The following is a 101,910-nucleotide window of genomic DNA, read 5'->3' as shown; positions in this document are numbered from 1 at the left end:
CATTTGACTGGAAAGGATTTTGTTTTTAAGAAATTTTCATAACTATAAAGATTGCCATTGCCTACAAATAAATCAAACAAAAGGCCTGCTGATAAAACTTTGAAAGTTTAACTGGTAATTTAGTGACAGTAAAAATGGCAACTTAGTAAACCAACCATTTAAAATATACTCAACAAAAATATAAACGCAACACTTTTGGTTTTGCTCCCATTTTGTATGAGAGGAACTCAAAGATCTAAAACTTTTTCCACATACACAATATCACCATTTCCCTCAAATATTGTTCACAAACCAGTCTAAATCTGTGATAGTGAGCACTTCGCCTTTGCTGAGATAATCCATCCCACCTCACAGGTGTGCCATACCAAGATGCTGATTAGACACCATGATTAGTGCACAGGTGTGCCTTAGACTGCCCACAATAAAAGGCAACTCTGAAAGGTGCAGTTTTATCACACAGCACAATGCCACAGATGTCGCAAGATTTGAGGGAGCGTGCAATTGGCATGCTGACAGCAGGAATGTCAACCAGAGCTGTTGCTCGTGTATTGAATGTTCATTTCTCTACCATAAGCCGTCTCCAAAGGTGTTTCAGAGAATTTGGCAGTACATCGAACCAGCCTCACAACCGCAGACCACGTGTAATCACACCAGCCCAGGACCTCCACATCCAGCATGTTCACCTCCCAGATCGTCTGAGACCACCACCTCGGACAGCTGCTGAACAATCGGTTTGCATAACCAAAGAATTTCTGCACAAACTGTCAGAAACCGTCTCAGGGAAGCTCATCTGCATGCTCGTCGTCCTCATACGGGTCTCGACCTGACTCCAGTTCGTCGTTGTATCCGACTTGAGTGGGCAAACGCTCACATTCACTGGCGTTTGGCACGTTGGAGAGGTGTTCGCTTCATGGATGATGCAAAGGAGATGTGTTGCACTACATGAGGCAAATGGTGGTCATACCAGATACTGACTGGTATCCCCCCCCCAATGAAACAAAACTGCACCTTTCAGAGTGGCCTTTTATTGTGGGCAGTCTAAGGCACACCTGTGCACTAATCATGGTGTCTAATCAGCATCTTGGTATGGCACACCTGTGAGGTGGGATGGATTATCTCAGCAAAGGAGAAGTGCTCACTATCACAGATTTAGACTAGTTTGCGAACAATATTTGAGGGAAATGGTGATATTGTGTATGTGGAAAAAGTTTTAGATCTTTGAGTTCATCTCATACAAAATGGGAGCAAAACCAAAAGTGTTGCGTTTATATTTTGTTGAGTGTAGATTAGATAGAACATTATGATCCCTTGGGAAGACTCCCTCAGGGAAACTAAGGTTCAAGCAGCATTGGACAGTAGCACACAGGGTAAGAAGCACACGGAGTATCAAAGGTAGAAGGAAGAAACATTGTGATCACAGCCTGACAACACACAGGTCTTGCGAAGTACTGTTAAGGTAGTAAAAAGTGCAGAAAAAAGATTAGTACCAAATTAAAGTTCAGAATCTGAGGATTAAAAAAAATGTAAAAAAAATAAATTTTTGATGAGGGATTCTCAAGAAATTGCATTTTGAAAATTATGCTTATTTTCATCCAAATAATGCGGTTTTGAGGGTTTCGCAAAGGCACAGTATTGTAAATGTTGGACCAAAATAGCATTTAAGACATGAAAGTGGATGTTTCAAGGACAACTTAGTGTAAATATTCTCGTTTTTGACTGGATTTAGTTCAGAGGAGTTACATACCTCCTTAAGCCTATCTACCACATCAAGGCACCAATCACAGACAGGTTTTTTTTTTTTTAATATTTCATATATGGTATTAATTCTGAAATATGAAAAGAAACAAGAACAAACATCTAACAGCTAATGAAAAATCAGTCATGAGCTTAGGACCCCTGAGTGTTGTGAAAGTGTAGGGACACGGACCCACAACAGGGGGCGCAAATGAACGGACTTTGGAATAAGACAAAATATAACAATTTAATGTGTGAATGTGCACAACAGAGCAACAGACAACACAATTGAGATCAACAGTCAAATTAGTCACAGTGATGTGTGGGCAGGCTCGAGGATAGAAGACGCCCGTCCAGAAAAGAGCCGGATCCCACACGCCTTCCACTTCCACCGGACCTGAAGCAACCCTGGAGCCACCAAGCGCTGGGTCCCCAGGTGGCCACTGCCTCCGGCTGTCAGATCGGGTACTGCTGGCAGGAAGAACAGACAGGTGATGGTGGGTGTGTGAACACCCAGCAAACAGTTCAGTACAATGGTGGAAAGCACCTCCACCTCTTAATCACAATGTTCCAGAATTACGTGCAGATCCTGTTGGTAGACTTAGTAGTCCTTAACCGAGGAGCGGAGTACGCCACTCCCCAAACACACGACTACTCCTTACGTACAAACAGGTTTGTCTGCAAAAGCAATGTTACACTCAGAAGCAAATACGTTACTACTGTTGTTTACACAGGCTGAGCGGTTTACCTGATCGGTAGCCGATTTCTCGGCAGTGAGGTGAAGATGCTGCCCGGCTCTTATGGAGATGTGACTGATGATGATGAGTGACAGCTGGTGTTGTTGATGGGTGACAGCTGCCACTCCCGGTTGCTCCGGGGCCCTCTCGTGCCTGAAGCCTGCACTTCAGGCAGGGCGCCCTCTGGTGATGGGCCAGCAGTACCTCCTCTTCAGCGGCCCACACAACAGGAACCCCCCCTCAACGGGCGCCTCCTGGCGCCTGACCAGGCTTGTCCGGATGACGGGTGCCAGGAGGGCCGGGTCCAGGATGAAGCTCCTCTTCACCCAGGAGCGCTCTTCGGGTCCATAACCCTCCCAGTCCACCAGATACTGGAAACCCCGGCCCTGGGTGACAGGAGAGCTTGGAACCGTGACAGAAGTCCAGGACCGCAGCTCTGGCTTCTGGTGGGACGTAGAGTCTGTTCCTCGGGCCGGTCCCCAGGTCTGGGTTCCGTGCCAGGGCCTCCCGGAATGTCGGGGATGATGGGTTCCAGTGGATCTGACAGTTCAACTTTGACCTCCTCTTCATGGACCCGGGACAGGGCGTCAGATCGTTGGTTTTTGGTCCCGCGGCGGTAGGTAATCCGGAAGTCAAAACGCCCGAAGAACAGTGACCAGCGGGCTTGCCTGGGGTTCAGACGCTTCGCGGTCCGGATGTACTCCAGGTTCCGATGGTCCGTGAAAACCGTGAAGGGCTCCGTAGCTCCCTCCAACAGGTGTCTCCACTCCTCAAGAGCCTCTTTCACCACTAGGAGTTCCCGATTGCCGACGTCATAGTTCCGCTCTGCCGGGGTCAACCTACGGGAAAAATAGGCACAAGGATGGAGAACCTTATCGGACTCTCCACTCTGGGACAGCACGGCTCCTATCCCTGAGTCAGAGGCATCCACTTCAACAACAAACTGGCGATTGGGATCGGGCTGCACCAGAACGGGTGCAGACGAGAACCGACATTTCAACTCCCTAAACGCGGCTTCGCACCGATCCGACCAGGTGAAGGGGACTTTAGTGGAGGTCAGGGCTGTCAGGGGGCTAACTACCTGGCTATAGCCCTTAATGAACCCCCTGTAGAAATTTGCGAAGCCAAGGAACTGTTGCAGCTTCCTACGGCTTGTCGGTTGGGGACAATCCCTCACCGCCGCAACCTTGGCCGGATCGGGTGCGACGGAGTTGGAGGAGATGATGAACCCCAGGAAGGACAAAGAAGTGCGGTGGAACTCGCACTTCTCGCCCTTCACAAACAGCCGGTTCTCCAACAACCGTTGCAGGACCTGACGTACATGCTGGACATGGGTCTCAGGATCCGGGGAGAAGATGAGGATGTCATCCAGATATACGAAGAGGAACCGGTGCAGGAAGTCCCGCAAGACGTCATTAACCAATGCCTGGAACGTCGCGGGCGCATTAGTGAGGCCGAACGGCATGACCAGGTACTCAAAGTGACCTAACGGGGTGTTGAATGCCGTCTTCCACTCGTCTCCCTTCCGGATCCGAACCAGGTGATACACATTCCTAAGATCCAATTTGGTGAAAATTGGGCTCCATGCAGGGGCGTGAACATAGAATCTAACAGAGGGCAGCGGGTATCGATTACGAACCGTGACTTCGTTCAGCCCTCTGTAGTCTATGCATGGACGGAGTCCGCCGTCCTTTTTGCCCACAAAAAAGAAACCTGCACCCATCGGGGAGGTGGAGTTCTGGATCAACCCGGCAGCTAAGGAGTCCCGGATGTAGGTCTCCATTGATTTGCGCTCAGGACGAGAGAGGTTGTACAGCCTGCTGGACGGGTACTCAGCGCCTGGGATCAAATCAATGGCACCATCGTACGGACGGTGCGGGGGAAGAGTGAGTGCCAGATCTTTGCTGAAGACGTCAGCAAGATCATGGTACTCCTCAGGCACCGCTGACAGATTGGGGGGACTTTAACCTCCTCCTTAGCTGTCACACCGGGTGGAGTCTTTAAACTTTTCAGAGCAAGCTCCTGCTGCATAGGACCACTTGGTCTTTTGGCTAGCTGGGCTGGACAACTCATCTTCTTGTCTCTCAAGGTTGAGACAAACCTTGAGGAATGACCCTCCGCCATCATTGCCAACCTTGACAAAATATCTAGTCAGGGGATGGCAACCTCTAATTTGGCAGAGATGGGCAATAAGACCAATAAGGTTGTTACAATAGACAACAGTTCTATTGACCTTTCTGCCTCCAGCCCTCTCCTCCTTTAATGAGGAATCCATTTCACATGTCCCCAAAGTGAAATACTGCTCTAGGGACTTGTCTGCTGCTCTGAGCGTGTCCATAGCTCCAGGTTCAAAGAAATTTCTCCCTTTCCAAGATCGAATCATCTTCGCAGTTTGCTCAGTTTGCTTCTGTGACATATGTTCAAAGTCACCAAACTCTGGAGCTCTGAAACTGGAACACTTTCATCCTGAAAAAGGGATTTTCTGGCTCGGGACGGACCAGATATGGGGATATTTGTTGGCAAGCCACTTGTGGCAAGCTTAATGGAGGAAGAGTCTTTAGGCGCAGCATCTATTTTTTGTCTAATGAGAGCAGAAGTAGCCATTTCTGCACCTCTTGGATCTTGAAGCATGACATGTTGCAGATTCTCCCTCCTATCAGAAATACCACAAGGTGTGGATGTTGGATTCCTTTGCCAATCACTTGCCTACAGTGTTTGCAGATTTTGACTGGCTTAGGTCAAACTTATTCTCTTTGACATGTTCCATGTTTACCCCATGTATATTTAACTGAATTTGTATGTCTTTTTAATAATTTCCAAATAACATCAATTTAGTTTTAGACAAATTTAATGATAATTTGTTAATATCAAACCATCTCTATCATTTCTGTTCCTAAATCAGATAATAATTGTTGCAGATTTTCCCCTGAGCAAAACAGGTTTGTGTCATCTGCAAAGAGTACAGTTTTAAACCATATCTGAGACTTTACATAAATCATTAATGTATAAAATAAATAATTTTGGGCCCAACACAGAACCCTGTGGTAGCCCACAAATGATGTCCAGATATGAAGAAGAGTATTCCCCGAGTTTAACAAACTGCTTTTGGTTTTGTAAGTAGCTTTTAATCCAACTCAGAGCAACTCCTCTGATCCCATACAGTTCCAACTTTTGAAATAATATATTGTGATCAATTGTGTCAAAAGCCTTTCTTAGGTCAATAAATAAACCTGCAACTATTACCCTTTGGTCCACATGTTTATTGATCTCTTCTATGGAATCGAGCAATGCCAGTGTCGTGGACCTTTTTGCTCTAAAACTATATTGACTTTCATCAAGCAAGTTGTGTTGATCTATAAATTTATCCAGTCTGCTGTTGTAAAGTTTTTCCAGTATCTTTGAAAACTGTAACATAGAGACACAGGCCTGTAGTTAGTAAAAAGATGCTTGCTGCCAGATTTGAATAAAGGTATCACTTTTGCCACTTTCATACTGTTAGGAACAATTCCAGTTTGAAATGATTTGTTAAAAATATGATTGTTGTGTGGGCCGCCAGAAGAGGAGGTACTGCTGGCCCACCACCAGAGGGCGCCCTGTCTGGAGTGCGGGCTCCAGGCACTAGAGGGCGCAGCCGCCTCACAGGAGCAGCTAGGGTGACAGCTGTCACGCATCACCTGCAACAGCTGTTACCAATCAGCAGGGGTACATCAGCAGGACGACGTCTCCACCTCTTTGCGGAGATATCGTTCTACCTGGAAGGTAATATTCTCAGCTGACTGCTTGACAGTAACCTTTTGTGATTTTTGTGAGTGATAACAGACCTTTTTTCCAACGACAGGTGGAGGTACTTTTCCTGCCGTGCGGATTACTGGGTGCAAACGCGCCCACCTTTAATTGTGTTTTTGTTCCTCGCCAGCAGTACCAGGTCCGACACGCGGAGGCAGTGGCCACCTGGGAATTCGGGACTTGGCGGCTCCAGTATTCCCGGGGTCTGGTGGCGGAGGAAATCGTGTGGTTCCGGTTCTGCTTTGGACAGGTGTCTCCTATCTTCGAGCCTGCCCACACGACACCTTTGTGAATTGATTCTGATCTATTGTTGTAATCTGTTGTATTTGTTGTGCACATTCACAACAGTAAAGTGTGTTATTTGACCTATTCCATTGTCCGTTCCTTTGCGCCCCCTGTTGTGGGTCCGTGTACCGACACTTTCCCAACAGGATATCTCGGCCAGCGTCATGGATCCCGAGGGGCGTCAACCGGCTGTTGAACGGCCAATGGAAGAACAGGGCGCACAGGCGTCCGCAGGAGGAATGATCGGTGAGTTGCAGCGGATCCGCACCGCTTTCACGGCTCGGTTGGATTTAATGACCGAGCAGAACGTCCTCCTTAACCGCAGGGTGGAGGCTCTCGCCGCGCAGGTGGAAGCGCGCCCTCAGGGCGCTGCTGCGGCTCTCCCTCCTGTCGACCCTGTGCGTAACAGTGACGTTCCACAGGTCGTTCAACGCCCCCTCCCACCTTCCCCTGAAGCATACATAAGCCCTCCAGAGCCGTACGGAGGTTGTGTGGAGACATGCGCGGACTTTCTTATGCAGTGTTCGGTCGTCTTCGCACAACGTCCCGTCATGTACGCGACTGATGCTAGTAAGATAGCTTATGTAATAAACCTGCTTCGCGGCAAGGCACGCGCTTGGGCTACAGCGCTTTGGGAGCAAAATTCACGGCTCCTTCTGACATATGATGGGTTTGTGAGGGAGTTCAGAACAGTGTTCGATCACCCAAATAGAGGAGAGACCGCTGCTGTCAATGAGACAGGGGCGCCGGAGCGCAGCTGCTTATGCAGTCGACTTCCGCATCGCGGCTGCGAGGTCCGGCTGGAATAACACTGCCCTCCGTGCCGCCTTCGTAAACGGACTGTCGTTGGTCCTGAAGGAGCTCCTGGTGGCTAAGGACGAACCGCGGGATTTAGACGGGCTTATTGATCTGGTTATACGATTAGACAATCGGTTAGAGGAACGCCGTCGGGAGCGAGGCGAAGGACGTGACCGGATACGCGCCGCCCCTCTCCCTTCCGGGTTCGAAAAGGGGCCGCCCTCCCCACGCTCCACAGCCGCAGCGCTTTGTGGGGCAACAGCTCCCCCTGGTGACGTTGTTAGGGAAACGCACAGGGCCAAAATGGGGAGGCTGATCCGTGGAGAGTGTTTTCTCTGCAGCTCAACAGAGCACACACAGAGAGACTGCCCCAAACGGCCAAAACGTCAACACTCACCCTTAGAGACTGGGCTAAGGGGGGGTCAAGACATTCAAGTGAGACACACACAAATTGCCACACGACTCCCAGTCACAATCCTGAGCGGGGATTTAACCCTTCAAGCCCGAGCACTGGTGGACATGGGGTCAGAAGGGAATCTGCTAGACAGCAGATGGGCAAAGGAGGTAGGGCTCCCTCTGGTGGCGCTTCCTTCGCCATTGCAGGTGCGGGCACTAGATGGCACCCTCCTCCCTTTACTCACACACAAGACACAACCAGTAACTCTGGTGGTGTCTGGAAACCACCGGGAGGAGATCGAGTTTTTTGTAACTTCTTCTACCTCCCGCGTGATTTTGGGCATCCCATGGATGTTAAAGCACAATCCCCGGATCGATTGGCCGTCTGGGGTGGTGGTTCAGTGGAGCGAAACCTGCCATCGGGTGTGTTTAGGATCCTCGGTTCCTCCCGGTTCCCAGGCTAAGGAGGAGGTCAAAGTCCCTCCCAATCTGACGGCAGTGCCGGTTGAGTACCACGATCTTGCTGATGTCTTCAGCAAGGATCTGGCACTCACCCTTCCCCCGCACCGTCCGTACGATTGTGCCATTGATTTGGTTCCAGGCGCTGAGTTCCCGTCCAGCAGGCGGTACAACCTCTCACGACCTGAGCGTGAATCAATGGAGACCTACATCCGGGACTCATTAGCTGCCGGGCTGATCCGGAACTCCACCTCCCCGATGGGGGCAGGTTTCTTTTTTGTGGGCAAGAAAGATGGCGGACTTCGTCCATGTATTGATTACAGGGGGCTGAATGAGATTACGGTTCGCAACCGATACCCGTTGCCATTATTAGATTCCGTGTTCACCCCCCCTGCATGGAGCCAAAATCTTTACTAAGCTGGATCTTAGAAATGCGTATCACCTGGTTCGGATCCGGAAGGGAGACGAATGGAAGACGGCATTCAACACCCCATTAGGTCACTTTGAGTACCTGGTCATACCGTTCGGCCTCACAAACGCCCCCGCGACGTTCCAAGCATTGGTTAATGTCTTGCGGGATTTCCTGCACCGATTCGTCTTCGTATATCTAGACGATATACTCATCTTTTCTCCGGATCCTGAGAGTCATGTACGTCAGGTCCTGCAGCCCAGGAGACAGTGGACCTCCTGGTCCACCACGTCGTCCGGCTGCATGGGATTCCAACAGACATTGTCTCCGATCGCGGTCCCCAGTTCTCCTCGCAAGTCTGGAGGAGCTTCTGCCGGGAACTGGGGGCCACGGTGAGTCTCTCGTCCGGGTACCACCCTCAGACCAACGGGCAAGCAGAACGGGTAAACCAGGAGGTGGAGCAGGCCTTGCGCTGCGTGACTGCCGCACACCTGGCGGCCTGGAGTACCCATTTGGCCTGGATCGAGTATGCCCATAACAGCCAGGTGTCTTCAGCCACCGGCCTCTCCCCTTTTGAGGTATGTCTGGGGTATCAGCCCCCGTTGTTTCCGGTGGTTGAGGGAGAGGTCGGTGTGCCCTCGGTCCAGGCCCACCTGCGGAAGTGCCGTCGGGTGTGGCGTGCCGCCCGTTCTGCTTTGCTAAAGGCCCGGACGAGGGCAAAAGCCCATGCAGACCGTCGGCGGACCCCGGCCCCTGCGTATCGGCCTGGGCAGGAGGTGTGGTTATCCACAAAGGACATCCCCCTCCAAGTGGACTCCCCCAAGTTACAGGACCGTTACATCGGCCCATTCAAGATCCTGAAGGTCATCAGTCCAGCCGCAGTGAGGCTTCGGCTGCCGGCCTCACTGCGGATCCATCCTGTGTTTCATGTGTCCCGGATTAAACCTCATCACTCCTCACCCCTCTGTACTCCGGGTCCGGCGCCGCCTCCTGCCCGGATCATCGATGGCGAGCCGGCTTGGACTGTACGCCGGCTTTTGGATGTCCGTAGGATGGGCCGGGGCTTCCAGTATTTGGTGGACTGGGAGGGGTACGGCCCCGAAGAACGCTCCTGGGTGAAGAGGAGCTTCATCCTGGACCCGGCCCTCCTGGCCGATTTCTACCGCCGCCACCCGGACAAGCCTGGTCGGGCGCCAGGAGGCGCCCGTTGAGGGGGGGGTCCTGTTGTGTGGGCCGCCAGAAGAGGTACTGCTGGCCCACCACCAGAGGGCGCCCTGCCTGGAGTGCGGGCTCCAGGCACCAGAGGGCGCAGCCGCCTCACAGGAGCAGCTAGGGTGACAGCTGTCACGCATCACCTGCAACAGCTGTTACCAATCAGCAGGGGTACATCAGCAGGACGACGTCTCCACCTCTTTGCTGAGATATCGTTCTACCTGGAAGGTAATATTCTCAGCTGACTGCTTGACAGTAACCTTTTGTGATTTTTGTGAGTGATAACAGACCTTTTTTCCAACGAGCGGTGGAGGTAGCTTTCCTGCCGTGCGGATTACTGGGTGCAAACGCGCCCACCTTTAATTGTGTTTTTGTTCCTCGCCAGCAGTACCAGGTCCGACACGCGGAGGCAGTGGCCACCTGGGAGTTCGGGACTTGGCGGCTCCAGTATTCCCGGGGTCTGGTGGCGGAGGAAATCGTGTGGTTCCGGTTCTGCTTTGGACAGGTGTCTCCTATCTTCGAGCCTGCCCACACGACACCTTTGTGAATTGATTCTGATCTATTGTTGTAATCTGTTGTATTTGTTGTGCACATTCACAACAGTAAAGTGTTATTTGACCTACTCCATTGTCCGTTCCTTTGCGCCCCCTGTTGTGGGTCCGTGTACCGACACTTTCCCAACATATGATAATGGTTTTGCGATTTCAGTAATTATTCGCTTTACTAAGGACATATGTACCTCATCATGATCTGATGACTTTTTATTTTTACTTGTACTAACTACGTTAATAATTTCCCTTTCATCTACTGGGCTGAGAAACATTGTGTGCGGATTTCTGGCGATTAATTGCTGATTTCCCATGTATTGTGTGGGATTTCAGCTGCCAGATCTGGCCCAACATTAGCAAAAAATTGAAACTATTCACTACTTGGCTCATGTTATATTCATCTTTGTTGTCATAAGTAAAGTATGTTACTATTTGCTATAATACTATTCAATATTTTCCATGTTTCCGCTTGCAATATTGTTTTTTCTCAGTACATTTTTTATTAAACTTCAAATCAGTTACTATAAAAATTGGTAAATGGTCACCAATATCATTAATTAATAAGCCACTTAGTGTTTTGGTATCAATATCATTTGTAAATATATTATCAATGAGAGTAGCTGAATGTGAAGTGATTCTTGAAGGAAGAGTAATTTTTGGAAATAGATTTAGACTGTACATAGTGTTAATGAAACCCTCAGTTACTATATTCTGATGCGGGTTTAAGAGATCAATGTTTATATCTCCACAGACAAATACTCTCTTATTACACATCTGTGAGAACAATTACTCTGTCCAATTTTGAATCTCTTCAATTTTAGAGCCCGGAGCTCTATATATGCAGCTAATAATTATATTTTTGATTTATCCATACCTATTTCAATTGTGATGGATTCCAAAAGATTTTCCACAGCCACAGTCATTTCATCTTTAATTTTGTAGTTAAGCCTTTTGTCAACATACAAAGCTACACCTCCTCCTCTATTTTGTCTATTCAGATGATTAAATTCATAACCCTCCAGCTCATAGTTTGTGTCATCACCCTCTGTGAGCCATGTTTCCATTATGGCAATTATACTGAATGATTGACAAAATTGTTTTAAATAGTCTTTGATACTCCCAAAAAATTTTTGTACAGACTCCTGCTATTAAAGTGGAGTATTGACAATTTCCCATCACTTGTAATACAGTTATTGTATTGTTCCTCTGTATAATACTGACAGTTACTATCTATGAAGGAACAGAAATGATTGTCCGGATCTATCTCATATTCCGGATCCTGTATATGATGCTCAGTGTACTTAAAAGGTCGTAATTCCACATTCTCATAACCATGGATCATCTCAGTTATACTATTACTGTTCAGAAGCACCGATGAATGGTCTCTGTTTGTCAATCATTATGAAAGTTGGTTGCGTTCACTTACCATGTTTTAGTCATATTTTGCCAATTCCTCCATGCTATATGTTATATATAGCTATATTCATATGCTATATGAAGGTCATCACTTAGGTCATGACTGATTTATGTGTCCAAGGTATCTACACGAGTCAGCTTCTTTCAGTACTTCACCATTCAGTTTCATCCTTCACTAGTTGTTTTGGGGGTGTGGGGGTTTATTGGGCATAATAGGTAACAGTGGACCCAAAGTATCAAAGCGCCCGATCGTCATTAATATCTTTCGCTCTTTCTGTCTTGGTGAAGCCAGTTTCAAGTTATCAGTGCAAAAGCCAGTAGTTGTACCACATAGATTGTATTCTATGGCTCCATTCTATGTCATAAAACTCTTATTAGGCACTTCCAGAGTTCGTAAACAAAGTAGCAAAATTATCCCAATTGGATAACTGGTCCATTGGCCCATTTGCAAGCTAAAGGCGTTAAATCCTATATATTTGGGAGTATTATGTTTGACTTTGTTCATGTTTTACCCTTTACCAGTAGCATAACAAGATAGAGCTATGACCATTTCTCCATGCAAGGCCTGTTCTTTGTTCTCAAAGTATCTAGATCTTCAAGAACAGAATTTGATGAATATTAAAACAACGTTGAACAAACTGATATTAGAACAAAGTCTGAAACTGTTGTATTTAACATTGATAATTATATCACTTTTTAAACTTTAAATCTATCAGCTTTACACTTATGCAAGGAAATTTTTCTACTAACAGAACGTTATCATAAACAAAACATTTCTCTTAATATATCTAAAAGAAAGACAAAATAAAGAAGCTTGTTTCACTTTCAGAGCAGGTCCAAAATTTCTACAATCCTGGTGTTTCCTATAGTTGCACTGAAATAAGAATTTCCAATAGAGCACCAGACTTATACATTTTTAGTTTGTTTCTTTTAGTTATATAGATAAAATAGTTTGCATTTTTATAACACAGATTAACAAATTAGTTCCATTTTAGCCATATTAAGTTAAACAAGACATTTTCAATGGTAGTATGAATGCTGTCAAATTCACGTCAACTGGCACCTGGTACAGTCCACCTGCTCATCATCTTACACCCAACCTGGTCAATGTGTAAAGACAATTAGGAATGAGAGAATGCAGAATTTTAACAAAACCATAAAAATCTAAACTAAATGTTTAGTGTAGTTTTGCTATGGTTATATCACTCGAGGGAGGGGGGCAAACCACGTAAGCCACCAAAAGAACGACATTACAAGTTAAGAAGACAGAATGGGGACAACCAACACAAATCCAGGTTGAAGACACTCTTGATTCAGTACCTGTAGATCACAACTCCCCTCCCTGAGAATGCCAGGTGTTACTGAATGCTATATTTCTACAATTAACAAATGGCAACATATGTTACATGAAACAAATGAATTCTCATTTGATTTCATTAATTTAAAATTGTGTTTTCCGAACAAGCTTTTATTGCCTTTTTTTTTTGTACTTTTCATACTTACCTGCCATACTGAATGTGACACACATAGTGGTTTACAGTCCAAGAAATATTTTGGGGTCTCTTTTAAATTAAACTCTTTGAGTTAATGCTTTTTTATTAGCATTGTACACAAAGTCAGAAACATTTGTTTGTCAAAAGTGTTTTTATTTTTATTTACATATGAAACATTGTGTCTGATCCATGCAAAACTGATAGTTTCCAACATTCAAAAGATTATAGATACACATGATGTGTGCCGATTGGTCACCATTTGAGACTTTATATATGTAAATACTTGTACTCTTAAAATATTCACATTTGAAAACTGCATCTATTACAAAAAAGATAACTATGCATGTCGAACCTGAAAAATAATCTGAAATTCATAACACTATGTAACAAATTTTTATTTTGTTCCTGGGTACACAGTGTGTTTTCCTAACCTGTTATGCCTTAAATAAATAGAAAATAGCTGTTATTCCACAGAAACTTTGCTTCTGTGATCAGGACAATGATATTTTGAAATCTGTCTGTTTTCAAGAATATTCTTGATTCGCCTTCACTACTACTGAGTAGTCTTCTAGAATATTCTTTAACTGCTAGAACTGTCCAGAATTTTTTAGAAGTTTCCAGAATTATCTAGAAATTTCAAGAAACTTTTAGAACTTTCTAGAACGTTAAAAAAAAAAAAAAAATCAAAGTTTGTGCTGAATGTAGTCATTTTTCCATAGACTTTAGACATAAGCAGTTGAAATATAACACTTAGAAGCCAGGAACAAAAATTGTGTTACATAGTGTAATCTGAGATTATGAACAACAGTCAGAGATTTCCCCAACAGTCAGAGGAGACAACACCGTCAGGGCTGGCAGCCATGGATGGATCCACAAACACCCCACACTCATCCACTTTAACATTCCTGTGACCTTGACTTTCCATGGCAACTACCACATTTCCTTGATTAATAGCCCAGGCGCTTATTTATTTTAAACCGTGCTCAGACCAGGTGCCTAAACGAGGCAGGACGTTATTCAAGGCCGGCGATTATTAACAAAATGCTGCTTGCTGCCTGCACTGTAACTGATTAATTTCACACATATCCCTGAGTGTGGTGAACCAAACACGACCGCTTTACATCCGTCACGTAGCGTTTAGTTAGAAATCAATGCAGTGCTCATGGCAGTGCTACAACAGTGCAGAACCTACCATTGTTCCTCTGCAATTGACACCGCGGCATGCCATTTCATTTTAGGATTTTAAGGTAACACTTTGCAGCAGACTCAGAAAAAAGAGAGACTCTGCCAAATGTAATCCTTTTTAATGTACCTATAACACAATTTTTTTTTCCATCACACCGGAAGCTAAAAATTGTACACAAAGCCTAATTTAAAGAAGGTACATTTTACTGAGTGACAGTATACCATATTAACTCCAAAAGTCCTGATTGTCTGGTGAACATTCAAAGCGGTAATAAAATAAAAAAAAATTAAATAAACATTCAAAACACAAGCCAACCTGTGCCACTCCAAAACAATAATTCAAATAATCACCTCAATCTCATCGTCCTCCACAGCCAACTCATTGGCAAAGTCTTCTTCAATGTCTGGTTCAGGTGTGACACTAAATTCCAGCCCATCCAGCGCACTGAGTTCTCCTTTGCTGGCCAGCAGAGCAGCAGCGTGTCCAGCCAGTGATTTGCGCCTCTCATGAAGGATACCATCTGGTTTGAGGCAACAGGTGAGTTCATCCTCCGAGCTGTCAAGGGCTGTGGTGACTGCACACACCTTGAAGGACTTGGAGACCATCTCAGCAGGGAGTCCCTCCCAGGCATCCTTCACCCAGGAGGCTACAACAGATTTGGAGGGTGCTGTCAGGTTGCCCCCATGAGTGTACTGCTTCTCCCTGGTAGCCATCCAGTGGTCATACATGTCCCGTAGGCGTGTCTTGAAAGGCTTGTTCCAGCAGACATCTGGAGCGTGGATGATCGCTGTACATCCACCTGGGATAACTGCCATGTCTAAATTTAGTGTTTTGGCCTGGGCCTTGGTGTCCTTGCTGATGTGACAGCGGTAGCTATCCCACACCAACAGGCACCGTCCAAAAGCCATGCTGCCCACCACATGTGACAGCCACTCCAAGGTCAACTCCTGGTTCATCCAGCCATTGTGGGTGTAGGCTGCCACAACATCAGACATGGCGTCTACCTCTTTGTCACGACGCTTGCCCTTAAACACCAGGAAGGGGGGTAGCTTGGTGCCGTTGGCTGTGGCAGCAAGCACAACAGTGACCCTGCCCTTCTCATGCCCAGTTTTGCGAATGGGCATGGAAGTTGCGCCTGTCTTGTCCGAGGTGTTGTCAGGCGCCATGTCCAACCAGACAACAGTCTCATCCATCGCAATGATGGAGCTGTCCGGGTACTGGTGACGAATGCGAAGGTGGCGCACATAGAGAATGAACTTCTCAAGCATGTCCACCACCATGTGAGGGAGTTTCTGGCCCTGGGTAATTTTCTTGCGTAGGGGAATACCATTACGCTCTAGGAAGTTCTGTAGCCAGCCTCTGCTGGCTACAAATGAGACATCACCAAAGTCTCCAGAGTTGTACAAAGCAAGAGCTTTGTCCTGGAGCATCCTACGTGACACACGACGATGCTCTGACCTCTCATCCTCCATCCACTGGACTAGCAGTTCCTCTAGGTCCTCACTGAATGGCTTGCGACCACCTCCGCCCAGCCTCCGACGCTTGACAGATTCACCATCCTTTGTGGCCTGCAAGTGGTCCTTTTGCTTGCACCAATCCCGAATGCGTTTGGGGTCCACCTTGAAGTGACGTGCGGCTGCTTCCTGTCAAAACACATCACAATAATATAACAGATACTCGTCCTTTCAGGTTTCAAGATTCCTTTTAAGTTTTACAACAGACCATTTCATTTTGAGAAGGGAACTCTTTTCCGTATGTGGTTATACTATATACACTACAGATAATATACGGACGTGAACCAAACCAAGCTGTTATGTACAATGAAAAAAATTGTTATGAACCATGTGGTTGTTGACTAAATTTGTGTATGATGCAAAAAACAACCCTAAATTGCGATAGTAAAAGCTTCCAAAACATGATCAAAACAGGCCTAATGAGTAATGCGAGCAAAACCCAGTGGAGAAAAAGCCACAAACTGGACAACATTGTCGTAAAAAGCCACAAACCGATGGTAGATGAAGTCACAAACCAGAAATTAAATGGTGAGATGCTGAAGAGCTTCGTCCGCGACATATACACATTATTTTATAGCAAAATTTTTTTTTCCAAGGCTGAAGAAATAAATCTACTAATTTTGTGCTTCCTTTGCTTCATTTAGAGAAAATAATTAATTGCAAACTGTACCTACCTTGCTGTTTTTTTCGGCAAACGCAACAGCTTGCAGCTTTGTCTCAATGGTGTAGGAATTGTACTTCCGTTTTCTAACATCGCTAGCAGGAGTCAAATTAGCGGTATACTGTACATCAGCACATACGCTGGAGCAGGATGCTGCCATTTGGACACTTGTCATATACCCACGTGTTGACCTGCGACTGCTCACACGTACAATCAGCCAGGTAGACGTCTGCCGGCTAACGCAAGTGGCCTTCAAACAAGAACAGTTCTTATTTAAGGCAGACGTTAATTTTTTCCAGATGAAGTATTCACCCAGCAATTAAACGAGGCAGGCGCCTATTTAAGGTCAGGCATTTAATCAAGGAAATATGGTATATACTGCTTTCTTGCCAGTTGTTCTCTTCTCTTCCACATTTTAGGGCAGGCTGTCCAGGGAACAGAAACCAAATTAGCTAGCTTGGACAGCTAGCAGCTAAGATAGTTTTCATTTACCTTTGAGCGTCGACTTCAGTTGTTATTTTACTCACAAAGTTACTCTATAGCATAGTGCTTAAGGCGCCCTCGGCTCGCAGTGATGGTAATTTTCGGTTTAGTTGTCTTTGGTATCGTGGTACAGTTTATAGTTTCGGAGCTTCTTACAAACTCTCCTGACTGGTCGCCATCTTTAATCGATCGCCGGGAGGCTGTTGTTGTATATATTTCATCTCACCACACGATGGCAACATCGAGCAATTTTTCATTTTGAGCATCGCGAGGTTTTTGTAATGCTGCATTCAGATGCCAGGTGAAAATTCTGGGTAAACGAATATCACATTTTTGCTACGCTGTGTTTCAAGTTATGCTGCTATAGACGTAGACTGCTGGGGGGTTCCCATGATGCACTGTTTCTTTCTCCTTTTGCTCTGTATGCACCACTCTGCATTTAATCATTAGTGATCGATGTTAGAAAAAAATGGACAATTATGCAAAAAAAATTACCTTCTTATCCAACAATATTGCTCTGATTTTTTGTTGATTTATATTACGTTATTTATGCAGCAAAAATAATTCAATAAATGAAAATACTAGAATTGATGACAGAAACTAAACATAATTATGTAAAAAAAATTCTCATTTATCTTATTCAAAAACATTGCTCTTATTTTTTGTTGATTTATATTACGCGATTTATGCAAAAAAAAAAAATCAATATATTAAAATGCTAGCATTTTCCATAGAAAGTGGAAAGGGCAGGCAATGAATGATTTTACGCTCCTACTGTGACCCAGAGAAACGAGTAACACTTGAAGGCAGCATCAGGGCTCTGACACAAAGCCTAAACGTAAGCTAACAATGTCCGAGAAAGAACGTGGAAAAAAGTGGGACCGATGCCTTGCAGATACTGCTGTCAAACTTGGTAAATATTTTGAACCATTGTGCGTATAATGACGTGGAAATGTCTTACAACGTGGACTGAATAGGTGGACGTTTTTACTTTAGTCCGCATCTGTCATTGACTCTGCGTGAGGCTATAGCTAGCTAGCTCCGTTAAGGGCAACTTTAATAAGTTAATTTATGACATAATGATCACCTTCCTAAAATGACTATACTTTTTTAAAAAGATTGTCTCCCCGTAAGTGCTATCATTCAAGGATTTTTTTTTTTATAGAGGGGTGGGTGATGGTTGCATCCTTATCCAACCAAATTTACATACCTTAACATTTACTTATCTTAAAAAAAACAACAAAAAAAATCTCCAAAATCTTTCACTTTAGTCCAAGAGGGAAGGATTCCCAAGGACGTTTCAGGTGTTGAATCTTATGATGGTTCACTGCTGATGAAGGCTAAAATTCGTCAACATTATTCACAGTCTGCAACTATGACAAGCTAAGAGAAGCTGGAAATCCACTAAGTTGGGGGGAAAAAAAATGCATTTTTTTTTCTGTGTTTTGCAGAGTGCTGTGCCTCCTCCGGCAAGTACTAATGTATCCTGAAAGTGGTATAAATAAAGATGTTTCGGTCTTCTTGGGGCACCTCTGTAGGACACATCAAGAGGACAACTAGCAAACATCAGAATGATTTGTGCAGCTTTAAAAAATATAAAAGTCCAGCTGAAAAAAAAAAATATCCAAATTCTGTAGTTTGTGAACATTTAGTCGCTAGAGTAAGAATTTTTGATGTATTTGAACCTTAAGAAGTTCGACTCTGGTCAGCCTGTTTTAAGGTGTTTCAGACGTTTAACTCTCCAATAACCACAGGATGTGTTTCAGATTCACTTAGTCAGTGTTGAATAACTAAAGTGCACTAATTTAATCTGCTCTTTCCTGAGCAGATTAAAGCCATTAATGAATCGCTGATGTTTTAGTTTTGGTCGGAATTAAATATTTCAGATTCAAACTGTCCAGAAATATGTTTAAAACCATTTCCTTCATGCATATTGAGAAATAAAGTCATTACATGAATGCAAGTTTCCAGGGAGGAGACTAGAATATTTTGATAGGGTGGGCTGTTGGAATTTAAATAACGTAAAAATTACAGCCTTAGATTCTAGGTAATAATAATAATGCAACCCCTGGCAAAAATTATGGAATCACCGGCCTCAGAGGATGTTCATTCAGTTGTTTAATTTTGTAGAAAAAAAGCAGATCACAGACATGACACAAAACTAAAGTCATTTCAAATGGCAACTTTCTGGCTTTAAGAAACACTATAAGAAATCAAGAAAAAAAGATTGTGGCAGTCAGTAACGGTTACTTTTTTAGACCAAGCAGAGGAAAAAAATATGGAATCAGTCAATCCTGAGGAAAAAATTATGGAATCACCCTGTAAATTTTCATCCCCCAAATTAACACCTGCATCAAATCAGATCTGCTCATTGACATTGACCCTATGCCATGACATTGACCCTATGTGTCTTTTTGCAAGGAATGTTTTTGCAGTTTTTGCTCTATGGCAAGATGCATTATCATCTTGAAAAATGATTTCATCATCCCCAAACATCTTTTCAATTGTCCAAAATATCAACATAAACTTGTGCATTTATTGATGATGTAATGACAGCCATCTCCCCAGTGCCTTTACCTGACATGCAGCCCCATATCACCAATGACTGTGGAAATTTACATGTTCTCTTCAGGCAGTCATCTTTATAAATCTCAATGGAAAGGCACCAAACAAAAGTTCCAGCATCATCACCTTGCCCAATGCAGATTCGAGATTCATCACTGAATATGACTTTCATCCAGTCATCCACAGTCCACAATTGCTTTTCCTTAGCCCATTGTAACCTTGTTTTTTTCTGTTTAGGTGTTAATGATGCCTTTCGTTTAGCTTTTCTGTATGTAAGTCCCATTTCCTTTAGGCGGTTTCTTACAGTTCGGTCACAAACGTTGACTCCAGTTTCCTCCCATTCGTTCCTCATTTGTTTTGTTGTACATTTTTCAATTTTTGAGACATATTGCTTTAAGTTTTCTGTCTTGACGCTTTGATGTCTTCCTTGGTCTACCAGTATGTTTGCCTTTAACAACCTTCCCATGTTGTTTGTATTTGGTCCAGAGTTTAGACACAGCTGACTGTGAACAACCATCATCTTTTGCAACATTGCGTGATGATTTACCCTCTTTTAAGAGTTTGATAATCCTCTCCTTTGTTTCAATTGACATCTCTCGTGTTGGAGCCATGATTCATGTCAGTCCACTTGGTGCAACAGCTCTCCAAGGTGTGATCACTCCTTTTTAGATGCAGACTAACGAGCAGATCTGATATGATGCAGGTGTTAGTTTTGGGGATGAAAATGTACATATTATTTGGACAACTGAAAAGATGTTTGGGGATGATGAAATCATTTTTCAAGATGATAATGCATCTTGCCATAGAGCAAAAACTGCAAAAACATTCCTTGCAAAAAGACACATAGGGTCAATGTCAATGAGCAGATCTGATTTGATGTAGGTGTTAATTTGGGGGATGAAAATTTACAGGGTGATTCCATAATTTTTTCCTCAGAATTGAGTGATTCCATATTTTTTCCTCTGCTTGGTCTAAAAAAGTAACCGTTACTGACTGCCACAATCTTTTTTTCTTGATTTCTTATAGTGTTTCTTAAAGCCAGAAGTTGCCATTTGAAATGACTTTAGTTTTGTGTCATGTCTGTGATCTGCTTTTTTTCTACAAAATTAAACAACTGAATGAACATCCTCTGAGGCCGGTGATTCCATCATTTTTGCAAGGGGTTGTAGAATATTATTGTAATTCACAAATGAAGTATAATGACATTCATTGTTATTTTTGCAGTACTGGATATATAAAATAGCTATATGTGGTAACTACTGTATATACAGTACTTCATCATTACCTTAAGTACTTTCTCTTTTTTTTCTTTTTTCTTTTTTTTTTCTTTTTTTAAGGTACTGGCCTGGGGTTAGGAATTGTGTTTTCTGTTCTGTTCTTCAAGCGTAAGTAGTTTTAAACATTTTGATGCTTTACTGCACAATAATGAGCGGAGAAGAGTGAGGAGTGATGCTCTCTAGCTGCAAAAGAATGCACAAGTATTTTCATCTGTTTATTTATTTATTGTTTGGAGTGTAAATGTAATTGCCCTTTTTTGGGATCAATAAAGTTGTCTGAAGTCTGGTTTTTTTTATTTTTTAAACTGCAGCTAAAACTGGTTTTGCAGACTGTAACCCCTTTAATTAAGTCATGCTATGGATTTCTTTGAGATGAAATGAGTGTTTTCTTTCCAGGGCGCCAATGGCCAATTTCATTTGGCTCCGGAGTAGGACTTGGCATGGCTTACTCCAACTGTCAGAATGACCTGAGGTCACATTATGTGCTGCACACAACGCAAGAGGTTCGTGTTCATCTTTAAAAACATGCATGTGCTTAATTTCTGTCATGGAATTCTAGAAATCTAATGTTATTTCTATTTTCTTCAACAGGATCATTAAGTATAAATCATCGAGGGATTTTTTTTTTTCCTTTAAAGTTGAAGCTTTATTAATGTTGGGAACGTCACCGTTTGCACTGTTTGGATGTATTTGTGTGCTATATCGGGAAAATCTGTTTATTTAATAAACAATCATAAGGAAAAATGATCTTATTGTGATTTACTGAGAAGGATATTTTCTCTGATGTTTCGCAGGGAGTTATGTGAAAGTATCTGCTAAGGCCCAAAATGCAGCGAATGCAGCTTGAAAGACTGGATATTACATGTGCGTGTTGCTCAAAGCGCCACAAAGCCTCCCATAAGGTGGCAGCTTTAACGTGGGTGATGGAGGTCATGAGTTTGGCAGCAGGCGATGTGAGGCGACAGACAGGCGTAGTGATGGAGATGAGTCAGTTGTGAGGGGGCGGCACTGTCCAGCCTTAGATGTGTTGCACGGTATTTGACTGGCTGCTGAAATTTAGTTTTCATGTGCTGCACTTCCAGGAGGTGGATCCTCATGCTGTCACACGTTTTACCATTTTAGATTCAATTCAATTCAATTTTATTTATATAGCGCCAAATCACAACAAACAGTTGCCCCAAGGCGCTTTATATTGTAAGGCAAGGCCCTACAATAATTACGTAAAAACCCCAAAGGTCAAAACGACCCCCTGTGAGCAAGCACTTGGCGACAGTGGGAAGGAAAAACTCCCTTTTAACAGGAAGAAACCTCCAGCAGAACCAGGCTCAGGGAGGGGCAGTCTTCTGCTGGGACTGGTTGGGGCTGAGGGAGAGAACCAGGAAAAAGACATGCTGTGGAGGGGAGCAGAGATCAATCACTAATGATTAAATGCAGAGTGGTGCATACAGAGCAAAAAGAGAAAGAAACACTCAGTGCATTATGGGAACCCCCCAGCAGTCTAAGTCTATAGCAGCATAACTAAGGGATGGTTCAGGGTCACCTGATCCAGCCCTAACTATAAGCTTTAGCAAAAAGGAAAGTTTTAAGCCTAATCTTAAAAGTAGAGAGGGTGTCTGTCTCCCTGATCTGAATTGGGAGCTGGTTCCACAGGAGAGGAGCCTGAAAGCTGAAGGCTCTGCCTCCCATTCTACTCTTACAAACCCTAGGAACTACAAGTAAGCCTGCAGTCTGAGAGCGAAGCGCTCTATTGGGGTGATATGGTACTACGAGGTCCCTAAGATAAGATGGGACCTGATTATTCAAAACCTTATCAGGGAACTTTTAGGACAACCTGATAATAATGAATTACAATAGTCCAGCCTAGAGGAAATAAATGCATGAATTAGTTTTTCAGCATCACTCTGAGACAAGACCTTTCTAATTTAGAGATATTGCGTAAATGCAAAAAAGCAGTCTTACATATTTGTTTAATATGCGCTCTGAATGACATATCCTGATCAAAAATGACTCCAAAATTTCTCACAGTATTACTAGAGGTCAGGGTACTGCCATCCAGAGTAAGGATCTGGTTAGACACCATGTTTCTAAGATTTGTGGGGCCAAGTACAATAACTTCAGTTTTATCTGAGTTTAAAAGCAGGAAATTAGAGGTCATCCATGTCCTTATGTCTGTAAGACAATCCTGCAGTTTAGCTAATTGGTGTGTGTCCTCTGGCTTCATGGATAGATAAAGCTGGGTATCATCTGCGTAACAATGAAAATTTAAGCAATGCCGTCTAATAATACTGCCTAAGGGAAGCATGTATAAAGTGAATAAAATTGGTCCTAGCACAGAACCTTGTGGTACTCCATAATTAACCTTAGTCTGTGAAGAAGATTCCCCATTTACATGAACAAATTGTAATCTGTTAGATAAATATGATTCAAACCACTGCAGTGCAGTGCCTTTAATACCTATGGCATGCTCTAATCTAATAAAATTTTATGGTCAACAGTATCAAAAGCAGCACTGAGGTCTAACAGAACAAGCACAGAGATGAGTCCACTGTCTGAGGCCAGTGTAGTAGATGTAATCTGGTGTTCAACGTGCAGAATAGGGAGTGACTGTTTAAACTTCTAAGGCAGGTATCTTTTAAAATGGACAAAAAGCCTCTTAAGACAGTAAAAAATAAAGTTACAAATGAGTGTAATGTCTCCTGGTTCTTTTACGTAATTTACTGCCCCTTACCAAGAACCAAACCATTATTTTCCCCATTTTGAATTTAATGAAGGTCACGTGAAAACCAGGCCCTGAAAGCCCAGAAAATGACTCGCACATCACCTTTATATGATGTGGGGGTTACAGTGGGTGTGGTTTAGTCTATATGTTAATATTAGAGAGGTGGGTGATACCAGAATTTTGGTATTGATCCGATACCAAGTAAATACAGGCCCAGTATCGCCGATATCGATACCGATACTTTTTCATATTTAAGCTTCATAGATCCAAAGGATCCAAAAGACCTAGGATAGAATATCGCCAAACATTGTACGTGAGAACAAAATACTTTATCACAAGCAACATTTTTGTTTAAAAAAAAAATCACTCACAACTTAAAATCTCCTGAGGTAGAGGGCTGACAAAACCACAATACAAGGGTGCGCTGTTGTGTGACGCAGCGCTGCTCTTTGATGAATCTGCATGCGCAGCAGTCAGTGCGTGCGGGAGAGAAAAAAAGCTTGAGTATCTATCTTTTTACACAAGGATTGTTCAATATCAATACCAGCGTTGGTAACAATATTATCAATATTAGGATCGATCCGCCCACCTCTAGTTAATGTTTCTGGCTCTCACAGAGAGGCGGAGCCATCCCTGTATCTGAAACGTACATGCGTGTTGAAAATGAAACTTGACTCTAAACCACAATTCACAGACTTCCAATCATATCAAAAGCAAATACTTGATCACTAACATAAAATAAGGAATTAGCACAGATATTATCTAACGAGCTTTTATTTGGTTAATTTAAAATATATCGTTTTATTTATTTGTTGCACTAATAGTTTAAGACAAATTTTGATGCACTTTTAAAGATAATATTTGCAGGTTTTAAACTTGGTTGATTTAAAACTAGAAGTGGTGGACTCGGTGGCCAACAGACCTCGGTCCAGAAATGAAAGAAACTGACTGACACAAGCTCATCACAAGTTGAGTTTAACTTGAAATCACACCCACCCATGCATGCGATGATAAGATTATCCCCCTGCAACAAGCCCAGACATCTCCAAGTGGCACACAGGTATATAGGACATCAAATAAGAAAAACAAACTTGCTTTTTTCTGTTGATTTTTGTGCCTCTAATTTAACCCAATTTTAATGTTTATTCTCATTATATGGACTTTTTAATTTGAAGAATTACAAGATGACAGCAGTTGTTATTTTTGAGTTAGCGTGTTGAAAATGTAATCACTTACTGCATTTTACAGGTACATGGTTCGGCCTTTGTCAAACCCTGCAAATGAACTACGTATTTGTGGCAGTTATTTCATTATTATTACCCAAGGAAAAAATATGGCCATCGGTATTGCGAAGACTTTGCGTCTGTCCCTCTGTCCATCTGTGCCTATAAGGGTCTTCAAATTCACAGGGAGCATTCCTGGGACACAGACCTTAGACAAGTACAGAGATGGCTAATCTTGACCTATTGTAAGGGGTCAAAAGGTCAGATTATTTCCACACTCTTTCATTGATTACATGCTTATACGGCCGAGGTTATTTTACCATTGAGTTAGATTTTTTTTTTTATTGGAGAAAAAAGTAATTTGGCAATGTCGAATGGTTCTTGGCTTTAGAAAGCATGATAAACTTAATTTTTCTGTTTTTTTTTTGTTTTTTATATTTTGCTGACTAATTGAATAACTGAACATAATCACTGCACACTGAATAATAATATCACACATCACTGGTACATATAAGTGTTTATTATTTTTTTATTTTCATGTTGAATAAACATCAATTCCAAAAGTTGGGTCAGATTATTGAGAAAAGTAGAATCATTTCTAGCATTTTGTTAGACAAAGTGGAGATAATTGGACAAATGTTTCCAAAAATATTGCATACAACTATAATACAGAATAAAATGTAATAACAGTCTAAAATGCCAAACAGCATGCACTATTTATTTATTGGTGTCAAACAAGGATAATTCTTTTAACAGTTCTGTTAAAACCATGAATTATTAAGACATTTTTTAATGTACATAACTTTGAAGAACCAGCAGCTGTCTCTTTTGTTGTAAAAAAAAAAACAAAACAAAAAAAAAAACACTGTGACCAAACATGGAAGACAACCACCCACACTAGTTCCTATGATGCAGAATTAGCATTTCTTGGCCGTGACTGTGCACAAATTTGCATGAGCAGCTCCACACTTTGACACGCTCCCTGTCAAAAGCCCTGTGCTCTGGCTGGGAGACGCACTGGAGTGGCCGGCACGGGGATTAAAACTGGAGCGGGGGGTCTAAAAGAAGCGTTGACAGAACCACGATACCTGTAGAGCACTTCTGCTGCTTGCTGCTCAACTGTTCCTCTGATCTCCTGCGCCGCTCGCACATCCGCCAGAAAACAAAGGACTTGTGAAACATGGCAACACTTAAGGACTTGAGAAAGATCACTGATGTAAGGTAACGCATATGTCTCAGAAATGTTCTTCACACAGGTCCTGGCACAGGCGCTGGTCTTGTACAAGTGCTCGTAGCGTATCTCAGCATGTTGTCTGCCAGTCGCTGTTATCACACGCTGCTTCTAAAGTTGCTGCCAGACGTTGTATGCCTCATTCTGGCTGAGCTGTCGATGAAGCGGGGACGTGCTCACCAGGATGTGTTGCTACAAACAGAGATGAAGAAGGTAGAATGAACCTTAACGATAAAAGAAGGGTTCGATGGCTTCTCGACCTGTTTTTTGCTTGGGGTTTGAGTTGTGAGCATTTTGGCTGAATAGAAAGGAGGTGATGTCTTTCACCAAATTTGACCATTTGGAGCTTTTTTTACTGATTGTCTTCAGCATCGCCATGGCTGACGCTCGTCCCTCTGCCTCGGCTGGAAGCTACAATGGTAGCTCTGGTGGCAGCGGCGTGTGGAACATCAGCGGCAGCGGCCCGTGGTTGTTGGCCTTCATGCTGTCGGTCATCATCCTGATGACTGTGTGCGGAAACCTGTTGCTCATTGCTGTGGTTTTTGCTCACCGCTCTCTGCGTTGCACTTCCAACTGCTTCTTGGTGTCGCTGTTCCTGTCTGACCTGATGGTGGCGCTGGTGGTCATGCCCCCGGCCATGCTTAATGAGATATGCGGGGCCTGGGTACTGTGGCCCGCTTTTTGCCCTGTTTGGCTTTGCTTTGATGTCATGTGCTGCAGTGCGTCCATCCTCAACCTGTGTGTGATCAGCCTGGACCGTTACCTCTTTATCATCTCACCCCTCCGCTACAAGCAGAGGATGACCCCACCTCGGGCTTTACTCCTAGTCGCAGCAGCTTGGGGGTTGGCGGCACTCACGTCCTTCCTGCCTATTGAGATGAAATGGAACAGTTTAGGCCACAGAAGCGGACATCCATCAGGGGTCGGTAACATCAGCTCCTACCTGGACACGCTGTACCCAGCCTCCTACTTCCAGATGTCGCCAACGGGGGGGCCTTCATTCCAGTGCCGCCTGCAGGTCACATTGCCCTTTGCCCTGGTGGCATCAGTGCTCACTTTCTTTTTGCCTTCTAGCGCCATTTGTTTCACCTACTGTCGGATCCTTCTGGCAGCACGGAGGCAGGCGAAGAGGGTCGCTGCCCTCAGCCACCCACCGCATCCACATCCGTCCCTCGGAGAACCGTCCCGGCCTACTTCACCTGGGGCCTTGGCAGGGCAAGTTCCCCCAGATGCAGAAGACTGCAGCCATCAAGAGAATCATGCGTTACACAACGCGCCAGTAAGGAAGCAACTGAGAGGGCAAACATGCTAAAAAAAAAAAAAAAAAAAAAAGATTGAAATTCCACCTTATAAATACATTGCTCAAAATAATTATGGGAACACTGTGTTTCCTTGACTATGCTGAGCAGTGTACAGTGCATCCAGAAAGTATTCACAACACTTCACTTTTTCCACATTTTGTTATGTGACAGACTTATTTCAAAATAAATTCATTTTTTCCTCAAAATGAATTTCCTCAAAGTTCTACTCACAACACCCCATAATGACAACATGAAAAAAGTTGTTTGTTTTTAATTTGGCAAATTTATTATAAAAAAAAAACAAAAACAAAGAAATCACATGTACATAACGATTCACACGCTTTGCTCAATACTTTGTTGATGCACCTTTGGCAGCAATTACAGCCTCAAGTCTTCTTGAATATGATGCCACAAGCTTGGTGCACCTATCTTTGGGCAGTTTGGTCCATTCCGCTTTACAGCACCTGTCAAGTTCCATCAGGTTGGATGGGGAGCGTCGGTACACAGCCATTTCCAGATCTCTCCAGAGATGTTCAATCAGATTCAGGTCTGGGCTCTGGCTGGGCCACTCAAGGGCATTCACAGAGTTGTCCTGAAGCCACTCCTTTGATATCTTGGCTGTGTGTTTAGGGTCATTGTCCTGCAGAAAGATGAACTGTCGCCCCAGTCTGAGGTCAAGAGTGCTCTGGAGCAGGTTTTCATCCAGGATGTCTCTGTACATTGCTACATTCATCTTTCCCTCAATCCTGACTAGTCTCCCACTTCCTGCTGCTGAAAAACATCAACCATCTCTCATAGATGGTTGTCTTTCTGGAAGGTTCTCCTCTCTCCACAGAGGAACGTTGGAGCTCTGACAGAATGACCATTGGGTTCTTGGTCACCTCCCTAAGACCACCTCACTAAAACCCTTCTCCCCTCATTTGGAGCTTTAAAGCAGCCAAAATGTTTCTGTATCCTTCCCCAGATTTGTGCCTTGAGACAATCTTGTCTCAGAGGTCTACAGACAATTCCTTTGACTTCATGCTTGGTTTGTGCTCTGACTGTCAACCATGGGATCTTATATGTAGACAGGTGTCTGTCTTTCCACATCATGTCCAATCAACTGAATTTACCCCAGGTGGACTCCAATTAAGCTGTAGAAACATCTCAAGGATGATCAGTGGAAACAGGATGCACCTGAGCTTAATTTTTGAGCTTCATAGCAAAGGTTGTGAATACTTACGTACATGATTTCTTAGTTTTTTGATTTTAATAAATTTGCAACCCCCCCCCCCCTTTTCACGTTGTTATTATGGGGTATTGTGTGTAGAATTTTGAGCAAAAATCAATTTCATCCATTTTGGAATAAGGCTGTTAACATTAAAAATTGTGGGAAAAGTGAAGTGCTGTGAATACTTTCCAGATGCAGCGTATTAATATATCCATGCTGTTAAATTTGATTTAGTTTATGGTAGTTGGGTCAGCGGAAATCCTGGCCAAAACTGAATTAACTGAAGCCTTCTGTTGTTTCCGGGTGTAAATTTTATTTACTTTTTTTTTTTTTTTAAGTAAAAAAATAATAATAAAAAATACACAGACACACACGCACATTCAGATAGATATTTTAGGTTACTTTGTCACCAACACATTAACTACAATTACACAAATCTTGATGGACTATTTTTCATGAAATATAGTGATTGGGTGGGGCACAGTCTATGGAAATAAATCATGACCAAAACTATTTATTTTGTTTATTTATTTTGCAGTTTCAGCACATTTTTCTCAATGTTGCAAGATAAAAATAATTTTCAGCATTGCCATCAGTTTCTCATAAGATAATGCACGGATCTCATTTAAGAAATAAAGTCCGAAATATGTTGAATTAAAAGGATATAAACATAAGGTTTTTTGCAGATGTGTGAAACTAGGGAAAATAACTAATTTAAGTTTGATTCTGTTGAGGGTTTAAAATACACAGCCAACATGATAAAAAAACAAAACAAAAAATGACCAGACTGTGATAGGGTTTTTCATTTGTAAATACTGTATGGGCTGCCTTTATTTGACAGCAACATGTAACATACACTCCAAAAATATTTAGTCCTATATTTATGATTTTTCCATTTTAATTGCATGTACAGATTTTATACATTTGGCTCACTCTGAACAAAAACTAACAAACTCAGGGTGATGCATCTTCTTCAAACTGGTTCTTGTCAATTTGAAACAAAGTATGTTTTTATTCTAATATATGCACATGATTACTATGCATTTAAAATGAATTTTATTTGTACTATTGCATAAATCCCCTTCTTTCTTATATTTGACTTGCATGTATAATCAGTTTCCCAGCTCAGGAGTTGAAGAAACTGCAATGCAGACCACATGACCTTGCATGTGGTCAACCACAAGTGCACACCCAAAAAGTTGAAAATGAGGGTTTTCAAAGTTGATGGTATGAGAATGCCCTGAGCAGTTTGGTTCCCAAGACAAGATTTTTATCTGGTGCCCGCTACATGACAACTTATAATTTGTATTATGACATGTTTATGGGCAACATGGTGGCTTAGTTGTGAACTCAGCCACATGCGGTGTGCAGCCAGTACATTCTGCATACTGGTACCAAGTCCAGATTAATGAATATGGTTGCAGTCGGAAGGGTATCTGGCATAAAAAAGCCACAAAAAAATCATGCAGGACACAAATTGAATTTCCATACTGGATCGGTCGAGATCCAGGTTCACAATGACTGCCATCGATGCCGTTGTCGAACAGGGTAGTGGTAGAAATTGGGTTATTTCTGGAAGAAGAAGAGGAGGAAAATGTGTCCAAAGGCAGCAGGACATGAGGAAAACTAGAAGGGTAGAAGTGAGAGTTGGGACTTTGAATGTTGGCAGTATGACTGGTAAAGAGAGGCAGTTCACTGATATGATGGAGAGGAGAAAGGTAGACATACTGTGTGCAAGAAACCAAGTAGAAGGGAAGTAAGGCAAGGAGCATCAAGAGTGGGTTCAAGTTATTGCATCGTGATGTGGGCATTTTAAAAGGAAGAGTATATTAAGAGTGTGTTGGAGGTTAAGATAGTGTCTCACAAGGTGTGTGTTGGAATGATGAATATCATCAGTGCATATGCCCCACAGGTAGGTTGTGAGATGAAGGAGAAAGAAACACAGAAGGCTTTTCTGACATTGACGGGCCACTTTAAAGGCACAGGTGTTACACTCCGAGCATCCTTTCCAGGTTGTGGGAGATGGATGGCGAATTCAAAAGATGGTTCTCCATCTTTTGAATTCTGAGAAACCAGCATTTCTCAAAATTGAACCCAGTGAGTCAAAACTTCACACATTCTTGAGAAATGATGGTTTCTCACAATGCGAAAGATGGAGAACAGTGCCCTGCATTTGCTGGTTTAGGCTCAAAACGTCTCAATCACCCCTTGTATTTTTTAAAAATTCCTTCAGTTATTCTAATGGTAAATTAGATGAGTCTATTGCACACAAAGGAGTGTTTTTGGTTCAAAATCATGATAAAATGCCAAGCATAATTCAGTGATTTAAAGCTGTCATTTTCTTTTTATCCTAAAAAAATGTGTGAAAGGAAACTCGTCCTCGACGGCCAATTAAAGAGAACAGATATGAATCCTGCCCAGAAACCATTAGAGAAAAACACAGATGGTGTGTTAGATATGCTGCCCTCGTTTGCATGTAAATTAATTCTAATTGGCTGAAACAAAAGTGGTGTATGACACAAATTTTAACATTTTTTTTTTTGGACCATAATTGTTCTTGGGAAGTGCAAAGCAGATATAATGCACTCATTTACATGAACTGTAAAATGAAGAAAGACGTTATTTAAGCATGCAAATGCACCATTTGACAAAGGCGGCGCACCGTAGAACCCGTGAGCTGTCTGACACGTGGCTATAATGTCCTCAGGCGTCAGTGAACAGCGAGCGTCGGCTGGCACACGGGCAGGGTCGGAGGGCGCTGAAGGCCAGTCTGACCCTGGGCGTCCTGCTGGGTCTCTTCTTCAGCGCCTGGCTGCCGTTTTTCATCACCAACATGGCTCAGGTTAGTGCACAGACACACGTCAATGCCAACATTCAGCACGAAAAGTGTGTGAAGTAAAATGAAATAAAGATTAAAGACACTTGGATACGGATCTATTTTGGTACTGGCCAGTCTTGGCGTCACTGCATTGCCAAGCTTGCCGGTGAGGAAATAGATTGGCATTTGAGCTCGGTGTGGCTGACTCACAGTGAAAAACAGAAAGCAACACATTGAAGTACCATTTATAGTTGGCATTCTGTTGGGTTTTCACTTGTTGACTTAGATTCGGCGGCAACCGATGAGACAAACCCATAGCTGAGAAGAACATTAGAGAGAGTCACTGAATGTTATAAACAGATTCTTCTCAAATGCTAATGACACTTGTCCTGTTTTTGCCACTCCCTCCCTTTATTTCGATGACGAAGTCGTTTTGAATCCCCATCTGTGCCCTTCTCCTCTGCACAGCACACAGGCGCCACTGTGCCTGCGCCCGTCTTCCTTTTCACACTCAATGTGGTGTGCGAAATGCACCCCTCCCTTCTGCCTTAGTCCGACCGCCTCCCTCTCTCGTCTCGGTAGTATTGGAAGACCTCCTCTAACAGCTGTCTCCTCCTTCACTGCTCCTCTCCAAACCAAGTGGTTTGGGGGCAAAACCTGTTTTAACGTCAGACACGTGTAGTTTCGATGGATGCAGAAATACACTCGACAACAAAAATACATACAGAAATGCAACACTTTTGTTTTTGTTTCAATAGACTTCTTTGGTTCTGAAAGATTTATTTTCCTGAAATTTTGTTCACAAATGTGTTAAGATCCACGTTAGTGAGCACTTCATTCTCTCCAAGGTAACAGAGGTGCACGGCTGCTGTGGCTGACTAAACGGCGTGTTTACTGCACAGATGTGCTGTGGAGTGATCGCAGCAAAAGGTCACTTTAAAATGTGCACTTGAGCTTGAAAAAACATCTTTATTGGGTGTAGTAGCTCCACGTGGCCCACAGGTGTGAGACTGATTGGAAATGACACTGGAAATGGTTTCTGGTTGGGAAACAAACATTTGTTTCATGGGCAGCAGGTCTGATTGACATTCCTTGCAGACAGTGTGAAAACTACACGCTCCCCTCAAAACCTGTGACATCCGCTGCATCGTGTGGTAATAAAAGCACACCTTCTTCAAATACAACTTGCAGTGCCCTCTTGCTGTGAGCAGTCCAATCTGTGCAATAATCATACTGCAGCAGGTCCTCAGACCCAGATCTTCAGTGGTTCCCCAGCCATCGGACCAGGCGAAAGATCTGTCAAGGACCATGTGTTTGTTGATGTGCAACGACATTCCCACTTTAAACAAACCCACGCACAGGCGTCTCTAGATCGACCAGAGGATCAAGTGTGTCATCATGAAGAATAGGCTTGGGTGGGTGGGTCACGTCATTAGGATGCAGATCTTCCACTCCCATCTTAGTTAAGGGTCACGGGGACTGTAGCCAATCCCAGCAGTTATTGGGTGAGAGTTGGGGTACACCAATTTATCACAGGGCCAGCTACCAAATTTTATGAAACTTGGTGAGAAATACAAAGAGGGCAGCGCAGTCTCATTTGAACCCTGCGTAATATCGCGGGATTGGACCACTTATGGGGACAGCCGCTCCCGTTGTGCAATATATACACAGCATAACTTCACATGGGAAAATGGTGTCCTGTTTTGCTTTCAGCTGCAATCACCGAAGCAGTCATGAAATGTTTTTTTTTTTTTTGGTTTTCGGTTCCCAGTGGAAAAGGGAAGGCAAGGCAAATGGGAGACGTCATGTTGGTAAGTGTTATCCTACACAACTAACCAAAGTAGCACCATTCTCTCGCCTGCACAACCGCCTCGACACGTTTGAGCTTGGGGTCATAAACAAATGGCAACACATGTCCACTTTCCACTGCATCGTCACTTTTTCTTAGCATTTTCACTTTGTGTGTAATTTGCCCAAAAACTCAGAGAAAATGCTATGTTTTTGTCTCCAGAAGTAGTGAAATTACATCATATGCTTCGTATTTTATCCCTTTAGCGTCTGCCCTCAACTGAGACTGTGCTGCCCAATTGGTCCTGGAATTGGAATTTTAGCCATTCTATTTCAGACCAAATTTGGAATTTTATGACAAAGGAAAAAAGGTGTTGGGGTGGGGGAGGGGTCGCCACAAACTGCAGTGCATGTCACTGCGTCCGCTAAGCATGCGGAACTGCCTTGGGTGCTGGAAGGCAACCACTCATGCAGACCAACCAGTTCCTCCCTACTTTTGGAAAGTACCCATCTCTCTGCTGCAGCCAGGTCAAACATGGGCATCCTTCTGGCCTTAGATAGAATAGAAATCATCACATTATGGGTCATATCCCCAAAGTGTACTGTTATTCATGGTGCTTTGGGTCTCAACTGAGGTATGTAATCACATGACTGCTAGTATTATATTCTTTTTCTTTAGATGCTTTAAATTGGTACGGAAGCAGCATAATATTGTAGATCTGTTTGTTGGTTTAATGCGTAACCACATTTATAAACAGAGTGGATTTACAGTGAAATTTGCAACGTTTTATATTCCTGTCTATAGTAATAGAAATATTGTCATATAATAGATGGAAAAGTAGTACCATTAATTACTGCTCGGATACAGGGTAAAACAAAGCCCCCCCAAAAAACAGAAAAATTTTAATAAATCCTAAAAAGGTAAATTTGCTGGACTTAAACTTCGGTCTGTGTAAAATCATTTCCTAAAGTTCAGTTATCTTGGTCGCATTGCATAAAAGTCATGTTCATTCCAAAATATGCTCCAAATGGTTTGATTTGTTGGTGAAATAGGCCTCCGGGCAAAATGTCTTTTCCTTGGTTTACCAAGACATGTTGGGGAAGATGATTGGAACAATCGCCTTCCCCAACATGTCTTGGGAGGACGATTGTTCCGATCGTCTTCTCCTTGGTTGACCAGGACATGTTGGGGCTCTGGTTTTTTTGGGTCACCCTGTAGATCACCCTGAAAGGCTTTCTGACAGCTTGCCATTTTTTTTCCTGTCTTTTTTCCAGGCAGTGTGCGATTGTGTTCCTCTTGCACTCTTTGATGCCATCACCTGGCTGGGCTACTGCAACAGCACAATGAACCCCATCATCTATCCCCTGTTCATGAGAGACTTTAAGCGAGCTCTGGGCAAACTGTTACCCTGCTGTTCCTCCCGTTCACCCAGAAGGCCCTCGCCAGCGCTCTCCCTCTCTCTGCGAAACTCAGGAGAACCCAACATAGCCAGTGACACCCCCTCGCCGCTCGCCTCTGACTCCACCCAGCCCCCTGCCACCGAGGGTGTCAACCTGCTGGATGCCGAGATCGAGCTGCCTTTGCTTCTCCCCAATCAGGTGGACACACGGGACTGAATCATGAGACTGTGGCAGGATTCAAAACAGTCATTGTGTAAAACCTGTATTCATCTACTTTTTTAACGTTTAAAAGTGGTTACTGTTTTAATGTAAAAAAAATTCCCAAAGTGCAAAAATAAATAAATAAATAAACAATTTCATGTAGAATATTTACAACTGTAATAAAATTTGAGATTTGAAATGACTCGTTTTAAACTTCTGTAATGTACGAGGTCTGTCAATAAAGTAACGGTCCTTTTTATTTTTTCCAAAAACTATATGGATTTCATTCATATGTTTTTATGTCAGACATGCTTGAACCCTCGTGCGCATGCGTGAGTTTTTCCACGCCTGTCGGTGACATCATTCGCCTGTGAGCTCGCCAAGGGAAGGAGTGGTCCCGCCCCCTCGTCGGATTTTCATTGTCTGTAAATGGTGGAATGAAAAGGACTTTTTTTTTCCATCAGAATTTTTTCAGAAGCTGTTAGAGACTGGCACCTGGAAACCATTCAAAAAATGTATCTGGCTTTCGGTGAAAATTTTACGGGCTTCACAGAGAATAAGGACTGTTACTACAGCTTTAAGGACCCCTTTAAGGACGCTCGGCGCGCCGCGCTCCAAGCTGCGACGACGCGACACAAGCCACCGGATCATTCCTAAACGGATGGCTCTGTGGATACGAGACCGTCATGTGCTCTTTCTCTGGTTATCACAAGAGCTGGACATCAGCCATTTTCTGGCAGATTTCACTTTTAACAAGAGATTTTGTCATGGAAAGCCGCGCGGAGGCTTCACGCGTAAAGACCGATTCGCTTTGGAAGCGAGACAAAGGAACACCTCCGTTTCGGCGTGTCATGGGACAAGTTGGGACATACCTATCTCGGCTTTCAATGCTTACCAGTCCAGTAAGTATCAGAGAAATTATGGAGAGCTGGACATGTCCAAACTTGTCCTCTGACAATCCGGTGGCTTGTGCCGCGTCGTCGCAGCTTGGAGCGTGGCGTGCCGAGCATCCTTAAAGGGGTCCTTAAAGCTGTAGTAACACAGACCTTATTCTCTGAAGCCCGTAAAATTTTCACCGAAAGCCAGATACATTTTTTGAATGGTTTCCAGGTGCCAGTCTCTAACAGCTTCTGAAAAAATTCTGATGGAAAAAAAGTCCTTTTCATTCCGCCATTTCCAGACAATGAAAATCCGACGAGGGGGCGGAACCACTCCTTCCCTTGGCGTGCTCACAGGCGAATGACGTCACCGACAGGCGTGGAAAAACTCACGCATGTGCACGAGGGTTCAAGCATGTCTGATGTAAAAACATATGAATGAAATCCATATAGTTTTTGAAAAAAATAAAAAGGACCGTTACTTTATTGACAGACCTCGTATGTCACTGTAGTCCATATATGGACTCTGTTTCCTCTCAGAGATTCACCCAACCAGTGATGGAGGGTGTGGCCTTTTAAGGCTAAAGAGACACATAGTTCCTCAGAGACCTAAATACTTCTGGTAAATTTTGTCTCCAAGCTTTAATCTGTTTTTAAGAAACCTTTTAATGAAAAAGGAAAAAAAATAACTGGACAAGTCAGTAAAACAAAACAGGTAAAGGCTGCAGAAATTCACTTATCATACACAACACGATTAACTTCAAATTCTGTCTGCTAGTCTCTCATTTGTGTGGAAGTTCTCATCACAAAATGTGGTTTAAAAATCAACAGAAATGACATCAAATTGGTGTCAGGGATAAGACAGTGTTCCACTGTGAAAGTAAACTATCTCCATCACAACATCACATCATTTTCCACTGACACAAACACAGTTAATCCATGTGCAGACGAGAAAAGAATGTCCTTGTAGAAGACTTGACACTTGCATTGACATATTCCGGTCAGATTGCTGCAATAATATCCATGTCAACCAAGGCAACACGAAAATTAATAATAACATGTAATATTCCATACATGTGTGTGGCACCTGCTGGATGGTTAGTGGATGCTGGATTGATGATGGGTTTTGAACAGCTGTAGTTGTCATTGTGAGACATGGGCTGTTTCTACAGAGAAATAAATAGTTACTTTCTGATTATGTCACAGAAGTTATCTTCTAAAACTCAAATTACACAGTTATTCCTCCACACAACCCTGCCAAAAAAATTTTGTATGAACTTAGGATCAAAAGAAAAGCGCGCTGGAGATGGTTGAGCTAAGTACACAGTGAATGGGGTCTGTGACAGGCAGAGTTTCTGAACAAACATTTCCTAAATCAGAAAGATCATTTTCTGATTAACAGTGGTTACATTCTAGAGCACAAATAGCAAGTCCACACAACCCTTCACGGAAGGATTACATATGAACGTAGCCAAAGCAGACACGTCTTTGTTCTCACTCTGGCTGTCTCTCAACATATCCGTTGGTTTGAAGTTACATTTAGCTCAAAAGGACCTTCCTGAACTTTGAGATGATTCTGTTTTCAAAGCCTAGATCTGGTGGCCACCAAAGCCACAGCTGCTTGTTTGGTAACTAAAGGTTGTTGGATAACACTAACATAATCCAACACTAATCACAGTTTGTAATAAAAAAAAAACCCTCCAGGGCACATCCTCGCTGTTCATGCCTGAACCACCTCAGCTGGCTCCTTTCGATGCAAAGAAGCAGCAGCTCTACTCAGAGTCTCTCAGATATATTCAATCTTCTCGCCCTGTCCCTGAGTATTAGAGATCTTAGAGGGTGGATCCTCATTTCCACCATTCAGATACGCAACCGTGAGCTTTCGGTTACAACCAAAAGCTCAAGGTTGTGCGATTTATCGACTGGTAAATCAAGAGCCACGGCTTCTTTCTTCATCATGAGATACTTCAACTCTTTGATTTGGGGCAATAACTCTCCCCTGACCCAGAAGGGACAATCCACCCTCTTCCAACAGAGGACCATAGCCTCAGATTTGGAGCTGCTGAGACCTATCCCAGTCACTTCACACATGCCCAGTGCACATCAGAGGTCACTGTCCGATTAATCCAACAGAACCACATCATCCGCAAAAAGCACAGATGCAGTTCTGAGGTCGCCAAATGGGACACCCTCCAATCCCTGATTACACTTTGAAATCCCGTGGTGACAAGGGGACCTGTGGTGGAGTCCCAACAAGCACTGAACAGGTCTGATGCAATGCCACAAATGTGGACACCGCTCCCATATTAGGTTGTATACAGACTGGATAATGTGGTGCAGCAGCCCCAAAATCCCATTCTTCTGCCACACCTCCCACAAGACGCCTTGGGGTACCTGCTCATATGTATTTTCCAAGTCCACAAAACACTTGTAAACTGGCTGGGCCCACTCAGCATATACAGGCAAGGAGACAGATACAGGGTAATTCAACAAAGACCCTTTGTGACTGACACAAAAATGGAATGCGTCACCACACCCAGATTAGGGAATCCAGAGTCTCCTCTTGGAGTCAGGCCTGTGGCAGGGGAACCCGCCGGCAAGCACCTGGTAGCTGGGTCTACAGCCATGGAACATAGTTGGGCTCAGCCCGAAGAAAACAGCATGGAGTCACATCCATGTGAGCTCACCACCCACAAAGAGAGAATTAAAGGTCAGGTGCACTGTTCCTCAGACAGAGGACATGAGCATAAGGCCACAAGAACCGACACTGTTAGTTTCCAGGAATACATCCATCAATTGAGGGGATTTTCATGCTGAAACTGCCACTTTGGTGCTCTGTTTCTGTCAATAAATCGAGACTGGAATGGCTGCCTTTATTTGTCTCTACACACTCTGTGCTCCAGCGTCCATCACCCCTCCCCCAAGACATTTGGTCATTATGAGGCCCCGCCACCTTGTCACTGTCACGCTGAGCGAAAGCCCAGCCCAGGTCATTTTTAGTGGCATTTTCCTCACTGCCATCTGGTAAATTGTTCCTAACTGCTGCCTGACGCTCCGACTCGCCATCGCTCAAAGACTCAAGCAGGTCTGAAATATCAGGGATATCCCATCCCTCACCATTCTCCTCTGTTATTATGGCTTGACTCAGTTCTCTGCCTTCTTCTGTCTCAACTGCTCTGCTATGTGTCTCACTTGATTTCTCTTCATTTGGACCTCGGTCAGGTTTGTCCACTGTCCCCTTTGCTGGTGGTGTCCCAGACTGAGGAAGGCCAAAGGAGGATCCTGGAACTTCTTTGGTCGGGACTCCCACTGCTACCAAGATGGTGTCCATTTGACGCATGTAGTCCAAGTGACCATTAACCTAAGAAGCAGGAACATGATTTAACTGCACCTAACTAAAAAAGGACACATTTCTGTATCACTTTTAAGGAAGATTTCACTGCTTTGTATGATTATGGGCTTAAAATGATCATATTTTGTACAGCAACTTTCCCAGTTTAACCATGCTACACAACAATGTAGACTAGCGTTGAGACGACTACTGAAATTCAGTAGCTGACTAGTCCAGCACTAGCTAGTCACACTCAACTGTTACTAGTTATTCTGACTATAGAATCGGCCAAAGCTGGGAGACACCATCAAGTTACTCCAAAGTCATTAAACTGCAAGTCCAAAGTTAGCTAGTCATGACTTGGGACTTACAGTTTCATGAACCGACAGGCGACTTGATGGTGACTTACTCTCACTTCATATATAGGCAATATGCACAACATGTCACACAACTTTTACATGTTGTTGAGTTCAATGTTGTGCAAAATGAAAGGCTGAAGCTTCGAGAATTCATGTGGTTCAACTAGGAAAACAATCACCTTTATTGTTTTTAAGTGCTAACTTTGATCTGGAATCATGCTGTTCTATTTCATTCCTCCTGACCGCCAGAGGGCGGTGCTTTAGCACCTGGATAACTACATGTGCGCAGCACAGAGGTCGAGAATATATACCAACAAAGTCACGCCATTGAATGTGACCTGGGTGACGTCACTGGTTGTCTTTATATACCAGACGCACCCAGCGCTCGCTTCTTTTCTACATTCTCGCATTCTTAGAGGTTGAGAACGCATTTAGCTGCGATTGCCGCTCTCGCTTGCAGCCTCGCAACCCACCTTTGGTTGGAGCTACGTACACTGCACACGTCCTCCAGAGGCTGCGAGACACGGCTTCACCGTTTTTTGTATTCTTTGACACCTGTCGTGAGTACACCTTCCTAAATGCTGGGTGCATGCCTTTGCCGCTGCCCTGCTGGGTATTTTCCTCTGTGCACATTAACTGTGTTGTTTCGATGAAAGCTGGCTATTTGTTTAGTTGTGTCACTAACCCTGTTAACTACGTGGTAGTGTGTGTATCAGAACCAGTATAGTGTACTGTGTTGGGCTTGCCGTGAGTGTTTTCCACTCCTTGAAGTACTTCATCTGCACTGCCGCCATTTGCTAAGTTTAACAGCTCCGCTAGCAGCTAGTGTTGTCGTTGTTGCTCTAAGTGACTTAGCACTTGGGCTGTGAGTTTTTCGGCTGTGTGCATCGTGTTATTACTGTGGCTGTGAGTGTTTCACGCTCCGGGCCTTGTATTAGCTTTTACACTGTGAGTGCTTCACGCTCTGTGCCTCGTGCCGAGTCTGCGGCTGGAGTGCTTCACGCTCCGTGCCTCGCGTTACTATTTACACTGCGTGTGATTCACGCTTTGTCTTTCCATTTGTAACCATCAAGGCTTGCGATAGCCATCTGCATGCAGTCCACAATGTTGACAGGGCCTTTGTTGCATGGCTGTAGTACCCGTTTGGCTCCCTTGAGTCCAGATGATGGACATATGTTTTGCCCCTCGTGTCTTGGGATCGAACACCTGAGGGAAGCCCTGACTGGCGATGCCTGCCTTAATTGTGCCAGCATGCCACTGGCAGAGAGATCTGCTAGACTTGCGGCACTGGAAAGTGGAATATATAGTGCGACTTTGGCCTCCAGCCCCAGGAAGGAACCAAAGCGCCGTAAACGCCCACATGCAGGAGCCCCTTCTGCTAAGAAGGTTACTCATGACCATGCTTTGGCTGAAAAGGTCGAAACGTTGACTTCTGAGTTTGCTCAGATTAAGTCCTTGCTTCTGAATCTACAGCCTAGGGATGCAGTGACAGTTCCTGTTGTCCCTAATGAGGCTGATCAGACCAATGTAGTTACTCAGCAGGAGGAAGATGTTGTGTCTACTGCTGCAACTGATTCCTTGTACATGACAAGTGATATAAACTGTGTGGAGGATGAGGATGAGAGGGGTCTTTCTCCAAGCCATTCATTAGTGGGCTCTCATACCTCTGAGGCAGAGTCCATGCCGCAAACCGGACCTGGACTATCCTTTGTCAAGCAAGCTGTTCAGTTGGCATTATCCAGGCTTGGGGTTGACAATTCCCCTGCGGAAACCACCGCTTCAAGTGCCTTTTTCAAAGTCACTCAGAAGCCTGAGTTCAATGTTCCAGTTTCACAACCATATATCGAGGAGCTCCACCGATGTTGGGCGGACCCCAAATCATTGACCCATCTATTACAGGACTGCAGAGCCCTTAGCTCTGTGTGTGAGTCGGCGCAGTATGGTCTGAACCGTATGCCCGCCGTTGACAGCATTATTGCAAACCTGGTTGTGGCTCCAGCTGATGCTGCTCGGCCGGATGCCCGCTGCCCACGTCCTCAGTGTAGGGTCACTGATGACCTCCTCACCAAAAACTATGACATAGCTGCTCGCATCGGTCGCCTAGGCAACTCACTGTCCCATTTAGCCCTTGCCCTCTCAAAGTCTTTGAGGGAGGCAGAGGTTGATGATGCTACGCAAAGTCTTAGTGATGCCTCACTCCAAACCTTTGCTTATATGTCCAGAGAGCTTGGCAGACTGATGTCAACCCTTACCATCACTAGACGTCAGGTGTGGCTTGCGCAGTCCCCCCTATCCGAATCCTGCAGAGGCACACTCCGTTCGCTGCCGGTTCTTCCAGGCCAAGTATTTGGACCTGTGGCCCAACAAACTTTGGAGCGTGCTGTTGAGGCTAGTAAATCTCGGCAAAGTTTGTTGACCTACACCGGTCTTCCAGACCTCAGCCAGTCAGAAGTACTACAGCTTTTCATTCTACATCCAGGCTTCCGCCGACTCCCAGAGCTGCACGTGCTTTTGCAGTTGAGGGCCAGCTCTCCCAGCAGCCTGCCTTTCGTGAGCCTATGGGCAGACCCCCGAGAACTGAACGGTTTCACAGAGCTTCCAGTAATCGTGCCCAGAGGTCCTCAGGGATGCGAGGCAGAGGTGGTCGGGTCTGACTGCCAATGTTTGGCCCCCAGCCGTTTTTCATGAAATCAACTCAGCCACTGGGAGGCTCAAGTTCAAGACCCATAGGTCATTTCAACCTTGTTCGAAGGTTACAGAATTCAGTTCATATGTCATCCTCCAAAGTTCAATGGGGTGAGGATGACTGTTGTTTCCGACTCGGTGCAGTCTGCTGCCCTACAACGGGAGATTTTGGAACTCCTGGAGAAGGGGGCCATAGAGCCAGTTCACAGTTCAGACCAGCTCAGGAGGTTCTATTCAATTTACTTCCTTGTTCCAAAGAAGGATGGCGGCTTTCGCCCTATCCTCGATCTACGACGTCTGAATCGTTATATCAAAGTGCTGCAGTTTCACATGCTCCGCACAGTAAATGTCCTTCAAACGATCACACCAGGAGACTGGTTCACAAGTGTCGACTTAAAAGACGCCTATTTCCATGTGCCAGTGGCGCCTCATCACAGGCAGTTTCTCCGCTTTGCTTTCAAAGGTCAGGCATACCAGTTCAGGGTGCTTCCTTTCGGCCTCCCTCTCGCCCCTCGTACATTTACCAGATGTATGGCTGCAGCACTAGCCCCACTGCAAGCTCTTGGATTAAGAATCCTACCCTACTTAGATGATTGGCTTGTCTGTGCTCTGACTCAGGAGCAGGCGCACAACGACACAGCTCTTCTACTGAACTATGTCTCTCATTTAGGACTCACAGTGAACTTTGCAAAGAGTTCTCTTGTTCCCAGTCAACAAACGACCTTCATCAGCATTGCCATCAACTCCCTGACTATGACTGCATCGCCATCCCCGCAGAGAGTGGACGATGTACTTCATCTCGTCTCACACATTCAACGGGCTGTGACGCTGCCTTTTGGTTTGCTGCTCCGGTTGATGGGCAAATTGACTGCAATGTCGCTAGTGGTACCTTTGGGACTTCTGTTTTTACGTCCCCTACAGATTTGGATCAACAACCTAGGCCTCAACTCAAAGTTGCATTAGCACAGGCTTGTACGACTCTCCAACCAGTGCCTCCTGCACCTCAAACCCTGGGGGAACGTGGACTTCATCTGCAAGGATGTCCCTCTAGGCTCTGTTCCTTCTCACCGAGAGGTGGTTGTTACAGATGCATCACTCAAAGGTTGGGGGGCCGCGTGGAATCACAGGATGGTGAGGGGTGTCTGGATTCCCCAGGAGAGACTCCAACACATAAACGTGCTGGAGCTTCGCGCTGTGCGACTGGCTCTCAAGCATTTCCTCCCGGCCCTGAGAGGAAGACATGTTCTTGTGCTGTCGGACAACACGTCAACAGTCTATCACATAAACCATCAGGGGGGCACCAGGTCCAATCACTCATTGGCAGAAACTCGGAAGCTTCTCTTATGGGCGTTGCCTCGCCTTTAGAGTGTCAGAGCAGTTCATCTGCCCGGTGTACAGAACAGCGCAGCAGATTTACTCTCCAGACAGAAACCACCACCGGGAGAGTGGAGACTGAACCCGATTGTGGTCCAAATGATCTGGCAGAAATATGGTGCAGCGGAAGTGGACCTTTTCGCTTCAAGCACCTCGACACATTGCCCACGATGGTACTCCCTCTTGGAACCAGACAGCCCGCTGGGGCAGGATGCATTGGCTCACCCGTGGCCGGATTGCCTCCTTTATGCCTTCCCTCCTCTCCCGCTGCTGATGTTGACACTGCACAGAATAGATCAGAACAGCCACAGGGTGCTGCTGGTTGCTCCATTCTGGCCTGGGAGGATTTGGTTTCCCATGATTTACAAACTCCTCGAGGGAGAACCTTGGGCTCTCCCGGAGAGGAAGGATTTGTTGTCACAGCTACAGGGGAGGATTTGGCACCCTCACCCAGAACGCCTTCAACTGTATGTGTGGCCGTTGAGGGGCCAGACTCCTTGTTAAGTTCTTGTGACCAGGATGTTGTTCAGACTATCCTTAATTCACATGCTGCTTCTACCAGGGCTTTGTATGACAACAGATGGAAGCTGTTTGCGCGGTGGTGTGAGAAACAAAGTTAGACCCGGAGCATTGCCCTGTGCCTATTCTCCTCAAATATTTATAAGAACTGCTGGAGAAAGGACTTTCTGTCGCTACCTTGAAGGTTTATGTTGCTGCAATCTCTGCCCGGTACGTCTACGTTGATGGCTGGTCAGTGGGTTCACACCTCTTAGTGTGTCGTTTTTTGAAAGGTGCGCTACGTTTGCGGCCTCCAAGGCTTGCACGCGTACCTTCATGGGACCTTCCTCTAGTCCTGGAGGGTTTAGGCTTATTCCCTTTCGAACCAGTTGAAAGTGCTGATCTTAAATGGGTGTCAGTGAAGACTGCCTTTCTACTTGCACTGTCTTCGGCTAAGCGGGCAGGAGAGCTCCATGCCCTATCAGTCGCTGGGGACTGTTTGCGATGGAATTCTGATGGATCTGGGGTTACGCTGTGGCCTAATCCGTCCTTTTTACCCAAGAGAATTTCAACTTTTCATGTTAACCAGCCAGTTTCCTTGGCTGTGTATGTCCCGCATTCTGATCCAGGATTATCTGTTTCAGGTTCCCTGTGTCCTGTCCGAATGTTGAAGCAGTACATTATTGCGACTGCCGGGATCCGGAAAACGGATGCCCTGTTTGTGTGTTATGGTGATCACAAAAGAGGCTGTGCTGTCTCAAAGCAGTGACTCTCACATTGGGTCGAAGATGCCATTTTACAAGTATACAGTTCCAGAGGTCTTCAGCCTCCTAAGGTTACGTGCCATTCCACCAGAGGGGTGTCCACCTCCTGGGCTGCACTGAGAGGTGTCCCTTTGAGTGATATTTGTGCTGCTGCTACGTGGGCTTTGTCCTGTACCTTCGCCCGCTATTACAGACTGAATGTGGCTGCTCCTCCTGCAGTGACTTCGGCGGTCTTGTCTGCCTCCACTCCTCACTGCTGATGCGAGGTGAGTGTGACTCTTCGTGACCTTGTTGGTATTAAGTCATCCAGGTGCTAAAGCACCGCCCTCTGGCGGTCAGGAGGAATGAAATAGAACGAGAGTTACAAATGTAACTACGGTTCTATGAATTCCGGATGACCGCCAGAGTTGCTTGTCACTCAGAATCTTGCGAGTTCATTCCGAAAAGAAGCGAGCGCTGGGTGCGTCTGGTATATAAAGACAACCAGTGATGTCACCCAGGTCACATTCAATGGCGTGACTTTGTTGGTATATATTCTCTGCCTCTGTGCTGCGCACATGTAGTTATCCAGGTGCTAACGCACCGCCCTCTGGCGGTCATCCGGAATTAATAGAACCGTAGTTACATTCGTAACTCTCGATTTATAATGTGACAGAAAGGCATTGCTGCGTGAAGAAACAGAAACCAGCTCGGCCTTATCACTACATGGAAAATTTATGTCTTTAAAACAAAGTTGTTACAGTAATAATACAACTCATTTAATAATAAGTTTAGAGACATTACATCTATAAAACTTACAGATCAGTGATCAGATTCCTGTAGTATTTTTCCACAGTTGTTGTTTTTGTATCCATTATTTCATATTTATGGGTTGACTGAGAGATGGGTGACATCACGAAGACTTTGTCCAGTGTACGAGGTATCTTATAAAACTAACCGGCAGTTTTATAAAAAAAAAAAAAACTATATGGATTTGATTGACATGCGATTACACCAATCATGTTTGAACCCTCGTGCGCATGCGTGAGTTTTTTCACGGGTGTCGGGTGACGTCATTTCCCTGTGGGCAGGCCTTGAGTGAGATGTGGTCCCGCCCTCTCGGCTGAATTCCTTTGTTTCACACGCTGCTCCAGATGGTGCGCGTTGCTTTATCAAAAATTTTTCTGGATCTGTGAGGAATATCCGAGTGGATACCATTCGAGAAATTAAGATGGTTTTCGGTGAAAAGTTTAACAGCTGATGAGAGATTATGGGGTGTTTCTGTCGGTGTAAGGACTTCCCACGGAGCGGGACGTCCTGCAGCGCTTCCAGGCGCCGTCATCGGCCTGTTTCGACCTGAAAACATCCTAATTTAAGGCTTAATTCACCCAGGACGTCGTGAGAGAACAGAGAAGATTCAGAAGAGGCCGGCATGAGGACTTTATGCGGACATTCCACTGTTAAGGACATTTTGTAATGAAAGACGTGCGCGCAAATTCGCCGAGTCGTTTCCGTGACGACTCACCAAATCTGTGTGCGCCGCGACAGGAAAAACACCTCCGTGTTGAAAACCATTTGTAAAATTCAGGCGGCTTTTGATGGCTTTCAACAAGTGAGTAACTGAGAAATTGTTTAACAGCTTGGGCATGTTCCAACTTGCCCGTTAAAGTTTCCAACGGAGGTGTTTTTCCTGTCGCGACCCCCCGCAGTCGGGTCCGGCCCGACATGCGACTCTGCCCGCACGTTCTTTCATTACAAATTGTCCGTTAACAATGGAATGTACGAATAAACTCCTCATGCCGACGACTTCTGAAAGTTCTCTGACGACTTACTGGGTCAACAGAGCCTGAAATGTGGAAGTTTTCAACTTGAAACGGCGAGACGCTGCCGCCTCGAAGCGCAGATCGCCGTCAGGTGCCGTGGGCTGTCCTTAAAGCGACAGTTACAGACCAAAATCTCTCATCAGCCGTTAAAATTTTTACCGAAAACCAGCTGAATTTATCGAATGGTGTCCACTCAGTTGTGCCTTACAGTTTTGAAAAAATTTTGATCAAACAAAGCAGCAGTCTGAGCCATTCCTAAACAATGAAAAAAATAGACAAGAGGGTGGGCCACTCCTCACTCAAAGACTGCCCACAGGCGAATGACGTAACCGACAGGCGTGAAAAAACTCTCGCATGCCCACGAGGGTTCAAGCATGTCTGATGTAATCACACGTGATTCAAATCCATATGGTTTTTGAAAAAAATAATAAGGTCGGATACTTTTCTAATAGACCTCGTATATATACACTGTCTATGTTCAGTAACGGCTCGCATATTTGTGAAAGTCAGTGGATTCAAGAAATTTAAGTGATCCTTCATGAAATATAAGCTCTTACCACAGAAGAAAGGTCCACGTTGATAACACGTTGATCGCTGATGCTGACTGGTTGCAGCCCAGCAACATTCAGCTGTGCGGCAGAGCTTCGATACAAGAACCCCAAGAGCCAGTCCCCTCTAACAGGTGATAGTTCAGAAAGTCACTTGTAAATAACCGAACCACAACTCCAATGGCATCTAAAAATATAGGACTGTGACAACTCTGTCAGTAATGTTGAAGTACCTGCAGTAGCCATTTACAATTTTGCCAGCCACTACTCTGGTCATTCTTTTCCAGGCTTTCTCAGAGCCGTTCACTGGGGCCCCCAGGAGAACCACGTCCTCCACTACTCCTTCACTACCTGCTCAGTCAAAAGAATGCAAGTCAAAAAAATGTGTATTAAAAACTGTAGGAAAGATGAATCTTGAAAAAGGATTACTGTATTAGTTAAAGTATCAGCAAATGCAAATACTTATTATTCATGCCGTCACAGAAGCAAATACATAAGTCAAGGCCAGTCAGCAATGCCTGGTTCACACGGCAAGATAATTACGCCAATTTCTGACCCAATCTTCCCCTTCGTGATAGCTCTAAAGATAATTTATTAGATATTCCTACTGTGCGTGGTGTGTTAAGAACGCTCTAGTCTGCTCGGAAGGATGTCGGGACCACTCAGATCTTAAATATTGAACATGTTGGATTGTCTTGGCCCGATATCCCAGCGTGCGGGGTGTGCCCGAGCACAAACAAGCAAGCAGCCTGTTGAATATGACGTGTATCCAATCAGAAAGCAAGGTAAGCGCCTTGAGGCAACTTTGTTGTAATTTGGCACTATATAAATGAAAACAAAGTGAAAATGTAATGGAAGCACGGAGGGAAATCCAAAATTGTTTACTCCTAAGTCCCGTTTGATCTCAGCTAGTTTTGCAAGAATTCCTGTCTGACCTGGGAATGTTGGTGAGTGACATCTGTTTGCGTGGTGTGTTGTCTTTACCATGTGGCTGCACCACACATACACTGTATGCCCAAAACTGTTACATCTATGATTTTTTTTAATTGTCATATATGTGGTCTTTCAGGTACTGACAACCTACCGGCATAAGGTCTGAATTTATGCTTGTGCTAGTGGCAACTGAAAGCTTGTTTATTCCAATGCAGTAACAGTATAACACTCAGATGATCATATCTGTTAATATATGTGAGGTTCGGCTGCTTTGACCAAACACGAGTTTCTCTATCTAATTTCAGCACTTAATAAGTATTAGAGAACATCCCGGGTTCAAATCTGAACTCATTGTGTGAACTCTGCATGTTCTCCCCGTCTCTGCATGGGGTTACACCAGGCGCTCCGGCTTTCTCCAACTTCCAAAGACATGCAGGTTAGGTGAATTTTTGACTCTAAATTGATCAAAGGTATGAGTGAGAGTGTGAAAGTGTTGTGTGTCAGCCCTGTGATAGAACAACGGCCTGATTTTATATATCGTCACCTTCCTAAAATAATGGCCAAAGTCATATTTTCCAATACATGACTTAGGGGAAGGTAACGATATATATATATATATATATATATATATATATATATATATATATATATATATATATATATATATATATATATATATATATATATATATATATATATATATATACACACACACACACACACACAGTGGGGTGCAAGTTCTCCTACTTAGAAAGATGAGAGAGGTTTGTAATTTTCATCATAGGTACACTTCAACTGTGAGAGACAAAATGAGAAAAAAAAAATCCAGGAAATCACATTGTAGGATTTTTAAATTTATTTGTAAATTATGGTGCAAAATAAGTATTTGGTCAATAACAAAAGTTCAACTCAATACTTTGTAACATAACCTTTGTTGGCAATGACGGAGATCAAACGTTTCTTGTAAGTCTTCACCAGGTTTGCACACTAAACTTGATTTCCTGGATATATATATATATATATATATATATATATATATATATATATATATATACACACATATACACACACACACAAAACTGGTGTTTGTGTGTAAAAAGAAAAAAATAGCGCGTATTTTTGCTATGCATATTTCATTTTTAGCCTGCATGATCACCTGAGCACCAGTTACGTGCACATAAATATATTTGTTTATTCATTTTTAATCCTGTAGCCAGGAAGTACATTTTGTCAAACTGGCTTAAAAAAAAAAAAAATTGGCTCTCACGTAGTACAGACAAAACATAAAAACAGATACTTGAGCTGCACCTGCAAGTAAGTACATCTGTCCAAAAATCAATCACAGTTTCCATTACAGGTGACAAACGCAAATAAAAACATGACCTCCTTGGGGGAGATAAAAAGGTTTTCATACCGTGGTCATTGGCAAGCTCCTGTAGACAGTAATAGATTACTCTTGCCCCAAGGCTGAAGCCAATGAGACTGACAGGACGCTTTCCCTACACATACAGAAAAATAAAGATTGTATGCAACTTTTTGTCAGATTTTATCCTCAGTGTTTATGAAAGAACAAGTTCTCTCCAAGCACACAAAAACATTTTACCTCAATAAATCCTGCACTTTAAGTGAAGCAACATCAAGGTGAAGCTACTCTAGAGATGTCACAACTTTTCCAGACAAATAACAAATAAAGAACAACAGTCGGCACGTGACTCTGTTACAGCAGAGTGTCTGTTACTGAGGTAAAATACCTGTTGTCTGCTTCGTAAAACCTGAGCCAGGTGCTTCCCCACCTCAGCTGAGCGATTCAGGCAAACGTCCCAAGGGTTGTCAATGACACTGGCTGCTGCCAGCAAAGACGCAGGCCACGTCAGGGCCGTCACGATGCCTAGACAGTACAACAGTGGACATGCACAAAAGTTAAATTACCAGCACAACAAAAAGGTTCACCAGGACAGGATCAGGAAAACATCAACAGAACTGACTGGCTGATCTGCAGGTGATCACCAACTTTATTTTTTATTACATTTTTCTGAAACTCAACATATTATAAAGCTAAGCATATTTTTTATTTTAGCTGTCTGTTGAAGCACATCAGATTTTAAAATAAATACTGAACACAAGCTTTTAATTTGAGGGCATTTACATTGAAACTGGAGGAACCATGTTGGAAGTACACCTTTTATTTGGATGCGTTTCACAATTTTTATGAGACCAAAAGTAACTGGACAATCTGCTAATCTGAATTCATGGTAACGTTTCTGTTATTTGTTTCACAAATATACAGATAAAAAATGAAATGCTGCATTTGGAATTTGGTACTGCTGAGTAGAGCCATGACAACTGACTAGTAAATAAATAAATAAATAAATTAACTATTTAAATAGTTAGATAATTGTTTTGAGTCTTTTTTTAATATTCCAATTCGCAGCCTCTTGAATGTGAATATTTTCTGGTTTATTTTATGAGTTTCGTTACTCCTCTCTGACAGTAAAGTGAATATTTTTCAATTGTGGACAATACAAGACATTTGAAGTTTTTATCTTGGGGTCTGTAAAACACTTTGGCATTGTTTCACCATTTTCTGACATTTTTTGGACCTAACAACTAATCAATTCATTGAGAAAATAATTGATGGATCCACTGATAAAAAAAACAACTGTTGCTGTAGTCCTACTGCCGAGTGTCTTATCTTATCTTAGCCTTCATTTGAAAAGGGACAATGTACAGAGACATTAACCTCATAAAAACAAAGATGATCTGTACCAGATTATAGCTAAATAGCTAGTTTCCATCTGCAGTCCCCATTACATAATAAAATACAGTGAAAGAATACTCAAACAATACCACACATACAGTCTGACACTGTCAGACACACACACTCCCACAACCGCTCCAACTTTCACACATATACAATATAAATTACACATTTCAACAATGATTGCAATTACAGACAAGTCCAAGTGTCAGTAAGAGCCGTCAGTGTCAGTGACGTAAACCAAGATCAGTCTGAAAATCCACAACAATCCCATTCAAGAGACTGCAAAATCACTGATTTGTCCTTGAGTGACTAGAAAGGTCTACAAATAAAGCACATTATAATCCAATTACATTTTTTCCACAAATCTGACTGGTTAATCGTTTGAGATTTCAGACCATAAAATATTACATTAACGGTGGCAAAATAATTGACCGTTTCACATTTGATGTATTACTCTGTGCCCTGAACGCGTGCGCTGCTATGCAGATGTCAATAATGGCGCTGTCATCTGAGAACGAGAGAAAGTGGCAGAGCGACAACAATGCCGAAATAGGTGAATTTAAACTACCACATGAAATTATTGCTGTGGATTCTGACGGCTATCCAGTTTGGCATGAAGACGCTGTTGCCATGGTAAGCTTTGACGAAACAACCACATCCTTTGACATTCTTATGCGGATTAAGATGTAGCCTTCAGTGGTGAAGCAGCCTTTCGCTGAAAACATGGATCCAGTCGAATTACTTACAGAAAAATAAACCATGCAAATGACGGAACTGGATTAGAATGGGAATAATCCCCTTGTGTCTGACGATTTGTGGATGTTAATGCTGGATTACGGTCGCAAATATCCGTTTTAGCTGGTAAAACTCAATTTGCGACCGCAAAATCCAGCATTAACATCTGCAAATCAGACACAACGGGGTTACTCCCTAATTATTTGGTGCATTCTTTAAAAAAGAAAGCACATATTTTTGAGCTCAGGGCTACCAACAGAACACATCTGGTGGATGTCAGAAAACCTCTCTCACTGATGAACAAACATTTTTCAGATTGCTAACACCCATCAGTAGGTCTGCATATCTATGTCAAAGTCAACACTCAAGACATTACTTCAGAGCAAACACAGAGGGCTCAACCAAACAGAAGCCAACATGCTGCTGGAGACAGCTGCTGTAAATACAAGTAGATATCAGACATTTCCAAACATAGAACCACTAAAGAGTCTGAGGCCTCACTGGCTGACTGTACTCCCACCTGAGAGAATTGTGTACTTGAGAGCCTCCTGGGCCATCATGCTGACCAGCCCATCCAACAGTAAGGCCATGGCTGAACCCAGATCTCTGAGGAAACGTGACTCCCACACCAGGCAGTACTGCTCACCACACTCGCCCAGGCTGCACCACGGGGCCTGGAACGAACCTGAAGACAGCATTATGATAGGGTGTACCGTAGGCCGATGCAGCTGAGACAAAGGCAAAGCAACATTTCAACTTCAGTGTTGTGTAACCGCTGAATTTGAAGGAGGTACTAAGCCTCAGACTGAATATGTTTGAGTTGGAGGAGTGGGCTGTGCTGTTCTATGTAAAAGCAGAGCTGAAGTGGTTTGTTTATGTAATCTCAGCAGGACAATACACTAGTATAGCTTTAAATATTCTGTTCACAATTTAAATAACTCAACCCCTCAATGTCACAATTTAAACAACAAAGCACAGTGCATGTGTTTGAGCTGTAAATGTTACTGATTTAGTTTTTTGTATGGTTCTTCAATGATACATTCACTTTTATTTAGAAGAATTTATCATTTGCAAGAAATGTGTATTGTACTTTAAATAGCATCATCAGTATAATTTTTCCCCATGACAAATGTTTCACTGGTCACAGTTTTAATAGGATTTAGAGAATGACTGAGTCTGGATCAACATCAGTGGTGCCCTCTGCTGGCTGTCCACAGTGTTTGTTTTGTTGTGCCTGTTTTCACTGTTTGACATGTTGGGCAGTGTCTCTAATCTGACTTTAACTGAATAATGAAGAACAAATTATATATATATATATATATATATATATATATATATATATATATATATATATATATATATATATATATATATATATATATATATATATATATATATAAACTCTAAAAGCTCATGTCTGGAAATGAAGATATGGTCCCTGCAAACCATGCGTCTATTAGTGTTACTTTGAATTGGAGGTAGTCCTACGTTTGGGTCACTGATTTAGTTTACTGTAATTTAACAGTTTTCAGCCATGCCACTCTGCAAATGTGAACTTGTCAAATCTCAGAAACAGAACATGTCCCTATCACTACTTGACAGGGAAACCACCTCAGAGGTGCACACAAGTTTCTCCTTTAAGCTGTGTGGAATTTAATGAACGTAAACTGAATTTCAGACATCTTATATATATATATTACTCTGGAACAAAGATGACAGTGTTTGACATAAGCAGGACATTAAAGAGCAAGCAGGAAGTGTTGGAGCTCACAATGATTCCAATTGAAAATAATGGAGAAGCAACCTGAGCTTCTTCTGGCATTTTTACATAAAACAAACAATAACATCTATAAACCCAGAGAATATATTCGCAAGAGTTTTAGCCACAATATACAACCCCTGGCAAAAATTATGGAATCACCGGCCTCGGAGTATGTTCATTCAGCTGTTTAATTTTGTAGAAAAAAAGCAGATCACAGACATGACACAAAACTAAAGTCATTTCAAATGGCAACTTTCTGGCTTTAAGAAACACTATAAGAAATCAAGAAAAAAAGACTGTGGCAGTAATGGTTACTTTTTTAGACCAAGCAGAGGAAAAAAATATGGAATCACTTCTGAGGAAAAAATTATGGAATCACCCTGTAAATTTTCATCCCCAAAACTAACACCTGCATCATATCAGATCTGCTCGTTAGTCTGCATCTAAAAAGGAGTGATCACACCTTGGAGAGCTGTTGCACCAAGTGGACTGACATGAATCATGGCTTCAACACGAGAGATGTCAATTGAAACAAAGGAGAGGATTATCAAACTCTTAAAAGAGAGTAAATCATCACGCAATGTTGCAAAAGATGTTGGTTGTTCACAGTCAGCTGTGTCTAAACTGATGACCAAATCAATATGTCTCAAAAATCGAAAAATGTACAACAAAACAAATGAGGAACGAATGGGAGGAAATTGGAGTCAACGTCTGTGACCGAACTGTAAGAAACCGCCTAAAGGAAATGGGATTTACATACAGAAAAGCTAAACGAAAGGCATCATTAACACCTAAACAGAAAAAAACAAGGTTACAATGGGCTAAGGAAAAGCAATTGTGGACTGTGGATGACTGGATGAAAGTCATATTCAGTGATGAATCTCGAATCTGCATTGGGCAAGGTGATGATGCTGGAACTGTTGTTTGGTGCCTTTCCAATGAGATTTATAAAGATGACTGCCTGAAGAGAACATGTAAATTTCCACAGTCATTGATGATATGGGGCTGCATGTCAGGTAAAGGCACTGGGGAGATGGCTGTCATTACATCATCAATAAATGCACAAGTTTATGTTGATATTTTGGACAATTGAAAGGATGTTTGGGGATGATGAAATCATTTTTCAAGATGATAATGCATCTTGCCATAGAGCAAAAACTGCAACAACATTCCTTGCAAAAAGACACATAGGGTCAATGTCAATGAACAGATCTGATTTGATGCAGGTGTTAATTTGGGGGATGAAAATTTACAGGGTGATTCCATAATTCTTTCCTCAGAATTGAGTGATTCCATATTTGTTTCCTCTGCTTGGTCTAAAAAAGTAACCGTTACTAACTGCCACAATCTTTTTTTCTTGATTTCTTATAGTGTTTCTTAAAGCCAGAAAGTTGCCATTTGAAATGACTTTAGTTTTGTGTCATGTCTGTGATCTGCTTTTTTTCTACAAAATTAAACAACTGAATGAACATCCTCTGAGGCCGGTGATTCCATAATTTTTGCCAGGGGTTGTACAAAGAGTTTAATGCTGTTGTTATCGTGGAGCCTGATCAGAGTGTCTCAAATGCATTTCTCCCGTTGTGAATGTACTGAGATTACCCATAATGCACTAGAGACAGCATGTCCACACTAAAACCTTCAAAATTAGTGCATTACTTTAAAACTAAAACATATATCTGATATCTTCACTTTATAAAACTTCAGACATGACGTTAATTTAAATAACTTGTCCCAAATTAGTTTGGTTAAAATTTTTAACTATAAGTTAAAACTGTATGCCTCTGGATGACTTGGGTGATATTGCCAACAAGTCAATATGGGGTCGAAAGAAATTATTTTTTTTTCCTTTTGCTTTCTTTCTTTTCTGTGATCAGTTCTCCTTTGCCTGCAGAGGATAGAGCGGTTTCTCCTGGAACTAGCTCTCCTCTGTTTGCAGAAAATAGAAGTGTACACTGACTACAAAACATTTAACAGGTAGGTACTCAAATCTTTGATATCAGACTTAATAAATGTTTGTAACTGTTAAGCTTCGTTCACTACGCCTGCAAAAATATGTCAGCAGTCTAAAATCGGACCAAAATGTATTGGAAGATAATTAGTCTGCTGATGGTTTTCAAAATTATCTGAAAAGCTAATCCGATAATGAAAACATTAGCTTCGATAATCAGTGGTTAGCTGATTAGCAGAACTGTACCCACCAGTGTTGCAGTGTCATCTGCTGTTACTTAAGAGCCAACAATACAAGAAAAAAAAGGCAAATAATAAAAATAAACAAAAATCCCATATTGATGGACAACGATTTGAATGAGCTAATTGACGGCGCTAATTCTTCTAACACACACACACACACACACAAAAAAACCCAAATCCAATATACCATAAGATGTCTGGAGGCATGAAGAGCTGTTACAATGAAAACCTGGACAAATTTTTGACACAAATTTTTGCTGGACTGAGGAAGCACACAAAGTCTTTTTTTTTTTTATGTATCACGGACTACATAGGACTACCATCTGTTTTTCCAAGTTGACTGGGAACAATTATGGACACCTATTTAAAGTTCATGTTAGACTGTTGATGCCAAACCAACAGTAATGAACACCAAAATATAAGTCTCTTTTCTGTTGTTTATAAATTAATATATTATCAAATGACAAGGATCTATTTTAGCCGTTATATGAAACATAATGAATGTCTTTACATTCTTTCAACGGAACGAATATTTAATTCAGTGAAAGCTGGAACGTACCATTCAACAGCCAAGTTAAACATTCTATCTTTCACCTCATGAAACATTCCTACCATTGAACTCAAACATTCATTATTTGTATAATATGTTGACTACTGCACATTTATTTTTGCATCTTGCTTAGTTTTGGAATTTAAGAATCTTTATGTTACACACCACAAGCTGAGGGCTTACTGCATAAATCCACTACTCACTTGTCCATTTTGCTGTGGGCCAGAAATCTGTGTTCAAATGATAATTTCTGTTGCCAAAACAGCGTCAAATATCATCCAGTTTGTTGTCCGGCCCACATTTATTTGTCCACCTTGTTTTTGTTTTTTTTTATCTAAAATTATGTAAAGAGGCAGGTTTTGTTAAGAATCAGGCAGTGTGTGATACATGTCCGTCTTCAGATTTGACTGATTTTTGTTTGGTTTTTTTTTGTTTGTTTTTTGGTGGAAGGTCAATGAGCAGTGGTGTGTAATATTATATTAAATATTATATTAAACTCCAAAACTAAGCAATATGCACACATGTGCAGTAAACAACATATTGGCTCTTAATGGACTCAGTTTGGACAAAAAAAATGGTCAGATGTACCTGGATTGCTGGTCCACCGTGTTGGAAACACTCAGTAAAAACAGGAGTTCATTAGGTTTTGTATCAGCTCTTGTTTATTTCTATTATTTGCCTTTTTTCTTTTATTGTTGGAGTTTATTTTGTTTAGTGCATTGATTTCTGGGAAAGCCTGATATAAATAGTTATTAATATCATCATCATCCCTTTTAATAAACAAGTGATTTTTCAGTATACAAGTTACACTGCAGTGTAAGTCACAGGACCTCCCAAAGAAGTAAAAAACAAACACCCCCCACCCCCGCAACTTATATTCCGGAAAATATGTCAGACTTTATCATTAAAGCTGGAATATCAGCAATCTTCAATAGATAAAATATAGTCTGAAGTTTAATATATATATATATATATATATATATATATAAATTACATCATATTTAGAACCCATTAAAATTTTTGGGGAATTTTTAATTTGTGGGAACATACATAATTTGAGGGAAATCCATAACGTATTTCGCCCCAGCGAACATCAAACCCTGCAGACGAATTCAAGCTGAGCACAGACGCACTTCCGCAATTAATAACTCAGATAATAACAGATTCAGATAATAACCATAACTGTACACCGTCAGACATCAGTCACCAGGCAACTCACCTGTCCAAAAGCAGCGCTGCAAAATCCTCGTGAGTTCGATCGCCAGTCTTCTGTCGCAGTTGCTCCCAACGATCTCTTTGGTTCCCAATGTTCACTGTCGATCTTCTCTTTTTCTCTCGCTCCAAATGACGTCTTTTCTTTGCACTTTCTGTGTATATCGCTGGTTTTCCTCGCTTTCTTCCACTTCTACTGTCTCTCTCCTCCATCTTACTTTCTTCAGTTTTAAATTTCTATCCCAGCATGCATCGCAGCTAGCGATGAAACCCCCCCGTGACCTGTGACGTCACCCCGATGGCGTCCTGGCTTTCGAATTTTTAGCATGTGCTAATAATTCAGAATTTGCTTCGATACGGACGAATTTTAATCACGTTCAGACTAATATTTATATTCACACTAAAGAACAAAATGACTTTGGTCCCCATGAAAATTCTAACAATCGTCTCAATTTCAATATACTTCCTGGCACTCCAGGTTTAACAGCACAGAGTGTAATCGAGCAGTTCTCCTGAAACACTGCAGAAATAAAGACTTACTGTATTTACCGCTGCAGAGCCAGCCAGTCACTGCAATGGTCAGGTGGAGATGCTTTCCAGAACTCAGTGGAAGGAATTCAAATTCCTCGATTGCTCCAACACGTTTTTTCATCTTATATCCTGCACAAAATAAGGACACATATGAAAGAAAAGCAGAGATGAACAATCATCTAAAAGAAGAGGAGGATAGCAGCAGATATGGGACAGTAAATTAGGCATAAAATGTTAAAGTAAAAATTATGATGACTGCTTCTACAAACAGCATTCTATCATCCAACAAGCTCACCAGTCAATCCAGCTCCTGCGGCTCCAAATAAGGAGGCCATGACGGCAATGCCAGTGGCTGATCCCAGAGCTGCAGCTCCTCCAGCACCAATCACAGCACCGACCCCTGCCGCCAGAAACGGAGCTGCCAGCCCACCTGTCACACCTGGCAAAGCCACAAACAGCACATCATTTTCAATGCCAGAACATACATGATGAGCAATATTTTGAAGAGTAGCCTAAAAATTTTCCTGCAGTACTGTGATTGATTAATTAGTTATAATTATGAATGAATCTCAAGGTTCATTAGGACAGCATTCGTCAACACTATGCCTACTACCCCTATGTTTCCACATATGTAACACTCTACAAATATGTTAAATATGCAAAAACAGCTGAAGCAGAACAATCACCAATCACAGTGCCTCCGCCAACAGTGGCCAGTCCAATGAGGAGGTAGCGTCGTAACTTTCGTCCTCTTTCTTTCCTCCGCCGCCGAGAGGACTCCTCTCTGATAGATGCACAGTCAGATTGTCTACATGAGTTACAATAAATGCATTGTTGCAGACAAAATGCGTTCAAAGAACTCTTACACCGAGGGAAAGGGCTTGAGAAGAATGAGCTTATTGTTTACCGACACAGAATTTCTGCAGTGTTGGGGTCGTCTACATACAAGACCGAGTAAGAACAGCAAACATATACAATAAAGACATTTTTTGTGTTGTATACTACACAGAAGGGTGAGATTATTTATTGTGTTCCTTTGTAACAGTTCTTTACAACTAAATGACATGGTCATAGTTATTGTTTTAACTTCTATCTCCACTTGTATTTAAAAAAGGGGACCCATTCAATTTAATGTATATCAAATTAAGTAAAATGATCCAGGTCAAACAAGTCAGTTGCATCCAGTGGGCAAGACTATAGAGTTAATTGGTGTTATATTAATTCAACTACTGCAATACAACGAACATCTACAAGTAAACCAGTCATCATGCATCCACAGCTTACTCGCTCTCTTCTCCTTGTTCTGTCAGCGTCTCTCCTAGTGTCTCCTCAAACTTCTCCAGATGCTGCGGAGCAACTCGTAGTAGACAGCTGACATGTCGGATGAGAACTCTGGCTCGGGCATCATACTGACCTGAACAAACAAAACAAGACCCAAAAGGTTCAGAATCAACCTACACCATAAAGTGCAACCTTGCCATGTTTAACAGAAAAGGTTCTTACCATCTTTGACAGAAAAAGACACCAGATCCTGTAATACAAACCAAACACTGGTCATTATCAGTATGTGTACAGAAATGACTTCAGTTGGTTACTACATATGTGTAAACCAACAAAATGAACCAAGAAAAAAAAGACTACTCATAGTTATGAGTATTAGCATCTCTAGAAATTTATGATCTTCTGCAGACTTGAAGCATCTTCAACATCTGTACAGATGCCATAATTATTAGACAGTAAATTAACTATTGCAGTAATTCATGTTTTCTAATCTAAATTTTCATTTTTACATTACATGCACAATAATCATATCATACTTCAGTACTACAATCACCTTTGCATTCCTGTGCTTTCCTGTCCTGAAGATGATCAAGACTTAAACCCCCCCGCAACCCAAGTTAAATCCTCTATTAGGGCCAAAGTCACCTGTATGATGGGGGTGGCTCCTGCAGCCAGCAGTGGTTCAGCCTGGAGGACGGAAAGAAATGTGTCAGATCCCTCAAAGCCAAGGCCTGAAAGGAAGGCCCCCATAACCGGCATCACAGACTCATCCAGTTCCAGCCAGAGGACTAATCCCTGCAGGTAGTTTTCCCTAAACACACTGAGAAACACATGATATATTATTTCTACAAGCCACATAACATCTTTAAATATGAATGAATGTTAATTTGCAGTGTTTCTCCATTTTACATCATTATGAATTCAATATCCGTGAGGTTTGGACTGTTTGTACAATAAATCAAGCTATACTCGTACATGAACATGTCACTGGGGATTTTCTAAAACTGTGAAGAGCAGTTTTCATTATTTTCAGAATGAAGCGAAATGTCCTCGCGTCAAGCAACCCTGTCCAGTCGAAGATTCAAGCTTCTCTACTATTATTTTCAGACATAAAATAGCTTAGACTGAGTCTGGGAGCATGTGCCACCGCCACACTCCCCACACTGTGGGTCCATGTGCCGAGTCTAAGTGATACATGGGCATCTCCTTGGCATTTTTCAGTTGCTGGGGCCCTCAGCACTGGATCATACTCAAGAAAGCGCACCACATGGCTATAGTGTTGCAGCTGATGTTCAATCACAAAGCAAATACTAAGCCTGTTCTTCATGATAAAATAGGGCACAGATCAAATTCCATGCTAGAACTCGTGCAATACAACCACTGGCAAAAATTATGGAATCACTGGCCTCAGAGGATGTTCATTCAGTTGTTTAATTTTGTAGAAAAAAAAAGCAGATCACAGACATGACACAAAACTAAAGTCATTTCAAATGGCAACTTTCTGGCTTTAAGAAACACTATAAGAAATCAAGAAAAAAGATTGTGGCAGTCAGTAACGGTTACTTTTTTAGACCAAGCAGAGGAAAAAAAATATGGAATCACTCAATTCTGAGGAAAAAATTATGGAATCACCCTGTAAATTTTCATCCCCCAAATTAACACCTGCATCAAATCAGATCTGCTCATTGACATTGACCCTATGTGTCTTTTTGCAAGGAATGTTTTTGCAGTTTTTGCTCTATGGCAAGATGCATTATCATCTTGAAAAATGATTTCATCATCCCCAAACATCCTTTCAATTGTCCAAAATACCAACATAAACTTGTGCATTTATTGATGATGTAATGACAGCCATCTCCCCAGTGCCTTTAGCTGACATGCAGCCCCACATCATCAATGACTGTGGAAATTTACATGTTCTCTTCAGGCAGTCATCTTTATAAATCTCATTGGAAAGGCACCAAACAAAAGTTCCAGCATCATCACCTTGCCCAATGCAGATTCGAGATTCATCACTGAATATGACTTTCATCCAGTCATCCACAGTCCACAATTGCTTTTCCTTAGCCCATTGTAACCTTGTTTTTTTCTGTTTAGGTGTTAATGATGGCTTTCGTTTAGCTTTTCTGTATGTAAATCCCATTTCCTTTAGGCGGTTTCTTACAGTTCGGTCACAGACGTTGACTCCAGTTTCCTCCCATTCGTTCCTCATTTGTTTTGTTGTACATTTTTCGATTTTTGAGACATACTGCTTTAAGTTTTCTGTCTTGACGCTTTGATGTCTTCCTTGGTCTACCAGTATGTTCGCCTTTAACAACCTTCCCATGTTGTTTATATTTGGTCCAGAGTTTAGACACAGCTGACTGTGAACAACCAACATCTTTTGCAACATTGCGTGATGATTTACTCTCTTTTAAGAGTTTGATAATCCTCTCCTTTGTTTCAATTGACATCTCTCGTGTTGGAGCCATGATTCATGTCAGTCCACTTGGTGCAACAGCTCTCAAAGGTGTGATCACTCCTTTTTTAGATGCAGACTAACGAGCAGATCTGATATGATGCAGGTGTTAGTTTTGGGGATGAAAATTTACAGGGTGATTCCATAATTTTTTCCTCAGAATTGAGTGATTCCATATTTTTTTCCTCTGCTTGGTCTAAAAAAGTAACCGTTACTGACTTAAAGCCAGAAAGTTGCCATTTGAAATGACTTTAGTTTTGTGTCATGTCTGTGATCTGCTTTTTTTCTACAAAATTAAACAACTGAATGAACATCCTCCGAGGCCAGTGATTCCATAATTTTTGCCAGGGGTTGTATATGCAAGCCCGTATATAGAGGGGGTTCAGGGGGTTCAACCGAGAGGGATTTATTATGCGAATTGTGCGAGTTAAACAAGGTCGCCAAATTAAATACCGCTATTTTAATACATAACGTACATATTCATAATGTAAACGCGAATATTAATACCGCTAAATATGTTTGAAAACAAAAAACGTGAAATATAATCCCAGCGAATATTTGTACCTTTACAGTACTAATTAATTTTGTTCTTTTGTATAAAAGTGCTACAAATTCGCGTGGGTCGCCAGGCGACGGACGCGCCTCCTTTGCCCGGTGTGTTGCTCTGCTTGGGTGGACTTTCGCTGCGAAAATTCGCTCCCAATTATTATTATGTATATAATATTTGTTGTAGGTGCCTGTTTAAAAATGCTTATGTATTTTACAGGTATATTTTATGTAATTGTTAAGGTGTTTGTGTATAAAGTTTGCATTAATGTTATCTTGGTTCTTCCTGGGTGGTTCTTATGGCAACTGATCCAATCCCAAGCAAGGACTATTTGTATATAAAAATGTATTTCCTAAAATTATACATTTTGGGTTTCAAATGAAATTTATATAGCTTTTTACCCCTCGAAATCCTCAAAAAGCTTCTGCTTCGGGGGGCTTCGCCCCCCTGAGCCCCCACGACCCCACCGGGGGCCCTGCGGCCCCCTGGACCCCCAGCTCAAGGATTTGAACCCCCCCTTTCACATTTCTATATACGGCCTTGATATGTCCATCTTTAAAATGATCGGTCTCCCCATTATGACTGCAATGATAATATTGCAAGTGACATGCAAGATTATGCGAGACATTAGTCCCCAAGGATCCATTACCTGTTTTCTGTTCCAGAAAATAAATGCCCCAGAGAAACACTACACAATGCTGCATAAGCAAACCGGCCTGGTTCAGTCAACTGCCTGCTTGTAATCTGCTCTGCGCTTTGGTCACATGGGGCATTTGGTGTTGTTCCTGCTCCCCCTGGGTCTAAAAGGCACAAAGTGTAATTATTAACTTCAACATAGCAATTTGATTCAGGCACATCACATGACACACTACTGTTTCTATTTTACAGTACTGAGGAATTTAAAGCTCTACTCAGAATTAAATAAAGGCAATATGTCAGAAAATATTTGAGGAGCTTCTCAGTCATCCAGGTCATGGTGTCAAAGTAGGTGGACACCATAACCGAATGTAGGTCAATGAATTTCTCCCACTCAGGGGAATAAATTCTAAATCGTTTCAACTGGGAATGTTGATCATATTGGCAATATTATATAACAAGTCTTTATTTATAGTGCATGCAGAAAGTAGTCACAGCCCTTCACTTTTTGTTACATTACAGCCTTATTCCAAAATGCAGTAAATTTATTTTTTCCCTCAGAATTCTAGTCACAACACACCATAATGACAACATGAAAAATGTTATTTTGATATTTTTGCATATTTATTAAAAATAAATATTATTTATTATATATCATTTTAGTATTAACATAAGTGTTCACACCCTTTGCTCAAAACATTGTTGATGCACCTTTTGTAGCAATTACAGCCTCAAATCTTCTTGAATATGATGCCACAAGCTTGGTGCACCTATTGGACCTTCACAGAGTTGTCATGAAGCGACTCCTTTGATATCTTGACTGTGTGCTTTGGGTCACTGTCCTGCTGAAAGATGAACTGTCGCCCCAGTCTGAGGTCAAGAGCGCTCTTGAGCAGGTTTTCATCCAGGATGTCTCTGTACATTACTGCATGCATTCATCTTTCCCTCATTCAGACTAGACTTCCAGTTCCTGCCACTGAAAAACATCCCCACAGCATGATGGTACCATCACCATGCTTCACTGTAGGGATGGTGCCTGGTTTCCTCCAAACATGATGCCTGCTATTCACACCAAAGAGTTCAATCTTTGTCTCATCAGACCAGAGAATTTTGTTTCTCATGGTCTGAGAGTCCTTCAGGTGCCTTTTTGGCAAACTCCAGGCAGGCTGCTATGTGCCTTTTACTAAGGAGTGGCTTCCATCTGGCCACTCTACCATATAGGCCTGATTGGTGGATTGCTGCAGAGATGGTTGTCCTTGTGGAAGGTTCTCCTCTCTCCACAGAAGAATGCTGGAGCTCTGACAGAGTGACCATCAGGTTCTTGGTCACCTCTCTGACTAAGGCCCTTCCCCCAGATCACTCAGTTTAGACGGTTGGCCAGCTCTAGGAAGGGTCATCATCATCATCATCATCTATTTTATTTGAGCAGAGGATAAGAAATACAGAAAAAAAAAAAAACAGAAAACAATTTAACAATAACATAAAAAACAAAAAAACTGAATTTACTATTAACTCAGAACATTGAATCTGCTCAAAAAGGAGTGGGAGGAAGAAAACTTATTTAATCCCACCCCTTTATTCAAATTTAACATAAAGTGCATAGCTGCTTCCCGTCAATTAGATAGAAAATTAAGAAAATAATACATTTAAATACTTGTAAATTCCCACAATAGATACCAACAGCAGCAAGAAACAATACCAGTATAATAAACAAGCGACAAGCACATACCAACAACGGTAAGAAATCAACGATACCAGTTATGGCAAAGAAAACAAACATATGATGCTCATACCAACAATGGTAAGAAAACAACAATACCAATTACGGTAAGAAAGCAAACATATAAAAAACATACCAACAATGATAAGAGACAACAATACCAATTACGGTAAGAAAGCAAACATATAAAAAACATACCAACAATGATAAGAGACAACAATACCAATTATGATGAAGAACCAAACATATGAAAGAAAGAAACATATAATGCACAAACCAACAATTGTGATACAGAGTCATGAGCCATGAATGTAAAATGGCTTTTATTGTTAAGTCTCAATCATTCTATACCGATCCCAGACCCTCTGTTTATAATGTGACTTGAATTCATGAATGCTTTGGCATTGCTTGAGTCTGACGTCCAAACCATTCCATAACTTTGCTCCACAGACAGACACACAAAAAATTTTCCGAGTGGTTCTAACTTTTAATAATGTGAATTTGGCAAAACCTCTAAGATTATGAACACACTCTTTAACTGAGAAGAACTTTAGAATGTTACTTGGCAGTGATTTGTTAAATACCTTAAATAAAATCTGTAATGTAGAATATTTTACAAGATCATGAAATTTAAGCAATTTTGATTGCATAAAAAGATTATTGCTATGTTCTAAAAATCCAACTTTATGTATGATCCTTATTGCTCGTTTTTGTAGTATAAATAGTGGTTGTGTTGAACATTGATAGTTGTTACCCCACACTTCAACACAATATGTTAAGTATGGGAGAACTAAAGAACAGTATAATGTACGGAGTGCATTATGATCAAGAAATTGCTTTACCTTATTCATAATAGAGAGGCTTTTTGAAATTTTCATTTTTATGTGTCTGATGTGGGCTTTCCATGTTAATTTACTGTCTATTATTACTCCTAAAAATTTGTTTTCAGCTGAGTTTTCAATTTGGACACTGTCTATACATATTTGTAATTTAGATTTAACCTTATAATTACCAAATATCATTGCTTTTGTTTTATTTAAATTTAATGATAATTTGTTACTGTCCATCCATTTTTTATTTTACTTAGTTCGTCATTTACAGTATTTATAAGTTCATTGTAATTATCACTACTGTAGAATATATTTGTATCATCAGCGAATAATATTAGTTTCAATGATCTAGATGCATTAAAAATGTCATTAATATACATATTAAACAATTTGGGACCCAACACTGCCCCCTGGGGGACACCACAAGCAATGCCAAGACATTCAGATTTGTAATTTCCCATTTCCACGTATTGGACCCTATCTGTAAGATAACTTTTTATCCAATTTCCTGCAACTCCTCTGATACCATAATTCTCTAATTTGTTGATTAAAATTGAATGGTTAATTGTATCAAATGCTTTTTTAAGATCAATGAATATTCCAACAGCATATCTTTTTCTGTCCAATGCATTAGTAATTTCTTCTATTGCCTCAATAACAGCCATTGAAGTGGTTCTTTTCTTTCTAAAACCATATTGACCTTCGTTTATTAACTGATATTTTTCTATGAATTTTTCCAAACGAGAGTCAAACAATTTTTCTAGGATTTTTGAAAACTGTGGGAGTAAAGAAATTGGTCTATAATTGGTAAAAATATGTTTGTTGTCATTTTTGTACAGTGGTATAACTTTTGCAATTTTCATTTTTTCCGGAACACATCCAGTTTGGAATGACAAATTACAGATATAGGTCAGAGGTTTTGAAATGTTGTTGATGACTTTTTTGACTAATACCATGTCTATATCGTGACAGTCTGTAGACAGTTTGTTTCTGCATTTATTAACAATGTCTTTTATTTCCTGTTCATTTGTTGCTGAAAGAAAAATTGAATTTATGTTTCTTTTTATAGTTTCATTAGACTGCTGAATTCCTGGATTTGGGATTTCAGCTGCCAAATCAGGGCCAACATGTACAAAAAATTTATTAAAACCATTCACTATATTATTCATGTTGTAATCATGAACATTTTTATCAATAAAATAATCTGGATATCTTGTATTGGAAGATCCTGGTTTAATTAGGTTGTTCAAAATGTTCCAAGTTTCTTTGATGTTGTTTTTATTTTTTGTAGAATTTCATCATAGTACAACTTTTTACTTATTCGGATGACTTCTGTTAATTTGTTTTTATATACTTTATATCTTATTTCAGCTTCTTTTGTTTTTGAATTAATAAATTTTTTATAAAGGCTGTTTTTTTTTTGCAGGCTTTTAATATTCCTTTAGTTAGCCAAGGACATTTATTGTATCTTTTATTTTTATAGTATTCTTTAAGGGGACAATGTTTTTTATACAACGTGCAGAAAATATCTATAAAATTGCTATATGCACCATCTACATCTGACTCACTGTAGACTGTACTCCAGTCTTGTATACTTAAACTGCTGTTGAAGGCATTTATTGTTTCTTCTGTTCTTATTCGTTTATGGACTACTTCTCTGTCATGATTAGTTTTTTTAAGGTCACAGTCATAAACAATAAAAACAGGTAAGTGATCAGTGATATCACATATGAACAGGCCACTTGTAACTTGATTTTCAATAATATTTGTAAAAATATTATCGATTATTGTGGCACTGTGAGATGTTATTCTACTTGGTTTTGTAATTGCTGGATAAAGGGACATACTATACATTGTGTCAGAAAAAGCATCTATTGATTTCAGTTTTTCAGGATTCAAAAGATCTATATTAAAATCCCCACAGACAAATATATTTTTAGTACTTATTTCCGAGAACATTTTTTCCATTTGTTCATTAAAAATGTCAATACTTGAACCAGGTGACCGATATACACAACTTACAATAATATTTTTCCTCTTTTTGTTGTCTATTTCGACTGTCAGACATTCCATTACTCCATCTATTGTTACTGACATACTTTCTACAACCGTAAACTGAATTGTTTTATGAATATATAATGCAACACCACCTCCTGTTTTGTATTTCCTGTTTACATAATGCAACTCATAATCTTCTAAATCAAAATCAATACCTTTTTCCTTTTGTAACCAGGATTCTGATATGGCAATAATACTAAATGGTGATATAAACTGTTGCAAATATTCCTTTATAGAGTTAAAATTAGTGTACAAACTTCGGCTGTTGAAATGTATGATTGACAATTTGTCGTCCGAAGTCGTAACATTTGTATACTGGTCTTGTGTATAGTAATCACAGTTCATATTTATTGAAACAAGAAGGTTGTTGACCGGGTCAGTTTCATTTTCCTGATCTTGTGTGTTGTGCTCAGTATATTTAAATGTTTCCAGTTCCTTTTGTTTAAATTGTAAGATTCTCTGTAACAAATCTGTATCTTTGTTGTTCTTTGGTGTAAATATGTTTGTTGTAATGTTCATGGTGGTGTATAGAGTCTCACATTGTTACCTTTATCTTTCAGTTATATTTGTCAAGCTCTTCTATATTTCTCACCACCATAACTTTTGCTTCTTCTGGTGTACCATTCAGTTTGATGAGAATCCTACAATTTGTTACCCACGTTTGCTGAATTCTTTGCTGTTTCTTTAGGTTTCTTGCTTTCTTGGCTATATCGGCATTCTTTTTGGTTAAGTGATCATTCATGAATACATTTGTTCCTTTTAGTTTGAATCTTTGCTTCAAGAGTCCAAGGGTCCTGGTGGATCCGAACTTCTTCCATTTACGGATGATGGAAGCTGCTGTGCTCATTGGGACATTCAACGCAGCAGAAACGTTTCTGTACTCTTGCCCAGATTTGTGCCTTGAGACCATCCTGCCTCAGAGGTCCTCAGACAATTCCTTTGACTTCATGCTTGGTTTGTGCTCTGACATACACTGTTAACTGTCCAATCAACTGAATTTACCCCAGGTGGTCTCCAATTAAGCTGTAGAAACATCTCAAGGATGATCAGGATACACCTGAGGTCAATTCTGAATTTCATGACAAAGGCTGTGAATAGTTATGTACATGAGTTCGTAGTTTGTTTGTTGTTTTTTTTTTTAATAAATTAGCAAAAATCTCCAAAAAAAAAACTTTTTCATGTTGTCATTATGGGGTGTTGTGAGTAGAATTTTGAGAGAGAGAAAAAAAAAAATTTCATTCATGTTGCAATAAGGCTGTAACATGCACTGTGAATACTGTCTGGCCCCACTGTAAAAGCTAATGAATAAAATTATACTGGTGCATGCCAAAGAAAAATTTTTAATGACTTAAATCTTTAAAAACCCAAAGGCCATACAGATTTAAATCTAAAAGTCTACACTTTGATTTCTTATTCATATTTGTTTTTAACGCCAATATGTTGTGGACACAAATCCTAAATTAACTTTTTAAATGCCCAACCATTTATTCATATGGTTGTAACAAAAAGATAAAAAGACAAGTTTTCATTAAATTACTTTACACTTCAGGGACACAAAAGCAAACTAAGCCCCTGCAGAGATTCTTGAAACAGTGTGAAAGTTTGTTACCTGTTCTGAAAGCTGAATTCATAACAAGACCCCAAATATTCGTATGAGGATGCTTCTACGTTTGCACAACATATTTTTAATGTTACTTTTGACAAATGAGGCATCAACCATCAGATATTTGAACGTAGTGAGTTTGACCCGTTAGACAGCAAAGAAACAACGAGCTCAGTTGTATGTCTAAATACTTCATGTCTTTGTTGTAATGACCTAAATTCAACAAAATGTGCTGTTAAAATGTGACGAAAGTAGACCAAGATGATTCTTAAACTTCTATAAATTCGGTGTTGTGACTTCAGAATAAAGCTGATGTAAGCAATTTCATGCCAGAAACGCAGCGGCTAAACAGCTGCTGTAAGCAGCGTCACAAATGTTAAGAAGCTAACATAAAACTACTCTATAATTAAATTAAATTATAAACTCACACTGTACTGAGAAAACAACATGTACTGTGTGGTACCTGGGTTAAAAGTGTCGTCCGAACAACTATGTTTTTCCTCGGTGGCCATCGAATGTCACAACTCGCTCCAGATTGAACTTCATGTGCTGCATTCAGGTGTTCATGTTGAACTCAGTTTTTTTTTTTAGCTTTTTTTAAACTGACATTTCACGAAACCACCACTTCTTAAAGGTACACTTATTGTTAATATTTGAAATTGCTTTTGTTTTTTGTTTTTTTTTTTGTTTTTGTTTTGTTTTTTTTACAAATGTTCGACAAAGCTGTTGTGTTGTGGAAAATCAGCATTAAGCGTCGAAATACGAATGATGATGTGATAAAGTGCATTTAATGACGTAACTTCCATACTGTTAGAAACATTTAACGATAACTTTAATGCTTTTAATTATTTATTAATTAACAAATAACACTAACTTAAAAATATAACTTTCAATGCCATAATTAGACTTTATGATTATGTAGTTAAATGGAAATTCATTCATAATAATTCATTTACGATTCGCGGATTATCTTTGAATGCATCATTGTTTCAGTTTTGTTCATGACGCAACTTCCATGTGCTGTCCTTTATTTATTTATTTATTTATTTATTTATTTCAGTGTAGTAAAATAGTTTTGTATACATATGTTAAATAAAAATAATAACATTATTATTATTATTAGTAGTAGTAGTAGTATTTTAATACATTCCATTCCATTCCATTTTCTTCCGCTTTATCCGGAGTCGGGTCGCGGGGGCAGCAGCTCAAGCAAATTCAAGTAAAATTGACCAAAAGAGACATTATTAGCCCTTAATTCATAAAAAAAATTATTTAGAATATTTATAAATGTGGGGTAGTTGTTGGGATGGTGTCGTAACACGGACCCACAACAGGGGGCGCAAATGAACGGACAATGGATAAGAGAAGGAGTAACAATTTAATGTTGCACAAGAACACAACGTAATGTAAACAAGAGGGCTGCCAATCATACACAAGAGGACTGCGGGCAGGCTTGAAGATAGGAGACCTCGGATGAACGAAGAGCCGGGGCCCACACCGCTTCTACCACCAACGGCCTGAAGAACACCGAAGCCGCCAAGCCCTGAGTCCCCAGGTGGTCTCGGTCCTCCGTTGTCGGCCCTGGTACTGCTGGCAGACAGAAACAGAAGGTGGTGAGTGTGAATCCTCACACCCAGCAACCTTGATTAATGATTCTTCTGGGAGGGAGAACCTCCACCTCCAATCATACACTCGTGCAGCTCCTGTTTTTCCACTTATCTGTTTGGAGTGTGAGGCGAAGCCGTCGCAGTCACACCAAACGCCAAAATCCCAGATAAGGCGACAACCACAGGACAACGGCCGCAAATGAGATTAGATGATTATTCTTTAAGGATACAGCAGAGAATTACCTCGAATCGTAGGAGATTTCTCGGCGAGGAGGTGGAGTCGCCGTCCGGCCTTTATGGTGATGATGATGATGAGATGAATGAGTGACAGCTGGTGTTGAGGATGATTGACGGCTGTCACTCCCAGTGGTTCTGGCGCCCTCTTGTGCTTGAAGCCCGCACTCCAAGCAGGGCGCCATCTGGTGGTGGAGAGCCAGCAGTACCTCCTCTTCAGCGGCCCACACAACAGTAGTCTTACATTAAGAAAATACAATTATTTAAGAAAATGATTAATATTAAACAGTAGTGATATTGATTAAAAATGGTGTATTTATTTTACTGTAGTGAAATGTAGTTGTAATCATGGAAAGACGATTTTTTTTATCTCACTGTAAAGATATATTGAGAACGGTAAGACAAAAATACTAAATTGTGTCAGAAACATCCTTAAAATGTCTTGCCACCCACCCACACACACACACACACACACACACACACACACACACACAACAATGATTTGCAAATCCTCTTCAATCTATATTCAGTTGAATACACCACAAAGATATTTAATGTTCAAACTGATAAAGTTTATTGTTTTTGTGCAAATAGATGCCTGCAACACGTTTCAAAAAAGCTGGGACAGTGGTATGTTTATCACTGTGTTACATCACCTTTCCTTCTAACAACACTCAATAAGTGTTTGGGAACTGAGGACACTAACTGTGAGTGTCATGATTGGGTATAAACGGAGCATGCCCAAAAGGCTCAGCCATTCACAAGCAAAGATGGGGTGAGGATCACCACTTTGTGAACTGCGTGAAAAAATAGTCCAACAGTTTAAGAACAATGTTTCTTAATGTTCAATTGCAAGGAATTTAGGGATTCCATCTTCAGAGAATCTGGAGAACTTTCTACAAGTAAGTGGCAAGGCCGAACACCAACACTGAATGTCCGTGACCTTCAATCCCTCAGGCGGCACTGCATTAAAAACTGACATCATTGTGTAAAGGATCTTACCTAGTGGGCTCAGGAACACTTCAGAAAACCATTGTCAGTTAACACAGTTCGTCACTACATCTCCAAGTGCTAGTTAAAACTCTACCATGCAAAGTGAAAGCCAAACATCAACAACATCCAGAAACACCGCCGCCTTCTCTGGGCCCGAGCTCATTTGAAATGGACAGACGCAAAGTGGAAAAGTGTACTGTGGTCTGATGAGTACACATTTCAAATTGTTTTTGGAAATCATGGATGTTGTGTCCTCCGGACAAAAGAGGAAAAAGACCATCCAGATTTTTACCAGCACAAAGTTCAAAAGCCAGCATCTGTGATGGTATGGGGGTGTGTTAGTGCCCATGACATGGACAACTTACACATCTGTGATGGCACCATCAATGCTGAAAGGTACATCCAGGTTTCGTAGTAAAAGAGTGCGGGTACTAGACTGGCTGCCTGCAGTCCAGAACTGTCGCCCATTGAAAATGTGTGGCGCATTATGAAGCACAAAATACGACAACGGAGACCCCGGACTGTTTAACAACTGAAGTCGTACATCAAACAAGAATGGGAAAGAATTCCACCGACAACGCTTCAGTTCCCAAACGCTTATTGAGTGTTGTTAGAAGGAAAGGTGATGTAACACAGTGGTAAACATACCACTGTCCCAGCTTTTTTGAAATGTGTTGCAGGCATCCATTTCAAAATGAGCAAATATTTACACAAAAACAATAAAGTTTATCAGTTTGAACATTAAATATCTTGTCTTTGTGGTGTATTCAATTGAATATAGGTTGAAGAGGATTTGCAAATCATTGTATTCTGTTTATATTTACATTTCACACAACATCCCAACTTCATTGGGATATAAATATAAAGTATACAAATGGCTACAAATGGTTACAAATGGCTTTGTTGTAATGTGCCAAGAAACATATTTGTGAATACTTACTCAACAAAAATATGAATGTAGTACTTTTGTTTTCATTACGAATTTTCATGCAATGAATTACAAGATTTTTCGTTGGCCGCATGATACCAGAAAGATAGCCTTGCATATAGGTTAGTGGCTATCTTTTTGGCTGCTGGAAATTATTATTATTATTTTTTTTTTTTTCATTATTCTGCCCTGCTGTCAAGTGACCACTTTTACAGTGCTGTTGTGATCAATTACTTTTTCCACATCTGACAGAAAAATGTAGCCTATATAATATAAAATAACCCCATCCTGACCTTACATAGTTAAGAAAGACTTAAAAACTGTACCAACAACACCATGTGACACAATTGAGCAGTCGTCTGGTAACGTTAGTAAGGTTAGACCTTACTTGTATGAAGTGCCTTGAGGCAACTTTTTTGATTTGACGCTATATAAAAGAAAATAAATTGTAATTTTTATTGTTTTATTTATTTAAGCTTATTTAACATTTTGTTTGTTTGTTTATTCCTAGACTTGGGAAAAGCCTAAGCATGCACCCTGCAAAATGTAGTGAGTAAACAGATGAAGTAGTCCATCCCCTCCAGTTTGTTGACACCATAACATAAAAACAATAAATGCTATCATCTTATAGCTCACACAATTTATAGGGCATATAATGAGGATAAACTGGTTAGACATTAGTTAACGTCAATGCATAGGCGTAGGAGGTGGGGTCTATTTGGGGGGGCGACACCAAATTTGCCCGAATTTCAGAAACCCCCATGACTCTTTAAATTACCATATATTTATATACTCATATTTATATTTATGTTGGTGACCAGATAGCGGTTTGATTGTTTACATTAATTGCAAAAGTCATTCTATTCTGTATTCAGAGTCTACATGCATACACATAAATTGCTGTCAGTGTGTATAAAACAGACCTCCCTCAACACATGAAAGTACTTGTTACAAAATTGTTCACAACTTAGTATCAACACTTGTCAAGAGATTTATAATGGGAATGACATATCCAGAAAAGGCAAACCTAATCAAATACAATATTAAATGAAAACATTCCTGACAATTATCATATACAGCTGTATAAGAGAAGACTCAAAAGCTACCGCAGGTGACTACTTCTGCAAAGGGTATCAAGATAGTGTAAGACAAAGTTAAATTGTAATCAATCAGAAAAGCATTTTGTTCCTCCTTCCCCTCTTTCTACCAAACACATCAACAATACTGTTGATGTCCACTTTGTTGGTGTGGCTTCTTTCAATACACAGAAGTCCTAATGATGAGTGATGATCCTAACCCATAGTAGACCTGAGGTAGCTTTTCAGTCTTCTTAAACATGAAAATGACCTCTCTGCTGAGCACGATGTAGCAGGTTATAACTGCCAGGGTTTTTGCCACCTCAGTGAAAAGTGGCAATGTCTCACATAGGGAATTTGACTGGAGATAGTTCACAATGTGATTGGAATTTTTTAACTCCACACCTTCCAGATTGTGAAAAATGTTGGTTTCAGCCAGTAGTGTCCAGATCGACCTTGTAGAAATCTGATACTACTAAAGCTGAAGAAACCATTGAAAGTGGTTTCTTCAGCTTTACCTAACACTACTTCTGCAAGGGATGTCAAGAAGTGTGTGTCTCTGCTTGTGAACCTCTCTCTCATTTCAGAGAGCACTCTGTCCAGTGCATCATAATACACTTCAGTCCTCACTCTCTGGAGGTCTGTGATGGAGATGGGCTCTTCAGCAGTCTCTCCTGTCAGGGCTTGCAGCCTCTTTGATGGCTTTTTCTGCCTTTTAGTTGTTTCAACTTCTCCAATGTCTGGGGCAATGTCACAGATTTTTCTAGCAGTTTGTTGGGCTTTTTCCCAAATAAGAGCAAACTTGTCCTCATCCCTGCATTGTGCTAGGGTGTTCATGGTGGCCTCACAAGTGACCTTTGCAGCCATGACATCAACCTCATGACCCTGCATGTAGCTTCCAAGAGGAATTGTGTTGGAGAAGATGACTTTTAACGTGTGCAAACCAAGGATGAACTGGAACTCTAACATGACTTTCATAAGACCCTTAGCATCAACAGAAGTTTTGGCATCTTTGTCCTTGGAGAGTTCCATCAGGGCAAGCAAAATTCTCTTAGACAAACAAAACCTTTAAACTTTAGTTTTCTCATAGGGACTATATTTCTCTGTGTGAGCTGCTCCACTTAGTGAGTGAATTGGTCGCAAAGAGGTTATATGAGTACTAGAGTCCGCACTCCCAATGCTGCCCAGTAAGTGTGAACGTCCCTTCATGGACAGCGACATGACGCCTCCTCACTGGGCAAAATATTGACGAAATTCCCAGATGTTAATGCATTTTCAATGGGGATTCGCAACTGAACACACTCAGAAAAACACTTGCAAAATACGTGTTAAAATGCCATTCGGACCTGGATATTAAGCCAGTAAAATTAATTAACATTAAATTATGTAAGGAAAGTATTAAACTTACTTTGACACTCACACATTCCCAAATATTAGTGTTGAAAATTACATGGATCTGCGCTGTTAAGCTATGCTGCTAGGCTGAGCTGCTCAGTGGTGGGCACAGATAACCAAAAAAATAACTTCGATAACAGATAATCAGATAACTGAAAAGTTATCTTCGATAAAGTTAAAACAATAAACCACCCAAAAATGTATCGGAAATTACAGATAACTGTTAAGTTCCAGTATTGTTACCGGAAACACTTACAACTACTAACAAGCTGATTTTGAGTTTTAACACCACAATGGCTTTTCTGTCTTTGAGCGTCCTGCCCCCTGCTATAAGCTTCTGTTTACTACATGGCTTCCAGCACAGAAGCAACTGAAAGAAGCCACAAAACTCAACTCTCTACCCAATCACAGCACTGCCATCAGGCTGAGGTCTTGGAAAATAAAGCAGTGCTGAGTTATGGTTTGGTGTATAAATAAAATGAATACTGATAGAATAACTCCATTAATGTCAATTCTGTAATTTGTGCAAAGTTAAGATATAACATATGTCTTTTAATGTTAAATAATGCACTAATTCTGAAGTTTTGTAACAAACACAGACAGATGGCATTCTGGGTAAAATGTGCCTGTGCTCACACTGATTGGATGATTCATTCTATGTAAACCAACACGTTAATGTGAGGTGTGTCATGTGCTGGTGTTTACAGATAAATGTGCTTTTGTAAAATATGCCATTTTTTTATTTGTAAAAAAAAGGCATTTTCAAAAAAAAAAGCCAAGTTTAACCAGTGTCAAAATAAATAGAACACTGCCATTCACCCTAATGACGTATCCCATAATCCCTTGCGTGCCAGAGAGTCGCTCCAGTCAAACGACATATAGAGAATCCACATGATGACAATTGTAAATTAATATTAGAATACAAAATGTATTTTTTATGCTTTTCATCACGTTAATAAGAGACTGCTGCATGATACCCTGAAAACTTGCTAAAACAGTTACAACAAATAATCCGTGTCTGTTACGTTTAATCTGCATGGAATTTAATGAACGCAACCCAAATTTCAGACATATTATATATATTAGTCTGGAACAAAGAGGACAAACAGTGTTGTAAGGAACAATAATCAAGACATTAAAGAGCAAACTTCACTTTCGATCCAGAACGACATAATCAGGACGCGATTGTAGCTCACAGCAGCTCCCATTGAAAATAACAGAGAGACAGACTGTGATTCTCCCATGTTTACATAACATCGCAAAACTATTTAATATTGTGCCTAAAACTCTTGTGAATATACGAGGTCTGTGAGAAAAGTATCCGACCTTTTTATTTTATGCAAAAAATATATGGATTTGATTCATATGTTTTTACATCAGCCAAGCCTGAACCTTCGTGCGCATGCGTGAGTTTTTTCACGCCTGTCGGTTGTGTCATTCGCCTGTGGGCAGGCTTTGAGTGAGCACTGGTCCACCCCTCTCGTCGTTTTTTCATTGCGAGGAAATGGCGGAATGATTTGGGCTTTTTTCCATCAGAATTTTTTCAGAAACTGTTAGAGACAGGCAGCTGGAAACCATTCGGAAAATTCACGTGGCTTTCGGTGAAAATTTTATGGGCTTCACAGAGATTAAGGAGTGTTACTACCACTTTAAGGACGGCCCACAATGGTGCACGGCACGCCGCGCTCCGAGCCGCGATCGACAGGCTGAAACAACCATTTCATTTCTAAACGGATGGCTGTATGGATCCGGGACCATCGTGTGCAATTTCTCTGGTTATCACAAGAGCTGGACATCAGCCATTTTCTGGCAGATTTCACTTTTAACAAGAGATTTTGTAATGGAAAGCCGCGCGGAGGCTTCGCGCGTCATGACCGATTTACTGATGGAGCGAGACAAAGAACACCTCTGTTTTGGAGTGCCAGATGACAAGTTGGGACATGCCCAGCTCTCCACAATTTCTCTTATACTCACTCGACTGGTAAGCCACTGAAAGCCGAGATAGGCATGTCCCAACTTGTCCTCCTCCAGTCCGAAACGGAGGCGTTCTTTGTCTCGCTCCATCAGCGGCTCCGTCATGACGTGCGAAGCCTCCGCGTGGCTTTCCATGACAAAATCTCTTGTTAAAAGTGAAATCTGCCGGAAAATCGCTGATGTCCAGCTCTTGTGATAACCAGAGAAATTGCACACGATGGTTCCGGATCCATACAGCCATCCGTTTAGAAATGATGTGGTGGTTTCTGCCTGTCGATCGTGGCTCGGAGGGAGGCGTGCCGTGCGCCATTGCGGGCCGTCTTTAAAGCGGTAGTAACACTCGTTAATCTCTGTGAAGCCCATAAAATTTTCACCGAAAGCCATGTGAATTTTCCGAATGGTTTCCAGCTGCCTGTCTCTAACAGTTTCTGAAAAAATTCTGATGGAACAAAGCCCAAATCATTCCACCATTTCCTCGCAATGAAAAAATGACGAGAGGGGTGGACCAGTGCTCACTCAAAGCCTGCCCACAGGCGAATGACGCAACCGACAGGTGTGAAAAAACTCACGCATGCGCACGAAGGTTCAAGCTTGGCTGACGTAAAAACATATGAATCAAATCCATATATTTTTTGCATAAAATAAAAAGGTCGGATACTTTTCTCACAGACCTCGTATATTCACAAGAGTTTTAGGCACAATATTAAATAGTTTTGCGATGTTAATGGTGTTGTCCGTATGCAGCGGTTAAATTTCAGCCCGATCGGAGTGTCTCAATGCAGTTCTCAATGTTTTTTTGTTTTTTTTTACTTTGATGTCTCCCATCGAGAACTTTTATAAATTAAGTTTTAAAAAAAGCTTCTGTTTATGTTTTGCTTCTGGAAACATGAGTCCGTCGTGTGGTTTTTGAACGTACGAGTACAGTGATTGGAAATATCAGCCCAGCTTCAGTTTGAATGCTGCCATGAACACTACTGGCCAGTAAAAGCAAACACAAGAAAAATGTCTATAAACCCAGAGAATATATTCACGTGAGTTTTAGGCACTAGAGTTTAATGCTGTTGTCCTGATCAGAGTGTCTGAAATGCATTTCTCGTGTTGTGAATGTACTGAGATTACCGTACTATTACCCTACCCATAATGCACCTGGACACAGCATGCCCCACACTAAAACCTTAAAAATTAGTGCATTACTTTAAAACTAAAACATATATCTGATATTTTCACTTTATAAAACTTCAGAAGTGACGTTAATTTAAATAACCTGTCTGAAATAAGTTTGGTTAAAATTTGAACCATAAATTAAAAATGTATGCCTCTGGATGACTTGGGTGATATTGGCCGTGTATCAGTATGGGGTCAAAAAAAAAATTGAGTTTTTTTTTTTTTTTTTTTTGGTGACCAGTTCTCCTTTCCCTGCAGAGGATAGAGCAGTTTCTTCTAGAAGCAGCTCTTCTCTGTTTGCAGACGGTAGCACCAAATCAATCCAAAAAGCAACTTTGTTTTACACTGAGTTCTCTGTCTTGTTGCAGGGAATCATTTCATGGAGCAGCTGTGGTTGAAGCTACGTGTAGCTCAAAGTGAGCTTGTTTTTTTCAGGTTGTGTCATTTCCAAAGGTTCAGTGGACTCTAATGTTATCACTGCTTGTATTAATTTAAGGAGTTTGGCTGAATCACCTTTTTAAGATTTAATTTAATTTCCAAAATTATTTTTACTGTCCAATTATGTCATGATTTTTACTTAAAGGGGAGATATAGTGTCTGCTGTTCTATCCTATAGTGGGACTAACAATGTTAAATTTTATATATAATTTAACTTAAATATTCATGTCCATTCTGTCATGAAACAGTTTTCTTTAAACTGTTTATATGCACTGATTTAGGAGTTAAAATATTTATTTACAGCTGATATTTGAGAAACTTTGTGTTGGATCAAAATTTCCATTTAGAACTCTTTTTTGGTGTGAAGAAAAGGCAGCAGTGATAATCACTGATGATAGTGCATTTTTTGCACAGAATACTCAGCATCTGATTCCATGATTTAATATTCCTTCACACAAACATCTGAAATCAGATTTAGTTCCATTGCTGGCCAGTAGATGTGAGTATAACATCCATTATGTTGGTACAGAACTTCAACCTGTGACGCCTCCACAATCCTGGTTGGAGTATTTAATGTAGATATTCAATTTATTAAGTCTGAGTTAAATTGTTTTGTCTGTCTCAGAAAATCTCCAAGAAATTACATTTTAATTTAATCTTTATTTAACTGGGTTAGTACCATTGAGATTAAGATCTCTTTTATAAGGGAGACCTGGACAATTATAAAGTTTCTAACTCACCTAATCTGCATGTCTTTAGAAACCGGAGCACCCAGAGGAAACCCACGCAAACACGGGGAGAACATGCAAACACTACACAGAAAGGCCACAGGTGGGAATCGATCCCATGACCTTCTTGCTGTGAGGCAACAGTGCTAACCACTAAGCCAAATTTACTTTGATAGCTTGCCTTATTTGGACCAGAGTTGTGTCAGGAAGGGGCATCTGTTGGGAAAGTGTAGGAACACGGACCCACAACAGGGGGCGCAAATGAACGGACAATGGAGAAAGTCAAATCACAAAGTTTTACTGTTGTGAACTCACACAACAAACACAACAGATTTACAAATACAGCAGTAACCGAATTCCAAAGGTGTCGTGTGGGCAGGCTCGACGATAGGAGACGTCTGTCCGAGTCGAACCGGAACCACCCGATTTCCTCTGCCACCGAACCCCGGGGATACTGGAGCCGCCAAGTCCCGAACCCCAGGTGGCCACTGCCTCCGCTCGTCGGATCCGGTACTGCTGGCAAGGAACAGATACAGTCAGGTGTGGGTGCGGCTGCACCCAGCAACACACAGGGTGGAAACACCACCTCCACCTCTTGTCAGGAAAATACAGGTGAGTGCAGGAATGTGAGTACTTATCCAAAATACAGTCTCCTGCTGTCTTTTTTCTTTCTGTGTAAAGGCAAAAAGTATTTAATGGTCAAAAGATGATCCGTTTGGCTGGATACGTTACCTCCTTGGTAGAGCGATATCTCGGCAATGAGGTGGAGATGCCGTCCTGCTGATATACCTCCCTGTTGATTGATATCAGCTGTCTCGTCTCAGGTGATGGGTGACAGCTGTCACCCTGGCTGCTCCTGTGAGGCGGCAGCGCCCTCTGGTGCCTGGAGCCCGCACTCCAGACAGGGCGCCCTCTGGTGGTGGTGGGCCAGCAGTACCTCCTCTTCAGCGGCCCACACAACAGGACCCCCCCCTCAACGGGCGCCTCCTGGCGCACGACCAGGCTTGTCCGGGTGGCGACGGTAGAAGTCAGCCAGGAGGGCCGGGTCCAGGATGAAGCTCCTCTTCACCCAGGAGCGCTCTTCGGGGCCGTACCCTTCCCAGTCCACCAGATACTGCGAACCCCGGCCCATCCGTCGGACGTCCAGGAGCCGGCGTACAGTCCAAGCCGGCTCGCCGTCGATGATCCGGGCAGGAGGTGGTGCCGGACCCGGAGTGCAGAGGGGTGAGGTGTGATGGGGTTTAATTCTGGAAACATGGAACACTGGATGAATCCGCAGTGAGGCCGGAAGCTGAAGCCTCACTGCGGCGGGATTGATGACCTTGAGAATTTTGAACGGACCAATGTATCGTTCCTGTAGTTTTGGGGAGTCCACTTGTAGGGGAATGTCCTTGGTGGACAACCACACTTCCTGCCCAGGACGATACGTAGGAGCCGGGGTCCGCCGCCGGTCTGCATGGTTCTTCGCCCTCGTCCGGGCCTTCAACAAAGCAGAACGGGCGGCACGCCACACCCGACGGCACTTCCGTAGGTGGGCCTGGACCGAGGGCACACCGACCTCTCCCTCGACCACCGGAAACAACGGGGGCTGATACCCCAAACACACCTCAAAAGGGGAGAGGCCGGTGGCTGATGATACTTGACTGTTGTGGGCGTACTCGATCCAGGCCAGGTGGGTACTCCAGGCCGTCGGGTGCGCGGCTGTCACACAACGTAGGGTCTGTTCCATCTCTTGGTTGGCCCGTTCTGCTTGCCCGTTGGTCTGGGGGTGATACCCGGACGAGAGACTGACCGTGGCCCCCAGTTCCCGGCAGAAGCTCCTCCAGACGTGCGAGGAGAACTGGGGACCGCGATCGGAGACGATGTCTGATGGTATCCCATGCAGACGGACGACGTGGTGGACCAGGAGGTCCGCTGTCTCCTGGGCCGTTGGTAGCTTCGGGAGGGCCACGAAGTGGGCCGCCTTGGAGAATCGGTCCACTATCGTGAGGATGACGGTGTTTCCCTGGGACGGCGGGAGACCCGTGACAAAATCCAGGCCGATGTGAGACCAGGGGCGATGAGGCACGGGCAGCGGGTGTAGCAATCCCGATGTCTTGCGGTGGTCGGCCTTGCCCCTGGCGCAGGTGGTACAGGCCTGGATGTAACCCCGGACGTCGGCCTCCAGGGATGCCCACCAGAAGCGCTGCCGGACGACTGCCACGGTTCTTCGCACCCCAGGATGACAGGAGAGCTTAGAACCATGACAGAGGTCCAGAACTGCAGCCCTGGCTTCTGGTGGGACGTAGAGTTTGTTCTTCGGTCCGGTTCCGGGGTCCGGGTCTCGTGTCAGGGCCTCCCGGACGGTCTTCTCCACGTCCCAGGTGAGGGCGGCCACGATAGCGGACTCCGGGATGATGGGATCCGGGGGATCCGACGACTCCGTTTTGACCTCATCTTCATGTACCCGGGACAAGGCATCCGATCTTTGATTTTTGGTCCCGGGACGGTAGGTGATCCGGAAGTCAAAACGGCCGAAGAACAGTGACCAGCGGGCTTGCCTGGGATTCAGCCGCTTGGCGGTCCTGATATACTCCAGGTTCCGGTGGTCAGTGAAAACCGTGAATGGCACGGACGTTCCCTCCAACAGATGTCTCCACTCCTCAAGAGCCTCTTTCACCGCAAGGAGCTCTCGATTGCCGACGTCATAGTTCCGTTCGGCTGGGGTCAACCTGCGGGAAAAATAGGCACACGGGTGAAGGACCTTATCAGTCTTCCCGCTGTGGGACAGCACAGCTCCTATCCCTGAGTCCGAGGCGTCCACTTCAACCACTAACTGGCGACTAGGATCGGGCTGCACCAGAACAGGTGCAGACGAGAAGCGCCGTTTCAACTCCTTGAACGCGGCTTCGCAACGACCCGACCAGGTGAAGGGGACTTTTGGTGAGGTCAGGGCTGTCAGGGGGCTAACTACCTGACTGTAGCCCTTGATGAACCTCCTGTAGAAATTAGCAAAGCCTAGGAACTGTTGCAACTTCCTACGGCTTGTGGGTTGGGGCCAGTCTCTCACCGCCACAACCTTGGCCGGATCAGGAGCGACGGAGTTGGAGGAGATAATGAACCCCAAGAAGGACAAAGACGTGCGGTGGAACTCACACTTCTCGCCCTTCACAAACAGCCGGTTCTCCAACAACCGCTGCAGGACCTGACGTACATGCTGGACATGGGTCTCAGGGTCCGGAGAAAAGATGAGTATATCGTCTAGATATACGAAGACGAACCGGTGCAGGAAATCCCGCAAGACATCGTTAACCAACGCTTGGAAAGTCGCGGGAGCGTTTGTGAGACCGAACGGCATGACCAGGTACTCAAAGTGACCTAAGGGGGTGTTAAATGCCGTCTTCCACTCGTCTCCCTTCCGGATCCGAACCAGGTGGTACGCATTTCTAAGATCGAGCTTGGTGAAAATCTGGGCTCCATGCAGGGGTGTGAACACTGAATCCAACAGGGGCAACGGGTATCGGTTGCGAACCGTGATCTCGTTCAACCCCCTATAATCAATGCATGGACGAAGTCCGCCATCTTTTTTGCCCACAAAAAAGAAACCTGCGCCCATCGGGGAGGTGGAATTCCGGATCAACCCGACAGCTAACGAGTCCCGGATGTAGGTCTCCATTGATTCGCGCTCAGGCCGTGAGAGGTTGTACAGCCTACTGGACGGGAACTCACTGCCCGGAACCAAATCAATGGCACAATCATACGGATGGTGGGGGGGAAGAGTGAGAGCCAGATCCTTGCTGAACACGTCGACAAGGTCGTGGTACTCCACCGGCACCGTCCCCAGATTGGGCGGGACTCTGACCTCCTCCTTAGCTTGGGAGCCGGGAGGAACCGAGGAACCTAGACACACCCGATGGCAGGTCTCGCTCCACTGAACCACTACCCCGGACGGCCAGTCAATCCGGGGATTGTGCTTCAACATCCAGGGAAAACCTAAAACCACACGGGAGGTGGCCTGAGTCACAAAAAGCTCGATCACCTCCCGGTGATTTCCTGACACCACCAGAGTTACAGGTGGTGTCTTATGCGTGATCGGAGGGAGTAGGGAGCCATCTAGTGCCCGAACCTGTACCGGCGAGGTAAGCACCACCAGAGGGAGCCCTATCTCCCTGGCCCATCTGCTGTCCAACAGATTCCCCTCAGAGCCCGTGTCCACCAGTGCTGGGGCCTTCAGGGTTGAGTCCTCATAAAGGATCGTGACTGGGAGTCGTGTGGCAATGTGGGTGTGTCCCACGTGAATGTCTCGGCCCACTCCTAGCCCAGTCTCTAGGGGCGGGGCGTTGGAGTTGAACCGCTCGGGGCAGTCCCTCATGTGGTGCTCTATCGCACCACAAACAAAACAAGCTCTGTGGGCCCGTCTCCTCTGTGCATCTGGTGCCCTACATGTTGCCCTACTCGTGTCCATAGCTTCGTCAGCAGGGGGAGCTGTGGCCCCACGGAGCGCAGGGGCCGTGGAGCGTGGGGAAGGCGGAGCGCGGTCGGAACCGGAAGGGAGAGGGACGGCGCGTGCCCGGCCACGCCCTTCGTCTCGTTCCCGCCGACGTTCTTCTAACTGGTTGTCACCGTATGACAAGATCGATGAGCCCATCTAAATCCCGCGGTTCGTCCTTAGCCACCAGGTGCTCCTTAAGAACCAATGACAGTCCGTTTACAAAGGCGGCGCGGAGGGCAGCGCTATTCCAGCCGGACCTCGCAGCCGCGATGCGGAAGTCGACTGCATAGGCAGCTGCGCTCCGACGCCCCTGTCTCATCGACAGTAGCACAGTTGAAGCGGTTTCTCCTCTATTGGGGTGATCGAACACGGTTCTGAGCTCCCTCACAAACCCATCATATGTCTGAAGGAGCCGTGACTTTTGCTCCCAGAGTGCTGTAGCCCAAGCGCGTGCCTCGCTGCGAAGCAGGTTTATTACATAAGCTACCTTGCTAGCATCAGTCGCGTACATAACTGGACGCTGTGCGAAGACGAGCGAACACTGCATAAGGAAATCCGCGCACGTCTCCACACAGCCTCCGTACGGCTCTGGGGGGCTTATGTATGCTTCCGGGGAAGGTGGGAGGGGTCGTTGAACGACCAGTGGAACGTCAATGTTACGCACAGGGTCTACGGGAGGGAGAGCCGCAGCGGCGCCCTGAGGGCGCGCTTCCACCTGCGCGGCGAGAGCCTCCACCCTGCGGTTCAGGAGGACATTCTGCTCGGTCATCAAATCTAACCGAGTCGTGAAAGCGGTGAGGATCCGCTGCAACTCACCGATTACCCCTCCTGCGGACGCCTGCGCGTCCTGTTCTTCCATTGGCCGTTCAACAGCCGGTTGACGCCCCTCGGGATCCATGACGTTGGCCGAGATATCCTGTTTGGAAAGTGTAGGAACACGGACCCACAACAGGGGGCGCAAATGAACGGACAATGGAGAAAGTCAAATCACAAAGTTTTACTGTTGTGAACTCACACAACAAACACAACAGATTTACAAATACAGCAGTAACCGAATTCCAAAGGTGTCGTGTGGGCAGGCTCAACGATAGGAGACGTCTGTCCGAGTCGAACCGGAACCACCCGATTTCCTCTGCCACCGAACCCCGGGGATACTGGAGCCGCCAAGTCCCGAACCCCAGGTGGCCACTGCCTCCGCTCGTCGGATCCGGTACTGCTGGCAAGGAACAGATACAGTCAGGTGTGGGTGCGGCTGCACCCAGCAACACACAGGGTGGAAACACCACCTCCACCTCTTGTCAGGAAAATACAGGTGAGTGCAGGAATGTGAGTACTTATCCAAAATACAGTCTCCTGCTGTCTTTTCTCTTTCTGTGTAAAGGCAAAAAGTATTTAATGGTCAAAAGATGATCCGTTTGGCTGGATACGTTACCTCCTTGGTAGAGCGATATCTCGGCAATGAGGTGGAGATGCCGTCCTGCTGATATACCTCCCTGTTGATTGATATCAGCTGTCTCGTCTCAGATGATGGGTGACAGCTGTCACCCTGGCTGCTCCTGTGAGGCGGCAGCGCCCTCTGGTGCCTGGAGCCCGCACTCCAGACAGGGCGCCCTCTGGTGGTGGTGGGCCAGCAGTACCTCCTCTTCAGCGGCCCACACAACAACAGCATCTGGTGTAAAAGGTGCTAGATCAACCTGCAGATGTGCTGTGGTGACCCCGAGAAAAAACAAGGGAGCAGCCGAATGGACTTACTTTAACAATCTCTGTGCCTGCTGCTTTTTTTCTTTATTAATTTTTTTATTATTATTTTTATCTCTGCTCAGATGTCAGGATACACTGATAGTGCCTGCCAGCAACTGGAAACAGTATCAGTCAAGGATTCGGTGCAACAAAGCAAACTGGAATCATTTGATACGATGTCGCCACTGGCTAATGATTCAACAGCCAGCTCCATTGTTCAACATTATGCATTTAATCAGTGGAGTATGATGACATCAGCATCACAAGACCAGAAAGAGACGATCAAGAAACTAGACCAAGGCCATTCATAAAAAATATCCAAAGGGATTTTCTGCTCTTCTTTAGATGTGAAAGGTGGTATACATGCCTCATATTTTATGTTATGCTATAGTAAACAAGTAATATACAAATAATGAATGTTTATGAGTTTAATGGTACAAATATTTCATGAGGTGAAAGATGGAACATGTGGGGCGATGCAAAGCCTGGTATTTTCACTGTCTTTTTTTTTTTTTTGTATCGCCCTGTTTTAAGATTTGTATTGCCCTGATTTTTTTTTGCTACAGTTTCTAGGGCAGTAAAACTGATAGGAAAAGTGTGTGATTTATCAGCCTTGTTTTTTTCTTGTATCTCACGAGGGCTGGTTTATGAGTATAGGGCAGATTTTTGTGTAATATGTGATAAAGTGTAGTATAGTACAGTACAGTATACTATAGCATAGTCGTGGCTAGGGATGGATATTGATAAGATTTTATCGATATCGATGCCATTATCGATTCTGCTTATTGAGCTGATTTTTTTTTAATTGATTCCCTTATCAATACCTCCTGTGAATTTTCTGTGGGAGGTGATGGTCTAGTGATTAAGGTGTTGGGCTTGAGTCCAGAAGATCATAGGTTCAAATCCCCACCTGACTGGAAAATCACTAAGGGCTCTTGGGCAAGGCCTTTAATTCCCTATTGCTCCCGGTGTGTAGTGAGCGCCTTGTATGGCGGCACCCTGACATTGGTGTGAATGTGAGGCATAATTGTAAAGTGCTTTGAGCGTGTATTGCAGATGGAGAAGCGCTATATAAATGCAGTCCATTTACCATTCCTGTGTACTAGAAGTAGGCTTTACAGGTTTTCTATGTCAATAACATTTTATTAAGTCTTAAAGTAAATAAATAATAAACTGGTCACTGGATCCTTGATCTCTGGACATAAATAGAAATAAACAAAATCTGTAGGTTTTGTCAAAATCATTTCCTTTTCAGGTATTACTGAGACAAATTTAACTCCACAGCCCCTGAGCTGTGGTCTTGCAAACGGCTGTGCTGTAAAGAATGGAGGGCGTCTCATTTTGGGGCAAAAAAGGTTTTGGTCGGTTGTAGTTTGTTGTCTGTATCACAACGCTTGGAAAATGGATATTCGCTTTGAAGTTATTAATTCTGACCAAAATCTGTCTTTCCAACTTTACTTGGCAGAGAGCTGTGCGGTGTTTGGAGCTGTGCAGTCTCACAAAACAGAGAATATCATTATTATTAGTATATTACAGTAACTTCAATTTACGAACCGGAGAAGCGGTTCTTCGTAGCTTGCACTGAAACCCACTGCTTTGCTTCGTAGCTCCTCAGAAACAGCGGGTCTGCAATCAACATAGAGAAATTATAATTTTCCTGATACACACCCTCAAAATCAACAGCCGCTCCAGTGTAATGTGAACTGAAGAACTGATAAGGGAATCGTTAAGAAAAAAGGCTATTGATGTCAGTGGATTGCATTAGCATGTTTCAACGGGAACTACACACATCACTGACCCCTCACTGAGACAAAAAGGCAAGAATGTACATGTGAATGAGCATAATTTAATTTTAGATTTACGCTTATTTGATGGCCTGTTGAGGTGCAATAAATATCAGAAGTTCTAAACTATCTATTATGTTTGATTGTTCTATTATAAACATAGTCATGGTAATATCTACAATAATATATCAAATTTGATGGGTGTAATTGGAGTAGGCAGTTATAAAAATTGGATGGATGGGTGTCTTGTCCCATATTGTCCCACAGCAACATTAAGATAGTGTAGATTAGTGTATACTGTTTACTCTTAATAATTTATTCTATTAATTCTTTCTTTCTTTCTTTTTAATATTTATTTCATTCATTTAAAAGAAAAACAGAAAAGCAAAAAACAAAAGCACCACAATACCAGAATGAAAAGAAGCAGAAAGAAGAACAAGTCTTATGATTTCTGCCCCTTTTAACAATACAATCTTTCAATATACAGCATCATAGTCAACATTATTTAACAGATTGCATTTCTTTAACTTGTCACATACCACTGACCCATTTCATAATTATGACCAGAAATTAATAGATTACATCACTGACAGGTTACATTTAAACTTAAGACACTCCAAACATTATTAACAGTTTACTTTTCTTTTTTTTTTTTTACTTTCTTGCAGCCCACTGACTTACTTCATAGTTTCATACTTACTTAATACATCTAATTTAATATGTTTTTTAAATAATTTAAGCGACCTTAATTCTTTAATTTCTTTATTAAGATTGTTCCATAATTTGACACCATTTACTGCAATACTCCTTTCCTTTACTTTGGTTCTAAATCTTGTTTTTTTTTAAGCCTTCTATTCCTTTCAATTTATAACTACTTACTCTTTTTTCAAACATATTTTGAATGTTTGTTGGTAAAGTATTTTTATTAACTTGGTACATCGTTTGTAATATTTTCAAATCAACTAAATCATGAAATTTAAGTACCCTATACTTAATAAACAATGGATTAGATGGATCTCTAAAACCACTGTTACTAATCACTTTTAAAGCTCTTTTCTGCAAAATAAATAAAGGTTGTATATAGGTTGTATATGTTGATCCCCAGATTTCTACACAGTAAGTTAAATATGGGACAATCAATGAATTGTACAATGTTAATAAACCATAACTATTTAATGAATATTTTACTTTATGCAAAACAGCAATGGCTTTCGCTATTTTCCTTTTATGTAATTTATGTGTGACTTCCATGTAAGATCTTCATCAATCATGACTCCTAAAAATTTCATTTCTTTTACCCTTTGTATATCCATTCCATCTATTTGTAATGACACATTATTTTCTTTCGCTCTATCATTAAACAATATGAAATTTGTCTTATTAATATTTAGTGACAATCTGTTTATATCAAACCAATGTTTAACTTTTTCCAACTCTGTATTTATCACTTGTGCTACTTCCTGTATATCTGATCCAGAGTAAAACAGCGTTGTATCATCAGCAAATAAAATGCTGCCAAGCACATTGGATACATTCACAAAATCATTGATATACAAAATAAACAGTTTGGGTCCAAGTACCGATCCTTGTGGTACTCCATAAATAATGTTACACAATTCTGATTTGGTATTATTTATCTGAACAAACTGTTTTCTATTTTCTAAGTAGCTTTTTACCCACTGATGTGCAACACCTCTTATTCCATATTGTTGTAACTTGTGGAGCAATCTTGAGTGGTCTATAACATCAAAAGCCTTTTTCAGGTCAATAAAAATACTTACAAAATAATCCTTATTATCTATTGTTGTTGATATTTTCTCTATTAGTTCCATAATTGCCATAGCTGTCGAATGTTTTGTTCTGAATCCATACTGAGCATTATTTAAAATATGATGTTTCTCAATAAATTTATCCAATCTTGTTACAAAAACTTTTTCCATAATTTTAGAAAACTGTGGAAGCAATGATACTGGCCTGTAATTAGAAAAATTATGTTTGTCTCCATTTTTATATAATGGGACTACCTTAGCAATTTTCATTTCATCTGGAAAAACCCCAGTTGACAGAGACAGATTACAAATATAAGTAAATGGTTCAATAACAATTTCTATTATACTTTTTTACAGTCATCATGTCTAAATCTTCATGGTCAGTTGATCTTTTGCTTACACAGTTTTTTACAATATTTCTTATTTCATCTTTTTCCACATTGTCCAGGAAAATACTATTGACCGTATTTACCAATGTACATAATTTATCTTCTATTATTGGTTTATTTCCCACCAGACTTGACCCTACATTTGAAAAATAATCACTAAACCCATTTGCAACTTCTTTTATATCATATATCTCTTTATTTTCCTTAACAAAGTAATTTGGAATAGTTTCTTTCGTTCCATCACTATCAATCACACTTTTTATAATTCCCCATGTTACCCTCATATTATCTTTACTCTTATTTAGTTTTTCACTGTAATAATCTTTTTTTTGTTTCCTAATTATTGTTAATAGTTTATTTTTATATTTTTTGTATTTATGTTCTGATTCCTTTGTTTGCAATTTTAAAAAGCACCTGTATAAATAGTTTTTCTTTGCACAAGCATTTTTTATTCCCTTTGTCAGCCATTGTTTATTTACTCTTTTCTTACTAATTTCAATTAATTTACAATTTTTATTGTATGATTTCATCAATATTTTCATAAATGAGTTATATGCTACATTAACATCACTGACATAAACTTCTTCCCAGTTTTGATTTTTAAGGTCATATTTTAATGCCTCTAAGGCTTTTACTGACTTATCTCTTTTAAAGTTTATATCAGTTTTTTTGTTGTACCTATTTTTATATTTAAATATTGAAAAAATTGGTAAATGGTCGCTAATATCTGTCATGAAGATCCCATTCTTAATAATTTCATCTGTTCTGTTTGTAAATATATTGTCGATTACCGTTGCACTTTGCGATGTAATTCTGGTTGGTTTTGTTATCAAGTGGAATAACCCCAAACTATACATTGTATTCACAAAATCACTTAATCTTTGGCAGCTGGAGCTTTCTATGTTAATATTAAAGTCCCCACACATAAAAAAACGTTTTGTTTTTAATTTGATGGAATAATTCAATTATTTTATCTGTAAATTTCACAACACAAGAATCTGGTGCTCTGTATACACAACTAATTAAAATATTCTTAGATGTTTCATGTACAAGTTCCACTGTTACAATTTCTATGACATCATTCATAATTGTCATTTCTTCAACAATTGTACATATCAGATCTGCCTTTATGTACAGAGCAATACCACCGCCTTTTTTATATCTTCTGTTTACAAAATACAGCTCATATCCCTCCATTTGAACTTCATCCATGAGATCATCTTTAAGCCAAGATTCAGTGATTGCAACAATACTAAATCTATTTTTAAACTGATTTAAATAATCTTTTATTTGTGACATTTTACAATACAAGCTTCGACTGTTTATATGTAAGAGTGACAGGGTATCTTCTGCAATTTTTCACTATTCAGCTGTTCTACTGTATAATACTCACAACCAATCGTTTTTAAGTCAAATATACTTTCATCAATATTAGTGTCTATGTCATATATTTTATCCTCTGTTTCCATGTTTGATCTGATTTTTGTTGGTCCAATTACCAACAGATGTTATATTTGATTGTCTATTCAGGTCTGTATTTCGTAAGGTCCTCCATGTTTTTGATTTGTATACCGTTTGTTCCTTCTTTCACTCTAATCCACACCCTACAATTCCAGACCCATGTAGCAACAATATGTTTCTGTTTTCTTAGTAGTCTTGCTTCCCTAGCAATATCTGCATTTTTTTTGTTAGATGCTCATTTATATAGACACTCGTTCCTTTCAAATTCTTTGCCTGTCTTAATAACTCATATTTATATTTTCTGCTTGTAAATCGTATAACAATGTTAGATAGTTTATTTTTTCTATCTTTAGTTGGAATAGTATAACAGTCTGATATTGTGTCTTGATGGATGACAACATCTTTTTGATATAAAAAGTTTGTAACTTGTTGTTCCAATGATTGTCTTTCTTCAGGTGGTGCATCCTCCCCACTGGTTCCACCAGAATCCACCACCCTTGCATATGTCCGATGCCTTGTTTCTAGTCCAGATATTATAACGTCATCTTTTCTAGTAAATTGTTCAAGTTCATCTACACGTTGCTCAATTTTCTTAATGATCTTGTCCTTCTCTTTAACCAGATTTTGGAGTTCTTTAATTTCCACCATCAGTTTGTCTAGATTAGACATGTCTTTTGATATATGGTTTAATGAGGTCTTTATCTCCTCTATATCTTCCTCGAGTTTATCTGTTTTCCTGGGTGGTGCCATGCCGACTGTCGTGGCTCAGTATGGCCAATATTGATTACAAAAACAATTCTCACCAGTAGCCTCCACCACCACAGGTCTGGTAGCCGCACCCCAACCCTCCCCGTTGCTAACCTCGTTCACAGCCGCCCCAGCCACGGTCGTAGCCGCCGCCAGCCCTGGATGAATTCATTAAACATATTTAATATTCAGTTTTATTTTCAATAATTGAACATAGAGTTGAATTTAAATTTCCATGGGGGGGGGGGGGGGGGGTATCCAAATTCATTGGCATTTTGATCATTTAAAAAAATCTATGTAATAGTTACTTTCCCTAGTAACTAATTATTTTTATAATGCAGTAACTCAGTTACTTTTTGGGAGAAGTAACTAGTAACTATTACTTTTTTAAAGCAGCTTTCCCAAGACTGATCGGAACCTGTTGTCAATTACCAAATTGATTGATTGATGAAGAAAATACAGGCAAGCAATACTTTTATGCTTTGCAAGGGTGTAGCAGGCTTATAGAATCATAACTTGAAAAACTATTAAAATAAAGCTTTTTCAGCTACAACTTAAACTTCCATTAATTGTGTAAATTTTGTGACATTTTTGTCTCCAAAACATTTGACCAGGTGATAGCACTTATAACAAATTCTGATTGGATGCACAACCACATCTTATTTAAGAAAGATGATCTTGTGATCATCTTGCTTTAAACAAAAATCTGTCCACTCCCCCGTGCCTTTCTTTTTATTTTTCTATTTTTTTCATTCTTTGCTCCGTTGATCTTTGACATTTTTGTGCTGACAATGTTTTCAGTGTTTGTCTCCCACTCTGTTTCCATCGGCTCCCTCAAATCCCATTCACCGTGCACACCCTCTTCATGCTCTCTATCGACAGTCTGCTTTCTGTGCAAAGACAAGAAAGCAAGGTCAACACCGGAAAAGTGTGCGGAGGCAGATTTAAACATCCGCCAGAGCTTGTTGTGGAGGAGCTGTGAGTACAACCTGAGTACTTTGTCAAAATAATATCCTGGCCTTGTCACAGAGGAATCTCCAAACATATGTGCACTTTATTTGTCCCTTCAATATATCCTGTTTAAACAGCCCACCGTTCACTGTCTCTAGTGCATCAGAAAACTGCACTTAATCAGTTTATTTACACAAAAAAAGAAGCTATGCTTATTGAAAAGCAGTGCCAGAAAAATACTTTCCAGACATGTATCTGCAGAAAAATGCATGTGCACAACATCAAACACTGCTTACATTTTTACTTATTCATTTCAGATTTTATTGCCATGGATGCTGTCTGGAATGCTTTATCTAATCTGGAATGTCGTTAAGCCCCGTCGTCCACCTTTGTACCCGTAGCCGGCGCTTCATCAGAATTTTCAAACTGTTGAAATATGTGAACGAATCCTGATGACAACTTCAATTTGTCCGTATTTCATTTTGCTTTCTGTCTTGATGGTTCCTCATCGTTTGCGTAGTTCCCGTACCATCAGCGTTCCATTTCATTGTCGTCCAACTTCATCCAACCTCCCAAGTCCAACATCTTGCACGAATGTTGAGGATATCTGAATGGATCAATAACTAAAGATCCGATGAGCTGAACGTGACTCGTCCATGTGTGGGATGAAAAGCAACGTTTTCATACAGAAACAAGAGCAGCAAGAACATTTGATCAACTACTTTAACTATTTACGCACGTTGCAGCTGTCTCTGGCTGCAATGTGCATGTGAGTCAGCACGTTGTTGTAGTGAAGACAGACCTGTTGTCAAGACAACCAGATCCTGCAGCTTCAAAGCGTCAAGGTCGTCGTTCATTTAGTTTTTCTTTTGTTAGTTTAGGTTTCGTTTCGGTCTTTTATGCACTCTGCACTCGCAGGCTTTTCGGTGATGGGAGAAGTGCCAGCTCATTCGTTCACTTTTTCTGACGATTTGTGGCTTTGTGACTTTTTTCCTTCGTTCAGTGATTGCCATGTGTTGTGTGACCGGTCTTATTTTAGTAATACTACAATGAAAAAATGAAACTTGGACCAACTTCTTATTAGTTTCTTTCAAAGTAAATTTATAATGCAAAGTTTCAACCATTTTATACAATATAGTTTGAGGAAAAACAAATACATTTATGTACAACAAACTGGAATAATTTTTAAAACTAATGATGATATATGCATATGCATGTTAGGCTTGGGGTGACGAAGAAGACTGAATCCAAGGTCAAAGCCGCTGACATGGGAGTGTTAAGATTAGTTTGTGAAGTCACAAGATGAGACAGAATAAGAAACGGGAAGTTCTGAAGGTTGAACCGATCATTTAAATGATTGAATAGAGAAGACTCCAGTGGTTTGGCCATGTCTAGCAAATGTAACAACATAGAAACACACTGCACTTCTCACTCATGGTAACGGCAACATGAGACTTCATTAAACTGACTAAATCAATTCAACTACAAAACACAATAAATCAATAACAGTAACAACACTGTTAAACTAACATGAACCATAACAACAACATTTAAAATCCAAAACCCCCAAACTCCCATGGTGTATTGCACCACAACATCCATTGTTTAATGGTTAACTAAAATTGCACATTTTTCCAAAAATATTAGGCCTGTCAACTTTCCATTTTTGCAGCATTCATCCTTGAACCAAAATACATAAGCATACCAAGCGGCAAATGTCATCTCTCCCTGGTTTTTGCATGATATATATATATATATATATATATATATATATATATATATATATATATATATATTCTTTTCTTTTCTCTCCAGTACTCCTAAACGTAGATTAAAAATTAAACCAGATAATTGGAATAGGTAAGTGAGTGCAAAGACCTTTGGGGGGAAAAAAGCTTCCTAAGGAAGGGACAATGGAAAAAGTTTGGGAAATGGCGTCCACAAATCTCCCATCACCTATCGATCCCTCTGGGCGAACACGCCCCTTTCCTCTTGTACTTGAGCTACAATCTTCCACTCAGTGCATCTGTGTATGTGCATGTACGCGCTTACAATGGATTAGTCATTGAAAAGCAGACAGGCAGAGCTTGAGGCAGACATGTTCAAACACAAACCCACATCACCCTGTACCACATCAGACAATGTCAGGCTTCTTCTCTTTTCTGTCACCTTGACACTTGATGGGATAAAAACCGAGTCGACATAAGACACAGAGGACTATCTGACCTCTGAGCATTCGGGAGGTCGTGTATGTGTGCACATGGTGTAAATAACAGGCAGGAAGTGGGAAATGGTGAGAGGTGCAGACTAAAGCGAGGAGTGAGCAGATGTGGATGACAGGTGTTTCCCTTAGCAGGCGGGATCCAGCGGATGGTTAGGTTGTCGCCTGTCTGTTATTAAAGGATATTGGTCTGCCCATGACACCTGGTGAGGTAGATGAGTAAAAGTGTGCACGTAGATGTGCAAAGCCTTGGCCTCTCAGTAATCCCTGTTCAGACAAGCTCCAGTGCAAAAATCAAGAATCACATTTGACCAGGTAAGCAGATTACAGCTTTTGAACTACATATCAGTCTTTGTTTACATTCTCTTTTCATTGGTGCGCTGCTTTACGGGGAGAGACAGGATGGGTCGACTTACTGATGCCTTTGATACGTTGCCAGATCCTCCCCCAACTCAACCTGCCCTGACAGATTCCGCTGTGGATGCACTTGCAATTAGCACACATCCCATCCTTTGCTTCTTTAAACCTACAGACATACCACAAAAGTGACTTCAGCTCCTTTCTCTTCATGTGCATCGGCCTGTGAATGCACACGTCCTGTATATTCCTGCATGCACATGTGCGCATGTGAGGACTTGTGTATGTCATTGTGTGTTGGTGTTTGTATAGTACAATGTTACTAAGGGTGGAAGGCAGCTGGATGTGCCTTGGGAGCGTGCGGGGGAAAAGAGCAGTAAGTATCAAGAAATTACAAAAGGAGGAGTGAATGGAGGCTCCAGCTGTTGTCCACAGTGGCCTAAACATGATGCCAAACCAGCTGATGGGATGACTGCAGGGAAACAGGACACTGTCCAATTACAAACAGCTTGGAGACTGTAGTGCAGCACATAGGCAGAATGAAGCATGAAATGTGGCACACATATTCTATATTAACTAATACTTATGTTCAGATGTGGAGGCATCCTGGAGCTGACGTCTCATGACCTACAGGGGTCAATGAAGAATTACACAGGGGTCAAAATTTTAAAATGTTCCAATCATATTGAAAGGGATATCATATTATTTGTCTGATCATAACAATTTCAAAAAGGTCTGGTTTAGACGATCCTTGACTAAATGTTATGGAGTTATGTGGTAAAAACAGCAAAAACGATGACAAACGTCAATTTCAGTTTGTACAGGGGTCACAAGTTAAAGTTGCACCAAATTTTGGTAATAAAGTGATGCAAATTATTGGTTGAGCTAATAGGATTAATAAATGGAATAATTTTGTCTGTGTTGAATGGTTGGTCTCCAAAGTTAAGGTCAAACAAAGTTGATGTCCATTGGATTCTATGACATGTGACATATGTTATCCTGTAATATGATAACTAAGCATGACAGATAGTGCAAACTATTCCTTTTTAAAACCCTATTAACTCACACCTTTATCTTTTGACCCTTGTACAAACTGAAATTAATCTTTCTCATCCTTTTTGCTGTTTTTAACACCGTAAATCCATAACATTCGGTCATAGATAGCCAAAACTATACCTTTTTGGAATCTTTATGATCAGACAAAAAGATGGTATACCTTTCAATATGACTGGAACATTTTTAAATTTTTGCTATAATCGCTCACTATGCCGCTAACAGCTAACACGAGAAGCTAATGTTTATCCGCACTTTAAATTTGTGCGATATCTTGTGCTTACTAAGACATGGCTACTTTCCACCTGTTCAGTAATGATGTTCTGTGGAAAATTTAAGAAATATTCTTGGAAAATCTTGTTTTGTTGAGGCATATGTCACATAATGGAAGCTAGAGAAGCTTAAGTAAGGACAAATGATGAACATAAATGGTGCTATTATGTTCTTTTTTGAGAATAGCTGCATATTTTTTCACAACACAGCTGTCAGCTGACAACATCATGATTTCCATTTGCCTTAATGTCATGTTTGTGGTCTAAACCGTTTGAACATGTTCAATGTGAGAAGCTAACGCTAACTGTGTCTCTGCTGGCTAAGTCATGCCTACTTTTCGACAGTTCAACAAGTCTCTACATGGTGTTTTGCTGAAAATATTTGAAAAAAATAGTGGAAAATCTTATTTTAATGTAAAATATGTCACAAGATGGAAATTAGAGATGCACGAGCTATCATTTCAGTGTAACTGTAAAGAAGAAGAAGAAAAAGGAGAAAACAAGAAGAGAGCAACTGGATGTTTAAGGAAATGTTCGGCTCAGTCTAGTCTCTGGATGTGTGTCTCTGTGTGACAAACACTGTTAATCCTTTTCAGCCTTGTTCCCATAGTTTGCTTGTGTGCTGTCAGAGCGCAGGCGACTGACTGTCACATCGATGAGTCACTCCGACTGACCTTTTGCTTGTGGTTACTGAATAAGTGGGAGTTGGTATTTATCCATTTTACCAAAGACGGAAGGTTGTTTGAGAGGTTTGTGCTTTTGGATGGAAGTCCATCCTTTCATAAAGGCCACTGAGGCCATGCTAAAATTGCAATTGTAATTCGTTTATTTTATATCGGTGAACTTTTATCAACAAAGCAAAATTCTATTTAGTTGAGCTGGAAACAGCTATTTAGTTCCTGCCAAAACACTTCAGGCTCTTTGTGGAGTTATATTTCTGGCCTGTTCTATGGCTGTGGTCAGATCTCAATGTGCTGTTAAACTTGGTCGTAAAACCATTTAAGAGTACAGTTGTGGGGTGTTTTTTGAATGAGCTTCTTCATAACTCATTAGACTCTAGCACAATCTCTTCCCAAGGTGACCAAATAGCTACATTTTTCATATTTTGTCCATATTTACCATCTGTGTTATAGGGGAAGGTAGAAGAATTGGTAGCATCAGTGGTGGCATACTATAACTTTTGAATTAAATGACCTTTGTTCAGGATTTTTGGCATGCAGGTAATGACCCTACCTTGTCTGGGATTGAAGGTCAAGGTTATAGGTATAGATTAAAAAAAAAAAACTTGTTTTGAATATTTGGATAATGCTGAGGCAAATCTACATCACTGAGGTCGAGGTCTGACCCCAACTGAGGCCAGAAATGACAAAAGTCCAAGTCATTTTTAGGGCCAAATGTATATAGCCCTATTTTACTAATCCTTGGCTTGGGCAGTCAGTTTACTTTCAAATAGACCTTCAACATAGACATGGGAGTGAGCAAAAATGTAAGCACATACTATTTCAGGTCTGGAAGTATGCACTGCTGATGTGCATTCACATATTCACCACACTACAGAACCAACTTGGGTGTTCCATGGCAACCACTACATGCAGACAACCTCTCAAATTAACCATGGATTTGCCAAAGTCAAGTGAAAAGTGGGAATTTCCTTGGCCTTTTCCAGTGGCTGGGGTCCGGGATCACGCCCAGAGAAAAGTGCCACATGGCCAAAATCCAAGGCTGACTTTCCTTCACAATATTAAGTAACAGTTTATTTGATGGAGTCATTGTGAAGCTACCCAAGGATCTTCCAAAGAGATGCAGTAAAAAAAAAAAGACATCCAGTTGTTACACTAAATCTTTTTTCAGACATCACAAACGTCTGATGGGGAGAAACCAGAAGTTGGACTGTACTCCAATGTTCGTTTGCAGACTGACCTCAAAATTTCCCATTTCTGTCTATAGAGATCCCAGTTTGCAAGTAACTCTACAAGTTTAGACAATACCTTTAAGAACATCAAGAGTTTTACTATATGAATGTCTTGGAAAGACTATGTGTTGGGGAATCTGCTTAATTTTTGACGAAAAGTACTCATAAGAATAGGTCTTTCAAATTGGTTTATCTTGCAAAATCTTTTAATTGCAGAGCAGGTGTTTCAATGGGATAGGAGTTGGATTGCCAATACACAGACCTGGGCTTGATTTCCAGGAACACTATCTGTGTCCTTGGGCAAGATAATCAATCTGCATTGTCCTAGTCCACCCAACTATAAATGGGTATTAGCCTTGGCTGGGGAAGTAGCCTGTGTTGGAATGGCATCTCATCCAGGGGGAGTTGTAGTCTCTCATCTACTTCACACTAAGGATTCCAGGCCTATCTAGGATTTACTTCTTCTCCCCCAAATTCTTTCTTTTATGTGATTCATCTCACAATCCAAAAAAAAAAAAAAAGGACACAGAGACAAGAACAAACCTCCTTTGACAAACTAGTTACAATATGACCAACCTGCCTCATTTGTGTCTCTTCATGGTGACTACATCAACAGCCCAGTGCTGCTCTTTAACACAATCAACCATTTGTCTGTGTAGTTTTTCAAGGGGAGCCAAGCCAGTAAGAGAAAGAATTACCACTGACCAAACTTGGCAAAAACCAGAGGCTGTGACATTTTACTGTGGAAACTTGCTGAGGGTGTTGGCCTCACCAGACTCAATGTCGATTATTGCAAAACAGATGTCATAAATAGCAAGATGGATCAAATTGTACCCAGTTACTGTGACACAGAGAGCAGCCATACAGTGAAATCTTTGGTCCAAGTTTAAATATGCATTTTATTCATCTGTGAAAATGAGATCCTGGCTTGAACTGGATGCTTGTCTCTGTTTAATGTAACTTGTCAAATCTGTTTGGGGAAGCAGAGGTTGAACATTTAAACTCTTAAGTCCTCACAGCACAGGTCTGAGGACCATTTCTGCAATCTTTTTTTAACCTCAAAGTTGAAATAATATTTTTTACAGACATTTCAACAAAGGATAAAAGACAATACACCTTGTTCCCATGACATATGAGTAATGTAGACAGGAAAGTACCTCTGACGCAGGATGAAGGGGTCAGGATGTGTCCGGAATACAGTGGGTACTTGTTGTTTTCCATGCATGACCGGAGGCACTCCTGACATCCTTTTCTGTATTTTTAGTTTATGTCTTCTTCCTTTTTTTTTTTTTAATTAAGACATTCTTTGAGTAGGCATCTCTGTGTTCTTATCTTCTGAATTTGTGCTTCTTCTGTCTGCAGGTCTCAGCATAAATCCTGCTAAATATTTTGTCTTATCGGACACCCCATAAATTATTGCACTTTTCAGTCTCCCACATCAATACGCTGTATGCAGGCTCACCTTCTTTATGCATTTTACTCACAGGGAGAGGAATTCTGATGCCGAGGCAGTGTAAGTCTGCACAACAATGTGCATGGATGGCTACAAACCAAACCTCACACACCGCAGACTGGCAGAAAGGCTGGAAAACACTGTTAAATATAGATCCGTGGAATTCACAAACTACTGACAATGACATTCCAGTGCAGCAAAATCCTTAGCAGCCAAGAATTTAATGAACATTACATTTAGGCTGCTGTTAAATGTCAAATTTAAAAGATAATTTATGTATGAGCCAGAAACTGAGGCTGCTTAAAAACATCATTGCAAGTGCTTCACACTTCATCCAAAATTCCACCCCTCCCGAGCTGTGCAATTTTCCATATTTTCATTTTATCACACCCTGAATGTTGTGATGAAAAAAGGGTTGTAAACTGTTCCATTTCAACATCGCCCTCACTGTCTTTGCCTCTCCTCCCATTCCTCCCAGTGTCTGTGCAGCAGTATGCGCAGTGCTAAAAGGTCACTTTTATTAAAACGTGTGCATTTCTCTCTGTGGTTCTGATGAAGCTTCTGACATACAGTGTCCGTGGAGTTTTAGCTGTCATTTCACACACACACACACATACACCTATGATACCTCTTAGATCATCAGAAAGGTTGCATAACATGACATACTGAGTGGATTTTGACGCAAAGCACTGATGTGCGTTAGGTGGAAACAGCTGGACATGAAACGGTTCTCAGAGCAATGATAAATACTGACACGAGGTGCAGTTCGGGCCTGTGCACGAGCCGCTCATGTCAGTCAGCTGCATTTCATCTGTCATTCCAAAACTCATGCCACCACATCATGGACTAAATGTACTCTCACATACATGCGATGCAACAACAATCTTGTGCACATTCTGTGTGCATGTGTGCAGTTAGTTACTGCTTTCTCTCTCTGACGCAAACACGTCAGTGCCAAGTTATTTCAGGTCGGGCTAAACTGTGGGTATCTGTGGTTTACAGCTGGTCTGCAGGGGGAAACAAAAATGACATCCAACTCAGAAACTCCCACACACCGCAAACCAAAGTCTTAAAGGCTCAGAGTCACATGTTTCAAAGTTGAATTTAATTATCACAGAGGTATTTTAGCACAGTGAGTGTTGGGTTTTGCAAAAGTTGTTTCCCAGAGTTGATCATATTAGCGTTGATTCTTGTATGCTTGTAAATGAACTCTCTAGGGGTGTGAATTTAACTGTGTGTAGCAGTTTCATGTGACAAAAAGGGTTCTTGTGGCACAGGTAGCAAATTAATCGGTGTTAAATTCCCATTGATAAGGCATGTCAGTGTAAAGTGTTGACCTTTGTTGATCATATTAGTGTTAATTCAACTCTTTTAAAGGTCTGATTTTTAATTGTCCATTTAGTGCATTTGCCTTCATGGATATGGAATTTGGGGTTTGTCCACATGAGAGTGCAGAATTGTGGGAGGGAACATGCAAATATGTGAGGTTTACACATGCAACATGATTTAACAAGTTTGAAAGGAAATTGCTGATACTTGCAGCATCTGAATTTTGCACATTTGACATTAACTTATTCAGCTTGACACACTACTGGTCCAGCAGCACAGAGGCCGCCCCGATCACACAAATTTGACTATAGAAGTAATCCAACAAACAATAAACAAACTGATGTTTTTACAGTAAAAAAAAGCAGTCCAGAATAAATCTATAAATATAAAAAAAAAAAAAAATAAAAAAAAAATACAGTAAACATAAGTAAATACCTTTCCAGACCAACCTTTACATGTTATGGTAAGAGGTCAGTGTAATAAAAAAAAAAAATAATAATAATACTATTTAAAGCAGTAAATTCAACAGCATTTTATTTATTTATTTTTAGTTTTTTTTTTACCATG

General features: G+C 41.7%; 3 protein-coding genes across 3 annotated transcripts; 2 read left to right on the top strand and 1 right to left on the bottom strand.

Annotated features, from left to right (window-relative positions):
• Nucleotides 1–17,898: 17,898 nt before the first annotated feature.
• micos10 (mitochondrial contact site and cristae organizing system subunit 10) lies at nucleotides 17,899–21,697 on the top strand. The gene is made up of 4 exons (XM_034173329.1): nucleotides 17,899–18,030; nucleotides 21,020–21,067; nucleotides 21,356–21,462; nucleotides 21,551–21,697. Exons 1-4 carry the CDS (start codon nucleotides 17,967–17,969, stop codon nucleotides 21,557–21,559), a joined length of 228 nt encoding a protein of 75 aa, XP_034029220.1. The 5' UTR covers nucleotides 17,899–17,966; the 3' UTR covers nucleotides 21,560–21,697.
• Nucleotides 21,698–25,735: 4,038 nt separating this feature from the next.
• Nucleotides 25,736–35,055, top strand: htr6 (5-hydroxytryptamine (serotonin) receptor 6). Its single transcript, XM_034173328.1, has 3 exons — nucleotides 25,736–27,411; nucleotides 31,351–31,485; nucleotides 34,525–35,055. The coding sequence occupies exons 1-3, from the start codon at nucleotides 26,449–26,451 to the stop codon at nucleotides 34,864–34,866; spliced, it is 1,440 nt and encodes a 479-aa protein (XP_034029219.1). The 5' UTR covers nucleotides 25,736–26,448; the 3' UTR covers nucleotides 34,867–35,055.
• Nucleotides 35,056–36,358: 1,303 nt separating this feature from the next.
• On the bottom strand, nucleotides 36,359–69,478 carry tmco4 (transmembrane and coiled-coil domains 4). Its single transcript, XM_034173326.1, has 14 exons — nucleotides 69,361–69,478; nucleotides 62,700–62,850; nucleotides 59,691–59,865; nucleotides 59,268–59,295; nucleotides 59,049–59,178; nucleotides 58,451–58,548; nucleotides 58,060–58,203; nucleotides 57,774–57,893; nucleotides 52,040–52,204; nucleotides 49,775–49,911; nucleotides 49,438–49,522; nucleotides 47,324–47,441; nucleotides 47,100–47,217; nucleotides 36,359–39,090 (listed from the first exon to the last, which is right to left on the bottom strand). Exons 1-14 carry the CDS (start codon nucleotides 69,407–69,409, stop codon nucleotides 38,500–38,502), a joined length of 2,109 nt encoding a protein of 702 aa, XP_034029217.1. The 5' UTR covers nucleotides 69,410–69,478; the 3' UTR covers nucleotides 36,359–38,499.
• Between the last annotated feature and the right edge of the window lie 32,432 nt (nucleotides 69,479–101,910).

This window comes from Thalassophryne amazonica, chromosome 6 (assembly GCF_902500255.1).
Source record: "Thalassophryne amazonica chromosome 6, fThaAma1.1, whole genome shotgun sequence".
Taxonomy (NCBI): Eukaryota; Metazoa; Chordata; class Actinopteri; order Batrachoidiformes; family Batrachoididae; genus Thalassophryne; species Thalassophryne amazonica.
The sequence above is the reverse complement of the archived record's forward strand: the minus strand, read 5'-3'. Positions and strand labels throughout refer to the sequence as shown.

Coding starts and splice junctions, on each gene's coding strand:
- htr6 (XM_034173328.1), top strand. CDS start 26,449: ATGTCTTTCACCAAATTTGACCATTTGGAGCTTTTTTTACTGATTGTC. Junction 27,412..31,350: donor ATGCGTTACACAACGCGCCA/GTAAGGAAGCAA, acceptor TAATGTCCTCAG/GCGTCAGTGAACAGCGAGCG. Junction 31,486..34,524: donor TCATCACCAACATGGCTCAG/GTTAGTGCACAG, acceptor TCTTTTTTCCAG/GCAGTGTGCGATTGTGTTCC.
- tmco4 (XM_034173326.1), bottom strand. CDS start 69,409: ATGGCCACCGAGGAAAAACATAGTTGTTCGGACGACACTTTTAACCCA. Junction 58,204..58,450: donor TGGCGGAGGCACTGTGATTG/GTGATTGTTCTG, acceptor TGGCTTTGCCAG/GTGTGACAGGTGGGCTGGCA. Junction 52,205..57,773: donor GCTCTGCAGCGGTAAATACA/GTAAGTCTTTAT, acceptor TGCTGTCTTCAG/GTTCGTTCCAGGCCCCGTGG.
- micos10 (XM_034173329.1), top strand. CDS start 17,967: ATGTCCGAGAAAGAACGTGGAAAAAAGTGGGACCGATGCCTTGCAGAT. Junction 18,031..21,019: donor AGATACTGCTGTCAAACTTG/GTAAATATTTTG, acceptor TCTTTTTTTAAG/GTACTGGCCTGGGGTTAGGA. Junction 21,068..21,355: donor TTCTGTTCTGTTCTTCAAGC/GTAAGTAGTTTT, acceptor TTTTCTTTCCAG/GGCGCCAATGGCCAATTTCA.